This window comes from Microcebus murinus, chromosome 25, assembly GCF_040939455.1.
Source record: "Microcebus murinus isolate Inina chromosome 25, M.murinus_Inina_mat1.0, whole genome shotgun sequence".
Classification (NCBI taxonomy): Eukaryota; Metazoa; Chordata; class Mammalia; order Primates; family Cheirogaleidae; genus Microcebus; species Microcebus murinus.
The window spans coordinates 24316500-24458302 of NC_134128.1; the positions used below are offsets into that span (position 1 = coordinate 24316500).

General features: G+C 51.8%; 2 protein-coding genes across 5 annotated transcripts; one reads left to right on the top strand and one right to left on the bottom strand.

Moving 5' to 3' along the window:
- Nucleotides 1–19755: 19755 nt before the first annotated feature.
- Nucleotides 19756–43661, top strand: PITRM1 (pitrilysin metallopeptidase 1). 2 transcript variants are annotated; one of them, XM_012745152.2, is made up of 27 exons: nucleotides 19756–19840; nucleotides 22002–22104; nucleotides 23512–23618; nucleotides 23950–24101; nucleotides 24787–24901; nucleotides 24980–25076; nucleotides 26344–26504; nucleotides 27021–27147; nucleotides 27392–27480; nucleotides 28365–28493; nucleotides 29098–29211; nucleotides 29389–29485; nucleotides 30039–30173; nucleotides 31310–31448; nucleotides 32073–32189; nucleotides 33609–33741; nucleotides 35093–35213; nucleotides 35335–35411; nucleotides 35651–35816; nucleotides 36117–36217; nucleotides 38466–38580; nucleotides 39457–39528; nucleotides 40025–40137; nucleotides 41762–41887; nucleotides 42427–42572; nucleotides 43016–43118; nucleotides 43216–43661. In XM_012745152.2, exons 1-27 carry the CDS (start codon nucleotides 19785–19787, stop codon nucleotides 43307–43309), a joined length of 3105 nt encoding a protein of 1034 aa, XP_012600606.2. In that variant the 5' UTR covers nucleotides 19756–19784; the 3' UTR covers nucleotides 43310–43661. The 2 variants fall into 2 exon arrangements, with proteins under 2 accessions (XP_012600606.2, XP_075853707.1); XM_075997592.1 differs by lacking the exon at nucleotides 19756–19840 and adding an exon at nucleotides 19899–20089.
- Nucleotides 43662–44427: 766 nt separating this feature from the next.
- Nucleotides 44428–104344, bottom strand: PFKP (phosphofructokinase, platelet). 3 transcript variants are annotated; one of them, XM_075997595.1, is made up of 23 exons: nucleotides 104103–104344; nucleotides 94468–94541; nucleotides 80670–80747; nucleotides 76724–76913; nucleotides 74727–74892; nucleotides 72422–72466; nucleotides 72074–72182; nucleotides 69689–69784; nucleotides 68284–68376; nucleotides 67732–67857; nucleotides 67538–67602; nucleotides 66890–66959; nucleotides 66431–66577; nucleotides 66007–66077; nucleotides 64960–65047; nucleotides 62258–62410; nucleotides 55164–55316; nucleotides 51551–51715; nucleotides 50285–50346; nucleotides 49416–49527; nucleotides 48442–48535; nucleotides 45097–45199; nucleotides 44650–44800 (listed from the first exon to the last, which is right to left on the bottom strand). In XM_075997595.1, the coding sequence occupies exons 1-23, from the start codon at nucleotides 104215–104217 to the stop codon at nucleotides 44650–44652; spliced, it is 2526 nt and encodes an 841-aa protein (XP_075853710.1). In that variant the 5' UTR covers nucleotides 104218–104344. The 3 variants fall into 3 exon arrangements, with proteins under 3 accessions (XP_075853709.1, XP_075853708.1, XP_075853710.1); XM_075997594.1 differs by lacking the exon at nucleotides 62258–62410 and having other exon boundaries at nucleotides 44428–44800; XM_075997593.1 differs by lacking the exon at nucleotides 55164–55316 and having other exon boundaries at nucleotides 44428–44800; nucleotides 104103–104343.
- Between the last annotated feature and the right edge of the window lie 37459 nt (nucleotides 104345–141803).

The following is a 141803-nucleotide window of genomic DNA, read 5'->3' on the forward strand; positions in this document are numbered from 1 at the left end:
GGAATTCCTGTTGCAAACTCCTCCATGCAGCTTTTTTTTTTTTTTTTTTTTTTTTTTTGAGACAGAGTCTCACTCTGTTGCCCAGGCTAGAGTGAGTGCCGTGGCATCAGCCTAGCTCAGAGCAGCCTAAATCTCCTGGGCTCAAGTGATCCTCCTGCCTCAGCCTCCCGAAGAGCTGGGACTACAGGCATGTGCCACCATGCCTGGCTAATTTTTTATATATATTTTTAGTTGGCCAATTAATTTCTTTCTATTTATAGTGGATACTCGCTTTCGCTCTCGCTCAGGCTGGTCTCAAACTCCTGACCTTGAGCGATCCTCCCACCTTGGTCTCCCAGAGTGCTGGGATTACAGGTGTGAGCCACCACGCCTGGCCTCCACTCAGACTTAAAATCCAGCTCTAGCTTACCCGTCCAGCCCTCCTGCCCCACATCCGTCGTCCCAAGTATTCTGGGTGCAGCTGTAGAGATCTGCTGTCCCTGTGCCTGGGTCCCTCCTTCCTCTGAGTGCTGAGTGTCCTTGTCTGACGCTGTTTTCTGGTGCTGCGTGACAAACAGACCTTCATACCAGGGTCCCTAGCATCCCTGTGGTTTGCACTGAGACCGAGGGTCGACGTAGCCACCCCAATTCTCAACCCCTACCCGGGTCGGGGAAGCCCTCCTGAGCCTGGCAGGGCTGGGATGTTCTTCACACCCTCACACACCTGCTGTGGCCGGGTCTCCTATGACAAACCTCAGCCCTGTTCTCGGGTTCCCAGCGTGGGGCTGGCCCGAGAGCAGTCAGAGCCGGTTGGGGACCACTTGCCAATTTCCTGGTAAATAGATCAGGATACACAGGGGGGGTTCTGGTTTCAGACGGCCTCTCAGCTAACGTCTCATAGAAAATGGGGAAGGAAACGGCGTGAAAGAGAAGTCCAAAGAGGAGAAGACTCCTCCCCCAAGTGTTAGAGATGCCCTGCTCTTTCCAGAGTGCTGCCGTCGCTGAGAACATGGATAATTCAAATGTTTTATTTTAATCAACATTAATTGGCTATTTCTTCCAGACAGAGGAAGGTTTTAATGTTTTTATTTTGGCATAACTAGATCTTATACAGCTTCTGGCATTTAGTAGGTGCTCTGTAAGGATTTTTAAACAAGCTTTCTGGACTAAGTTAGTAGGAAAATCCGAGACATCGGTGCAATGATAATTAGGCACCTTAGTGAAAAAGTGGTGAAAATTCGAGTGTCCGATAAACAAAACCCTAAGGAGACTACACTGGCTACCCTCGGGAAGCACTATTTGGTGTGAGGACAAAGCACTCCGTGGACAACATGCCTGGGAATAAATGTGCTAAATGTTTTTAAATGAGCAAAAATTGCTTGCATGCGTGAAGCCATTAGAAATTCAAAATGAGTTGAGGAACAGGAAAATAGATTAGAGGGGGGAAATCCTGTTCCTGGATTCATGGACCATAGACGACTACTAAAATGACACCAAGTGTATCAGCCTGGAATTTTGCTTTACGATGGAAACGTCTCCTGAAGGAAATAGGAGCAGGTATGCTGGACACCTGGCCAGGCATTGTGGACTCCTGAACAGGTCTGGTGGATACCTGACCAGGTGTGCCGGATACCTGAGCAGGTGTGCTGGACACCTGACCAGGTGTGATGGACACCGGACTGGCTATGCTTTATCCTGACGGACAGGAGATCATTCTCTCGAGCCACTATTCCTGCTCAGGGCTGATTCCCTGGCAAAGCATTTAAATTCTATTTCCAAGTTGACAAGATATTTCTCATATAACTTCAGAGAAATCCAAAATGATGATAATGGCTATCACTTACTAAGTATTCACTATGTGCCTTGCTCTGAGCTAAATGTTTAACGTGCATTCTTTCCCTCGGTGCTCACAATCCTCGTGTGAGATAACTTCTCACAAATGAGGAAACAGACTGAATACGGTAAAACAACCGCTCGAAGTTCCATGACTAATGGTCAGTTGATCTGAGCCGGGGTCTGCCCCTAATCCGGCTCTCAGTAGTGTCACCTCCTGGCCCGGCAAAAGTCCTGCTGTGACTTTAAATCTGTGTAATGAGGCCACAAATAAGAATGTCATGAAACACACGACAGAAGCAATTCGGGGGCTGGTGGAAGCTCTTCTACAGAAACCTGGAACTAAGACACAATACTCACTGGTGGGATCATGGCACAAACATTTAAATGTTTATAAATTTGTCACTTGATTGAAATAGCCGTACTCCCAATTTTAATCTCACGTGCCACACTGACATCTCTCTAGACCCTTATACCCCATGTAATTGGCACATGTTTTCATAAAATCCAAACACCAAACTTATTTGCGGGGCTGGGGTTGTATATACCCCTCTTCGTGAGCAAAACTTAGTATATATTTTTTCTCTTTAGTGTTTAAGGCAAGCTTGAGATACAACTTAATGGGACCCAAAGCATCTCTATTTTATGTTATTAAAAGTAATCTTCTTTAATTAACATCATCAGAGGAAAATAATATACTTTGGAGGCCAAAAAAAAAAGTGGCATAATCTTAGATCCGAGATTTCTCCTGTTGATTGTGTTTGATTATCTTTTAAAAACATGCATCCTAAGAGTCTCTAGAAGGTAGTAATTTTATTTCTGACTTTATAGACTAGTAATTCTGGCTTTTAAATTATAAGACAATGTGTCTTTTTATAATGTTGATAATCTAGAAGGGGAAAATTGTATATTTTCTTAATTTTTTATGAGTAAAATTATTTCTAGAATGGTAATTACTATTTTTGAACAGCATTTTGAGAGCATAGCCTGCCACTCGTTAGCCCCCCAGTCTCTGGTGCCTTCCTAGCCCCACTGAGGGGGAATGAAAGGAAAGTCCCAGACCACCCCAAGCATGTGGTGCACATGTATGTATACTTCAAAGAGCAGAAGCCTGATTTAGTCCAGACTATGCATGTAGCATGGGGAAGACCTGTTGAACAGGCCTTTCTTTCTTTCTTCCTTTCTTTCCTTTCTTTCTTTCCCTCCCTCCCTCCCTCCCTCCCTCTTTCCCTCCCTCCCTCCCTCCCTCCCTCTTTCCCTCCCTCCCTCTCCCTCTCTCTCTCTCTCTCTCTCTCTCTCTCTCTCTCTCTTTCTCTTTCTTTCTTTCTTTCTTTTGACAGAGTCTCACTCTGTTGCCCAGGCTAGAGTGAGTGCCGTGGCGTCAGCCTAGCTCACAGCAACCTCAAACTCCTGGGCTCAAGCAATCCTCCTGCCTCAGCCTCCCGACTAGCAGGGACTACAGGCATGCACCACCGTGCCTGGCTAATTTTTTTCTATATACTTTTAGTTGGCCAATTAATTTGTTTCTCTTTTTAGTAGAGATGGGGGGGATCTTGCTCTTGCTCAGGCTGGTCTCGAACCCCTGACCTTGAGTGATCCACCCACCTCGGCCTCCCAGAGTCCCAGGATGACAGGTGTGAGCCACCGCGTCCTGACTTTCTAAAGGTGGCACAAAGAAACCCTTGAGAAAGTAAATGACACACACAGAGCACTGGGCACGGGAAAAGCACGGTTTGGGCAGAATCATGACGGAAGAGACCAAGAGGAGAGATGGACGTCCAGGGGACCAGCTGGGATTAGGATGCATAGGCCAGAAGACAGATGTGGGAGGCCCAGAAGGAGGACTCTGAGTAGATCAGACTGTGGATTTGATGAAGGAGGTTGAGGGAAGACCCTTCTGAGCCAAATAATACGAGCTAAAAATGCAAATGTTCTTAAAGTGCATTTGTGTTAAACAATGACCGATTCTCCATAACAGACTGTTATGAGGATGTTTAGGGTTTGGGAAAGGCAGGAGAAAAAAAAAATGTAATGAATACAGTCCCTCACTCACGGTGGTTCAACTCAGGATTACATCAATAAATGAAATGCGATATTCAACACTTCATTACACGATAGACTTTGCGTTAGCTGGCTGTGCCCGACTGTGGGGTAATCTAAGGGTTCTAAGCACCTAACACTTCAGGTAGGCTGCGCTAACGCAGAATCCTTAAGGTGTATTAAAGGCATTCTCAACTTAGCTGTATTTTCAATTTGCAATGGGATTATCGGGTCGTAACCTTACGGTAGGTTGAGGAACATCTGGGTCAGTCTACCCATTGGTCTGTCGCCAGGACACCCCTGGCCCCTTTGGGATCACAGCAGAAAACAAACCGGTTTAACGTGGATTTGCATTAATACACAGTAAGACGTGATCAGAGTGTCAGAACCAAAACACAGCGTGTAAATCGCATGAGTCCCACGTGCAGGACGGGACTTAAAGAACCACCTTCGAAATGATCCCCGATCCACATGGCGGTCACACAGATGTGGAGGAGTGATTGATTTGGGATTTACAAGATACTACTTCTTCCATGATCTTTTTTTCCTCCTTCAGCAAGCCTGGGACAATATCCTTTACTCATCTTTGGCTTGTCCATCCCTGTCGTCTCTCAAAGGAGTTCTGACCTTTCCTTTTTTCGTTTGCATAAGATTTTTAGTAGACTATGTCCCCAGGTTTGAAAGCAGCGAAAAGCCAATCAATGTCTGCCTTCCGGAGGAATTACTGGACGTCCCCGGGCTGGGACCAGGGCATGGGGGCCACTTGGCGAACACGCCCACCCTCTGCGTTCTGTGGAAGTGCCCTGTGTCCTTGCGTGGAATAGCTCTTCGCTGCCCTGTCCAATAAGGCGGGTAGGTTTCCAGCACCATGAAATCCTTCTAACAAAACCCCCCTGAGGCTCTCCTGGGACTTAAGACGCCTGCATCGCTTGCCTGCAATCTGCTTGGTTAAGTCCATTTTCCCCTCGTTCTCTGGAATTCCCACCAGAATCCCCCGGCTGCTGCTGGCTACACACCCTACTGAACCCTCCGAACACTGATTTTTGATGACAGAGAACGTGATTAATGTGATTTATTTGACCCTCTGCTCGGAAAAAAATGTGAATAGATACACCGTGCAAGAAAAATTTGCTGCTGGTGTTAGGGGGGTCCTAGCCCACGGCAGCTTGGGCTGTTCTGAAAACAGTTCTCCAGCCTAAGAAAGAGTGACCCCAGCCAGCATCCTGGTGCAGTTTTTGTGCCAGGATCCTGATGGAGATTAGGACCTCGTGTGTTTTTGAGGCTGTAGCTTCAGTTACGGATATATTTGTTTTTAATAAAACTCAATAAAAATATATCATCTCTCAGCATCTCCCTGGGATATTATTTTATAATTTGCTGCGCTTGGTTTAATTTTTTTTTTTTTTATGGGTTAGAAGAGTAAAGTCATCTATTGGCAGAAAGAAAACGAGACAGTTAACTGCCTTTCTGGAGGTTTTGCCGATCTGACCGCCTGTCTTCTGTGATTACTGCTGCGTTCATCGGGCCTGACTCCTTTTCTCTCTCCCTAAGTTGTATCTTCCCAGGGTTTTTACTGCGGTCAGAGGTTTCCAGATGTTCTATTGTTCTTATCCCGAAGAAACATTCTCGTTATCATACCCAACTTGGGACACAGAACAAAGCAAAAAAAAAAATTGTTTTAGAAAGGAAGAAATCTGAGAGACATTCAGTTCTTTCGTCTTTTTTTGCTCGGCAAACTTTTTAGTGGCCACTTGCAGGCGCGGAGTGGGAACTCGGGAAAAACAAGCAAGCTCCTGGGAGGCAGGTGGGGTTGGCTTCGGAGAAGCTTTGGGCCGTCCCTGGGGGGCGGGGGGGAGTGCCCCGCGTCCTCCCAGCTCCCTTCCGATGCCCTGTAATTACCTACCAGCCCAAGGTAGTCATCCGGGCTGCTTCCTGGGAACCCTTTGAAAAGCAAAGCGTGGTTGCAGTTCAGATTTCCTGGCGAGCGTCTTCAAAAATGACAGTGCAGGTTCACGGGGCAGGTGTTCCCTTCACACCTTGCTTGCGTGGAAAGCTTGCCGAGAGACGGCTCCTTGAGAATCGCAGGGGGGAATGTGTGTAGGTGCCCGCAAAGCGCGGCGGGTGTAGACATGGCTTCCCGTGAAATAGCCACCCACACGCCCCAGTTTATCAGCGGTTGTGTTTCCGTAGGGGTCTCAGCTTCAAGTTCTTTCTCTGCATTAACTGCGTCCGTCGCCTCTGGTCTCCCCCGAGCACTTCACACCCGTCTCCTGTAGCAGCAGCCACAGTGCCTTGGTCATTATTGTCGCAATTGCCTTTCACAAGGCACCTACCTCCTCCTGCAGACCCTAACAAGCTGCTCCTCCGGAGTGGGGACTACCTTATTTATTAATATGCATTTTCAGAGCCCAGCGCATGGCTTGGCCCCACTATGTCCTAAGTAGATGTTTATTGAGTAAACGAATGCATGAATGAAATGTAAATAGCTCACTGTGGTTCAAAAACACATCTGACGGCCGGGCGAGGTGGCTCATGCCTGTGATCCCAGCGCTCTGGGAGGCCGAGGTGGGCGGATTGCTTGAGGCCAGGAGTTCGAAACCAGCCTGAGCAAGAGTGAAGACCCCGTCTCTACTAGAAATAGAAAGAAATTAACCGGCCAACTGAAAATATATAGAAAAATTAGCCATGCATGGTGGTGCACGCCTGTAGTCCCAGCTACTGGGGAGGCTGAGGCAGGAGGATCGCTTGAGCCCAGGAGATTGAGGTTGCTGTGAGCTAGGCTGACGCCACGGCACTCACTCTAGCCTGGGCAACAGAGTGAGACTCTGCCTCAAAAATAAAACAAAACAAAACAAAAATACATCTGCCACGTGTACGCTACACGAGTTTTCAAGGTGGGGACTGCTCGTGAGACAGTTTTACTTTTCATGCCTTGGCTGATATGTGAAGATGGACCCACCTGCCCTTCAGGTACCTGATCCTCACCTAGAGCAGGTTTGAATTTCTTGCCTTTTTATGTGAATGCATTTACAACATGACCCCTGCCCTCTTCCCCTGACCCAGGCCTTTCTTCTCTCAGTCCTACAAGGACACCCGGCCCCAGCTTGAGGGTCTTGCTGGGAAAACCCCACAAATTAACTCTGTCTGAGCTGTTAACTGCAGACCTGAGTGATTCGGGTGTGCCCAGCCCGGCCCCAGGGGCCCCAGGTGTCTACCTGCCACACAAACCACCACCGAGGACACCTGCCTTCAGGTCCTGCCTCTGCAGTTAGTTGCAAATGCAGTGGCTCCCCTCCGGCCCCCCACAAAGAATGTCCCACGTGGTGACATGCGGGGACGGCAGGTGGTAGCAGAATCTGGTCCCTGATGAAGCTTCTCCACACAGACACCTTCTGCTTGGTGTGGTTGGGGCATCTGGACTTTCTACCGTGTTTCCCCGAAAATAAGCCCTACCCATAAAACAAGCCCCGGCAGGATCTCTAAGCATGTGCGCAATAGAAGCCCCACCCCGAAAATAAGCCCTAGTGACGGGCGTGGCTGCGCAGCGCGTCTGCACAACCCATGCATGTCGTTGTGGAGCGGGGAAGAACACGAGCAGCCCTTCTCACCTGCCCCGTGAGAGCTCTGTTGCTCAACATGAGAGATCGGGGCCGATGGTTCTAAAGGAAATAGAGTCACAAGAAACTCAGGATGGGATTCGGGGTTTGGAGAGTGATGATGATGTTCCAGAAGAAGACGACTTAACTGTATTTGAATAAATGTTGATGGTTGTACTGTACTTAAAAAAAATAACACATCCCCTGAAAATAAGCCCTGGGGTGTCTTCTTGAGGAAAAATAAATATAAGACCCTGTCTTATTTTCGGGGAAACACGACAGCACCCGCCTGCTTCCCTCTTGGGGCAGCTCCCTTTGCTCCTACCCTGCCCGGCAGTTCCCACTGTGCCCTCCCCAAGGTGCCACCAGAGTCCCTGCTGCCCCCGCCTGCTGCCTGCAGCACTGAGGTGTGAGGACACAGCGAGGACGTGCCATCAACCCTCCAGGAAGGGGCCATTCCCAGGAACAGAAGCCGCGGCTCCTCGATCTTGGACTCTCATCCTCGTGAACGGTGTGAGCAATAAATATCTGCCGTCTGTCTCCTCGGCTGGGGTATTTTGTTACGGTGGCCCCGAGCTGGCAGAGAAAAACCAACCCCGTCTAAGTAATGATCCTCACGGATAGAATGAGCGCCTCTCCCAGCCCAAGTTAACCCTAAACACGATTCTCCTGAAAAATCGGTGACTCCGCTCCCACATAGCAGAGAACCGACTGTACTTCAGAAAGTTTAAATTCCAAGCAACCAACAAGGCAATGCAATATTCAAAGAGAAGTTAACCCTTTGCACTCGCTTTTTTCTCAGTTCCTTTATTCTACTCGGGATTTAATTTTTTAAATACCCCAGAATAATAAATACTGGAGTTTCTTTTCATACAAACTTATTGATTTGGATTTTTTTTTTTTTTACATTTCAAATTATTGATACATTCAAAGAGTAACTTTAATCTCTATCATTTTTCATGGTGTGAGCTGCTACCGATGCTAACCGGGTCGAGTCACACTCGACACCCTAGTGCAAAGGGTTTAAAATGTGGATTCTTTCAGTAACCTGCATCTGTCCCATTGACCCGACTGTTGCAATTTCAAGTAAATATTTTACTGCGCAAACTCAGCAGTGGAAATCCACACTCCTGGGTGTGTTATCTGGGGAGGTGTATAACACAAGCAGCGACAATTTTACCAGGTCCCTGTAACCCTTCGTTATAGAGCCAGTGTCCCATAGTCAACCAGCCTCATTCCGCCGTGCCCCGCACAGTGTGACTTGCCCGGGCAGGAAGGCGTGAGGCCGAGCCCGCCCTGAAAGCTATTTCAAGCACAGACCTTGTCCCTGCTAAACCTCGTTGGCCGTAACAAGTCAGCTCGAAGGAACCCACAAACAGAATGCCTCTGAAATTAGTGCATTTTTTTTTTAGAAGATCCCACTGAAAATGCTGAGCCACCGTTGCTCAAAGACGAAATAGGGGGGGAGGGGGCTCCCTGGCTGCGTCACCAAGGAATGTCGCGGTCGGCAGATGCACCCCGTCCTCCACTCGTGGGCCTGTTACCAGGGGCCAGAACAACGGGGACCTGAGGAGTCCCCTGGACCTCTCCTTCCCCCAGGGCTCCTGAGCTGGAGGCCTGGAGATGCTATTGCATGGCATCCCCAGGATTCCTGGGCTTCTGCTAAAGGGATGCATGAGACGAAAGCAAACTGTGCCCCCCCTTTCTCCTCCTCAATCCTCCTGTCTCCCAACATGTTTGCTCTTTGGCAAAACCTAGAAGAAGTGAACCCCCAAAAAAGCAGCCTGCAGAGCGAGAGGCCCCGAAAAACAAGGCTTGGAAGAAAGTGTGGTGGTCGTACAGTTGTTGTCCACCAGGTGGCGCCTTTGCAGTAGTACATCCAAGGACGCTGTCCCTGGGGCATCCTTGCCTGCATGTTTGCAATGAGGATCCAGCTGCAATGCCCAGCTCCACCTGGGGCAAACACGGCACCCGGGGCCTGAGTGCACACGGGCGTTCCCTGGGGTGCACTGTCAGCATAACAGGACAAAAACGCCCTGGCGTTTCCTGGGACGGTTCTTTGAAGAGCACCAGAAGAGAGGTGAGGAGCATGGCAGAGACCACGCTGAGACTGGAAGTCCCTGCCCACGTTTCGCCGAACTGTGGACCATGTCATAGGAAGCCGGGACAGAAACAAGAGGCATAACCACAGCTCTTTGGCAAGGTCACAGACCGGCGCCGGTTCTCACTCTGCAGAAATGCAAGACCCCCCTCCTCCTCGGGCGGAACAGGCCAGCGGCAGGCAGGCCACAGCGGGCGGAGCTCTTGCCGGCCAGAAATGCCACCGAAGGCTGCTCTCGCAGGGTAGGTGGAGGGTGCGACTCGCTGTCCCCATCCCCGACCCTGCCTTGCTCTCTGAGGCTTCCTTGCAGAGGGGCTGAGTCTGCCCTCCCAGACCCCCAAGTGAAGAATGAAGATATCTGTCCTAAGAGTCCCCCAGAAAGTCCTAGAAATGAGTTTCTGCTGACTTGGCTCGAGCCATTTGTTTGTGCCTCAGCCATCGCCACAGCCGGAGGGACAAAGGGCTCTGGCCGGCCAGGTCCAGCCGCCTAAATCCCAGGAATGAGATTGCGTGTCTGGGGAGGGAACGGGAGTGGGGGTTCTCACCCAGCAGGCCACGAATGCCGAGAAAGCCCGGCCGGCGCCCGGCCACGGCAGACCCCAGCCCTACACTTCTCCACGGTGACATTGCGCTGGGCTCTGATTCGCATGCGGGCAGGTGGAGCCCCAGAGCGGCAGCCCCTCCTTGCTGTGAAACTCACCGCTGCTTTTCGTTTATTCGCAGTGACAGCTGCTTCCTTCCACTTACCCCGTTAGAAATGCCAACCCGGCAGCACGGAGTGGTTGTAAGTTTGCACAACTGTCACGGAAGCAATTTGAGTAAAGATAAATAAACCAAGTGAAGGACGTACTTAACTCAGATGCAGAATCTGTGCCAAAGAAACTGTAAAATTTGAAAGAAAAAGGCAGCCATCTAGTGGCTTTGTCCTGTTATACTGCTGCTAAAAAAAAGTCAAATGAAAGGATGTGGGAATACAACTCTATTTAAGGGAAAAATTATTTTATTGGTGAGAGGAGATGGAATGACTAAGGAATTGCATGTTTTGCTCCCTAAAATACAACAAAAACTGTATTACTAGGAAATAAAATAAAATGGATATAAAAGAGGAGCCTCACATTTTTAATCTTAAATTTAAAGAAATAACATTTTTGTTAAAGTGTAACGGAAGTTTGTAAGCTTTCTAAATTCAATCTCTATGCTTCATTTTTTTTTTTTTTTTTGAGACAGAATCTCGCTTTGTTGCCCAGGCTAGAGTGAGTGCCGTGGTGTCAGCCTAGCTCACAGCAACCTCAGACTCCTGGGCTCAAGCGATCCTCCTGCCTCAGCCTCCCCAGTAGCTGGGACTACAGGCATGCGCCACCATGCCCGGCTAATTTTTTCTATATATATTAGTTGGCCAATTAATTTTTCTATTTTTAGTAGAGACGGGGGGTCTCACTCTTGCTCAGGCTGGTTTCGAACTCCTGACCTCAAGCAATCCACCTGCCTCGGCCTCCCAGAGTGCAAAGATTACAGGTATGAGCCACCGTGCCTGGCCTGTTTCATTTTCTTGATTTCTCAATTTCTAAACTCGTGGTTTCAGAACTTTAACTTCTTCTCAACTGTCAGTTCTTGAACCCACCTCCTGTTAGACCGTCAAGAAGCTGTTCGTGGACCATGTTGATGAGCTCAGGTCTAGGGCAGCCCTTAGCCGTGACAAGAGCATGACCACACTGGTGGGAGCTTTATTCCTAGACTCTGGTGGGCTCACTTTCATGAATGTTACACATTTATACATTTGTGTTTTGTATGGAGACCAGGTCGAGGGAATGAAAATTAATCAAAACGTTGAAACCCAATTTCATTTCACAGAGTGATTACTCATGAACAAGCAATTGGATCCTAACCAGGTTTTTCAATTAAGTAAATTTATCTATAAATCCACTGCCTGTTGATTTGCAAGCTAGAACTTTCCAACGCAATGAATGAACTCTGTGGGAACTCATCGAGGAGATCACGGGGCAATTAGTCAGATTACCAATTAGTTGATCACCAAATCAATTATAGTGACAACCAAGACAGCCCGATGAACTAGGTTCATTGAGGACATATCTTATTTTTTTCTCTGAATGTTAGGTTCAATATTCCTATCGTTCACAAAACATCACCATAATTTGTTTCTTTGGGTTACTTGAAACTGTCTCTAACCATTAATTTCAAATTTAAGTATTTATTAAAGAAGAAACATTTTATTTTTTAATTAATACTGTGAAGAAACAACAGGTTATAAACTGTTGTGCACTGTTCTTATATATTGTGAAATAGCATTTTTCTTTACTAAGGAGTAAACCCTTTAAAAATGTGTTAGGAGTAAGTTAGAAGATTGTTAAAATGACTATTATTGTTAGAATGGTAAATGGTCATATCAGCTTTAAAGCCTTTAAACTACCATTTATTCAGTTCCTATTATTATACTGCACTAAATACTTTAAATATTCTATGAGTTGGGGCATATTATCCCTATTTTACAAAAAAAAAAAAACAAAACCCTAAAATGTAAAGAATTTAGGTATAGTCCCTAAGGTCAAATAGTTCCAACGTAGAGAAGCTGAGATCCAAACCCAAATTTTTCTGACTACAAAACTTTATTTAATACAACTACTTCCTCTCAATTTAAAGAATCATACTGGGCAATTTGGTAGGAATTATATTGTATGCATATTATAAAAAAAAAATAGTAGAGGAAGAAGTCTTATGGGAACCAAGGCCAAATGAATGATTTCAGGGGTGAAGACAGAGAGCATCTTGTACCTGCTTTTCTGTCCTGAAGCATGCAAGGGGGAGGGGGGGAAGAGGAGGGAGGAGCAGAGGGAAAAGAAGAAAAAGACAGACAGAGACAGAGATGGAGATTGAGAAGTGGAATGTTATTCTCTCTCCTGCAAAGCAAAGGGTATACAGTCGGGGAAATCGATCCACGCTCACATTTTCAGGGATTGGCAAGAACAGTCAGCAACAGCCAACTAGAACCGGTGCCAGGAATAATGGCACTGTTGGGGCTCGGAAAACGACACCCCAAGATATGGGGCTTTGACCTGATGAACTAAAGTAGCAGCCTCAAGGTACCTCTGACCTTTCCCATGCCCTGGCACCCCCAACCCTGCATCTCTCAGCGCCCCCCCCCCCCCCCCGTTTCTGCCAAAGCACAGGATGAGACCGATCGCTGGCCATTCCCTCATCTGCTTTCAGACTGGACCCAACAAGGAGAACCAAGCTGCCTTCCATCCCTTCCCTGAAATCTCATTATCCATGTAAGAAAAGAAGACAGAGAAATGCAACCACATCTGGATGGAGTTTTCCACAAGATAGCATCTGTCTCTCCGGCTCGGTGAATTTTCAAAGAGAATCATTCACGAGATAATCTCTGCCTACCGGGCCCACTCATCTCTCCAAAAATCATTGGCTCCCAAACCCCATCTCTCCTTGCCCTGTGAAGAAAGGTATTGACCATTGATAAGATTGGCCATCTGCTCATATCGGCACATGTAGTTTGCCCCATGGTCATGATAAGAGGTATTGAAGGAGTTTTCCTGTTTTCTTCTTTCCTTTCCTTTCCTTTCCTTTCCTTTCCTTTCCTTTCCTTTCCTTTCCTTTCCTTTCCTTTCCTTTCCTTTCCTTTCCTTTCCTTTCCTTTCCTTTCCTTTCCTTTCCTTTCCTTTCCTTTCCTTTCCTTTCCTTTCTTTTTTTTTGAGACAGAGTCTCACTCTGTTGCCCAGGCTGGAGTGCTGTGGCGTCAGCCTAGCTCACAGTAACCTCCAACTCCTGGGCTCAAGCGATCCTCCTGCCTCAGCCTCCCGAGTGGCTGGGACTACAGGCATGCTCCTCCACCATGCCCGGCTAATTTTTTCTATTTTTGTAGAGACACGGGGGTCTCACTCTTGCTCAGGCTGGTCTCAAACTCCTGAGCTCAAACAATCCACCTGCCTCGGCCTCCCGGAGTGCTAGGATGACAGGCGTGAGCCACCGTGCCCAGCCCTGTTTGTTTCTTAGAATCTGCTAAATCGAGGGGAGGGACAGGGTGAGAAGAGGTTGGTCACTGTACCAGAGTGCATGTCCCATGTCAGGGGGGCTGAGCAGGCCCTTGGAGGGGATTCTGAAGACCTCACAACTCTCCCTTCCACTTGGGGTATCAGCAGAGCCCCCCAGCACAGCCGGGGCCCTTCTCAGTCCCTGGGCTTGGCTGGAGCCCCAAGGCAGAGAGGGAAGGCTGAGAACTCAAACATAAAACCACTTCGTGATTGGACAGAGCTCAGGCCTTCCCCACTTGGTGTCTCTAAACTCAGCTATCCCTACGACCGTTACATTGCACACAGGACTCGGTTTCCTCTTCCCACTGTAGTCCACCTGCGGGGGCATAATAAGACCAAGTTCTTGCCCACTGGGACTCTTTCTTTGGCACCAATGTGTTTGGCTTCTAACCCAAAAGAGTCTCGGGGTTGCCCCAAGAAGGATGTTTCAACATTACTCATAGAGCTGTCATTGTAACGATTGGAATGTTGGGAGGTGTGTTAAAATGTATCTACTTTCATGATGTCCCTTGCCTGAACCAGAAAAGTATCAATTGAGAAGTCACAAAACCAGTCCCCCTGCCCCCCAGCCCCCATGAGCTTTCTACCTTATAAATATGCCATTGCCCCTGGCTGGCTTCCCCTGGAAAGGAATTTCACTAATGAATATTTATCTCCCTGCCATAAACAATAATGCATAAAAACAGTGCATAAATGCTATCCTGGGCATTCTTTTTCCCCCATTCTTTTCCTTCCCCCCTCATACACACCCATTTGTTCTTTCTGTAACCGACAGGTAGTTGTTTCAAAGCTCCAAAAAAGTGATGTCTGAAAATTAAATTATAATATTCATATCCTTCTTTCTATTTCTGGCATATCAAAATTCCTCCTGCACACAAATAAGCTAAAATATTGTAGAAGGTTTTGTTGAAAATACCAACCGTTTGCAATAAAACCTTCACATTTTAACCCATGCAGTAATGATTTTGACCACTAAATGAAACTGAAGAAAGAAATAGAGGGGGAAAAACCCTTAAAAAAAATTAATGAATTGATATCCATAGACTACCTCTTCTTAGGGATATAAATTGGACATTTTGATTCTAAAACCTCCATAAAACATTAGTAAGACATTGTGTTTTACACACAGCTAAATATTTTATACTTAAAGGTTCTTCTATTTCATAAAAAAAGATGTTTAACATTCTGGTAGGCAGAATAACGCCCCCAAACACATCTTTGTTCTAATCCTAGAAACTGTGACTGTGTTATGATGAGGGGCATGGTGGAATTAAGGTTGCTAATGAGATAGCCTTAAAATAAGATTATCCTGGGTCCTGGGTGGGGGCAATATAATTACAGTGGTCCTTCAATAGAGAAGAGGGAGGCAGAAGTATCAGGTCCAGAGAAATGGGGTCAGGATGCAGACTTGCCCAGCCACTGCCGGCTCTGAGGATGGAAGGTGGGGCATGGTCCAGAGACGGGGCAACCCCTAGAAGCTGGAAGAGGCAAGGGAATAGATTCTCCCCTGGAGATTCCAGTAGGAAATCAACACTGTGGACACCTTGATTTTAGCCCAGTGAAACCCAGGTGGGCTTCTGGCCTCCAGAACAATAAGATATTAATAACAAATCTGTGTTGTTTTAACCTACCGAATTTCTAGTAATTTGTTACCGTTGCAATCGGGACTCACACACACAGGTCATGCTGCCGGAAACTCACCGTTTTTCGAAAGGTTTCATCTGTCTCTTTCTCCTGAGCTAGGATTTTGTGATAGGATCTTCGCCCCTGCAGAGCGTGTTAGACTGTGAAATAATTTTCCATTTATTTTTCTATAATCTATGCTAGACCAAGGGTTCCATGCATGTAGGGACCATGTGTTTAATCTCTGCCTGAAGTACTAGTCCCCGAAACTTTCATCTGAAACTTAGCAGCAGCAAAATATGTAAACTACACGGGGAGCTTAATAAATATTTACGCAATCAAAGAGTGATTACCATGAATCTATCTGCACTCTTATTTTGGAACCAACGATCAAAGAAAGCATCCTAAAATGTTACAACTGTCACACAATGGCTTGCCACATAAAGAACCTAATAATCCCTGGCCGGAAGACAGAAATAGGGTCAAATAGGGAACCTAAAACTTAATAGCACTGTTTTGTAACCAACTGAGTCAACTTTGGCCACTTCTACAGGCTTTCAACTCAGTTCACAATGGAAACAGTAACATTCTGAGTCTCTAACAGTGAAAAAGTCTGTTACTTTTTAACAGTAAAAGTCTAAACATGTGAAACAAATTTTGTCTTTGTAAATTCCCAGCCTTTGCTTTTCTTTTCCACTTGACCGTTTGCATTTGGTGGTGGTACCCTTTTGCCACTTCCTCAGACACTTTGCCAGATCTTTTCCTTTTCCTCGGAGCATCCTTCACTCTTAATGTGAATTTAAGTAGATGGATATTTGCATTTTAAGCATTTTGCTCAATTTGGAACACATGATTATTTTCTCCAGTTAAAGTATTTCAGGCGTCAGCAGACGTGTAATAAGGAAGAAACACGTGCTAAGGCAGGCAGAGATCCCTTCCCTGTCTAAACTCCTACCCAAACATTTTGCTTTGAGTTGGGGGGTCCCATCTAATAATGATTTATTTTGAGGCCATTCTAATCTCGAGAACTTTTTTCTGTTACAGAAAGCAGAAACAAAGTTCGAACCATGAGTTTTAAAAGCATGAGTGAGAAAAGTAAACATGATTTCGAGAAGAAATAGAAGATGGTATCACCGTGGCCTTGGGGAGGTAGAGGGGGATTTGAAGCAGCAATTCGATTTTCTCCCATGGACATTACAACATGGCGTTTGTTCTCGGGTGACCTACATATATGTAGGGCGTCTACTTCTGTCTTCTCTCTTCTTCCTTTAGCCTCTTTTCTCCTCTGTGCCAATGTCATGCTGTCTTATTTATGATAGCTTTATAGGACTTAATATGCCTTTTAAAATGAGTCTATAATAAGAAGGCTTGCCTTAATAGCTGGTGGAATAAGTCTTCCACATTGACTTGCCTGTTCTAGAATCTTTCCTCCTCCTTATGTATTTTGGGATCACCTAATCTGTTGGGATTTTTACTGGAATTGTGTTGCATTTTTGGAGAGTACTGACGTCTTTATCACACTGAGTTTGCTATCTATGAACATAGAATGTTTTGCCATTTATTTAGGATTTTGTAAATGTCTTTCACTAAAGTGTTATGCTAAGATCACATTTGAAATCTCCTTTGGATTTTTCCCATTCAAAAGGGAGGATTTTTTTCCCCCACTCAAGTGAGAGTTCAGCTTGCATCTAGCATCTAGTTACTCCTGCAGCTGCTACCTAATTTATAGTCTATGTTTGTATATATGAAAAATGATATATATTAGTAGTAGTAGTATCTGCATAGCATTTAAGTATACGAATGTGTTACATTTAGTTTAAGAAAACTCCTCCTGATAGACTTTTATGTTGTTCTATATTTGTTGTAGTAAAAAAAAAAATGCTATAGGGAACATTTATTTATACATCCTTGTGGCCTTGTAAGAATGTAACTGTAGGATCAATTTCATGAACTGAGATTTCTAGTGAAAAAGTATATGTATTTAAAATCTGTATAAATAATGCTAAAGTGCTTTTAAAAAGGCAAACATAAAATATGTAGTGTTACACAGGACTCAGAGTATGAAAATACTTGATCACCACAACTTCACAAACCTCACTAGCCTTTGTTTTATGAAGCAGTTACATCTGATAGATAAAACAATAAAAATCCCATTGTTACTGTACCCTTTTTAAAAGTTATGAGTAATCGTGGCCTTTAAAAAGAAACATACGTGTATATATAATTTCTTAGAGTTTAAAAAAATTATTAAGAATATTAGCCAAGAGGAATCTTATCATCTTACATTTTCTAAAACAACTTAAAACACCCCAAATTAAACTAAACTTAGGGGAAGAGCTGATTTCCATCAAAAGCAGATATCACGGAACATAGCTATAGAAGCAGAAATGAAATCAAAATCAGCCAAACCAATTTGAGTTTCTTAATGGGTCACTTTAAACAGGTGGAAGATAAATTGAAGGCTAAGGTCAGTGCCGTGGTCAATGTCACAAGACCCAAGATAATAAAACTACGGAATTCTAGGGTCAAAAGTAAACTTGAAGAAACTCTGGTCTCCTCTCTTTTTGCAGGTGAGCCCAGTTTTTACAAATTAAACAGAAAGAATGTTTTATTCAAGTTTATCAGTAGCAACATTCAGTGGTTGGCAAATAGGTGACACAATAACTATTTGTGGAGTGAAGAAGGAAAGAAAGAAAGAAAGAAAGAAAGAAAGAAAGAAAGAAAGAAAGAAAGAAAGAAAGAAAGAAAACAAGTGAGTAGTGCTAGGATTGGAAGCTAGGTTTTCTGAGAACTATGAAAATGTTTTTTCTTATACTGCATTATCAGTACTGAGTTTGCCAACATTTTATACATTTCTATAATCCTAAATTTGGAGGCACTGAGCTAATACCTTATTTTTAGTTACCAACAATCACCACTTGGGGTTTATGATAGATTGAGAAATAAGGGATTTCCAAAAGTATGTATTATGTCAATGCAATGCAATCCTGGAAAACACCACGTTTGGTTTAATCACTTTCTTATTTTTCTTTCAGAGGCAGAAGGGCCTTGACTTCTCTGTATTTGTTTGCCAGGGCTGCGGTAACAGAAGTGCCCAAAACTGGGCGACTCAGAGCAACAGAGGTTATTGTCTCACAGCTCTGGAGGCTGAAAGCCCGAGACCCAGGTGTCTGCAGGATTGGTTCCTCCCGAGGCTCTGAGACAGAGTCTGCTCCACGCCCCTTCCCCAGCTTTTGGTAATTTGCTGGCAATCCTGGAGTTCCTTGGCTTGTAGAAGTACCACCAGGATCCTGGGATTTCTGCCTTAATCTTCACACTGTTTGTGTCTGTATATATGCTGTTGAGTCCACAGTTTCCCTTTCTATAAGGACGATAGTCATATTGGAGTAGCACCCACCCTCCTGACCTCATCTCCGCTTGACTATCTTTATGAAGACCCTGTCTCCAAGTAAGTCGCTTTCTGAGGGATCGGGGGTTAAGACTCCAACATGTCTTTTGGGGGGGACACAATTCAACCTCTGACACCCCAATACTCACTCGATTGCCCTTCTAAGTCTCAGTTACAATCTATTCTGATTTTTTTAAAAAAAAAACTCACTTGCTAATCCTACTAGAACAATGGGTTTCACTGTAGCACGGGACATGTTTTTGTAACATGGCAAAGTACACATAGACAGTTTCCGATTTTTCATTTCTACAATTATTTGTCTTAACATAAACTGAGACTACCATGTAAGTGTTAAAATTAGGTTGAATACTACTCAAAATAATTATTGATACTTGCTTGTTGTTTGTGTATATGTTTAAGTTTATCCATCCGTGAGATTGTATCCTATGAGAACACACTTGTAATTATTGGATTTATGTAGCATCTGTTCTTCAAAGCAACACAAATACTATAACCTACCAGTGCCTCAGTTTCCCCGCACACTCACAATTAGGTTAATAACACACAACTGTCTCCCCCAAGATCACAGAGATGTTGTGATGACTCATCCGCTAGGAGCAGGTCATTTGCCCACCAGAGAGCCCTGTTGGAGCCCTCACCTGCACAGCCCCGCCCACGACCACGCCCACACACCTGCACAGCCCCGCCCACCACTTGCATAGCCCCGTGACCACGCCCACATCACTCCCGAACAGCTCCGCCCTGACCACGCCCACATCGCACCTGCACAGCCTCGCCCTCATCTGCACAGCCCCGCCCCTCCATGCTGGGCCTCACCCCTCGCCTGAGCACGCCCCGCAACCCTGCGGCCCCGCCTGCCATCCGTCCACATCCCGCAGCAAGCCGGGCGCCCCCATTTCCGCACTACGCCCCGCCCCTCGCCTCGCCCCGCCCCTTTCGGCACGCCGGCCCCGCCCCTCCTGCCCTCCGCCCTCGAGGCCCGCCCCGACGCAGCGGGGCCCCGCCCATTTCCTCTCCAGCCTATCGGAGAGGTCGTCGCCATGGCGCTGACCAATGGGAGTCGCGGCCGACGCGCCCCGGCCGGCGCCGCGCGTGACGTTAAATGCTGCGCCAGCCCAGCCGCGCGCAGGTCACACGCCATGTGGCGCTGCGGTTCCCTGAGGGCGCTGGGCCCGCTGCGGAGGCTGAGAGGCGGGTGAGGAGGCGCGGAGGTGCGGCGGGCGGTCGGCGTCGGGGTCCCGCCTGTCCCCGCGCCCGGGCTCCTTCCCGGGTGCCCCCGAGTGCCGCCCCTGCCCGGGCGGGAGAAGCGGGGAGGTGCTCGACCCCGGTCTGCTCCCCTTTCCTTGTGCCCCGAGGCTGAGCCCTGCACGGACCCGAGGCCGCCGCGCTCGGTAGAACCGTAGGCGGCGGGAGTTGAGCTTTTTCTGATGCCTCAATTTATGGGGTAAAGATGGGGGGAAATGTCTGGTTGCCAGGCTGATCCCCCAAACCTTACCTGATGGGCGGTGCAGTTCAGGACTGTAATTGCAGGCGGGGGAACACGGGTGTCAGTCAGTGTTGGGGTGTCAGTCAGTGTTGGGGTGTCAGTCAGTGTTGGGGTGTCACTCAGTGTTGGGGCGCCTTATGGAGCGTTTCAATTTGGCAGCGGAAACGTCCATCACGTGTGTTGCAGGTTGCCAGAAAGTATCTTTGGTGGGCGGGGCTCCTATTTCCTCTCAGCGTGTTCATAACATTGTTTTCTTGATGATAAATGACTTCTTAAAAAGCCCTCTAGGCCGGGCGCTGTGGCTCACGCCTGTAATCCTAGCTCTTGGGAGGCCGAGGCGGGCGGATTGCTCGAGGTCAGGAGTTCAAAACCAGCCTGAGCAAGAGCGAGACCCCGTCTCTACTATAAATAGAAAGAAATTAATTGGCCAACTGATATATATATAAAAAAAATTAGCCGGGCATGGTGGCACATGCCTGTAGTCCCAGCTACTCGGGAGGCTGAGGCAGAAGGATCACTCAAGCCCAGGAGATTGAGGTTGCTGTGAGCTAGGCTGACGCCATGGCACTCACTCTAGCCTGGACAACAAAGTGAGACTCTGTCTCAAAAAAAAAAAAAAAGCCCTCTATCCCGCAATTCTAGGATTTGCTTAATCAGTAAGGAAGTATTGGTCCATTATAGGGAATCTCCATAATGTTGCCAATGCCCCGAGTCGGTGTGTTTTTGTTTTTTTCCTGTATTTGTCACCTTTGAAAGAAATAGGAAGGCTGTGTGAAAGTATCCAGCCATGGAATATGAAAAATAGAGACGTTTGTCACATTAACAGTAGCTGGATACTTTCTGGACAGCCCTGGTACTTCTGTGAGATACAGTGTCGATGTAGAAAACCCCATAAAACATATGATACAGTTTGAGGTAATAATTATTAAAAAAAAAAAGTAGTGTCACCATTACCAGGTTTAAGATTGCCCCTGATTGTAACTCTATCCGCCCCTCCCCTTTAATCACTTACCTGACTTAAGTTATCATTCACCTGACAGTAATTATTTCCTTGCTTTTTTTTTCCTTATATTTTTACCACCTGTATACACTCTTACCTGTTTAGAATAATAACGTATCTGTGCTTTGTATTGTTTTTGTTTGTTCAACTAGTTATGTGACCCACATCTTTGTTACATATGGTTGTAGTTCTTTCATTTTGTTGGTAATTTTATGCTATTGAGCGAATAGTCCATGTTTATCCGTTCTCTGTTGCTGGCCCTTTGGTTGAGTTTGGGACTGTTAGGATTAGTGCCGGCATTCTTTGTCCTCCTGTGCTGGTGCACAGGTGCAAGGCCCGTAGGATCTTGGCATAAAGGGGAATGAATCTCTAATCTTCAACTTTGCTTATTAATGATGAATGCTTTTCCAAAGTTTTTTGAGTTGCTCTTCCTGGTAGCAGTGTATAAAGAGTTCCTGGTCATATCAGGCTTTTATTTTTCACCAGTTTGGTAGGTATGTAATGGGATTTTGTAGTAGTTTGAGTTTCTTGGTAAACTGTGAAAATCTGTGAGGATTCTGTGGATGCAAAGGAGCCATGTTGACATGAGAGCTGTTTTTTATGCAAGGGAAATTTGTATCTTTTGTGAACATGTACAAATGAGAGCTTTTAAACATTTAACTATTGATATTATGAAGCTTTCTCTGAGTTGAGATAAAAGATTGTTAAAATGGGCAGAAGTTAATTTTCTGGACTGTGCGAGATTTTGGAAGATGCAAGATTCAGCGTGTGTTTAGTTATTTTATTATGTTTTCATTCCGTTGCTCAGTTATGTTATCCGAGCAGTTTTCCTGCGGATCATCTAACTTGGATGACTTTTCTTCAATACAGCAATACACGCCACAAAGTACGGAGGTGGAGCAGTAGCCGGGCTTGCGAGAGGGCTCTCCAGTACAAAGTGGGGGAGAAGATCCACGGGTTCACTGTAAACCAGGTACGGGTCCGTCTCGGCACGCTCTTTCCAAACCTGCGTGTGCGCAGGTGTGGCTTCTGCTGGCACGTGAGGTCCTTGGGAGCTGAGACTGGGGGTCTCAGCCTATGTCCCCAGGCCCTAGCACGGCTCCTGTTTCATGGTAGCTGCTCAGCTGAGCAGAGCTTGCAGATGAAGTGGTTCCCAGTCCCTTCTCTGAACCCCTTGAGGCCTGACAGCTTAGAAGGTAGCACTCCCAGCTGGGTCTGTGTAATCAAACACACTCTCGTGTTTCTGCAGCCAAATCTGATGGCTACTCTGCGTGTGGTCCGTAAAGACTCAGTGCTAGGGCACCTACGTCTGTTCAGTCAGGTTTTGCCATCAAATAGTTTGCTCTAACCCTATACAGAATCTTTGTTTTCTGAGCTTGTTTGGGTTTCAGAATTACAGAGAAGAGATCACGGACCTGTATTTACTTAGGTTTATGTTAAAATGGATTCATCTGTTTCTTGTTTTATTGCATAAACGTTTCATAATGCACTTTTATTTAATAAAATAACCAAAAACTATGTAGTTCGGGTATTTGGCTGGCCGGTGGCTTTGTGGCGGGTGCGAGGCTGTAGCACACAGCTTATGATCTGGAAGGACTCACACGCAGCTGCAGCTGCAGGCCCGGCGTGATGAGCGTCACAGAAGTGCCGAGGGGGTGGGGGAGGAGCTTGTGGAGGCCGTGGCATTGAGAAAGGGGGCAGGCTGTCCTTCGCCAGGCCAGGGCAGTGCCGGGGGGCTTTCAGGCAAGGTCCAGGCACGGTGAGTCACGAAGGCAGAGTGGGAGCATTTGTAAAGTCCCCCCGAAGGCCACTCGGATTAGTCTGGGTTCATGATGCAAGTTACTGTTAATAGGGCCTTTTCCAGAGTGGTGGGTTGTTTTCCATTATTTATAAAATTGCATGGAAACTTACTTTGTGATAAACCATGATTCTTGTTTGAGGAATAGTTACCGTGAAAGCTGTTTCTAGGCAGACATCTCTCTGTGTCTACTGATTTTAAATACCTTGATCATCTATTACAAAGCACAGTCAACTTGGAAACGTGAATAATTTAACAGCTGTAAATTATGCAGGCATTAGCAGACCGCTTTATGTATGTGATTTATGTGACAAGGCCACTAGATGTGTGACTTAGAAAATACCAGCAAACAGCAAGTGCTCGAAAGAATGTGTACATTCTCATCAGCCTTTCTTAGGTCATGACTTCTCGTTTGTGGGATGAGAGATTTGGATAAGATGGTTCTGTCCTTTTCAGCTCCAAACTGCTGGCTTCCTGGTGGCACTAATTTAAGGCAGAAAAGCCAATTCTCTCTCAGTGTATTTAGGATAATCGTTTTGAATGTTGTTCTAAGTTTAGCTGCTTACTCTGTTCTCAACTCAGGTGACGTCTGTTCCAGAACTGTTCCTTACCGCAGTGAAGCTGAGCCATGACAACACGGGAGCAAGGTACCTGCACCTGGCCAGAGAAGACACGAATAACCTGTTCAGGTATGGGCGCATTGCAGGGGCGTGGTCTAGAGTGTTTATGTTAGGACAGCTACCGTACGTGAAGCAGTTTAAAATCATACCTCTTGAATGTTATATTTTTATTGACAGAGCCATCCTGAAAACGTCAGGAAAAGACTACATGAGTTTATATCTTCATCTAAATATAGCACATCATCGTTTTACAGTCTGAATCAGTAATTTCATACATTTCAGTTAGAAGACGTTTTGTTTAGACATTGTGATAAAATGATTGTTTCTAATCGTCCCTCGAGGCACCATATCGGCCAGTACTAAGGTTAACCTTTCCCCCGTCCGTGTCTCTTTGCCGCAGTGTGCAGTTCCGCACGACGCCGATGGACAGCACGGGGGTCCCGCACATTCTGGAGCACACGGTCCTCTGTGGCTCTCAGAAGTACCCGTGTAGAGACCCTTTCTTCAAAATGCTGAACAGGTCATTGTCCACCTTCATGAACGCCTTCACAGGTGAGGCGTCCCGGGCCGGAATCACTGTTGGGTTTGCGAGGCACACCCGCTGGGGTTCAGTTGGTTTCTCAGAAAAAAAGAGGGTATTTGACAATTAATGCACTAGAGTAACTTTTACCAGTCTCTAGTCTAGTTGAAAGAGATCAGAAGTTTGATCCTTTAAGCAAATCACATCTTAGTTAGATTATAAAAAGTGAAGTTTTAGGAAAAAGGTATTTGAGGTTTTTTTCTAGCAAGGGTCAGAAGAGTTTTGGGAATACTGCAGTAGCATGGGGCCTCACGAGTGTGGGCCTCGTGCGTCTGGGGAGAATGCGCAGCCGGTGGTGTGAACGCAGCCTGCTGGGAAGGAGGGAACCCAAGGAGCAGCAGGTCAGACCGGTGCGCTCAGGGAATGAGCTGGTCTTTCCTGGCGTGTGGAAGCCTCCAGAGGCACTTGGGCCACACAGGTGTTCGCTGAAGAATTAGCTCAGGTGCCTCTTGGGTGCCAACCCTGAGTTGGGTCTGGGCAAGGTGGGACTCGGGGGACGGGCCGGGAGAGTGGCGAGGTAGGTCCCAGAGCGCGGATCGCTGCCGACTCTCTGTGGCCAGCTAGCACTCACTGTTGCAGGGAAATGAGGCTTGAAAGTAAGTTGATTTCAGTAGGAATCTGTTGTATTGTAAAATTTCTCTTTTCCTTCGTACCCAGCCAGTGACTACACTCTGTATCCGTTTTCCACACAAAATCCCAGGGATTTCCAGAACCTGCTGTCCGTGTACTTGGATGCGGTCTTTTTCCCACGCTTGCGGGAACTGGATTTCTGGTACGTAGTGGTTCAACTACCTGATTCAGGCTCAGTATTGGAATTGCTGTCATCTGATAATGGTTTGTCATCGTTTAGGCAGGAAGGATGGCGACTCGAACACGAGAATCCGAGTGACCCCCAGAGCCCCCTGATCTTCAAAGGAGTTGTCTTTAATGAGATGAAGGGAGTGTTTGTAAGTTTTCTTCCTCTTTCATATTGTGTTAAACTTACCTGTGTAAAATATTGAAATACAGTTGCACTGGAAAGATAGTTGGCATTCAGTTGTTCCATTAAATGTTCCCATCTGAGGTCACGACTCCTCAAGTTAGCGGGGCTCAGCATGTGAGTCGAAGCCACGGGGACAGCGAGGCCAGGCTGCTGTTGGTCCCTGAACCTCTGCCCAACAGCTCTCAGACGGTGCCTGGGGACAGCCGGGTGTGGGCGTTTGACCTGCAGCAGGTCTTCGAGATACAGAGTGCTTTCGTAGTACTAAGACATTGTTGTCGCCACTCACTGCTGCCCGGGGGTGTGGTGGGCTTTCCCAGAGGCCGCGGGGCGGGGCGAGCCATCCTCGGCACACTAGGCAGGGAAGCAGGCGGAGGGCGCCGCCTCTGCTACGGAGCTGGACGCTAAAGAGGGTTGCGGAAAATGCACAGCAGGACCACTCTTGTCAGTAATTGTGTTTTGTTACGAAAAGTATTTTTCAAAAAAATATTTATGGTGATGTGTAATGATGGGTCAAGTTAACAAATGAAAATTATCTTTAAAATGTCTCAGCATTACTTTAGAATATAGCAAAATTATATGAATATATGTACACACACACACATAAAAATACATACAGAATCAAAAAACCACACACAATCAGGTTTGAGGACCTCATCAATTTTTGGGAATCTAGAGGGGTCTTGAGAACGTTTTTCCTTTTTTGAGGACTGCTGTCCTGGGCCAGTGTGCTCAAGTCCCATCGTGACTTTGAAGACCTCCTGGTCTGTCCGGCGTGTCTACCGTGTGTGGGGCGAACCATACACACAGTGCTGCTCCCTGGTTCCTCCCTCCCGTTTCTAATCCTTACTTAATTTGGGTGTCATTTCTTCCAAGACACTCTCCTGATACTAAGTGAGGTGACAGCTTCTCCCTGCGTCTGGCGGACAGGAGGAGGCCCCTGCCCTGGCCTTACCTGTACAGCCGCTACTCACCCAGTGCACGTTGGAAAGCACATGTTTCTGCCCATCCGAGAGAGCCAGTCCTTGGGTCCCCTGCACAGGTTATGATTAAATTGAAGGCCACGTTTATAATGGTACCTGCACGGGTGGCCTTGTTTGCCATTAAACAGTTTAATTTGCAAGGTGTTAATAGGCATGTGCTCCAGAATGTGACTAATTTGATGTATTGTAACTGTGTATGTATGTTATTTTACACATACATATTTTATTTACTTGTTTTCTGTTCATTTCAAGACAGACAACGAGAGGATATTCTCACAGCACCTTCAGAACAGACTGCTTCCTGACCACACGTACTCGGTGGTCTCCGGCGGCGATCCCTTGTGCATCCCGGAGCTCACCTGGGCACAGCTGAAGCAGTTCCACGCCACTCACTATCACCCGAGTAATGCTAGGTAATGCTCATTTTAAAAGTTTAGTAGTGGAGTTTTAAGAGTTGATTTGTCTGCATTTTTAAACTAAATGACATGACTTTTTTCACATTTAGCAAAGAAATGTGGGGGGTGCATTCCAAGACTGCTAGTGCATGCCCGAGACCACAGATAGTACTGAATCCTACATACACTGTTTTCCGTATGTACATACCTCCGATAGTGTCATTTATACACTAGGCACACACAGTAAGAGATTAACAACAATAATAAAAAAGTATAACAGTTATATCAATGTAATGGAAGTTATGTAAATGTAGTCTCTCTCTCTCTCTCTCTCTCTCTCTCTCTCTCTCTCTCTCTCAAAACGTTAATATTTTCGGACCTTGGTAACCAGGGGGAGCTGAAACTTTGGAAAGTGAAACCTCAGATGAGGGGGATTACCATGTACTGCATTCCCTCCACTTCATGCAGAAATCCATCACTGTTGATTTCTGATCTTTTAAACTGAAATACACTAATACATTCCCTCAATTTTAGGTTCTTCACTTACGGCAATTTTCCGTTAGACCAGCATCTGGAACAAATTCATGAAGAAGCACTGAGCAAGTTTCAGAAAATTGAACCAAGTACCTCGGTGCCCGCTCAGAAGCCCTGGGATGAGCCCGTGAGTGCCCTGTCGTGTTTTTGTCATACCTGTTCATGTGCTCAGATGTGTGCTAGTAAGAGGGTTTTGAAGTGCTGTTGTGGGCTGTGCAAAATACCTAAGAGCTTTTCAGCCTAAAGAATGGTTATTTGTTTTAAAGGAAGTTAATGAAAAGCATGTCTCGGACCATTTTGTAAATGCAGGTAACCTAGTAGTTAAAACCACCCAGATTCTGTGCGTACTTAAGGCATCATGTCCTTTGCAGAAGGAATTCCAGATAACATGCGGCCCAGATTCCTTTGCTACAGATCCTGCTAAGCAGACGACGGTCAGCGTTAGCTTCCTCTTACCAGAGTAAGTGTATGTGGTTAAAGCTCATATGGGCCGGAAACCAGTGGGAAAATACCCAGATTAGAAGGTTAGGAGGAGAATTCTGCAGTCGAGTGTAAACTAACGTACAGTTAGGATTCAGGAGTCAAGCATGTTTTAAGACTAGAGAACAAAATGTCAGGGTTTTGATGACATCTGAAATGGCTTTGGGGGGAAATCATGTCCAGTAGCCATCTGGAACAAAATGTCAGGGTTTTGATGACATCTGAAATGGCTTTGGGGGGAAATCATGTCCAGTAGCCATCTGGAAAAGAAGTGATTTACTTCCTACTTGCATTTTAAGGCTTCTTTCCTACAGAGACGAGGATGACTGCTTTAGAACGGCAGTCGTTGACTGTTTTGAGGTCATGGGTCCCTTTTGAGTGTGAGAATAATACTATGTATGAACACTCGCCTTGGAAAAATGTACCACGTGCAAAGCTGTGTAGTTCTAGAGATTTCGAGAGTCCAGGTCAGAACGTGCCTGAAGGATGTTCAGGAAAGGAAGGTGCCACTCTGTGCCCTGCCAGCGTGGTCTGCGGCTTGGTGGCCTCACCCATCTCTCTTCCAATTTCTTGTCTCCTTTATGGGGTTGATGTTGTCGCCACGCCACCACTGAAGTAGTATCTGTGAAAGCACGTGACAAGCATTTGATATGCAGTTAAATTTGTTCTGGGACCCAAAAAACCCCCAGTATTTAAAAAAAATTTTGTTTTGCCCATATGATTATTAAAATGTTGAAATGCAGGACTTTTCAGCAAGAGCAAAAGTATTCATTGAATAGTGATTTTAAGTGACTTTGAAAACATATATAAGGGCCAACCATTTTCCCTTCTGTTCCCCTCCTCCCCCCTTCTGTCCTGACGAAGTATCACCGACACGTTTGAGGCCTTCACGTTGAGTCTCCTGTCCTCACTGCTGATTGCGGGGCCCAACTCCCCCTTCTACAAAGCCTTGATCGAATCTGGGCTCGGCACAGACTTTTCCCCTGATGTTGGGTGAGTTCTGTCACTAGGCGAGATCGGTGGCTCTCGGTTGGGAGTGGCTCTGCTGCCCGCATCCCGACACCTGGGGACGATGTCTGGGGCGTTTTGGGGTGTTGTCACTGCAGGGTGGAGGCCGAGGGTGCTGCTGAAGGTCTCACAGCACACAGGACGGCCAGGCCCCGGCAGGGAGCTCTGGACAGTGTCAGGATTCCAGCACCAGCTGTCCGTGGTCCCCGAAAGGACATTTGGCCAAAAAAAAACCAAATACCCAAAAAGAAAGCTCTTCCAAGTTCTTAGAATGTCATACTGTTGCTTGTTTTAACAGTTAGGTCATTAAGTGTTGTTAGAAATCTTCAGATTTTATAAAACTCAGCAGTTTTCTATGTTTAGATTTATTTTGCTACGATTCAAGCGTTTAAACTGTATTGATTTTTTAGAACTATTAAGGGGATGCAGTGCACTCGTGACCAGTTATGTCTGAGAACACTGCGTTACTGGGCTGTGAGTGGAGGGCCCGGAGTTGAAGGTTCTTCGTCCTGATCTTTAAACGCAGAGCGTTGCAAGGGGTGATGAACGAGCGCGGTTCTCGTGCATCATCTCCGTTTTCTCGTTCTAGGTACAACGGCTACACCAGAGAGGCCTACTTCAGTGTCGGCCTGCAGGGAATTGCGGAGCAAGACGTCGAGACTGTCAGGACCCTCATAGACAGAACGGTGGACGGAGTCGTTGAGTAAGCCCGGCCTGCTCTGTTCCTCAGGCGTGAGCCTGCAGCGCCGCTTGGCCCGCGCTCTGTGGGACAGGGTGCATGTATTAGTTCACATTTAGTTGTTCAATTACCTTCGCTACCTTCCTTTTTCTAAAACTTTTATTGCTTTTCAGTGTCTTAGTTCTTCATTGTGTTCTGCAGGAAAGGATTTGAAGATGACCGAATTGAAGCTTTGCTTCATAAACTGGAGATACAAATGAAGCATCAGTCCACCAGCTTTGGACTCACCCTCACGTCGGTATGTGATTCCTCAGCCACTTTGGTTCCTCTTCGGTTTTGGCTTTTTGACCTGTAATTAGTGGTTCTGGACAGCACTGAAAATATGGATTGGTATTGATGGTGCTTTTCATTTGAACCTTGAAAGTTACATTGTTTTGGATCACATATATATAAATTTACTTTTTGGTTAGTTTTTATAATATACTTTTTGGTTTTTTTACTTTCAATAGCTCAATTGGCTTTTTGATATTCTTTTATGGGAAACAGATTTACACAGGATACCTTAAATAAGTAGGAATTTGTGATAACTGGTAATTTGTTGGTAATAATATTTCTAAAAATAATTAAAACCTGTGCTTTTTATTTTGTTAAAACAAAATAGGGTTTTAATGAGTTTGGGGTTTTTTTTTTTTCTCCAACCAATGATTGACTTAATTTTTGTTATCAACGATCATCTGTGGTGTTTTTAAGCGTAGAAGCTAGGATCTTAATAAAATATGGGGCGCTTACTGGGGTGTAGATACACAGTGTGTGTGGTGCGGCCGTGTGAACGCAAAAACCTCTCGTCCCAGCACATAGCCTCCTGCTGGAATCACGACGGAGACCCCGTGGAGCTCCTGCAGTTGGGAGATCTCCTGGTGAAATTCAGGCAGTGCCTGAAGGACAATCCCAAATTTTTGCAAGAAAAAGTAAAACAGTATTTTAAGGTAAGGAAGTTGGGGAATTTCTATAATTTTGGAGTTGAGTTTTATAATGATGAAAAAAATGTTAGGAATGTAATCTATATATATATATATATAAGTTAGTTTCTGTTAATAGATGGGTGGCATAATTTCTTATTTTCTAATTAAAAATTTAAATGCTAACATTTACTTAAATTCTGTGTTTTATATTCTAATGCAAGTTGGTTTTTGTGTGGTTACATGTGTGCAGTTTTACATAGGAATGTATGAATGGAACATCTTCATACACTCTTCCATTAATATTTTGTTAATAGAAGAATAATGTAAACTGTGAGAATAGTCACCTATACGTAATGCATACTCTGGTTATTTTTACGATTGAATTCTTTCAGTGTCGTTCATCGGTTTTCCTAGATTTCTAGGCATCTGTGCTGGGTTGTATGTTCCTTCCTCGACACTCATTAATATGGTAGAACTTTTTAAAAGGCGTTACTGTGGTAGGTGAGATTGTTGTCTGCTTCGGACATATGACCTACATTCTCTCTAAGTTGTAAGTTGTCTTATGTAAAATTTCTGTTGCATTTCAGTTCTCCCACCTCTCTTTGTAGTATTACAAGTGACCATTGTGTGTGTGTGTGTTTTTGATCATTGAAATAAATAAGATAAGCACATTAAATCACCTGTCATTTTCAAAGTATTGAATAGAAAATTTAGTTCCAGCCATTCAGAAATCAATAGTATAATGAACACTAGATAAAAATTAACTTAGAAGTCTGTGTTATCTTCAATTTAGACTAAAATCAAAGATTCATAGTATTTAAAATTACAAACGTTCTTACACCCAAGGTGTAATGAAAATGTTGACTGTTGATACATTTTATGGTTAAGACATAGTGATCATAATAATAATTCTAATAGTAACAGCATATAAAATTCTATACTGACATAGCAGGTATGGTTGTGTAAGGATATTATGTGGCTTATATATTAATACTTTCATCGGCAAAACAATTGTTGAGGTGAGTTCTGTTCCCAACATTATTTTAAAAGTGGGTAAATGGAACAACAGGACCAAGACACACCAGCGGAGGCTGAGTCAGCACGTTCAGTTTTAAGAAAACCTGGTTTTAACTTGGTTTTTGTTGCCGTGTTTGTTGCAGAATAACCAGCATAAGCTGACTCTGTCGATGAGACCGGATGACAAGTACCATGAGAAACAGGCACAGATGGAAGCAGAAAAGCTAAAGCAAATGGTCGGTTCTCTCTCCCCGAAAGACAAGCAGCTGATCTACGAGAAAGGTCTGGTGTTTAATTTTGTGCCTACTAACTTCCTAACCGTCACCCAGACCTAGTGAACTTTCTAGTGGGTTTATAGTTGGGGGAGACGTGCACTGTTCAGATCTGTCCTTAAATTCCTGCCCGGCCGGGTGGGTTCTCTCTCTGCAGACTGGGGTCTGTGCCTGACCCTCCTGCAAGGGGCTGCTGCCCTGTCATTGGTTGAACAGAAATGGGGCTTTAAGCATTGCTGTAATTGTGAGATTTACGTGACTACATAAGCCTGCAGCTAAAATACCTGCAGATGCAAAATAAGTGTCAAAGTCATTACATTTCAGCCCAGCAAGAAGTGGTTTGAAAACTCTTAAAAACAAGTTCCATCGGTCTGGTATAAAATTCCCAGGGGCGGAGGGGAAACTGCGTGAGAAGCTGCGGCTCCCCAGCGAAACCGCTTTGTTAAAGCGATTGAAGAACGAGCGTTAGAAAAGGGCCGCCCGTGTGCGTCCTGCGGGCACACGGAAACCGCGGTGCCGAGGTGCTGCGCTTGGCAGGGGCTGGCCAGCCAGCTGTGAACGTAGGTGACAGCACACAGGTGCGTGAAACCCTTCAGTTGTGGCACTGAATGCTCGTGGCCTTGGCTCCTTTTAGGTCTGGAGTTACGGACCGAGCAGAGCAAGCCTCAGGACGCCTCCTGCCTGCCGGCGCTGAAAGTGTCGGACATCGAGCCCACCATGCCCATCACGGAGCTGCGCATGGTCATGGCAGGTCACTGTCCTCTTCCCCTGTGCTTGGTTCCTCAGTGGCATTAAATGCCAGGCCCCACGGGAAAAGCGGGGTCACGTTTTAGATATTTCGTGTAGAACGCCTGAGTGTCCCCATTCATTTACAGTCCGGTTTCCGTGGGGCCTTGAACAAACGTTCAGTGACAGTGGCCCTCTGTACTCGGAGCCCGAGTCTGTGTCCTTGTCTCACGTGGATCAGATAGGTCGTTGTCAGTTGCAGCGGTAGGGTCAGACGAGGGTTTGGGCTGTGTGTGGTTGCGGAAAGTGCAGCCTTTGACAACACGGGCATCCTCGGAGCCCTGAGTCCACTCTCTTCCGCCCCAGGCAGCGTAGCGGACAGGAGCTGTGGGTGGGGTGTGGGTGGCGGCGGTTATGGAGGATGGGAAGGGAGCTGAGGCCGCTTTTATGCCCCGACTGTCCCTGGTGTCTCGTCCTGCCGCCCCAACTGTCCTACTCTGCCCGCTGGGTGGTGGCGTGAGAGGCAGTTTCCCTGGAGGGGCTGAGCCTGGGCTCCGCAGGGGCCTGGCCAGGTTTATTGAGGCGACGACAGCTGGTGCTTCAACTCGGCCACCGAAGGCAGGAGTTTAGACTGTGCCAGGACGTCCCTGTTTCCTGGGCAACATCTCTACCTGCCTGTAGTGTTTTAGCAGTGCTTGTGTTTACCATGTCTGATTTAGTTGTGTGCATGCATGTGTTTCTGTGTGCGCGCGTGTGTGTGTGTATGCAAGTGAAATGTCTTCTGGAAATTAAGGTTAATATCCCACCGGTCTTTTAATGCCCCATAGTTTCTATTTGTCAGTGACTTTCCGTAAGTGTTCATTAGGAGGGTGAGTGAAGGTGAATCCACCATCAGGATGTGCTCGGGGCTTCTCCTGGTTCAGGGCCCCGTGCCCGGCAGGGCTGTGCAGATGGAACACCCCACGCCCGGCCTAGGCCTGGAGGGGACCCGCAGCCACCCAGGGCCACCTGGGCTGCAGCAGGGGCCAAGAGAGGCAGGACCTGTGGGGGAGGGGACCGGTTTGGGTGGGTGAGACGGTGGGGCCCGATGTCTCCGGAGTGGCACTGGGTGAAGGTGGGTGGGGTGGAAAGAGCCGGGTGCCCCCTGCCCTGTTAGGAAGCTGGAAAAACAGGCTTCCATTCTTCCTCTCTCATTCTTCAAAAAGCAAGCGTTACTTTAGTAATAACTACTGTTTCAGTTTTCTATCATAATGAGGGTATAATTTATATACCTTCCTTCAAAAAGGAAATTTATGTAATTTGTAGCAAGTGAATAGTATTTTCTTGCTAATACAAGTTTTAAACCTCCATCCTCGAAAAGCAGTAGCGTTATTTCTTAAATATTAACGTGGTTAACATTGTACTAGTAATGACAAGAGCCATCAAATCACTCTTGCCTTTCCAGCCGGAGACACCCCTGTCCAGTACTGTGCGCAGCCCACCAACGGCGTGGTCTACTTCCGGGCCTTCTCCAGCCTGAACACGCTTCCCGAGGAGCTGAGGCCCTACGTGCCTCTCTTCTGCAGCGTCCTCACCAAGTACGATGAAGACACACACGGGCTCGTATAGTTCACACGTCTTCGTGTGTTTTACTAATACATACTTTCTACATGTCTGTATTGTTTCAGTGCACTAATAGTAATACCTTACCATATATTGGTTTAGAATTTTTTTTAATGAGGATTATGTTTTCCTTCTATGTCACATTAAAATACTTATGGAGCGGCCGGACGTGGTGGCTCACGCCTATAATCCTAGCACTCTGGGAGGGAGGCAGGCAGATTGCTCGAGGTCAGGAGTTCGAAACCAGCCTGAGCAAGATCGAGACCCCATCTCTACTGAAAATATAAAGAAATTAATTGGTCAACTAATATATAGAAAAAATTAGCCGGGCATGGTGGCACATGCCTATAGTCCTAGCTACTCGGGAGGCTGAGGCAGAAGGATTGCTTGAGCCCAGGAGTCTGAGGTTGCTGTGAGCTAGGCTGACGCCACGGAACTCACTCTAGCCTGGGCAACAAAGCGAGACTCTTGTCTCAAAAAAAAAAAAAAAATACTTATGGACCTAGAATATAGGTAATACAGCAATAGTAACCTGATAATATCTTGGAGAATAATGGCTGTTAATCAGAAAGGTAGTTACCTGGCACGGTAGGTCAGGCTGTCCTGAACACCCGCCCCCCTGCGCCCTTCCCGTGGGCAGGTGTCCGTGGTGGGTAGATGTGGGGATACGCACGCTGCACACGCAGCCATGTGTCCCTTCCCCTCTGCCCTGTGTCTGTGCTGAGGGTGACAGGACAGGCTGTGGGCAGGGCTGTGGCTTCCCTTCCCGTTCCAGGAGCACTGTAGGTGAGAGACCAGGCAGGAGCTGGGGGTCTCTGGCCACCTCCCGAACTTGCCGGCCTCCCTTCCTGCAGAAAGCCTCGCCGGTGCCGAGCGGACTGGTGCTCCTCTTAGGAACGAGAAAGGCTCAGTCCTCAGATTTTCCCCCAGACCACCAGATGTCTGAGCAGATGAAGCACGTGTCGGAGGGCTGTGTGAGAGGAGGGCGAGGGGCACTCAGAGGACACCTAAAGCTCGGGATTAGACACATGCGTGCTAGAATTTTATTTTTGTGCAGACCCTGGCCGCCCAGGTGCAGGTGGCCCGGACGCTGTCAGTGGGTCCCCGAGCGAGAGGTCCTGGTTCCACCTGGGGGAGAATGCACGTGAACACTCTGGAGGGCTGATGCCAGTGTCATCGTGTTTTATAACCTGCATGGTGTGAAAAGAGAGATTTTAAAGCTGTGTGTATTTAGTTTAAACAACTTGTAATTCAAGATGCATGATCTTTAAAATGACCTGGCAAAGGCTACCTTGGTAATCGAGGGAAACCTCTCTGCCGTGTCAGGATGGGCTGTGGCAGCCTGGACTACAGACAACAGGCTCAGCAGATGGAGCTGAAGACGGGGGGCATGACCGTGTCCCCCCACGTGCTCCCCGACGACTCCCACCTGGACACCTACGAGCAGGTAGCCTTTATTTCTAGGATGCACCTGTGCTGAAAAGTTTGCTTCTCCAGTGAATTTTTTTTTAAATTATGCTGCAATTAATTTCTTCTTTTGTATTTTTTTTTTCCCTTCCATGATTTAGGGTGTGCTGTTTTCATCTCTCTGCCTGGATCGGAACCTACCAGACATGATGCATCTGTGGACTGAAATATTTAACAGGTAACTTCATTTGCAGATGACGCTATTAATTCCTGGGGTGCGGTGGAGATTTTAGTCTGAAGTGTGTCGTAAAGCAGACTGTGCTTGTGTTGTTGATTCCCCAAGCCTGATCTCTCTCGTGTAATTTCTGAGGTGGTTGAAACGGCCGGAAAACTTACACTCAGTACGTTCTCCGTGGTGTGTTAATAGAAGGGGGCGAGGCTGGGTGTGCAGGAGCCCGTTCTGTTCGCTGCCCACAGCCCGCGCTTGGAGGAAGAGGACCGCTTCAGGGTGCTGGTCAGGATGACCGCTCAGGAGCTCTCCAACGGGGTGCCGGACTCCGGGCACCTCTATGCGGCCATCAGAGCGGGCAGCAGCCTCACGCCTGCGGGGGGCCTGCAGGAGACCTTTGGCGGCATGGATCAGGTGGGACGCGGTGAGGACAACAAGCGTGCTGTTCCGGCTTGGCCAGGTCCTGCAGGGCCGCTTGTGTTCTCTGGGAATAAGTTATTTATATCTCAGAAAAGCTTATCAACCACATTGCATAGGGAAATACTGTTCTTTTTTTAGCTCACTTTCCTCCTTGTACCACCCAGCCCCACCCCCAACCCCGTCCCCCATGCCGGGCACTGAGCCCCTGGCCTAGCAGGGCTCTGAGGTTGAGGGTGTCTGGTCTCCAGCCGGGAGGTCCATCGTGGTCTCTGTCCCTGGGTTCCTCTGGTCCAGGTGAGGCTGATGAAGAGTGTCTCGGAAATGGCGGACATCACACCGGTCCTGAGAAAGCTCCCGCTCATCCAGAAGCATCTGCTGAACTGCAATAACATGAGGTGGGTTCCCGGCTCCTGTCTAGACAGAGACCTCACGGCTCCTTCCATTTCACTGAGTGTGGTGTTAGATGTTTTCTGCTTGAAGTTGCAGTTACATACACTGACCTTCAAGACAGAAGGAGTGCTTGGTAAAGTGTAGGTCATGGAACTGATTCTAGACTTCAAATGTTCTTTTTTCTTGAGATAGAGTCTTGCTCTGCATCCCGGGCTAGAGTGCCGTGGCGTCAGCCTAGCTCACAGCAACCTCAAACTCCTGGGCTCAAGCGATCCTCCTGCCTCAGCCTCCCGAGTAGCTGGGACTACAGGCATGCACCACCATGCCCGGCTAATTGTTTCTATATATTCTTTTTCAGTTGGCCAATTAATTTCTTTACATTTTTTTGGTAGAGACAGGGTCTCGCTCTTGCTCAGGCTGGTTTGAACTCCTGACCTTGAGCGATCCTCCCGCCTCGGCCTCTCAGAATACTGGGATTACAGGTGTGGGACACCGCGCCCGGCCACTTCATATGTTCTTATTAGCTAAGAAATCATTTTCTATGGGAAAAAAAAAAAAGAATAGTATTTTAAGTTCCATAAAAGTAGTGCGAGGTGGGGAAGAGAGCAAGCGAATTTTATCCTAGAAGTGCAAATAGATACACTCAGGGCAAATATTTGAAGTTATTTTGCTCCCGAAACCAAGTGATCCATAGGGGAGGCATGAGTGGGGGCCGCAGAGCAATAGGCCGGTGTGGAAGTCTGTGTCTGTGGGAGTGAAGTCACGCGGTGGCTTGAGGATGTCTGCCAGCTCAGGCGCCTCCTGCCCTCAGCAAACGGGAATGAAATTTAAAAATATATATATAAATTCTTTTTAAGCATAAATCTGTTGTTCTGTTACATACTCATTATTGGTGGGTATACAGATTGCAGGTATTATAACCTTTATAAAAAATTTTTTTATATTCTCACCTGTGAGTTTTTTTTTTTTCTTAGCATATTATGGGCGTACAAATGTTAAGGTTATGTATATTGCCCATGCCCCCCCCCCCACCCGACACCCGATAGATGTTATTCCTATATGTCCGCTTAAGTGCTGATCCGTTAATACCAATTTGCTGGTGAGCGCATGTGGTGCTGGGTTTTCCATTCTTGGGATACTTCACTTAGTAGAATGGGTTCCAGCTCTATCCAGGAATATACAAGAGGTGCTCTATCACCGTTGTTTCTGAAAGCTGAATAGTACTCCATGGTATACGCATACATTTCCTTAATCCACTCATGTATTGATGGGCAACTGGGAAATTTAAAAATCTTAAGTTTGTCACCAGCACCTTCCTGTCAGATTCACTGATTAGTATTCAATGATGATCAATAAGAAAACGTTTGTCTAAGCCACTTGTTCTTCATGGAGTCCTGGCACCTCTCCCGGTCAGTTATGAGGCTCTCTGGCAAGTTCTACAGGACGGTCTGTGTGTGGCAGGAAGCGGCCTGGTGGTCGGTTCCCTGGAGGCGCTCCGGTCAGGCCTCGGGAGCTAGGCTGTCCTTTGAGCTTACACCCAGGCCCCGGGCGGCTTCACCCCTGGATCTTCTCCCAGGAGCTCAGCTTTGCGGGTTTATCGAAAGAGATGAGAGAATTCATTGCGCAGGGCTGCTGGCCTGAGCTGTAGCATTAATGGTACCTGCTGCTAATTCAGCTGAAATAAATTTAAGGTTTAGGGCCATGGAGAGAATTATACATACTCTGTCAATATGTTATAGAGTCCAAGTAAATTTTATAGGACAGTATTTGTGATTCTGTAGAATTTGGGAGTTCTATTTTTATATGATCTTGAGAGCATGACAACTTTGGGGCACTTTATAATTTTCTGTTTTAGCAACCAGTTCACATTTTCAAAGTGTTGACTTCTTTTCTGAACAGTAATTCTGAAATTTCTGGTCTCTGACACGTAAGTGTGAAGGCCTTGTCGGCAGGCCGTAGTGTTCTCTGCCTTCGGAACCCCTCTGAGGAACGAGGTCCCGGCAGCGGCGCCATCTTGCGTCTCAGCTGCTGTGAGCCGGGCGCACTGACGCTGTGGTGACTCGAGCTTGTAGGGAAGGAAGACGGCTGAGTCAGCTCAACATTTGGCTCCTGTTGTTTCTTTTTAACGTTCTTGCGTATTATTTCATACAAAAACCACGTAGTAATTTTTTGTGTTATTTATACAAATGTGACGGATTAGTAGAACAGGTCTTTCAACACTAATAATTTCACGTGTGCGCAATTTTTAAACAGATGCTCCGTGAACGCCACCCCACAGCAGATGGCGCCGGCAGAGCAGGCGGTGGGGAGCTTCCTCAGGAGCCTCAGGCGCAGCCAGCGGGAGCCCGCACACCCCCACGTGGTCGAGGTAATGCCCATGCGAGGCTGGGCACCCAGCGGTAACGGCCTGTCCTCATCTTGCACACATATGACCCATCCCAGGTCTCGGGGCACCCAGTGCGCAGGCGTTAATGCCCCGCCGTGCACCGAGAGGCTGAGGTTCGGGAGGGCTGAGTAGCTGGCCCTGCACCGGCCCCGTGGGGACGGGGACTCGAACCCCGAGGTGTGGCCTTGACACCGAGTCCGCTTGCTCTCTTGCTCATGCCTAGTGGCGCGCAGTCTCCCTGCGGGACACGGTGCCCTGAGCAGGTCTGACTCTGCCGTCTGTGCGGCTTTGGGGGACACGGGTCGTCACGGCTGTTTCGCTGTGACTCGTTGGCTCATGGATTGTTCTCTGATCACTAAGCTGGTGAACTCCATTAATTAACAGAGTGGGTTTTAATCCAATACACAGTGTCACCTCTCAGGGGAGAGGGTGGCAGTCTGTGGGTTCTGCAGAGAGTGGTTTCTGACGTGTGCACGTTCCTTGTCCCCTCGAGGCCCGGTCTCCCTGCCAGCCTGGGAGCGGCGCCCACGTGCGGGGCACCACGGCCCGGGTGCTTCACGCGGCCTCTCATCCGGGAGCAGTTTTATCACTAGACATTGCAGGAGGAGGAACAAGGCTTAAAATACAATTTTCTTAGTTCTGGAAAAGAAGTCTTTGTACATCACAATCTGAAAATCTATTAAAATTTCTTTTTTAAAGCATTAACAAATTAAAACACTTGTTATTAAAACATAAAAAGCATCGTTAGAGCGGATTTGTTTATATCAGTTTTGTGGACCTTATGAAAATGTGTATCTTCTTACCTATCTTGCGCGAGCTGTGAATTTTTCTCATTTCTCTCGGAAACGTTGTTTTCAGAAACCTGCGCACGGCGGCTCTGACGGAAACCGACACGCCTGTGGCTCCCAGATGGTCAGAAAGCTGATCACGGTGAGTCGCGTGACCGATGCGAGCCTCTCGCAGCTGTCTGACTGTGCGTGTCCCGTGAGCCCTTCCGGGGGCTGGCGTGGGCCTGGAGCCGTGAGCAAGTTGCGTCTTTGTCTCTGCCTCCCCGAGCCTCGCTGAGACAGCGCTGAGCGAGTGCCCTGCTCGTGGGTGGGTGTAGCTCGTGCTCAGGAGAACATTGCTGCTCCAGGTGGTCCCGCTGCCTTGCGGCTCACCTTCACGTGGACGCAGCTTGTGAGCATCTCTCGGCTCACTGGGCTCTGTGATGGTGCCGTTTGCTTTGGCTCATCGTAGCCCGTGGCAGTTTACCATGCTTCGGAGGATCAGCCACGATGTAATGACGCAGAATGAAATGTCCTTAACGGAATAGTAAATTTCAAAGGCGCCGTGTCCAGTTTGGAATATTTCACGTGGATTTTAAAGCGGGCAGAGCGCCTGCAGGCCGTGCGGCCCCCCTGACGCTCCTGCCTCTGTCTCGCAGGACCCCGCCTTCAAGCCCTGCCCGACGAAGACCCACTTCCTGCTGCCCTTCGCCGTGAACTACGTGGGCGAGTGCGTCCGGACGGTCCCCTACTCGAATCCGGACCATGCCAGGTGGGCGGCGGTGGCAGGCATCTCTCCCGGGGCTGCGCCTCAGTGGGGAAGTTTGTCGGCGTGTTAGACGGTGACGAGGCATGTCCGTCGCAGGAGGCCGTTGCGCTGACACGAGGGCTGGGCTCCACGTCCTGTGCTGCTGCCCTGCCACTGCAGGGTCCGCCCTCCCCGCACCTGGCCAGCAAGGGCCCACGGCAGAGCAGAGACCCCGAGTGGTCTCATCACAGCCAGGTCCTTGCAAAGCAAATGCCCGGCTTTCTAGCCACTCAGTTCTGTAGGTGACAGGGATCCCTCAAGTCCTGTAACAAAACAGAAAGGCGGACATGGCCCTCAACACAGACTCCCGTCAAATGCCCAGTTCACTCGCCTCATCTGCAGGTGCAGATGGTGTACATTAGCGCCGAGACTTTCTGACAAATGGGCAAACTGTCCCGTGTGCTTGCGTTTGGACTCCCCGGCTGCCCCGCAGAGCCACCATGGCCGGGGCACAGAAGCCACGGGACGGAGTGGCTGGACTTGGGGAGCCTGACCCGAGCGGGGCCTGCAGGGGAGGCCCAGGGAGAAGGCCGGGCTGTGGCAGGGTCCAGTGGGGGGCAGGATGGAGACAGGTGTGGCCCTCAGAGCAGGCTGGGATCCGGAGCCTGTCCCAGAGTCCCTCTGAGAGCTCAGCTCCCGTCTCCATGCTCATGTCGGGGGCGGGGAGGGGAGGCCCTGGTTTGAGTGGCGGCAGCCATGGCGGAGGGTGGGTCAGGACACTCCCAGAACAGCTGGGAAGGCAGCAGTTTGCAGTGGGCAGTCGGCGCCACCTGACCTGTGGCTGCCACACACCCGTGCCAGGTCCTGGGGAAACTGGCCGGGCCAGGAGAAAAGCCCCCAGACATGCACCCTTGGGAGTCCACCACTTGGGGTGTGGTGTTTCCCACAAATTCCCCTCCTGTGCCCACTGTCTCGGGCAGCTACGCCCGTGAGGGACTGAAGGGAGAGCTGAGGACCCCGCCCAGCAGAGCGGCCAGCCCCAGGAGAGGAGGACCTGGCCCCCGTGAGGACGCCTGTCCTGGCGTGGCCGGGTGGAGCCGGGGGCGGGCTAAGCTTTCTAGAACCATCCTTTCCCCAGAGGCTGGGCCGTCACCGTTCCCAGTGGGCGTCAGCAGAACGGGCTGTGTTGGAGCTGTGTTTTCCTAAGGGCACCTGTGAAAACCCACCCAAGAGGTGGACTGGAGTTTTTTTGCCCAGATTCTGATGTGAGTCATTTACACATAAATGACCGTGTGCGCATTTGCCCTCGCAGCAAAAATTAACAACTCCTTACTTTATCAGGCATAAAACGTGCCCCACATGTCTAACAAGCTGGGCGTGCAGAGCGCTGCATCTGCAGGCAGCGTCTGCGCTCTCCAGCCCGGACTGCCCGAGACTGGAAACTCTTCTCACGTGTTGGTTTTGTTCATTAAAGACAAAACGCCTTGGTGGGACCGTGATGCACATCATGTCACTTCACAACTGGATCCTCGTGTTTGCTTCGTCAGTTACGCCCTGGACGTCTCTTCCGATCACTTCGTGTTGTATGTGATGCTCTCCTGTCATCATGCTTCCATGTTGTTAACCTGCGTTGTTTAATCAATTTCAGTCTCAAGATACTCGCACGTTTGATGACGGCTAAGTTCCTGCACACGGAAATTCGGGAGAAAGGCGGCGCCTACGGCGGGGGCGCCAAGCTCAGCCACAGCGGGGTGTTCACGCTTTACTCCTACAGGTGAGCCGCCCTCCTCTTTACCTTAGGTATGCCGTGTAGGAGAGACCGTGTAGGTGGTGTTCGGTACCATCTGAGGTTTCAGGCTTCTCCTGGGGGTCTTTCCCTGATCAGGGGGCTGGCTGTACAACCCGAGAGCTTTCTGAGCCCATTTCAGTTGCAGAGGCCTAAGGAGATCTGTTTTCATAGACATAAGACTATTGCCCTTTTACGTAGAGCAATTCCAATTTTCTGTGGCCTTGCTGCCTAAGATGACAGGTGTTCTGGTACCTCAGGACAAGGTGGGCGGTTTGCCTGGCGGGTGCGGCCTCCTGGCTCCTATGGCTTCAGCCCTGCAGCCTCACGGGGCATGTCCTCGTGGAGCTGCTTCTGCATGACAGGTTTCTACAGAGCGGTTGGCTTTCCCAGTGGCCACTGGACTGTCAAGTGTCAGAACGGAGCCGTTAACAAACAAAACGTTGGAGAACCATTAAGTCAACACACGGTTGCCGTTCCTTTATCCGTCCATAAAATGCTTGAATGTGTAACTCTGGGTTTTCCAGGGATCCGAATTCCGTGGAAACACTCCAGGCCTTCAGGAAGGCCGTGGACTGGGCCAAATCCGGGAAGTTCACGCAGCAGGACATCGACGAAGCCAAGCTGTCCGTCTTTGCGAGCGTGGACGCTCCCGTCGCACCCTCAGACAAAGGTACTGAGTACGTGACAGAACCGCAACGGGGCTCTCACCAGGCAGCGGCTCACACGCGTGCTGGGTCACTCGTGCCTGTGGGCCACAGGGGTGGTGGCCCCGTTGTTCCTGCTTCTTCCACCTCCCTGTCCTCTGTCCTACGATTTTACACACCCTAAACATCCACCTTGAAAACTCGCTTCTCCTCCAGGCAAGAGCATCTTAGAGGATGCCATTTCAGAGCTTGCGTGACCCAACGCCTGGCCACAGCGGCGAGACTCGCTCTTTGGGTCGCGGCGCCACATCTGGACATGCACGAGAGCGGCCTCGTGGCTCTGCCCTCGGTGTCCCCGGCCTCGCCAGTGCCTGCCGACTCTGATCCGGACTCCGGGCAGGAGCTGCGGCACTGGAGTCCCCCCTGGCGGGGGCAGCCATGCCACCCGTGCGTGCGCTCTGTCTTCCAGGCATGGACCACTTCCTGTACGGGCTCTCGAACGAGGCGAAGCAGGTGCACAGGGAGCGGCTCTTCGCGGTCACCCGAGACAGCTTGGTCGCTGTGAGCCACGCGTGAGTGTGGGGCCCATGTGCATGTGCAGGGAGGGAGGGGGGACTCCGCCTGGTCCCAGTGGAAGGGGTCCCGACCTCCCCCGCCTCTCCCACGCAGGTACCTGGGCACCGCGAGCAGCACGCGCAGCTGGGCCATCCTGGGACCGGAGAACGCGGAGATCGCCAAGGACCCGTCGTGGGTCACGCGGTAGCTCCCCCCAGCACTCCTGCCTGCGCTCGGGAGCCAGGCCGAACCCACGCTGGTTCTCAGACCTTAGGTCTCGGCCACATTTAATTCGAAAGGTCAGAGATGCTACTGCTTTTCCCCACAATCTTAACGGCATCCTTAAGATTTTGCCAAAGGTTTTATTAACTGGCAAGTCAGAAAAAAACCTGTCTTAAAGGAGGAGATGCAGTGACCGTGGAGAAATTGAAGTAATCATGTGTCGAATGTGCATAGATGCACAAATTAGAATTTTAAAGCTTTCTAGTGATATAAATGCTTATTTTATCCTTATCACGAAATATTTATTTTAAGAACTTAAAAATAAAGGGCAGCTGTGACCTGTGCTGCAGTCATTGTGCTGGGGTGCGGTGTGGGACTGGGCCGAGCAGGGACGACCAGCTCCAGCGTCTGCCTGCGCCCGCCCGGCGCAAGAGCCTCCCTGACGGGTGTGGGCGGAGCAGGGTGGCCCGGTGGGTTGTGATCAGTCAGCCCTTCCCTCGTCGTGCTGTCCTCAGGTTTCCCAAGCAGAACTTACCTTTACCCTGCGGCTTTTCCCCCCTTTCTGAGGTGCGCACCTGGACGTCACGCCTGCGTGTGTGTGTTGGGGGGTGCTCCAGGAGCCCCAGCCCTGTCCGAGGTGCCAGCCCAGGTCCCACCCCGGACAGCGAGTGGCTGGAGGAGAACTCTCAGGTATCGGAGTCTTTTAAAGTCCCCCTACCTTGGTGACTTGAATACGCAGCAGCTGGGATTGAACTCAGGCGTGTGTGGAGGGGGCTCCCGTATTAAGGTACGCATTCTTCTCTTTCACCTCTGACCTCTATGCCTCACCTCACTTAGAACAGGAGCCGGGCATAGGGTGACCCACCTGCCTGCGTAGTCACCCTCCATAGCTGAGCCTGGGGCCCAGGCGTCCTGGCCCCGCAGCAGTTCGGCTCGGTGAGGGGAAATATTTGTCAGAATCCTGTCTTTATTCTCCTTTCATGACTTTGTCCTTGCATACTTTAGTTAACCCTCTAGAAAGGTCTTGCTAATCTTTCTCTCAAGACTTCTGAGAAACCTTCAAAACCTTTGGCTACTGAACTACTTAAAACAACTGCGCACTGGTGGGGTTTTAGCAAATGTTTAATCTACTAGATACACACATTCTGAAGCACGAGTACAGTGGAGGGAGTGTGGGGTTTGGGAGAAGACAGACGGTGATGGGTGCTCTCGGGTTGGGGACTGATGCATAAAGTGCTGATAAATAACTTAATGTTACAAAAAAAAGGACGGTCCCGGGGAGTTCCGGGGCTCACAAGACACGTGGTCCAGGGTGGCAGGTCGGGGTCAGATGGCCGCGGGCTCCCCATGCATGCCGCGGGAGTGCACCTGCTCCATCTCGCCCGCGTCTGACACATCGTAGCTCGTCTTGTACTTGGCCAGGATCTTCATGAGCGGCCTCAGCTTCAGCCACCACTGCTCCTTGGGGATCCTGTGCCTGAGGTTTGGGGGGGAGGGGGAAGCAGCTGTGAGCACCCCGTCTGCCACCAGGGGGCAGCCCCGCCACAACTGTGGCCGTTGTGGGGTTGGCTAAGTACACTGGCAGAGAAAGCAATTGTCATAGGGAAAATGAAACAGTTACTTTCTTCCTTCTAAAAATGCTGCCCCGTTTCTCAAAGTCTAGTGTTTTGTCGCTCAACTTCGGGAAGCCAGCGGTTCCTCAGCACACCCGAGTGAGCTGCAGCCAGGGACCCACCCGCCCCTGGACCCCGCCTTCCTGTCCCGTTGGCTTACTCAAAGTCCGTTTCCTTCTTCAGCTCTGCCACGGGTTGAAAGAGGACGTTTCTCTTGCTTATTCCCAGCACACAAATGGAATCGTCAGTAACAAATCTTTTTCCTGTAAAAATTAAAAAAGAGGTCTGAGAACTAATGACATCCCAGCTGTCAGGCAGAGGACAGCAGGTGACGGAAGGAAAGTTCGCTAATCAGGGAGCAAAGTCACGTGGCGAGAAGAAACCAGACTCCTCAGCCACACCCTGACCTGGCCGGGAGGAGCCAGGGCACGACCCCGTGCTCAGTATGACCCGAGGCCTTCCCAGGGAGGAGGGATCCCGGACCGGAGCTGTCGTGTCTTCACAGAGGAGGTGAATACATACTTCACTAAATGCTGAAAGTTTAATACTAATAAATCTATGCTCCTGAGTGCACACGCTGAGAGGCTGAAGGTTAAGGAGAAGCATCTGTAGCTAAATTGGCAAAAGAAAATAAACCCCCCCTAAAAAAGCAGAAAGCAATGTAGAAAAACTATTAGAATCAAAGTTTTTGAAAAAAAATTAGGCCAAACTATTTACATTACCATTTTTTTTACAGATTGTGTCATTTTTATGAAGGTCAAATTTTGATCACAGAAATGGAGGGAGATACAAATATAGGCAGAAATAGCCACTCTCAGGAGCAAGTGGGGGCTAGAAATGTTTCGGGGATTAGAAGGAGAACATTATGAAAAATTTTATGCTAACACCTTTGAAAATTTAGATGAATTTTTCATGGAAAATGTAACTTATAGGCCAGGCATGGTGGCTCATGCCTGTAATCTTAGCTCTCTGGGAGGCCGAGGTGGCGGATTGCTCAAGGTCGGTTCGAAACCAGCCTGAGCAAAACCCCGTCTCTTCTATAAATGGGAAGAAATTAATTGGCCAGCTAATATATAGAGAAAAAATTAGCCGGGCATGGTAGCACATCCCTGTAGTCCCAGCTACTCGGGAGGCTGAGGCAGGAGGATCGCTTGAGCCCAGGAGTTTGAGGCTGCTGTGAGCTAGGCTGACGCCACGGCACTCACTCTAGCCTGGGCAACAAAGTGAGACTCTGTCTCAAAAAAAAAAGTAACATAAAATTCATTAAAAAAAAAAAAAGGAATAGTTCTCTAAACCTGAATGAGAGAAATTCATGTAGCAGTCCAGTTTTCCTTGAGGTGGTGGTGGGTGGTTTCACAGGAAGGCCCTTCCAAACATCCACAAGGCAAAGCAGAACTTCCCCAGCACCGGGCAGGGACAGGGCCAGCAGGGATGCTGCTGGCAAAAGCTCCTGGGGGCTGATGCAGGAGGCCTGCACAGGAAGAGCCGCAGGTGAATTAGCAGCGACACCTCGTGAGTAAGTTGACCTATCCCAGGAATGAGAGGCTGCTCTTAACCTTAGAAAGTCAGCCAAACAATTGCCTCGTTTGATGCAAAACGTCTATAAAATGCAGTATCCTTTCATGATGGAAAAATACTTAATGAGCATCTATCAAAGACCAGCATAAATGGCAGAAAGACGCACGCCAGTTCAATATTAGTAAGAATTCTTGGCCACTAAGCACTGGCAGAGCGCGAGATGGCGTCCTGCCGTCCGTCCCCGCGTCTCCTCGGGCTCGCTGGGGAGAGGCACAGCCGGCGAGTACAGGGAGAAGACGGAAGGCACCCCGTGACACAGATGTGAACGTGCGCATGAAGAACAAAATGAATCCGCAGATAAGTGCCAGAATTCAGTGTAAAGACATTGCTGGTTGAAAAACAACTGTCGTGTTGTTTTTCTATATATGAGCAAGAAAAGAGTTAAATACCACTTAGTGTATTTTTTAAAAAATCAAGAACCTAGACGTAAACCTACTAAAAGGTATACAAGATCTTTATGGGGGAAAAAAGATAACAAAAGGTCTAATATATGGAGAGGGATGTAGTGTTCCTGAATTAGAAAGTTCAATATTATAAAAATGTCAATTCTTCCAAATGGTTTAAATGCAGCCCGCGCCCAAAAAAAAAAAAAAACAAAACATTATTTTGGTGGCCCTTGACAGTCTGCACAAAGGGCTAAGGACAACCCCCACACAAGAAGGCAGCCCAGCTGGGGGCTGCCCTAACTACTCTTAACCAGAACTGGAACCTTGGCAGGACAGGTAGTTGACTGCAGTTAAACAAATAACCTGGAAGTAGTTCCTTTATTCACAGATAACCTCATCTGTGATGGAAATTATACTGCAGAGTGAATTATTTTAACTAAATGGCACCCAAGTCATCGATTATCCACGTAGGGGAAGATGAAATTAGACCTTAAACTTCATATCCAGTGCATTAAAGAACTAAACAAAAATGGAGAATAAACTCAACCCACAAAGGAAAAGGTTGGTAAATGCACTAACGTTAGGAAGACTTTCCTGAAAGACAACTTAGAAAAACAGCAGGCACGCCAACAAGACGGGAGAGAGGTGTTTGCACCGTGTGACTGACAAGGTACAAACATAAATAACGACAAACATAACCAACCAGTAGAAAAATAGGCAAGATACTGGGGCAGTTCACAGTAAAACAAGAACGTCACGCAAACACGCGAGCGAGATGCTGCCATCTCCCCCATCACGGTGAGACCAGCTCACGCCAGCCCGCCCGGCACCCGTGAAGGTCTGAGGGCGTCCCGGCGAGAGCTGGGGAACCACTAAGGGTCTGTGCAACGCGTCCCATGGGAGCCTTCCCGCCACAGGCGCCGGGCGGCAGACACGTGGGCAGAGGGGTCACGCGGCCCCCGGGCAACTAAGTGTCAGGGGGTGGACGCGCATCAGCAACGCACACTCTCAGAGCCTCCGGAGAGCGGCATCTCGGGGGAGCAAGGCCAGATGGAAGCCAGGGCGTGGGCGCCATGGCACTCTGAGTTGAGCAAAACAGCCCCAGACAGACATGCTCAGGCTTTGCAGGGGAGGGAGGGAGTCTGGAGACCTCCCGATCTGCCGCTTTCCCTAAGAAGAGACCCTTGGCCTAGTGAGTAAAGCCTCAAGTATCTCGAGTGAGAGAGCATCAAACACCAAAGTGTTCCACGTGGCCAAAGAAGTAAAGGTCACATCTACTGTCCCGTGATTGCAGCCCAGTGTGTGCACCACGACTTCCTGGCCAGGGAAGGGCAAGGAAGCTGCGAAGTTGACTGTCTCCATCCCTGGCGAGCAGGAGTGAAGCATTTCACCTTGTTAATCATGTGTCACTACAAGCTTCACAGTCACAGACTCGGAGACTCTGGACTCGGAGTCCAGCAAGAGAAAGACGCCGCTGCCTACAGAGCTCAGTGTGGGCTGTAAGGACAGGGCCGGGCCAGTCCCAGCCCAGGACCGCGTACCTTTGAACTCCTTCAGCTTCTCGGTGATCCACTCCATGGCTCTGGCGGAGATCTTGGTTCCAAAGTTTCTGTCAAACGGAGAGGGTGCCCCGCCCTGGTGGTGGTGACAGTTACAGGAGATATAATAGTTGTCACACAACAACGCTTCATTCTTAAAAATTAAATCAGAGTCACAACTTATTATTTGACAAAATTCACATCTGTAAAAGACGCAGATGTGTAAATATGGTTTTGTTTTGTCTTCTTTTTTGCATATTTCTTTCTCTTGTGTATAGGCAAGATAGAAAACAAAACAAAACTCCGTGGTCCCGGTAGTCTGAACTCAGCCTGGTGGTACGCAGGTATCACAATTTCCCTGGTGAGACGCGGGTTTTGATCAACTGCACACGCCTCAGTCTTGGTTATTTCAGACTTTCTCATGAGGATCTCTGTGCTCGCTGTGGGTGTGGACAGGTGGCAGTTCCCTTAAGACTCTGATAGCCTGTGGACTCACTTCACAGAAGCACACTCACCTACCTCCGTCGTGTGATCTCCGGATCCACGAGCCCTTTGGGATAAGTCAGTGGGCCCTGGTTTAAAAGTTCCCTGCACAATGAGGACCAGGAGGGCACGAGGGAAAGGCACGCATATGCGGATTAGGAGGCCGGAACCCCGCTACATCATGGGGCAACACCCCAAATCCTAAAGCCAGAGCGTGCCCCGTTTTCTGTAAACGTCAAGTATTTGTTGTCTCATACTCCCATTTTAAATCTTACAAAGCCCCGATACTGAATTGGAATACAAGTTCGAATAAGTACTTCCAACTCAACTGATAGTTTTCCTTAAAATCCCCTAACATCACAGAGGAGAAAGCATCCTAAAGCTGGTGACACGTGGCCCAAGCCTTAAAAAAGCTCGGATGTTCTTATTCATCTTGGAATTTGCGGATACGTTTCTACCCCAGTGGGCCACCACGGCTGCCCCTCCCGCCCCACCTGCTGCATGTGGCCCAGCACGTTCTTCCTGCAGTCGAACACGCCTTTGCCCTCCTCCGAGTACAGCTGGCAGATGAAGTCGGTGGTGTAGTTCTCGCTGCAGCTCTCGTTCCTGAAACGGAAGGAAAGCAGCCGCGTGCGTTTCCAGAGCGGCGGGCGGGGCTCTCCGGCACAGGCTCCCTGGCTCTGGGTGACACGAGGTTTAGACGGCCACCTCGGTTCCTCCGGCCCTCCCGGGACTCTACACCCAGCGGTTCCCCCCCACCCCAGGCCGGGGTGGTGCTTTCTATGGTTTCGGTTACCCAGGTCAGCCGGGGTCCGAAAATATTAAATATCATCTATTTCTGGAATTGTCCAAGTGTCACTCTGTGCGCCATTCTGAGTAGCATGGTGACTCCGGCGCGCTGGCCTGCCCTGCCCCGTCCCGCACCGCCCCTTCGTCCAGCGTCTCCGTGCCGTCTACACCTCCTGCCCGACAGTCCCTCAGTAGCCATCTCATTCATCAGATCAAGAAAAGAGTCTACACGGGGGTCGGTCAGTACTGTCCCCCGTGTCTCAGGCATCCACTGGGGGTGCTTGGACCGTGTCCCCCACAGATAAGGGGAGGGGCACCTTATTCTCTTCCTCCTTCATACAGGTCAGGGGCTTAATTAAGGAAATGACTGGGAGACACCCTTTAAAAAACAACAGACTCCAAAGCAAAAGTAAATTTTAACAATCCCCTTCTGATTATTTAAAGGCAGGCAAGGTTTAGACACAAGGCACCGTGACTCTACTTCCTTATTTCTTCAGTAACCCCAACGAGAACGATGAGACCGACTCAGAGCTCGGCGTAAAGAGGTGGTCAGGGGGGAAGGGGGTCCTGTTACCTGAGCACGAGCCCCCTCTGGATCGTGGTCTTCATCTTCTCCGTCAGGTGCTCCACGTTCGCCTGCAAGAGAACGTCTCGTTACTCGGTGAACTCGGACCGGGCGGCCGTGGAGAAGTAGGCGCCGCGTCAGAGGCCTGGAGATTCAGAAGCAGCCATGGCAGAGGGAAAGAGCAACCCCTGGGAAACCACGACTGCTGGGGACCACCTATTGGTGGCGGCTCAGCCACAGGGACGGAGGATCGGCCTGTGGACACTGGGGACGGGTGATTAGTTGTGCTATGAACCTAAAACTGCTCTGAAAGATAAAGTCAGCTATTTAAGAAAAACAGATACAGGCCGGGCGAGGTGGCTCACGCCTGTCACCCTAGCACTCTGGGAGGCCGAGAGAGACGGGCGGATTGCCCGAGCAAGAGCGAGACCCCCGTCTCTACTAAAAATAGAAATAAATTACTTGGCCAACTAAAACTGTACAGAGAAAAAAAATCAGCCGGGCATGGTGGCGCATGCCTGTAGTCCCAGCTACTCGGGAGGCTGAGGCAGGAGGATTGCTTGAGCCCAGGAGTCTGAGGTTGCTGTGAGCAAGGCTGACGCCACGGCACTCTAGCCCGGGCAACAGAGTGAGACTCTGTCAATCAATCAATCAATCAATCAATCAAAATAAATAAAATCAATTAACAAACACATATTCTAAAAGCAGCCCGCAGCGGGGAGAAGCGGTGAGCTCGCTTCCCATTTGTTCCTCAGTCTACACTGGCGCCATCATCCTCGCACAAGGACAGGCACCACCGTGCCCAACGCTCTGGCCGCCTGCGGGGCACCGAGCCATCCCCGACAAAACTCGGCCTCTCTCGGCGGACAAGGGCTGGTTCTCTGGGGCGCTCTGAGATAGGAAGTTCCCGCGGGCTGCTGCAAAGCCCCCCGGCCCCAGAGGAGGACGCAGGGCCCGGGCCGGGCGCCTGCAGTCCACGGCTTGCAGCGTCAGATCCCACAGAACGAGCCAGTGTCGCCTTCCAGCGGTTCACGGCACACGCGGGGAACACGACGATGTGAGGGACTCACTCACAGGCAGAACGGCCAAGCCTGTGTGGGCAGGCCCTACGCTTGGGGGAACGCCCCGGGGCATGGCAGGCGCAGGGGCCGGCCACGTCCACACTGTCCCCATCTCCAGCCCCTCAGGGAGCCGGGCAGACGCCCGCCGGTGCCACTGCGTGTGGGCTCTGCCGTGAGCAGCACCCACGGAGGCCCAGCCCTCCCCGCAACATACCTGCAGGTCGCGGATGTCAAAGGGCTCCTCGAAGATGTAGGCGGCGTCGGCGCCGGCCGCGAGCGCGCCCATGTTGGCCAGGTAGCCGCAGTAGCCGCCCATGGTCTCGATGATGAACACGCGCCGCTTGGTCCCGCTGGCCGACTGCTTGATGCGGTCGCACGTCTGTGCACGGGTGAGACACCGGTCACTCCGCGCCAGCGCCAGCCCCGAGCCCCTCCCCCCAGCCAGAGAACACGGCTGTCAGCGCCGGACACAGGCGAGGGGGTCGTGCAGCCGCCCGCGGGCGTCTGGGGTGACCCCGGGCGGGGCCTGGCCACCCTGCACCCGTCCTGGGCAGCACAGAGAGGGGACGCGGGAGCTGACCCTACTCCGGCCCCCGGACCTGTCCCCGCTAACCATTAGCACCTGCGCATTCAGGTTTTAGGGACGCGTCAACGCTCCGGCTCAGCGGGTGGCATTCACCGGGCCATTTCTCTTTCTCCAACAAGCTCCCCGGGGCGTTGGGGTTTGGTCACCTTCAGCCCCTCCACGAGTGTCACACCACGTTAATGTCACCTCCACCCCACGGCAGACGGTGGCTCCCGAGGACAGAGGCGTCCGCCAGGGACGTCTTCCGGACACGCAGGCGTCCGGCCTCCAAATGAGACGTCCGCCACCCTCCCGCCGACCCCTGTCCAGGCCACCCGGCCCTCAGCCCCCGCGCCGGACACCTCCAGCCCGTCACGCCACACTGAGAGCCACCGGTGACAGACGCCAGGCTCCTGTCCCAGCGTCTCTAACTACGTCTCCCTCGAGAACACGCCGAGGCCTCGTGCGGGACCTGTCCCCGCCTGCCACGCTCTGTCCTCCTCGGGCAGGTCCCCGCCCAGATGTCCGCTATGCCCCGTGGGGGCCAGAAGGCGGCCCCAGCTGTCCCGGTCCTCATCGGGGCCCTGACACGGTGATTGAGGTCTCTCGAGGGGAGATCACCGGGATCCTCCAAAGGGGGCCCTGAGGACCGTCACCCCTGTCCTCATGACCTGGGGCGAGCGGCCACCTGCGGCTGGGGACGCTGGGCGAGGCGCGAAGGCCCCCCTGGTCCCCCTCAGCACCGTGGGGCTGAGTGTTGTCCCCAAGACCCTGAGTTCGTGGTCACTGGTTACGGCAGCCACAGGACGCTGCCCGGCCCCGACTCCAGAAATCGGCACCTGGTCTCTAGGACCGACTGTTCCCCGTGAGGGAGGCGTCACATCCCGGGCGTCTCTGCCGTCACTGTGCACACACGTGTCCTGGCTTGGGCGTCTCCTCCTCGCCAGAGTCCCAGGAGGCCGGGAGCCACCAGCACCCAGCCCCGCCCCGGCACAGCCACTGAGTGATGCGGCCGTCACCAGCGGGTCCAGGGCCGTCAGGGCTCCCTGAACTAGTCCCCGAGGAGACACAGCCGGTGGGGGACGGGGGCTCAGGGTTGTGGGGAGAGAGGGCAGAGGTCACAGGTCTGTGCACCAAAGCACACCACCAGCTCGGAGATTTTCACTGAAGGACTCCGGGTTAAATTCAAAAGAGCGCTTTGATCAACAAACAGGCTGGAATAAAATGATCCCAATCTGTGCTTCTAATTTCTCTGACGGGTTCGCATCCTCCCCAGACAATTAGCCGGCTGACTGGCACTTTGGCGGGCAGCGTGGCGTCCTCCCCAGTGGGGCTGGGAGACGCGACGGGCCCAGGGCTCACCTGTGTGCAGACGGGGACAGGGCGGAGGCCGTCCAAGCACCTGCAGGGCTGAGCACCGCCCGCCCGGGGGCCGGGGTGCAGGACTCCGGGGCTCCCCGTTTAATTGGTGTGGGGTCTCCCAAGGTGGCCCCGAGTATATCACTGCTCTACCTAAGGCCCCACTGCTTGGCCTCCGCCCCGGAGACTGTGGGGTGGGAGGGCCCCCCCCAGGGTGCAAACCTCGGGGGTTGCTTTCCTGCCTGCACCTCCGGACCTGCCACCTGCGGTGGGGAGTGACTGCCGGCGACGCAGAGAACAGCACATCGCTCGGTGGTGGGTACTGCCGTCGGGAGGCCGGCGTGTGCACGTGTGTCTTAGTCCCCTCCAGCCAGGCCACCGTGGGGCAGAGGATGAGGGAAGACCTGAGTGGGCCTGGGCACCGAGCCCAGGGCCGGCTCTGCCCTGAGTCACAAATATCATGTTTCCCCAAAAATAAGACCGGGTCTTATATTCATTTTTCCTCAAGAAGACACCCTAGGGCTTATTTTCATGGGATGTGTTATTTTTTTTTAAGTATGGTACAACCATCTACATTGATTCAAATAGAGTTGAGTCATCTTCTGGATCATCATCCTAAATCTCCAAACCCCGAAATTCCATCCTGAATTTCTTGTGACTCTGTTTCCTTTGCAAGCACTGGCCCCAATCTCTCACGTCGAGCAACAGAGCTCTCACGGGGCAGATGGGAAGGGCTGCTCGTCTTCTTTTCCGCTCCGCAACAGAATGCACGGGTTGTGCAGATGCGCTGCGCAGCCACGCCCGTCACTAGGTCTTATTTTCGGGGTGGGGCTTCTATCGCGCACATGCTTAGAAATCCTGCTGGGGCTTATTTCCTGGGTAGGTCTTATTTTCGGGGAAACGTGGTAGTGACAGCTAGGCTAGGACGGTCTGCCTCTGCTCGGAGCTTAAACACACCGTTTCTAAACACTCTGCCATTACCCGATGGCAGCGAAAGGCTGGAGCGGTTTCCTCTAAGCAGAGCGAGCTGTCCCCGCCCCTGGTGCTCAATTACCAGACGCAGTGCTGGCCGGGCACGGGCCACGGGGCAGCTGCCGCCTGCCACACGGGCACACAGGTAGGAGGAAGGCGGGCACAGAGGGTCCTGCCCCCTCGCCCAGCTCGGGGACAGCAGGCTGGGGTGGGATTGACCTCCAGGACTGTCCCTTGGAGGAAGAGCTCCAAGCTGCAGTTCCAACATCACTAACACTTTGCTAACGTGATTTTTTTTTAAGAACCATGAACCCCAAAACGTGCAAAGACGAGGTGGAGTTTGGGGGCAGGAAGAAGCCCTGACTCTGTCGCTCCAAGCTGGGAGGCCGGGTGCCCCGGGGCTGGGTGTCCCTGAGAAGCTGAGCCGTCTGCAGACATGGGGCTACCAGACGGGGCAGGGACCAGCAGCAAAGCACAACTGCCCAGCGGGAGCAAAGCGGGGCTCAGGCCCCAGCCGTGAAGCGCGTGCGGGGGCGCGAGGGTTAAAGCGTGTGCACGTCAGCAAGGCACGGGAGGGGAGGAAACCCTGGGACCGGCCTGGGCCCCATGCAAGGGACTCGGTGCAAGGGCAGGGGGTGCAGTGGGACGAAGGAGCCCCCGACTCCCCCACACGGGGCCGTGGCCAGCTCCACGACCCAGCTGCCTCGCAAGCGTCACCCAAAGGGCCCCGTGTCACGTCCCACTTGTAGGGCGATGCAGACAGGGTCTCGCTGAGACAGAGGACCTGCAAATGCCCGTCCTGCTCTGCCCCGTGCGGACGTGCAGCCACGCGCCCAGGGGGACAAACACTGCAAAGGCGCTCGGCTCCTTTTTGGGGGGGGGGGCGAGAAACCGCCCAGCCGGCGACGCCAGGAGCGGAAGCAGCTCTTACCTCCATCACCGTGTTCAGGCTAGTGTCACTCCCGAGACTCACTTCCGTGCCCGGGACGTTGTTGCTGATGGTGGCAGGCACGACACAAATGGGCACGCAAAACTCCTCGTGCTGGGCTCGCGCGTCAGCGATGCTGACCACGCCTTCGTAAGCCTGGAGCAGCAGGGCCAAGCGGTTAGCGGGCAGCGTGGGCGTCCCGGCCGGTCCCCCCGCGCGGAGGGTGTCCGGGAGGTGGCGGGAAGGGCCTCGGTCAGCCAGGGGAAGCGTGTTTTCCATGCGGGCCAAGCGGGCCAAAGGGCGCGGGGTGAGCCACACGTGTGGTCGGAGTGGGCACAGCGCGCAGCAAAGCAGGCGGCAGGCAGCGGGCCGGGCGGCCGGCGTGTTAGTCACTGGGCGGAAGGAACGGCTCATCCTGGGCGTCCCGGGTTGGGGGTGAGGCGAGGACGGCCGGGTAGGTCGGAAAGTTTAAGTGCAATGCCGTTCCTGGGAGCTTCTGCAGGTAAGCGGGGGACAGGAAACACGGCTGTGACAACATCAAGTGACTGACGTCACCATGCATGCAGAGGCCACCTGCAGGCAGGCAGGCAGGCGGGCACGGGGGACGGGCATGCTGTTGGATTCTCCCAGAAAGCGGGACAGAACAGCAAGACCCAAAGAGAAACTGTTGGGCCCTGGCGCCACAAAGGCGAGCCGTTCCTGGGTGGGGACAGAGGCCTTTCGCCGCCTGTCCTGGGTGTTAAGCCGAGTTAGTAGAAAAAGACGCGGGTCCTGGCCCCACTGCCTCTAAAACCCAAGCAGCTCCACACACCGCTGTGTCCGTAATCCGCTTGGTGGTGAAGCCCACCCACCACTCACGGTCTTGCCTCTCTTTCCCCGAGGCCCTGCACGCCTCGCTGCAGAAATGCTAGCATGGGCGCAGGGCATCCCCCTGCCTCCCGGGCCGAGACCCTGCAAGGTGGCTCCCGAGCTGGAGCCCCGTGTGGCCGGGCACCGGGCAGTGGGGCGTGGACCCGCGCGCACCTGTTAGTTCTCAGGCGGTCGGCAGAGGGAGGACACAGATAACACTCAAGCGGGTCCCCCGGCCTCCACGTCCACCTGAGACTGGCGTGTGACCCTCCCCAGCTCTCCCTGCCTCTCGGACTTTGGCAGTTATGGCAGGACTACGTCCAAAATGACAGAGTCCTGCAGGACGGGGGACACTCACTGGCTGGGGCCGGGATCCTGACCCATGCAATCTGCTACGGGGTGGCTCCTGAGTGCTCTTTGGGGCCGGCGCTGTCACTGGCTTTGCCGTGGGTTGGGGTGGGGACCCTGCCCAGGACAGCGTGAGACTCCAAAGATGAGGACGAGCCCCCGGCCCCGCAGGCAGCAGCAGTGGCTCTACCTGCTTCCGGCTCCAGGGACGAGGATTTTGACATCCACTGAGCCACCTCGGGCACTCGCTGGCCACGCTGACGGCGGCCTTCCTCCCTGTGGGATCCCACTCAAGGCCACGGGCAGGGCCACCAGCGGGAGCACTCGGCCTGCTGTGGTGCGTTTGGGGCCAGAACAGAGTGACCTGAGGCTGGGAAAGTTAGTTCCAGTTGGAGGCCCCGCGGCCACGTCCTGAGAACTTTCCGGCACCTGCTCTGAGGCGTTGGTCAATTCCGTTCTGCCCAGAAGCCCCCAGTAGCCACGATGCTGCACACACCGAGATTTCAAGGGACCCATCTGTGAGCTGAGCTCAGTGCCGGCAGGAGGGAGGTAACCATGAGGAGGAGGATGAAGTACGCCAATGGAGGGATGGCTCACAGCTCCAGACCACCGGGACACAGCTCGAGACCACCAGGGCACAGCTTGAGACCACCAGGGCACAACTCGACACCACCAGGGCACAGCTCGAGACCACCAGGACACAGCTTGAGACCACCAGGGCACAGCTCGAGACCACCAGGGCACAGCTCGAGACCACCAGGACACAGCTCGAGACCACCAGGACACAGCTCGAGACCACCAGGACACAGCTTGAGACCACCAGGGCACAGCTCGAGACCACCAGGGCACAGCTCGAGACCACCAGGACACAGCTCGAGACCACCAGGACACAGCTCGAGACCACCAGGACACAGCTTGAGACCACCAGGGCACAGCTCGAGACCACAGGGGACAGCTCGAGACCACTGGGGACAGCTCGAGACCACCAGGACACAGCTCGAGACCACCAGGACACAGCTCGAGACCACCAGGGCACAGCTCGAGACCACCAGGGCACAGCTCGAGACCACCAGGGCACAGCTCGAGACCACCAGGGACAGCTCGAGACCACCAGGGCACAGCTCGAGAACACCAGGGCACAACTCGACACCACCAGGGCACAGCTCGAGACCACCGGGGACAGCTCGAGACCACCAGGACACAGCTCGAGACCACCGGGGACAGCTCGAGACCACCAGGGCACAGCTCGAGACCACCGGGGACAGCTCGAGACCACCAGGACACAGCTCGAGACCACCAGGACACAGCTTGAGACCACCGGGGGACAACTGGAGACCACCAGGGCACAGCTCGAGACCACCAGGCACAGCTCGAGACCACCGGGGACAGCTCGAGACCACCAGGAAACAGCTCGAGACCACCAGGCACAGCTCGAGACCACCAGGGCACAGCTCGAGACCACCAGGGCACAACTCGAGACCACGGGGAAACAGCTCGAGACCACCAGGGACAACTCGAGACCACCGGGGACAGCTCGAGACCACCGGGGACAGCTCGAGACCACCAGGAAACAGCTCGAGACCACCAGGGCACAGCTCGAGACCACCAGGGCACAGCTCGAGACCACCAGGGCACAACTCGAGACCACGGGGAAACAGCTCGAGACCACCAGGGACAACTCGAGACCACGGGGAAACAGCTCGAGACCACCAGGGACAACTCGAGACCACCAGGAAACAGCTCGAGACCACCAGGGCACAGCTCGAGACCACCAGGGCACAGCTCGAGACCACAGGGAAACAGCTCGAGACCACAGGGAAACAGCTCGAGACCACCAGGGCACAGCTCGAGACCACCAGGGCACAGCTCGAGACCACAGGGAAACAGCTCGAGACCACCAGGCACAGCTCGAGACCACCGGGGGACAACTGGAGACCACCAGGAAACAGCTCGAGACCACCAGGCACAGCTCGAGACCACCAGGGACAACTCGAGACCACCAGGCACAGCTCGAGACCACCAGGCACAGCTCGAGACCACCAGGGCACAGCTCGAGACCACCAGGGCACAGCTCGAGACCACCGGGGACGGCTCGAGACCACCAGGGCACGGCTCGAGACCACCAGGGCACAGCTCGAGACCACCAGGGCACAGCTCGAGACCACCAGGCACAGCTCGAGACCACCGGGGGACAACTCGAGACCACCAGGAAACAGCTCGAGACCACCAGGGCACAGCTCGAGACCACCGGGGACAACTCGAGACCACCGGGGACAGCTCGAGACCACCGGGGACAGCTCGAGACCACCGGGGACAGCTCGAGACCACCGGGGACAGCTCGAGACCACCGGGCACAGCTCGAGACCACCAGGCACAGCTCGAGACCACCGGGGACAGCTCGAGACCACCAGGCACAGCTCGAGACCACCGGGGACAGCTCGAGACCACCAGGAAACAGCTCGAGACCACCAGGGACAACTCGAGACCACCAGGCACAACTCGAGACCACCAGGCACAGCTCGAGACCACCAGGGACAACTCGAGACCACCAGGCACAACTCGAGACCACCAGGCACAGCTCGAGACCACCAGGGCACAGCTCGAGACCACCAGGGCACAGCTCGAGACCACCGGGGACGGCTCGAGACCACCAGGGCACAGCTCGAGACCACCAGGGCACAGCTCGAGACCACCGGGGACGGCTCGAGACCACCAGGGCACCGCTCGAGACCACCGGGGACAACTCGAGACCACCGGGGACGGCTCGAGACCACCAGGGCACGGCTCGAGACCACCAGGGCACAGCTCGAGACCACCAGGGCACAGCTCGAGACCACCAGGGACAGCTCGAGACCCCCTGGGTTTCCCAAGCTCAACAGGCTGACATCTAAGCAGGGGACTCGCCGCTGCAGAGACCGTCCATGGAGCGCACAGTGGGACACTCAGTGGCTGTTCTCCCCGCCCCGCCAGACAGCCCCTCTCCTAGTTCTGACAACCCCTGGACTTTGCAGACAGCCCCAGGGTGGTGATCACCCCCCGCTGAGAACCACTGAACTTTCTGAACAGAAGACCCAGCCGGCCCAGACCTGAATGCCCTCCGGGGCCATGTTAGGAGCCACGATAAACAGAGCGCCTGGACCCGAGCGCACAGGGGCCCTCTGGCCGTGGCCTGCAGGGGCTCGTCTGGGACACCCACTTGGAGCTCCTGGGATGGCGGGTGACCCCTGCCGACCACCGTAGGTCCTCACAGAGGGCTTCCTTACCAACCAGACCCAAATCCAAGCCCGCTCGGCAGGACCTGACAGCGCTCTGGCTTCTCTGAACAGAACTCCGGGAGGAGCCGGCGCTGTGCCCGTGCGTAGCGCAGTCTGTCCACGTCCAGGGCGCACATGGGACTGCTGGCCCTTTCTCACCCCCGCCCGGGTCCTGAGCGGTCAAGGCGGCATTCGCCGAGGTTGTCCCGCCCGCCCGGCGTCCCTCACCAATCACAAAACCAGAACCACTGCCGCAGCAGCCGACGGGTGACCCCGCTCCTCGGAGCCCCAGAAACAGCGCTGGAAGCCAGGGACACAATCGTCCGTTTACCGGGGACGGCCGTGCCCCAGGCCAGCAGCGAGGACAGACCTACCCCTGCCTTTTCCTCCTCGGACGTTATAATCGGTTAGCCTGGCGCTGAGAAACTCGAATGAAAACCTGAATTTTAAAATAATCACAAATCACAACATCCCTCTAAGGGATGTAAAAGAGAAGGGGGATCGATATTGAATTTCTTCTTCCCTGTAGATTTTGGTTTTTAAATTTTCTACACTGTACGTTTATTATATATCTATAATTTGAAAAAAGGAGTTCTTTATAGCAGAGGACCCTGGAATTATAAAATGGGAGAATCTTTTCTTCGTGCCTGAAACTGCAGGGCCAACGCCCCCAGGAGGAAAGCACCTGCCAGCATCTTAACTGTGAACAAGGAACAAGGTCCAAACTCCCCACCCGGCCCCTGGGGCGGGCTCTACTCAGGCAACAATTAGGATAAAAGAAGCTCCAATTCCTCCTACCACAAGCTCAAGGTACCACGTTTCCCAAAAAACAAGACCTACCCATAAAATAAGCCCTAGCGGGATTTCTAAGCATGTGCGCAATAGAAGCCCCACCCCGAAAATAAGCCCTAGTGACGGGCGTGGCCACGCAGCGCATCTGCACAACCCGTGCGTGTCGTTGTGGAGCAGGAAAGAAGACGAGCAGCCCTTCTCATCTGCCCCGTGAGAGCTCTAGTGCTCGACAGGAGAGACTGGGGCCAGTGGTTCTGAAGGAAATACAGTCGCAAGAAATTCAGGATGGGATTCGGGGTTTGGAGAGTGAGGATGATGTTCCAGAAGAAGACGACTCAACTCTATTTGAATCAATGTAGATGGTTGTACCGTACTTAAAAAAACCAAAAACAAAAACAACACATCCCCTGAAAATAAGCCCTAGGGCGTCTCCTTGAGGAAAAATAAATATAAGACCCTGTCTTGTTTTCGGGGAAACACAGTAGGTAGATTCAAAATCTACCGAAGGCAGGAAAAAGCAGTAACGACACAGGTGAGATCCGGCGTGTGGAAGACTCTGATCTTTGCGCTCACGACGCTAAGAACCACCCGGAGCCCCACCAGCCCACGGCAGTGACGCAGCCGCGACCGTCCCCAGGTGGGGCAGTGACATCTGCTTAAGAGGTTAGTGACCACAAGTAAGTAAAGTTAAACCCAGTGAATGGATATAAAACGCTGGGCAGGATTATTTAGTAAAAAATAAATAAGTAAATAAACAAAATTTAAGTTCAGAAAAGCAAGATACAAGGGCTAAGCATTACTTACCCCTTTCAGTTGTATTTTGTTTTAAAGTATTTTGCTTTTTATTTACCAGTACTAGAAATATGTGTGAAGTCAGGAGCTTAAGAAAAAAAAAAAAATCTTAGAAAAACATTCACAAAAGCTAGATCTCACGAGGAAAAATGGAACTTGACAATTATAAAAAAAAAAATTGTGTACTTAAAAATTTTAGAAAAAGCATTCTGTGTTAGCGACTGATCTCTAAATTTCTGTGTGAATTACTGAGTGTGATTTACGAATATAAGAATATGTTTCTGTATTTTGTTGTCGCCTCTTGGAAAAATACTAAAATAGTATCAATATCATCCTAGATATAATTTAACATCCCCAATTTGATAACAAAGTGGGGAAAATGACGTTTACAGCCAAGACCAAACATATAATAAATGCAAACAGTGGATTCAGGTCAATGAATAAAATGGTAAAATATCTAGTTTAAGTTTTACTTTCAAACATCGAGGCAGAGGCCCTTGGACTCAGGATTTACAATAGATGTTATAGGCCCATAGGTAAGTCTGGAGCATTGAAAAGTTAAAAAAATAAATAAATAAAAATTTCTAATGATCATCCACATCAGAAAATACTCCTAGAGCAATAATGAGTCTTGGCCAGGCCTCATCATCCCTGCAGCCACACAGAAAAAGAGGCGGTAAAAGTTTTGTGAGCTAGATCAAGGATTTTCAGAGCCTAAAACAACTTTTAATATTTTTCTGGAACAAAAAAGAAAGGCATGGTGGTGCATGCCTATAGTCCCAGCTACTGGGGAGGCTGAGGCAGGAGGATCGCTTGAGCCCCGGAGTTTGAGGTTGCTGTGAGCGAGGCTGATGCCACGGCACTCACTCTAGCCTGGGCAACAAAGCGAGACTCTCTCAAAAAACAAAACAAAACAAAACAAAAGAATAGAAAGGCTGGCTCATCATTGGGGTGTCCGAGAGAGGGACGGGCACGCGGCCGTTTCTAGTCACTGGTAGATAAAAAGGGCCTGGCCGGGGGTTAGTGTCGCCGGCGCCTGCTCTGCTGGGCGCGCGCACTTACGTCCGTGATCGTGTTCAGCGCCGTGTCCGCCCCGATGCTGAAATCGGAGCCGGGCACGTTGTTGGAGACCGTGGCGGGGACCATGACCATGGGGACACAGAACTCCTCGTGCTTCTCCCGGGCCGCCGACAGCTCTAGGAGCCCCAGGTAGGCCTGTCAGACAAGGGCCAGAGGTCGTGGGGCAGCAGAGGGGGAGGGGGAGGAAGAGGAGGAGGAAGAAGAGGGGGAGGAAGAAGAGGGGGAGGAAGAAGAGGGGGAGGAAGAGGAAGAGGGGGAGGAAGAGGAGGAGGGGGAGGAAGAGGAGGAGGGGGAGGAAGAGGAGGAGGGGGGGGAGGAAGAGGAGGAGGGGGAGGAGGAGGAGGAGGGGGAGGAGGAGGAATAGGGGAAGGAGGAGGAAGAGGGGGAGAAGGAGGAGGGAGGAGGAGAGGAGGAAGAGGGAGAGGAGGAAGAGGAAGAGGGGGAGGACGGGAGAAGAAGAGGGGGAGGAGGGGAGAAGAAGAGGGGGAGGAGGGGAGAAGAAGAGGGGGAGGAGGGGAGGGGGAGGAGGAGGGGAGAGGGAGGAGGGGGAGGAGAGGAGAGGAGAGGAGAGGAGAGGAGAGGAGAGGGGAGAGGGGAGGGGAGGAGAGGGAGGGGAGGAGAGGGAGGGGAGGAGAGGGGAGGGGAGGAGAGGGGAGGGGAGGAGAGGGGAGGGGAAGGGAGGAGGGGAGAGGGAGGGGAGGAGAGGAGAGGGAGGGGAGGAGAGGAGAGGGGGAGGGGAGGGGAGGAGAGGGGAGGGGAGGAGAGGGGAAGGGAGGAGGGGAGAGGGAGGGGAGGAGGGGAGAGGGAGGGGAGGAGAGGAGAGGGGGAGGGGAGAGAAGGGGAGGGGGAAAGAGGGGAGGGGGAAAGAGGGGGAGGGGGAGAAAGAGGGGGAGGGGAGAAAGAGGGGGATGGGGAGAAAGAGGGGGAGGGAGAGGGGGAGGAGGGAGAGGAGGGGGAGGGGAGGAGGGGGGAGGGGAGGAGAGGGGAGGGGAGGAGAAGAGAGGGGAGGGGAGAGGGAGGGGAGGAGAGGGGAGGGGAGAAGAAGGGAGGGGAGAAGAGGGAAGGGGAGAAGAGGGGAGGGGAGGAGAGGGGAGGGGAGGGGAGGGGAGGGGAGGGGAGGGGAGGAGAGGGGAGGGGAGGGGAGGGGGAGGAGGGGAGAGGGAGGGGAGAGAGGGGGAGGGGGAGAAAGAGGGGGAGGGGGAGAAAGAGGGGGAGGGGGAGAAGGAGGGGAGGAGGGGGAGGGGGAGAAGGAGGGGAGGAGGGGGAGGGGGAGAAGGAGGAGAGGAGGGAGAGGGGGAGAAGGAGGGGAGGAGGGAGAGGGGGAGGAAGGGGATGGGGAGGAGGGGGATGGGGAGGAGGGGGATGGGGAGGAGGGGGATGGGGAGGAGGGAGGGCGTCATGGGAGGCGCCCCTCCTGCCACAGCTCATGGAGCACACTGGGGACCTGGACACTAGGAAACCAACAGAGCTGCGTTAGGACCACAGACCAGGTGAGCACAGGAGGAGACAGGACATCCTCACTTAGAAGCGATGGGACATCTCTTATCAGTAACAGTCTATCTGAGGTTCTTACGTTTTCTTGAAAGGAAACCAAAAGCTTGTCATAGAATTGATCTTCATTCAATACAAAAAGAAAAGAGGACTATAGTCCAATATGTGATTTGTTTTTTTAATCTTTAATTTTTTTTTTTTTTTTTTTTTTTTTGAGACAGAGTCTCACTTTTGTTGCCCTGGGTAGAGTGAGTGCCGTGGCGTCAGCCTAGCTCACAGCAACCTCAAACTCCTCCTGGGCTCGAGCGATCCTCCTGCCTCAGCCTCCCAAGTAGCTGGGACTACAGGCATGCACCACCATGCCCGGCTAATTTTTTGTGTATATATTTTTAGTTGGTCAATTAATTTCTTTCTATTTTTTTTAGTAGAGACGGGGTCTCGCTCAGGCTGGTTTCGAACTCCCGACCTCGAGCAATCCGCCCGCCTTGGCCTCCCAGAGTGCTAGGATTACAGGCGTGAGCCACCGCGCCCGGCCTAATCTTTAATTTTTTTGAGACAGAGTCTCACTCTGTTGCCCTGGCCAGAGTGCCGTAGCATCAGCCTAGCTCACAGCAACCTCAGACTCCTGGGCTCCAGCGATCCTCCTGCCTCAGCCTCCCGAGTAGCTGGGACTACAGGCATGCGCCACCACGCCCGGCTAAATTTTTCTATATATATATTAGTTGGCCAATTAATTTCTTTCTATTTTTAGTAGAGACGGGGTCTCGCTCTTGCTCAGGCTGGTTTAGAGCTCCTGACCTTGAGCGATCCTCCCACCTCGGCCTCCCAGAGTGCTAGGACGACAGGCGTGAGCCACCGCGCCCGGCCTCAAAATGCGATTTAAACGGTCTAGCCATCGGACCACCTTGCTCTCTGGGCAGCCGACAGACTGCACATCCAAGTGTTAGCATCATTTTTCTACAGACTCGAAACCCAGCAGCTCCTGGGGACAGAGGAACCAAGGTGAGAGGACACAGCTCTGGCTTCCTGACAGGGCTGGGGCACCGTCGCTGCCTGTCACACTCTGCCGTGGCAACGGGGCGGCAAACCTGGAATCGGGTCTCGGGAGCGGCCAGCTCGGGCTGAGCTCCTGGGAGCCCACCCGGCCCGTGCCCGCACCCGGCGGGCAGCTCAGCAGGGCGGCAGGAACCCACCTCGAATCCGCCGATCATCAGCAGGGCGTGGATGTTATGGTTGTGCATCTGCTCAGCGATCGCTCCCAGGTTCTTCCCCGGCAGAACCCTGGGAACGGTTAAGTCAGGTCAGAGGTCAGACGCCACATGCATCACGCTGGAAACCCTGCGGAAGCCACGCTGCCCGCCCATGGCGCCCAGGAGCAGAGAGCAGACCAGTCCCCTCCCGCCATCCTGGGGCCGACAACAGCAGGGCAGGGCTAGGCAGGAGCGGTCGGCCGGGAATCTCATCCCAAAAAGGGAGTCCTTGTGCATTTAATCTGCATTGAAACATCCTGCCACCTGCAGCTATGTGGGACACCAAAGCTCACTGAGATTCAGAAAAATACTTTTTTTTTTTGAGACAGAGTCTCGCTCTGTCCCCCGGGCTAGAGTGAGTGCCGTGGCGTCAGCCTAGCTCACAGCAACCTCAGACTCCTGGGGGCTCAAGCAATCCTCCTGCCTCAGCCTCCCAAGTAGCTGGGACTACAGGCATGTGCCACCACGCCCGGATAATTTTTTCTATATATATTAGTTGGCCAATTAATTTCTTTCTATTTATAGTAGAGACGGGGTCTCGCTCTTAGCTCAGGCTGGTTTCGAACTCCTGACCTTGAGCGATCCTCCCACCTCGGCCTCCCAGAGTGCTAGGATGACAGGCGTGAGCCACCTTGCCTGGGGCCTAGAAAAGGACGTTTTTATACCAGAATTCCCGGGTGGCAGAGCTGTGGTCCCCACCAGCACCGACATGCTGCGGACGGTGCTCTGGGCTCACTCCGGCGCAGTGACCAAGCCTTGGTGGCCCTCCCGTCCCCTCTGCCACCCCAGGGGGACTCCCTGGGCCACAACCTCTCATTTCCTGGGCTGAATGAGGACAGGTAAACCTCCCCGAGCTGCACTCTCGAGGAACATCCCCCGTGGGGAAACAGCAGTCCCCAGATGACGCCCGCCAGTCCCTTCTGGGACGGGCCCCCCGTTCCCCTTCCCACAGGGCAGGTGGGGGTAAGGGAGTCCAGGTTTGGAAATCACCGTTTTGTCCCGAGGATGGACCCGCCCTGGCCCGTCCAGCCGCCGACGTCTGTCCAGCCGATTTCTTTGATCTGACGGGAAACACAGAGTGAGACGGCTATGGCTGAGGAAGAGAAGGGAGTCGGCGCTTTGCAGAGAGAGAGCTCCGACTGCCGTAGCCACCGAGATCTGCAAAGACGCTCTCGCCACGATGCCCGGCACGCCAGGACGTGATGGGTCCCCTGCCCCCCAACCCCAGGGGCAACAACCAGCCGAGGATCCCAGGGCACTGCTGTTAGCAGGAGGCCCTTGTGTTTGCTGCGTGCACAGGGTGGGGAGGGGAGGGGGCGGCAGGCCGAGACCCCGGAGGGTGGGGAGGGAGGAAGGGGGCGGCCTTCTTGCTCAAGGTGAGGCTCAGGCCCCAGCAGGCACCTGCACCGCCCACCTGGCCTTTGGCGAAGCCGTCGAAGCCGTCATAGATGGCGAGCATCCTGTGTCCGTTGGCGATGCCCACGCGCACGGCCGACCGCACAGCCGCGTTCATCCCCGCCGCGGGCGCGCCCACGTTGATGACCGCCACATTGCAGTTGCTCTGCGGACCGGAGGCCACAGCGGCGCAGCCGGGTCACCGGCGTGCATGAGTCCCACACCGCGCTGCCCCCTGGCAGCGGCCCCCGCGCCTAGCCGGGACCGCGGCCCCACTGGGGAGGTCGGCCCGAGGCCGGGGAGGTCGGTCCCAGGTTGGGGAGGTCGGCCCGAGGCCGGCCCCAGGTCGGGGAGGTTGGACTGAGGTCAGGGAGGTCGGCTCAAGGCCAGGATGCCTCTCAGGGCGCTGACCTTTGGGCTGGGCCTGACATGTTGGCCGGGCGGAAGAGGGCGGAGGCCGCCTGCCCTGCCTGCCTACCTTTGGGATCTGATCGTCTGGCAGCTTGATGGCCAGACTCTTGTAGGTCTTCAGGTTGCCCTCGAAGCTCCTGAAAGAAAAGGACGCAGGTGGCCGGGAGTTGGGAATCACGGACGGAGAAGGAGGGAGAAGGGGCCACTCGGAACAGTGGCCTCACTCGAGGCAGGGCTGTGACGTGTCACCCCGGCCCTGCACCTCATCAGCTCCAGAACAGCTCCCGATCATGCCAGGAAAAAAACCAACCAACCAACCAACAAAAAATTCCCTCTATCACCTAGGCCAGGGGTCCCCAAACTTTTTAAACAAGGGGCCCAGTTCACTGTCCCTCAGACCGTGGGAGGGCTGGACTATAGTTTTTTAAAAAAAACTATGAACAAATTCCTATGCACACTGCACGCATCTTATTTTGAAGTAAAAAAAAAAAACAACAATGGGCAAAAACACCCGCACGTGGCCCTCGGGCCGTAGTTTGAGGACGCCTGCTCTAGGCCTTCAATCTGCAAAAACAGCTGCCTGCGTGGATCGCCCGACTTGGAGAGAGGAAAAAGCACAGCGTTTGGGCAGGTTCTCAGCAGCCCGACCTGGGGGGGGTGGTGACACAGTGACACGGTGACGCAGTGACACGGAGCTCTCTCCAAGGCCCCTCACCTCCCTCGGAGCCGTACGGCGTCTTGAAACCTCCCCTCATCCATTGCCTTCTGAACGTCCTGCGTCTGCGGACAAAAAAAAAAAAAAAAAAAAAAATATATATATATATATATGGAAAACAAAGAGTCAAGAGTCGGCCTTTCCCCGCCTGACCCACCTCCTGCGCGGCCCGGGCCGGGCGCGCCCCAGCTCACCATCTGCACGCACTCCATCAGTGGCAGGAGCACGGGGTGGTTCCCGCTCAGCGACACGACGCAAGGCGGCGTCTCGGGCGTGGCCTCCAGCAGGGCGATGACCGCCGCCACCCCCATGCGGCTGGCCTGGAAGACGGCGTCCATGCCGGTCACGGGCAGCCCCACCGCGGCAGGAGGCAGCTCCTGCTCTCTCCCAGGGTCTCGCCTGGTCCCCCGGTGGCTGCCCCTAGCCGTCCCCGCCCCGGCCACTCTCCCTAGCAAAGCGACTCCAAATGCCGGGAGGACCCTCAGTGGGGCGGGAGCAGAGGGAAGGTCGGGGCCACGTGGACAGAGAAAGGTCAGGGGCAGAGACGCGGCCTCAGGGCACCATCAGCCCGTCTGGCCGCCCACAGGCCGAGGGACCCCGCCACGCCGGCCGGTCCCAAAGGACCTTTTAGAGAAGGGCACGGGGCGCCGGGACCTCCGGGGGGTGAGCGCCCAGCAAGCCTTCCCGCCGTGGACCGCCGGGGACTCCCGGGAAAACGCCCGGCCCCGCCCTCCCTCCCCTCTCACCAGGATCCTGTCGAACGCGGAGGGTGTCCCTCCTCTCTGCACGTGTCCCAGGATGGTCACACGCGTGTCGTAGCCCAGCTGCTTCACGACGAGCTGCGAGGAAACACCCATTAGGAAACACAGAGCCTCGACGCGGGCGCGGCGGCCCGGGCCGGGGAAAGACTCCTCTGTTCTTTCCTCTGATCCAAGCGGGAAAAATATTTGGTCGTATCTACATTTTGCTTCCTCGTTTCCTTTGCTATTCACACAGCTATATATCTTTTAAGATAATGCTTCGACATCACCACAAAACAAAACCTTGATCTCCCATCCTTGCAAATGAATGTGAGTGACTTGATTTTTTTTTTTTTTAAAATCACCGTTTCTGTAGCTTCTATTCAAAGTGTTACTTTACATTTTATAAAGTGTTCTATAAAGTGTTACTTATATTTTGTGATGTAGCATTTCCCTTCGTCCGCCTCCCATTTGCACAGCTCTGACTTGCAAAGCACGGCCCAGCAACATCCAGGCCCTCCCCCTCAGCCCGGGCCACACGCAGCCAGCGGGCGACACAGCCCGGCCGCCTTGCCCCCTGTGGAACAGCGGGGCTGGGCGCGTCAAACCCGAGGTCCCTCCTCGGCCCCCCGTTCCGTGGTTTCGTGCCAATGCAGCGGGAACGAAAACCTCTGCCCGGACTTTACTAGCCACTTCTCACAGGCGCCGGCACACGTCTCCCGCAGGGTCTGCCCGCGTTCCGACACCCGTGTGCAGAGCCGCGTTGGCCAACGCAGCGCTGAGAGGCACGTGTCGTGGTTAGCTGACCGAGACTGAGCATCACAAGGACGCTGACTTGCAAAGCCGGGCTGGGGCCGTCTCCCGCCCTGGCTCGAGGCGTGAACCGCAGCCGTCCGCGGCCCGGCCTGCCGCAGTTCCCGCCAGACGGGGGGTGGGGCGGCGGGCACCGGTCCCGAGCGAGCCCCGCGGCACCGAGCCCGCCGGCGTCTGCCCCTGCCGGAGCCACAAGGCCACGCTGAGCCCCACACGGCACCTTCTCTGTGCGGCGAGAACGTGCCCAGCAAGATGCTCGGGGCTGGGAGGGGGACGGGTCACGGGGAGACACCACCGTTTCCGCAGTCCTACGTTGGCTGCCAAGAGCTCCATTCTCATTCTCGGAGCCGTTGACGTTTAAGAGCCGCAACTTTCTAACGCAGAGACCACGACGCGTGGCCACGTGACCAGAACTCCCCTGTGTGTTTCCCATGCCGTCCACGTCACGAGTCACCATGAAAACGTTTTTAAACATCGGGAAGAAAAAAAACGCCCGACGATGATGACGCAGGGGTCTAAGCCAGAGCACAGCCGCCGGGGGCCACCTCCAACCCCGGGGAGAAAGCGGGGTGCTCGAGGCGAAAGCGGGGGGCCTCACCTGTTTGACCTCCTCCGAGGTGATGGGCTTGTTCTTCCTGTCAATGGCTCCTTCAGCCACAATGATGATATTGAGCCTTTTTTTCCGGGCACGGTTCTAAGGAGACAGAAAAGTAAAGCCCTCGAATCCCTGGGTCCGTTGGCAGCAGCGACGACAGCAGAGAAGACAGGAGTCTGTCCGCAACGCAAGCGGCCTGTTCGCAGGCAGAAGTCTTTGCCCACCTGCACCAGATGAAGCGCGAGGAGGAAAATGGAAGAGGTGCTCTGGGCTCGGGCAGGGGCGAGGGGGGAGAGGTCTATGGTGTCAGCGGCTCAGGTGACACCACCACACAGACGGGACCCCCAGGGCGGGGGGCCAAGTGCTGGCTGGCAGGTCCTCCCGTGGAGGAACGGAGGTGGGCCCCCCGCAGGTGCCTGCCGCAGGGTGTGCCGTCTGCTTCCCTCCACGCCCAAAGCTTCCTGCACTGCTCTGCCAACCCCCGACACACTCGGGCCAGAGCCCAAGACGTCCCCACCCGTGACGATTAGGCAAAACCACCCGCAGGCGGCAGGGGGTGGGTAGCTGGGACCCAGGAAAGACAGTGCCATCTGGGGACCAAGCCCAGATGGCAGATCCCTGGGGGCCCCAATACCCAGCAACACGCCACGCTCGTGGTTGCTGCCCCTACACTGTCATACACGGGCTCACGGGAGCCTGGAACGATCTGCACGGTCAATGCTGCATGCACGCCACAGTGCAGATGAGCCGCCTCCTCTCAAGTGGACGTGCTTTCTGTAAAGCCCCACACGACAGACCGCCTGGCAGAAAGTGTCCCCAGGTTCTCTGTGGAGCCCAGAGCAAGCAGTACCTGAAGCCGCCCCTGCCGGAGTCAGGCGTGCTCTTAAGGAGGCTCGCCCGGTCTCAGCACCAGGTGTGAGACGCACACCTGTGTGTTGGCTTTGACGGATACTAAACGCGCCGTGCGTTAAAGGACTTGCTGATCAGATGTCTTCTCGAAGGTATAGAGATATTAGCACACAGCGATTACTGAGAGAGCAACAATGGAAGTAGTGACAACCTCCCATAGATGTGAGTTTGGCCAAACCACCAGGCTTCGTCCACAAAAGGTAATATTCCCAAGTGGTTGAGTAACAGACGGTCCGTACATGGGCAGGGAAGACGGCCGCCTGGGCTACAGTAATGTATCGATCGCCTCCTTTACCTAGATGGTTAATTCATTCATGGAAGGACCATAAAAATCACTAGGGAGGAGTTTGTGGAAGAAGAACGAGGTCGTAAGTTTAAAATAAAATTTAAAGTAGAATGATTGAAAATAAAATCCATTATAGTGAAATATGTGGGGTTATTTTTTTTACTGTAGTTTAATAAATTTAACATGTACTGTACTGAAATACATACGTTTTGGGGAGGTGTTTTGGGGGCTTGTTTCTAGGCTAACTTACCCAGCAAGATACTTTGAAAAAATTCTTGCAGGGCTACCTTAACGACCAATGAAAACGCACGACAGATGCAATGTTATCAAGTGCCCCCACACACGGGTTAGATTAAACCGTCCGTCCTAGCCCTGCCCACGCTTGGGGGGCGGCCACAGCAGGCTCTGATTCTTGTCACACCCGAGAGCCCAGTTTCTAAATCGTACGGGGATGTGCAGATAAGACCACATGGCCCAAGAAGGAACCTACAAATCTGAAGGCAGTTCCTAAAATCCGAATGGCTGCCCCAAACCCACAGCCTCGCTGTGGACTTTCTTTTGCACGGCCCTTGCGGCTGACGCTGCTTATGCGCTTGCTGAATACAGCTAACGTTAGCCCAGGCCACGGTGCTTGGCGCACTTTACCTGAAGATCGTTGCTAGGACGATTCCAAGCACAAGGGAGGGGCAAGTAGCCACACAATGTGGTTTCTATTCGAAAGCTAAGCATGGTCCTAAACGAGACGTGTTCTGCCTCAAGCACCAGCCTCTTTCTTTTCTTTTTGAGACAGAGTCTCTCTCTGCTGCCTGGGCTAGAGTGCCGTGCGTGGCGTCAGCCTAGCTCACAGCAACCTCAAACTCCTGGGCTCAAGTGATCCTCCTGCCTCAGCCTCCCTAGTAGCTGGGACTACGGGCACGCGCCACCACGCCCAGCTAATTTTTTTTCTGTGTATTTTAGTCGACCAATTAATTGTGTCTCTGTTGTTAGTGGAGACGGGAGTCTCACTCTTGCTCCGGCTGGTCTCGAACTCCTGACCTCCAGCGACCCCTCCCCACCTCGGCCTCCTCAAAGTTCTCACTTGCTCCAAGTGCCTTCCAAACTGAAAGTTTTTCTAAAGGCCATTAGGGAATCCTGATGGAAGCCATGCAACCGAAACCACCGGTAACCGATGGCGACGGGACGGCGTGAGTTACCTCCGAGAGTTTGGTGCACAGATGGTCCTCCCAGTTCTCCTCCGGGGGGGATTCGGGGAGGAACACCCAGTCGGCGCCGCAGGCCAGGGCGCTCACCAGGGCCAGGTACCTGCCAGGACAAAGCGAATCGCGTCTTCGACGGGACGCTCCCGCCCAGCAGGAAGCATCCTACGGGGGGCGGGGGGCGGCCGAGCTCAGCGACAAGTTTGGGCAGATACGACCCTGGAACATGAGCCAGAGGTGCCAGCTCCTCTCTCCGGGGTGCATTCCCGATGTGGGGTGCAGGGCGCGGGAGGGGACACCACCAGGGTCCTCCCCCTCCCCCCAGATGGCGCCACGGATACGCACCCGCAGTGTCTCCCCATGACCTCGAGAACGAAGGTCCTCTGGTGGCTGGAAAAGAAAGAGAGAGAGAGAGAGAGAGAATGCCACTTGTCATTTACCACGGCTGGGCACCTGTTGGGAACAGAAAAGTGCTTGCCCTGCTCCCTGGTCACCACGGGTCCCTGGGCTTCCAGAGAGAGAGAGAGAGACCCGTCATCCACAAGAGCAAATGCCACCGACAGGGCGAGTCCCACTCCAGCCAGGGAAGGGCTCTGGCAGCAGCTGGGCGTCTGGTTGCGGTTTCCATCTACCTACTTGTGCCCTGAAGACACGCTCACACGCTAGGATGCTCTCCCGTCCCCTTCCCAAGGCAACCACTGGACAGGGCAAAGGCAGTGACGTCTGTCAAGAACCAGGGGGCGGCCGGGCGCGGTGGCTCACGCCTCTAATCCTAGCACTCTGGGAGGCCGAGGCGGGAAGATCGCTCAAGGTCAGGAGTTCAAAACCATCCTGAGCAAGAGCGAGACCCCGTCTCTACTATAAAAAAAAAAAAAAAAAATTAGAAAGAAATTAATTGGCCAACTAATATATATAGAAAAAATTAGCCGGGCATGGTGGCGCATGCCTGTAGTCCCAGCTACTCGGGAGGCTGAGGCAGGAGGATCACTTGAGCCCAGGAGTTGGAGGTTGCTGTGAGCTAGGCTGACGCCACGGCACTCACTCTAGCCTGGGCAACAAAACAAGACTCTGTCTCAAAAAAAAAAAAAAAAAAAAAAAAGAACCAGGGGGCGAGGTGCGTCCCACGTAAACAGGGAATGCAAATGCGGCGGAGCCAGCTTGCTTGACCCCAGCGACTGCCGTCTTTCCGGGGGACGGGAAAACCCACCCACCCCACCCACCCCGAGCATCCTTCCAACTCTGGAGAGAGGATGAGGTTTCCAACGGCCACGGGGTTCTCCCGTGGGCTGGCTGTCCTACAAACAGGACACACACACGCACACACACCACGGGGCTCGGGAGGCCCCACTCTCGGTCGGGGGTCTGGGTTTCCACCTTCCAAGTTCAAGCTCCCACCCGCAGAACGGGAGACGCCTCTTTCTATCTGCTGTTTCCCACCATCTCGAGGAAGCTGCTTCAGAGACTCCAGGCGTCCTGAAGAGAGTCACTGGTGATGACCCGTCATGACCTCGGACGAAACGTGCTCCACCCAGGCTGTGTGAGTCCACGGTTAGACACGTGGCAGCAAGGCCACGCCGGCCCACGTACCTAACGCTTGCTGGGGCATACTACACTGTTGTCCACTACACTACACTGTGGTCCACACTACACTGTTGTATGCGTTGCCATTCCTTCAGGACCCCTCAGGGCAGGACATTAGATAATAACCATTTTGTTTCCTTCTGTTTTCTAAGTTCTCTCGAATGAACACACTTTTCTTGTTAGGTTAAAAAAAAAAAAAAGACATGACCAATGTTTTTTGTTGTTTTTTCTTTTTTGAGACAGAGTCTTGCTTTGTTGTCCAGGTTAGAGTGAGAGCCGTGGCGTCAGCCTAGCTCACAGCAACCTCAGACTCCTGGGCTCAAGCGATCCTCCTGCCTCAGCCTCCCGAGTAGCTGGGACTACAGGCATGCTCCACCATGCCTGCTAATTTTTCTATATATATTATTTGGCCAATTAGTTTCTTTCTATTTATTGTAGGGACGGGGTCTCACTCCTGCTCAGGCTGGTTTCGAACTCCTGACCTCGAGTGATCCTCCCGCCTCGGCCTCCCAGAGTGCTAGGATTACAGGCGTGAGCCACTGTTCCTGGCCAAAGGGCAATTTTTTTTTTTTTTTTTTTTGAGACAGAGTCTCACTCTGTTGCCCAGGCTAGAGTGAGTGCCGTGGCGTCAGCCTAGCTCACAGCAACCTCAAACTCCTGGGCTCAAGCGATCCTCCTTCCTCAGCCTCCCGAGTAGCTGGGACTACAGGCATGTGCCACCATGCCCGGCTAATTTTTTCCATATATATATTAGTTGGCCAATTAATTTCTTTCTATTTATAGCAGAGACTGGGGGTATCTCGCTCTTGCTCGGGCTGGTTTCGAACTCCTGACCTGGAGCTCTCCCCTCCCGCCTCGGCCTCCCAGAGAGCTAGCTAGCATGACAGCCGTGAGCCTCCGCGCCCGGCCAGAGGGCAACGCTTTAAAATTAAAAAAACAAAGAGCAGATCCGCGATCGGGTTCCCTGGCGCCAGCTTCCGACTGGCCCGGGTTACAAGCCCCGCACGGGGACGCCCCTCTGTGGGAGATTCCAGGGACGGCGGGAAAACGCCCAGGAGGCCCCCCCTACCTCTGGGCGGTCGTCATGATGGCGTCCACGACCTCGATGATGCGGTGCAGGGCCGAGTCCGTGCCGATGGTCATGTCCGTGCCGCAGAAGTCGTTGTCGATGGAGCCCACCATGCCCACCACGTTGAGGTGGTCGCACTTGTGCACCTCCTCTGCCTCGATCTGGCCTGCAGCGGGGGGCGGGCGGGCGGCAAGTCTCAGAGCCCGGCGCCAGACACGCCCCGCCCGCCCCCGACTCTCCCCCTCGCTGTCCTCTTAACTCCCTCAGGACCCCGCGCGACCTCCTTCTGTGCTAGGAAGGAAAGCAGAGCCAAAGGCGGGGGCCGTCAATGCGAGCCATGAGCCGGCGTCCCGCAAACAGGCGAGAGCAGCGGGTGACACGGATCGTTAAAAACAAAAGGGAGGGTCCGCGGGTTGCAGTCGCTGCATAAAAATCTCGGTGTTGCCGTGTTTCCCCGAAGATAAGACGGGGTCTTATATTTATTTTTCCTCAAGAAGACGCCCTAGGGCTTGTTTTCAGGGGATGCGTTACTTTTTTTTTTTTAAGTGCGGTACAACCGTCTGCATTTATTCAAATAGAGTTGAGTCGTCTTCTTCTGGAACATCATCATCACTCTCCAAACCCCGAATTCCATCCTGAATGTCTTGCGACTCTATTTTCCTTTAGAACCGTTGGCCCCGATCTCTCATGTCGAGCAACAGAGCTCTCACGGGGCAGATGAGAAGGGCTGCTCGTCTTCTTTCCCGCTCCGCGACGACACCCATGGGTTGTGCAGATGCGCTGAGCAGCCACACCCGGTCACTAGGGCTTATTTTCGGGGTGGGGCTTCTATGGCGCACATGCTTAGAAATCCTGCTAGGGCTTATTTCATGGGTAGGTCTTGTTTTCGGGGAGACACGGTACCCTGGCAACGGCCGCAGAGAATGACGGGGCTCTGGAAAGGACTGGTGACAATCACAGAATTAAGGACCCTAAGAGCCTGCATCACCTCCTTGTTGGATTTCTCGTGGATCTGCGGGGAGCTGGTCTGTGGTCGGATTCTACCTGCCTCGCTCAGGACAGGGCTGGGCGTGGCAGTTCTACATAAAGGAAGTCAGCGAGGCCACGGGGCGAACGTGACCCTGGGCTGTGGCCCCCGCCCTGTCGTGTGCTGCACGTGGGCTGGTGTTCGGCCAGAACAAGGTAGACCAGGGGAGACCAGAAGGCCCCCCCGACTGCTGCTGACCTGGTGGCTGTTCTCTGCACCTTAAGGAGATTTTTACGAAACATGGGGACAGCTGCTTTGTCCCAAGTTTATGCCTTTCATAGAGGTGCCATGAATGCCAACAATATGCTTTTTTTTTTTTTTTTTTTGAGACAGAGTCTCGCTTTGTTGCCCAGGCTAGAGTGAGTGCCGTGGTGTCAGCCTAGCTCACAGCGACCTCAGACTCCTGGGCTCAAGCGATCCTCCTGCCTCAGCCTCCCCAGTAGCTGGGACTACAGGCATGCACCATCGTGCCCGGCTAATTTTTTCTATATATTTTTAGTTGGCCAATTAATTTATTTCTATTTATAGTAGAGACGGGGGTCTCGCTCTTGCTCAGGCTGGTTTCGAACTCCTGAGCTTGAGCAATCCGCCCTCCTCGGCCTCCCAGAGTGCTGGGATGACAGGCGTGAGCCACCGCGCCCGGCCTGAAGCCCGTCTTTCTTTGAGTGCTGTTTCGAGAATGCCACAAAACTGCCCCTGGGGAAAGGTCCAGCGGTGCCCGGCGGGTACTCAGGTTAAAAATGAGCATCATTTTTATCGCCGTTTGTGTCATTTGAGGAGCAAAACGTCCCGAGATGGGGAACCGAATGATGTGCAGCCACAGCTGCTCTTGCCACGGCCAAAAGGAGAAGGCACCTGCTCCCAAGCTCTCTGAGGACAGCGGGAGACAGACAAACCCGGGGTGGCGTGGGGGGGGATGGGAGGGCAGAGAAAACCCGGAGAGACCCCCGGGCGCGGACGCGGGACCCACCGTTCTTGGCCAGTTCCTGCAGCAGGCCTCTCCACTCCTTCCGGAAGATGTTGGCGCCGGTGAGGCTGCCGTCGCCGCCGATCACACACAGGTTGGTGATGCCCAGCCGGACCAGGTTGCCGGCGGCCTTCAGCCGGCCCTCGCGGCTAAGGAAGTCTTTGCAGCGCGCGCTGCCGATGATCGTGCCGCCCTGGGAGAGAGCAGCCAAGGAGGGTCACTGGTCTCCTTTTCACCCAGACAGAAAAGCCAGACGGGCCAGCACCGCACAGACGGACGCACAGACGTGGGACTTTGGAACTTGGGTTTTCCTCGTGTTCCTCTTTGGAGCCAGTCAACCGTGAAAGTCTGTGATTTTTTCCCCCCCATTTTCAGTCCCTAACTGGAACTATTATTATTATTAATTTTTTTTTTGGTAAGAGGGTGGGGTCTTGCTATGTTGCCCAGGTTGGTCTCAAACTCCTGGCCTCAAGCGATCCTCCCACCCCAGCCTGCCAAAGTGCTGGGATGACAGGTGTGAGCCGCCACCATGCCTGGACGATTTTTTTTTTAAACTAGAATTCTATGGTCCAAGACACACTCATCACGCCCAGGAAGGCCATCCAGGGCGTGGAACCAGTCCCGTGGCAGCCAGCAAGTACCCGCAGTGCCAACCCATTTGCCAGGCCGCAGCGGCAGCCCCTCAGGGCCCTGGGGACACCCTCCTGACACCGGCCAGGTGAGCTCAACAGGTGCTCAGGGCAGAGCCAGAGAGGAGACACCCCGGCAGCCCATGCGGAGCCTGGAGCCCCCGTTAGTCCATTCACCGCTGGGCAAGTGAAAGGAGCTGGAACCTGGGCCCCAAGGGGTTTGTTTTGTCCTTGTTCCCTGTCCCCTTTTTAAAGGTGAAATCCTGGCCGGGCGCGGTGGCTCACGCCTGGCTCCTAGCACTCTGGGAGGCCGAGGCGGGAGGATCGCTGGAGGTCAGGAGCTCGAAGCCAGCCTGAGCAAGAGCAAGACCCCGTCTCTACTATAAAAAGAAAGAAATTAATTGGCCAACTAATATATATATAAAAACTTAGCCGGGCATGGTGGCGCATGCCTGTAGTCCCAGCTACTCGGGAGGCTGAGGCAGGAGGATTGCTTGAGCCCAGGAGTCTGAGGTTGCTGTGAGCTAGGCTGACGCCACGGCACTCGCTCTAGCCTGGGCAACAAAGCGAGACTAAAATAAACTATAAATAAAAATAAAAAATAAAAAAATAAAATAAAATAAAAAATAAATAAATTAAATTAAATAGTGAAAACCTAAGAAAATTAAATTTGATCATCCAAACCTCCAGAAGAGACAAATGACGGTCTGTCACACTTGGTTTTGCAAAATCTAAGAACTGTCCGTGGTGCCTAGAAAAATGCAGGATTCGTATAAACCAATCCCGGGCACTCCTGCGAAAGTCCAGCTTGCACTTGAGCCCTGCGGGACACGCCTGCGCGTGGAGACGGACCCCGCGGGCAGACGGCTCCCCGACAGCCGCCAGTCTGCGAGTCGCGCTTGCTCTGACACACACGGGGGCCGTGCCTGGCTCCCCGGGGCGCGAGAAGACTGATCCAAACCCGAAAAATTCACCCGTTTTCACGGCCACCATTTAACGGGTCGGAATGTCATAGGAAGGTTCCCGATAGCAGTGACGTTCTTGCAGCACCGCCCAGCCCGCACAGCCCAGCGGGGACGCGGGGTCCGCCCTCACAAGTACTAGCGCGGCTGGGACAGCGCTCGGACCTGCAGTGGGGGCGGCACCCGGAGGGCCACCGAGGGCGGACACCGGGCTCAGGAAGGACACGGGCGAGATGAGCTGCCCAGGGGAGGGCGCCCTGCACGTGGCCTCACGCTGACGGCACAGAGACGCGGCACGGGGACACACACGTGCACACTCCCACACACAGCACGGACATACACGCACCCTCCCCCGCACACAGCACATACATGCACGCATGTATGTACATGCACACATATGTGCTCGCACATACGTACATGCACACTCCTTTACACAAAGCAGATACACACAGCACAGACATGTGTGCATGTATGTACATAAATATGCACACTCCTTTACACAAAGCAGACACACATACATACAGCATAGACATGCACACACATATGTACACACATGTGCACACTCCTTTACACAAAGCAGACACACATACAGCACAGACATGCACACACATATGTACATGCACACATATGCACACTCCTTTACACAAAGCAGACACACATATCCACACAGCAGAGACATGCACACACATATGTACATGCACACATATACAGTCCTTTACACAAAGCAGACATGCACACAGCAGAGACATGCACACATGTATGTACATGCACACATATGCACACTCCTTTACACAAAGCAGACACACATATACACAGCAGAGACATGCACACATGTATGTACATGCACACACATGCACACTCCTTTACACAAAGTAGACACACACACAGCATAGACATACACACACATGTACATGCACACATATGCACACTCTTTTACACAAAGCAGACACACATACACACAGCAGACATGCACACACATATGTATACATGTGCACACTGCTTTACACAGACACACATACACATAGCACAGACATGCACACACGTATGTACATACATATGCACACTCCTTTACACAAAGATGACACACATATACACACAGCACAGACAGCCCAGAGGTATCCTTCACACGCACCCTACAGAGACACCCTACACATACACACACACCTCACACGCACTCGTGAGACATACATGTAAGGCACACACCACAAATACAGCCCTACACATATACCACATGCCCAGAAACACCACATACACGTACATGCCCAGTTCTCACACACACACACACACACACACCGCACATGCAACGCACACACACCAACACATGTAAAATACTCACTGCATCCGCACAGACTCGCACCCGCCACACTCACATCCGATCACACGACGCCCACGCTCCTCACCGCACGCCTCCCTCCCGTCTTCCGGTCTCGCTCACAGCCGCAGAACGGGTGCGACTGCCCTCCTGCCTGGGATCCCGCCAACGGGCCCCCAGTTCTGCAAACGCCGTCCCCTATGGCGGCCGCCGCACCCCCGCCACCGCCCTCCAGGCGCCCCCCGAGTCTGAGACACCAGCGCCGTTCCCAGGGAAGGCGCCGGCTCCGTTTCTTCCCGTCAACCGGTGCTCGTGACGAGGCACACGTTAACACACACGCTTCGGAAGGTCCAACCACAGGAGCTTTCCGCGATGTCCATGCTCTCCAGGCCGCCTGCGTCTCAAGCCGTCTGGAGCCCTCGCCACGGGAGTTCACGGGATATAAACTCTGTGCGCTCAGAGACCGCCGCCTTATGGACTGTAAAAGCTGCCCGCTTCACCTGCAGTGGCAAATACCTCATTCTCTGCACACGACAAGGAAATCAGCCCCGATTCAGACCAGGACGGGGACGCTGTGTCCCCAGTTAAATTCCCAGCCCTCGGAGGCTGCCAGGTGGAACCTTTCCCAGGCCCTGTTGTGTTAGCATCAACGCTTTATGCCAGGGGACGTGCAGAGACCCAGGGGACGCAGACATCCGCGGCGGCACACACGGCACCTGCAAACCGGCGTGGCCTCGGAGTCTGGGCTAAGATGCAAAAAAAACCCCTCCTGGGAGTTCCAAAACGGACCGCAGCCGTTGCTGCTAACTTCTTATTGCAAGGACCGTTTTAGAGTTGGCAGCTTGTAAAGCTTTTCATTAAGAACAAAAACAGAACAAAGCCTGAATTAAATGAGAAATTAAAAGTGTTCTCTTTCCACGCAAATAGGTAAGAATAATGACAGCCCATCATCAGTCTGCTGTTAAGTGGCGCTAAAGCACAAATGTAAAAGGTTCCCAGCAGCAGAGCCAGTAATTTAGAGAAACAAACAGCAACACGGTACCCACCACTTGCAGAATGCTGGAAACGCTCTCCCAGTCGGCTTCTGCAATGTTAGTGCCTCCGTCCACCATGCCCTGGTAACCCTAGATGAGACAGCGAAAACACGAGTTAGGCTGTATTATCACGCTGATGGAGCCTTAGAGGTCACAGACAATGGAAATTACAAATGACCACGAACATTAAGTCCCTGAGCATCCAGGAGTTAGAAGTCACAGCACCATGCAAGTGCTGGGTAGAAATATTAAATCATGAGAAAGGCTCTTAAATTTAATCCCTAATGATGGGAATTTCCACCCAGACTCACCCAGGGAGTACAGTAAGGAATACAGGGCCGGGCGTGGTGGCTCACGCCTGTGGATCCTAGCACTCAGGGAGGCGGAGGAGGGGGGAATCGCTCAAGGTCAGGAGTTGGAGACCTGCCTGAGCAAGAGTGAGACCCTGTCTCTACTAAAAATAGAAAGAAATCAGCTGGACAACTAAAAATATATACAGAAAATATTAGCCGGGCATTGTGGCGCATGCCTGTAGTCCCAGCTACTCGGGAGGCTGAGGCAGGAGGATCGCTTGAGGCCAGGAGTCTGAGGTTGCTGTGAGCTAGGCTGACGCTACAGCACTCTAGCTCCAGACAACAGAGTAAGACTCTGTCTCAAAAAAAAAAAAAAAAGAAAAAAAAAAAGAAAAAAGGACACAGGGGTTTGCCTATAGCCCAGGGGTCCCTGAGAGACTGAAAAGGAACACGTTTGCCCTGCATGTTCACAACTAAACACCAACTCACATATGCTGTGTGTTGTCAACCACATCACAAGCACGGGAGCATTTTTGTCGGGGGCTCCATCCGCCAAGGCGATCCAGGATACTTTAGATCCATGTTAAATATTTTTAAGCAGCGCAACTTGATAACTGAGTCAAGCCTTCCCTTCCAGTTCATGACATTTTGCCGCATTGGTGACGCAGGTATAAGCGCACCTTTGGCCGGAAGCCCAGGGACGGTGACCTTTCAACTCTGATTATACTGCACCCCCCTCCCTGAAAACATACACGAGATCAAGAAACGCAGAAATGTATATTTGTGTCTTCATCTATGTAACTTGCTTCCCACAACATTTAACCTTAAAAAGGAATAGCGATTAAGCATTTATAAAAGCTGATCATAGCAGATTATCTCGGTGGATTCATAACCCCACCTAGTGAAGGTCTACAGGAAAGGAAAAAGGGAAAACGGTTTCTAAAAATGAAATGGCTCATTGATTATGGAAGCTTTGTGGATAAACCAATCAACAGCAGGTATCTTTATGGTCGATCAATTTGTGTACTTACGTTTATAAATGCAAAGTGTCATGAAAAAAATGTTATACATACACGAGTGTGTTTGTGTGTGTGTGTGTATTCCAGTGTCATATATGCGATAAATAGGAAAGGGAAAAGCAGGGTGGGATGGAACAGAGACAGGAACAGTCAAAGCAGGTTCACTTTCACGCTGGTCAGCGGGACCGGTATGGTCCCGGGGTCCCCGGCCGCCCCCCAGGCTGCTCACTGGCCACCGTCCTCCTGGCCCCTTGGCTGCTACAGGGACCACCAGAGTGGCCCACGCCACACCAAAGCCACAGAGCACCTTCCAAACACACACCGGTCTGACTCTAGGGATCACTTACCGTGTTTCCCCGAAAATAAGACCTACCCATAAAATAAGCCCTAGCAGGATGTCTAAGCATGTGCACAATAGAAGCCCCACCCTGAAAATAAGCCCTAGTGACGGGCGTGGCTGCGCAGCACGTCTGCACAGCCCATGCGCGTCATCGCGGAGCGGGAAAGACGACGAGCAGCCCTTCTCATCTGCCCCATGGTGACAGCTGCTGTCCCAGAGGTGACCGGAAAGGTGCGGGCAGCCCCACCCACAAGGTCGGCTCCCCCTAGAGCCAATGGTTCTAAGGGAAACAGAGTCGCAAGACATTCAGGATGGGATTTGGGGTTTGGAGAGTGACGATGATGTTCCAGAAGAAGACGACTTAACTCTATTTGAATAAATGTAGATGGTTGTACCGTACTTAAAAAAAAACCAAAAACAACACATGCCCTGAAAATAAGCCCTAGGGTGTCTTCTTGAGGAAAAATAAATAGAAGATCCTGTCTTATTTTCGGGGAAACACAGTATCTCTTTATTAATGTCTCCCCTCTTTCTGAGAACCTTAAACAGAGAACAGACTCTCAGCAGATGCCCCCGGGCGGGGGGTGTCAGGCGGGAATGAGGTTGATCCAGGCTCCTCTGGTCAGAGCCACCGTCTGCATCCTGTCCTGGTGTGCACAGTCTGCCCACACGGGGGACGCACCAGGCACAAGTCACCACCCACACAGCCATGCCCTCCTCACCCTAAGGGGCTCTCCCCCGGGGGTCTTAATCCTGCAGAATATTAAAGTGGGTGGATGGATGGATGGATGGATGGATAACAACCAAGCCCGAGGGCTGCACCTCTAATTACCTCCACCGCCCCAGATCCCAGGCTTCTGCTAAGAATCACGCATCGTTCTGCGTGCGCCGCCACGACACGCCATGCTCGAGACACGGAACCACCTGCCGCAGGTGGCAGTCCTGACTCCGCATGCTGTTCATCTCCAGCAGGCTCGCCGGGAGGAGGCAGGGGCGTGGGACCGAGAGCCAGACGCCGCACCTGTGCTGAGAGGGTCCCCCCCAGCTGGAGGGAGGCGTCTCCTCCCAGAAAACCCGTCTGAGAAAGAGGCGGGGGCGGCAGCCACCAACCAGCACCGGCCGGCACAGGCGGGACGAGGACCGACTGAGCTCCCTCCACGCCAGGGTAGCTCCTGTGCGTTTACTCCGTTTTCAGGTAAACAGAGATGCTGTGGGCCGAGGGGACTGCCGCGGCCACTGCTCTGCCCAAGAGGAGCCCGGGCTTGCCGAAGAAGCCTCTCACAGCCCGGGGAACCGCGCCAGCCGCCGTGCACCCAAGAGCAGCAGCAGCTTCCAGAACATTCCGGGGGCGTGTGCCGTCACGCCACTTGCCGTGTTAGCAGGGAACAGGAGAATCTCCCTCCTCCCTCTCCTTTGCAGGATTTTAATTACTGCTCTGACAAAAACGCCGGCTTTCTTTTCTGCCATCCTCCCCGCTTCTGGGGGGAAATAGCATGGAACCGTTCGCAAAGAGCAAAACGTCTCCTAGAAATGATTCGGTCATTTTGTGGCTCGCGGATACACACGGCAAGGGAAGAAGCAGTGGGAACCCTGACAGGGAGGACTTGATTCGTGCTGGGCTCAAAGCTCTCCTTATGATACACATGCGCCGAGCTGCTAGGAAGTGACTCATTTCTTTAATCTGCAGAGTCATTATAGCTATCTCACACTCCAACAGCAACTACCAACGGCAGTTTTAGAAGCTGTCTTTTACTAACAAGGAAGAGGGTGCATAAATGAGGACGACTAATTTTACCCAAATGTACTATAATGTTTAAGCTCAGAGGAGCATTGTTTTTTTTTTTCTTTTTTTTCCCCTATTGACTTTCTCCTTGGAAGGCTGAACACTTATTATAATACAGCCAAAGCCCAGACACTCTCTAAGATTCCCTTCTGGAATCTGCCTTCTTCTAAACCAGCGTTATGACTCACACAAGAAAACAAACCATAAAGCCTATAAATCTACGCTCCTCCGGCTTTAGACAAAGATAACACAGTCCGTCTCGTTGATCCCAATTCCCGACGCGAACCCAAGGGCTCCTCGTCGTCCGGCTGGGTCAAACCCGTCGTCCGGCAGAAGTGTTTACATCGAGTCATTTGACCTCATCTGAGGACACGCTGCAGGCTGTGAAAGTCATTTTAGCCTCTTGTTTGAAATCGCCTTGAACAATGTCAAAGAAGCAGAACAGCCTCCTAAACTGATTACGTAGGAGACAGCTCTAGATTTACGCATGGTTCTGCCCAGATTTCTGGGCATTCGTTGAATCGGCTCTAAATGGAGTTAAGAGCCGGTGCACCTGTCAGTAGCTCTTTCTCCTGTGAGATCCTGCATGTATTTTTTTTTTTTCAAATTAAAGACCCAAAGGGAAATTATAGTCTCATGTTACAGCAAAGTAACATTTTAGAATGCTTCTTCAAGGGGTCCATATGTCTTCTCAAAGGGGTGATGCTTTGTTTCTAATCTGATTTCCTGAATTCTTTTTTCCCTCCCACATTTCTTCAGTGGCTTTTATTAATAGCTCAGAAGATCTCTACTGCACAGGATAATCATTGCTCTTGATAAAAAAATGACACTTAAGTTTGCAACTCTGCAAATTTCCTGAATTCTTCAGCCAACAACTAACCGTGAAAATGGCAAATGTTCCAACTACCAGAAGAAAACAAGCTACCAAAAGTAATACGCTTCAGAAGTATTTTCTTTTCTTTTTTTTAAGACAGAGTCTCACTCTGTTGCCTGGGCTAGAGAGCTGTGGCATCAGCCTAGCTCACAGCAACCTCAAACTCCCGGGCTCAACCGATCCTCCTGCCTCAGCCTCCCGAGTACCTGGGACTACAGGCATGCGCCACCGTGCCCAGTTAATTTTTTCTATGTATTTTTAGTTGTCCAGCTAATTTCTTTCTTTTAGTAGAGACAGGGTCTCGCTCTTGGTGGTTTTGAACTCCTGTCCTTGAACAATCCACCCGCCTCGGCCTCCCAGAGTGCTAGGATTACAGGCCCAGAAGTATTTTCTAGATCTTGTTATCGTCTGCCTCCTAGGGATATAGTTGCGGGCGTTCAGGGGTTTATCTAAGGGTTTTGCTGCTTCTGGGTAAATAAACTTTTTTTTTTGGTTTTCCCTAGGATCAAGGTTTCCCTAGTTTATTCTGTAATAATGTGAAGTGCTCAGAGCAAGGAGTCAGCTCTGAACAGCTGTCTAATCTTAGATTTAGTAAACACCATCGTTCAAAACTAGGTATTCTTTTCTTTTCAATAAAGAAAATTTGAACATATACATCATATCTAATAATAAAGGGAATTCAAGTGTAAAAAAGAAAAATAGGTGTTCGTGAAGAATGGGCAGGAGAAACGTTCTGCCAATGGCTCTCAAAGGTCAGGATTGGTGACTTTATTTTGCATAGGACATTCCCACGGGGAACCTGAGGGTATACTGTTCCTCCCAGAGCCAGAGCCCTGCCCCCTCCCCGGCAGGGCCCTGAAGGAACGCTCTCACCCAGGGAACCGACCGGTCACCCGCACAAGCGTGCCCACTGGTTCAGTTATTCACGGAAAATTCCCACGGAGCAGCCTGAGGATTTGTCCCTGGTGAGGTTTGGTCACCTCTAAAATTCTAAGCTGTTGTGCAGCCCTGCACTGGGTCCTCTGGAAAACCAACTAAAACAGCAACGCGAGTTATTTCGCTCTCGGGCATTCTTAAGGTTTCTTTGGGCCAAAGCCAAGGAGCACGTAATTCCAGGTAACAGGTGTGACCGACAGTCACAGTGGGGACAGGGAACGTCACCCTTTCCGGGACGGTGAGAGGGAGGCCCCCGAGCTCTCCTGCAGACCCCCCCGGGGGGGGGGGCTCACCTCGCCTTCACCTAGCGGGGAGGGGGCTCGTGGGCTTGGCAGCCTGAAACGTGACCGCCACCGGATTTGCAGAGTGCCACACTCATGATGTGCACGGTCGTGCGGGTCAAGCCAGAGTCTCGGGTGGAGAACTTCGCGTGGGATCTGACACAGAGCGGGTGACATGACGGCCTGCAATGGCCGTCACATCCCAGATGTGCATTGGCCAGCGTGCTGGGAGGGAGAAGGCAGGAATGCCGGGGAGATCCCCCCCGGCCCCCGCATCGCCCTTTTGTGACCCGACCCGAGTACCCCAGCCAACTGGGGGTTGGCCAACCGCACACTCCGGCATCCTTGCTCTCAGACGGCCACACGGGGGTCGAGTAGGTTTCGACTTCAAGAAGTTAAAACGCAGGTCAGGAGGCTCGCTCAAGGTCAGGAGTTCAAAACCAGCCTGAGCAAGAGCGAGACCCTGTCTCTACTATAAATAGAAAGAAATTAGCCGGACAACTAAAAAATATATATATAGAAAAAAAATCAGCCGGGCGTGGTGGCGCATACCTGTAGTCCCAGCTACCCGGGAGGCTGAGACAGGAGGATCGCTTGAGCCCAGGAGTCTGAGGTTACTGTGAGCGAGGCTGACGCCACGGCACTCACTCTAGCCCGGGCAACAAAGTGAGACTCTGCCTCAAAAAAAAAGAAGTTAAAACGCAGACGTAGTCACGTCTAAGACCTCAGAGAGATGGGACTGCATGAGGTTCGGAGAACCTCCAACGTCCTTTACGGAAATGCAGGGGGAAGGCCGGGGCCGGAGTCGGCAGGGTGGGGGTGAGAAAGGGCAAAGTCAGACTGTCCCCAAAACGTCACCACCGGTGCTGTGACCCGTTCTCTCCTCGTCCAGCAGTTTCACCTGCCACCGTTGTACACGAGTTCCAAGAACACAGGCGCCATCCGGGATCGGGAAACACCCACAGAGAAGTCACCAAGTCCCCCGTCCCCAGCCGCAAAGCAGCTGCACGGAGTCCGGGCTGCGGAGGGGGCGCAGGCACTCCTGCTTAGGAGGGTTGGGTTTTGTTTTGTCAAAAAGCGTGACATTTTTCGCTATAAACATTGTGAGAGCCGGGTGCGGTGGCTCACCCCTGTAATCCTAGCACTCTGGGAGGCCGGGGGGGGGGTGTGGGGGAGTAGGGAGGGGAGGATCGCTCCAGGTCAGGAGTTCCAAACCAGCCTGAGCAAGATCGAGACCCTGTCTCTACTATAAATAGAAAGAAATTAGCCAACCAACTAAAAATAGGAAAAAAAAAAAAAATTAGCCAGGCATGGTGGCGAATGCCTGTAGTCCCAGCTACTCGGGAGGCTGAGGCAGGAGGATCGCTTGAGCCCAGGAGTTTGAGGTTGCTGTGAGCTAGGCTGACGCCAGGGCACTCACTCTAGCCCCGGGCGACAGAGCGAGACTCTGTCTCAAAATAAAACAAGCAAACATTGTGATAGCAGGGGAGTTTCACCCTATAAAAGAGGGGAAATGACCTTTCTTAAGGCACACACAGAGTCTCCCTTTCCATCATGGCAGGGAAAATGGCACCCATCTGTTAATCAAGCTTGTTTTCCGGTATCCGAAGTCAAACCACCAGGCTCAGGGGCCGAGATGAGGGAGGCTAAGGTCGCAGGCCGACAGCCCAGCTCGGAAACGCGGCTGGCCCGGGGGCACCCGGGGGGGAGGACTGCAGCGCAGCAGCTGCTGTTCCGACGTCCCACATCCTAACGCACTTGGGATTTGTCCTTTAACGACCAGAACCATCCCCAGCCTTTCTTCTCCGGGAAATGGAGACAACAGAGACAGGCTCTGATAACATTTACGCAAGGCCGCCCGGGGCAGGGCCAACCTGCTAAAAAAAAAAAACAAAAACAAAAACAAAAAACAGTTTTTTTAAAAGATGACTCTTAAGTGAGTTCTATTTAAAGAGCTATAAGAAGGAGGATTTCTTTAAGCTTAAGAATGACCTGCAACAACAAAATATCCAACCCACCCATCAAACTACTCACGACACCTGTGTCTCCTGCAGCCATGTGCACTGGCCGCCCCTCCCCACCCAGGGTCTGACCTGCAGGAGCCCAGGGCCGTCTACGCCGGGCGAGGCCCGTTGTGTCAACTCAGAGCTTGATACATTTGCAGTCACCATTTCCAAGATGCTAAAAGCCATTTGCAGGTTTCTAAGGGAAATAAAAACCCTACCTAAATAAAGAACCCACAGTTGGCTCAGCGAGTGGAAAGCAATGGGTTAACAGGCAACCCCCCCCCACACACACACACCCGAAAGGAGCCCAAAGGCCTGGCGGCTACTTGGCAGGCCTGGCCCAGAGTCACCAGCGTCTCGGCAGTGGCCAGATGGACAGTCGGTCAGACCAAGCACCAGGCTGTGAGCAGAAAGACCAGTGTCTTCACATGCACCCTGCTACGGGAGGAAAACCCTAAGGGAGACTGACCTGGTTAGCTGTTTCGGTCTGTGGGTAACCTGGAAAGCTCTCTAGGTAAACCCAGCAACTAGACTATGCAGGAACAAGCATGCTGGCTAAATTACCAGATGCTTTTTAAAAAAAATAACGAAACCAAATGTCTTTCTAAAATTCGAGCCCAAGTAGGTCAGGAACGGTGGCCCTGCAGAGAGTGACTCTGCCCCCGAGAAGACATATGCTGACGTCCGGAGACATCACGGACTGTGGGGTGCAGGGTGCTCCTGGCCCCGAGATAGGGGAGGCAGGGGTGCTGCCCAACATCCGACAGAGCGCAGGAGCCCCCCAAAGCCACAGCACCGAGGTTAGGGGAGAAGCCCCGGTCTGTGGGCATTGCCTGGGGCCGGCCGTCCATCCAGACGTCTGCAATTCCGACAGGTCCACACACGGATGGAGTCAGGTGAGGACCCTGCTCCACGCTTGGCCACGAGCCAGCAGGGTCAAAGGCTGCAGGTCTTGCCCTCCCCCAGACCCCATCAGACATCCCGTGCCCTGCCGGTGCCCGGAATCTTCCTAGCACTTCCCACCGGCGAGGCAGGAGGGCTAACTTGTCATTTTCATCGGTCAGACGGGGACCCAGGGGTGAAAGGCTCATTTATTTACCCACGGGCCCTCGGGTTTGCTCACCCAAGCCCCAGGAGTGAGAGGCACACAGAACTCAGAAGGTCTGGGGTTTGGAAAAGCAGTCTGCATTAAGGGTGAAGAACGTTCCCACCATGGTCAGGGCATGGGGTAGACCTGCGTGTCCGTCAATGGATGGATGGATGGATGGATGGATGGATGGATGGATGGATGGATGGCTAAAGTGGAGTACTACTCAGCCATGAAAAGGAGGGATCCTGTCATCTGCAGCAACCTGGACGGGACTGGAGGACCTTACATGTTAAGTGAGATGAGCCATGCACAGAAGATACTAATGTACGTAGGAGCTTAAAAAAGAAAAATTGAGCTCCTAGAGACAGAACAGAATGAAGGTTGCAGAGGGTGGGAAGGGGAGTGAGGAGGGTTGGGGGGAGAAAGTGCATCTGGTTACGGGTGAAAATACAGTGACACGGAAGGAAGAATAGCCAGTGACAGGTATGCACAATGGAATGACCACAATTAGCAACAATTTATTTTATATTTCAAAATAAGAGTGGAAACGGCACGCCCCCGGCAACAAAGGAATGACAAATGCTCTGCTTGAGGTAGTGGGAACCCCAGTCACCCTGCTTTGGCCATTGCACACCGAAAGCTCGTATCTAAACACCCCGCATTCCCCCTACGTGTCTATTGTCACGAGCCTGCGACGATTAAAAATTAAAGAGCAGCCTGGACGTGACCACACCCAGAACCCAGGGCTCTCGGGAGCGAGCTCGGCGCCAAACCTCTCCGCAGAGCCAGGCCGGGGCCGTCACGCCAGGTGGGGTACGTGGGTCACACGGCCCAGCCTGGCTCCCGGCCAGCCGGGGCTGGGTTGCCAAGTGAGCGGAGGGAAAAAAAAAATGCATATTTTAGGGTGTTCGGGATTTCAAAATTACGGATATGGGATTTTGACATCAGTAATGGCGAGGCGGTGATACTCCAGGCTCATCCGAAGCAAGTAGGTAACACTTATCGCTACCGCTGAGCTAAGCACCTGCTACCCGTGTGGGGTCCCGGTCCCCCTGGCCCCGAGGGGGACCGGAGGAGTTTATGTCCCCAAGTGAGCCCCGAGCGAGGCACGGCCAACGCCAAGGACCTTCTGCTAGAAGGGGACACAGAACATCAGTTGGCATTTTTTCAGGAAAAAAGAAAAGTAATATCTTATTAATAAAAAAATAAAAAGAAAAAAGTAAAAAAAAAAAAAATTAAAAAACAAAGGGGGGGGGCACAGAACAGGACCCGCTCACCGGATTGTCCCGATTTTGCGGGAGGAGGTGAGGAAGGGGTGTCCCGAGAAGCGTCCTGTCCTCACCAGACAGGCGACTTCAGTTCCAGTGAGTCGACCCCCCGTCAGGCTGCTCCCGTTTCCCTCCCATAAGAAAATTCCAGATGCCCGATGATTCCCGGTGCCCAAAGCCATAAATGAATGCTGCATTCGGTGAAGCTTCCAGACACCCTCGACCCAAGGCGCCACTTCCTACCAAAGCAGTGGTCATGAGAGCTACGATAGCCCTAAACCCCCCATATGTGCATGCAAGGATTTGCTTTTGGCGACACCCCCACGGAGGAGCTGCAGACATTTGCAATCCCCTCCAGGAAATGAGGCCTGATCCCTCGGGAATCCTCCGCCCCCCCGCCCAGGGCGGGCAGAGCGGGGCTCATGCTGCAGCTGCCCAGAGGATGCACCTGCTACCCCGGGTCGGCGTGGATCTCAGGGCTCCCCACTCCGTTCCCTGGTTGCTGACGAGGAGAATGACTCTGGCTGGCCTCAAAGAAGAGCCCAGCGTCTTAGGTGTGGGGCTCCGGGGGTGTGCCGCACGTCGGTCCCTTAATTCTGAAACATGCCACGTCCCAGAGGGCTGGCTCTGCAGACAGCTAGGCAGCCCCCAGAGCACAGATGGACACAGGGATGCAGGAACCACCAAAGTCACACAACCACCACAGACACGAAACCCTCAGGTCTGAGAAGCTGGACCTGTTCCCACATCAATGATCCAGCTCATGCACCCCCCGCCACACCCCACCCCGCCCGTCCACGGGGAGCAGCATCAAAGGAGACACAGACTCGGCTCTTGTCCTAACGCAGGCTCCTCCCCACCTCGGCACTGTGGGCATTTGGGGCCAGGTAGCTCTTTGGGGCAGGGCCACGCTGTGTGCTGCAGGGGAGGGGCCACGTTGTGCCCTGCAGGCTGCTAGGCAGCACCTCTAGCCTCCACCCCCCCCTCGGTTGGCCAGAAGCAGTTCTTCCCTCCAATAATGGGCAATCAAAAAACATCTCCCAACATCGGCCAACGTCCAGGGTTGGTGAGTCACTGCTCCCATCCTGGGCTGGCAGTCGGAGGGGTCCACTCTCTTTCCCAGCCCTGCGTGACCAGTCGGTTTCTCTAACTATGAAATAACAGAAACAACTTCCTCCCTTTCTTCCAGCACCCACAGAGCCCCCGTGAGGACTGGGGCCGGCCGTGGCCGTCCCGAAGGGACTTCGACTCGGAGCACAACCCAGAGAACTGCGGCAGGGCAGGCGGTCAGAGTCACAGCTTTCCTGGGGTTTTCTGTGAGCTACACGTCTCCGGTGACTTCAAAAAACAACTCTGCTATTAAGAATTATAATGGCATAAACCTCATCTGAGGATGCTCCAGCCCCAAAGAGCTTTTTCATAGCCACTTTCACTGGGAGGAACTGCCCCCAGGCTAGGGTGCAGCGGTCTCTGCAAGCACAAAGCAGACCGCTCAACCCTCCACGCCCAAGAAAGAGAAAGAAAGGAAGAGAGAAGGGAGAGGAAACTGACTCAGCATGCACACGCATGCTCTGTGCCAGGGGCAGAAACAACCGGTCACCGCCAGGTGCTGGTGAGAGACCCTCTCGGATGTCAGTGCAAATTCAAGAGCAGGGAGGAGGTGAGGGGTTTGGGACGTGCAGAGTCTGACATGAGCTCATTCCAAGTCAGCAAGCCAGGAATGGAAATTCCCAAGGGCGATCTGACCTTACCAAGAAAGATGCACACGTGAAATGCGAAAACAACAACCTGGAAATGCTACGGTTAGACCCCTTCCTTTTAAAAACTGCCCCCAACCCAGACCGATGCAAACAAAAACCCACAAAACCACAGCTTAAACAAAGCAAACCAAAACACAAGGAGATAAAAAAAAACAAACAACCACCACCTCTTTCTGGCAAATAATGAAAGTCATAAATACTGCATTCCAGCAAATAATAAACGCATGGGTTATGCAGACAAACGAGCAAAGAACTCGAGCGGACATTCCACCAAAGGGCCAGATGACTTGGGAGGTGGACAGAGGAGCCCGTGCCAGGCCCCCTAGAGTCGGCCGCACACAGAGAGCCCACAGGGGCGAGAGGGACACTCTGGGACTTGGCCGGGCACAGGGCCCGGAGTGGGCTGCAGAAATCACCTAAGCAGGAATGATCCCAACCTGCTATGACGACAGTCTGTGCCATGTCTTGGGATAAACGGAATGATACAGACACTGACTAGCTTTGAGCATTAATTAACACGGATCTTGCAGTGTTGTGACAGCTCAAAAATGGGCGCAAACTCAGCAGCCCACGGACCCGGGACGGGCGGAACATACAAAGGGCGGAGAGACGGAGACATCAGTGTGATGGGACAGTGTGTGTGGACGTGCAAAGCAACACCATGGAAACGGTGTAGCAAGCAGAAAACAGTCATAATGGTGCTCGAAAACACACAGTACGCAAAATACATTTGCTTGGAGATACCTCAAAGCGATACAAGTGGATCTACCGTTTGATCCGGCAATCCCATTACCGGGCATCTACCCAAAAGAACAAAAGTCACGCTACGAAAAAGACACCCGCACTCGAATGTTTACAGCAGCACAATTCACAATCGCAAGGATGTGGAAACAACCGAAGTGCCCATCGATGCATGAGTGGATTAATAAAATATGGTCTATGTAGACCATGGAGTACTACTCAGCTGTAAGAAACAGTGGTGACAGAGCACCTCTTGCATTTTCCTGGCTAGAGCTGGAACCCATTCTACTAAATGAAGTATCTCAAGAATGGAAAAATAAGCACCACATGCGCTCACCAGCAAATTGGTATTAACGGATCAGCATCTAAGTGGACATATAGGAGTAACATCTATCGGGTGTCGGGCAGGTGTGGGGGGAGGGGATGGGCATATACATACATAATGTGATGTGCACCAACTGGGGGATGGACACGCTTGAAGCTCTGACTCGAGGGGGGAGAGGGCTAAGGGCAATATACGTAACCTTAACATTTGTACCCCCATAATATCCTGAAAAAATTAAAAAATAATACATTTGCTATCATTTTAATAATGCACCTATTTCCTTCTGGCTACATATATATATGTGTGTGTGTGTGTGTGTAAATAAAATACTGGGAGGAATCGGACTAAAATGCTAACAGTGATTTTTGCAGGAATTAAGTGACTTTTAAAAATATATTCCCTTCTTCCCATTTTTTCAAAGCTATATTGCACATTTTTATAAATTTAAATACTATTTTTTCCCCAGTAGTTTTTGAAATAAATAGCGTAGTCCACGCTCTCCTGGTACCGTCCCTTCCGACGCCCCTCAGCCCTCAATCGACGGGGCCGGGCGGTGGGAGGTGAGAGCCTTCGCTTCAAAACCAACACAGGAACAGATGCCAGGGAGGTGGACTGGGTTTTTTTTACATTAGAGACGAGAAGCTCAGAGTGGCTGTTTCTTCCCCTTTCTCTCAGTGTTTCTCCAAATGCGGCCTGCACTGGAAACAAACACGCCGCTCCCGTAGGAACGAGAGCTGCTGCGTGCAAACAGGGCGGTCTGGGCTCCCCGAGCCCAGCGGTCCAGGCCAGGAAGCTGACGTCGAAGTGGCCTTTTGGGTTCTGTCTCGTCCCTTCTCCCTGCACTTCCTAACCCCAACTCGCCCACGCCGGGTGCTGACGAGCCCAGGGGCACGGCCTGCCATGTAAGTGCCCCTGGCCGCGGCTGCCACACGCTGCGGGGGGGGGGGGGGTGGCACACAGCCCCGCAGAACCCGGGTGTCCACCCGCCCGGGCCGTGCCTGGCAGGAGGCAGGTGGGCAGCGGCCTGGGGCTGCAGGGACCTGGGGCCGGCGGGGGTCCGAGTCGCAGGGTCAAGGAAGGGGAGCAGCACTGACCTCGTATATAAAGTACACCTTGGCTCCCACGTATATGCCCATGCGCACCACTGCACGGACAGCCGCGTTCATGCCTGCAAAGGGAAACAGGGACAACAGTTAACCGGGGAGCCTCGGGTCACCCTGGCTCTGCTACCCACTCCCCGTGACTGCGGGGGAACCGAGTAACCTCCCAGCCTCAGTTTACCAATGCAAGAAACGGGTGCCACCTGCACCTCCAGGATTGGGGTGGAGGAGGAGGAGGAGAAACAGCCGGGGCAGAGCGAGGTGCCCTGCAGGGCAAGGGGCCAGCATTGGAGAGTCGGGCTTTCGGTTCAGAACAGCACCGCCTGGACTTGGCATAGACACATAGGCAACGCCATCTGATCACAGGGGACGGGCATTTTTAAATAGTGGGCCAAGTTCCGTGTCTGTGATGTGAAGAGGAGATACGAAATGGACTGCCGTGTTTCCCTGAAAATAAGACCTCCCCATAAAATAAGCCCCAGCAGGATGTCTAAGCACGTGCGCAATAGAAGCCCCACCCCGAAAATAAGCCCTAGTGACGGGCGTGGCTGCGCAGCGCATCTGCACAACCCATGCGTGTCGTCGAGGAGTGGGAAAGAAGACGAGCAGCCCTTCTCATCCACCCCGTGAGAGCTCTATGGCTCGACAGGAGAGATTGGGGCCAATGGTTCTAAAGGAATTGAGTTACAAGAAATTCAGGATGGGATTCCGGATTTGGAGAGTGATGATGATGTTCCAGAAGACGACGACTTAACTGTATTTGAATCAATGTAGACGGTTGTACTGTACATAAAATAAAAATAAAATAACAGATCCCCTGAAAACAAGCCCTAGGGTGTCTTCTTGAGGAAAAATAAATATAAGACCCTGTCTTATTTTTGGGGAGACACGGTATTTCATCACCAGCTATAGGGGCGGGTGCGGGGGACCCTAGGCAATGGGCTCAAATACAAGACAGATCATGTGCTTTTACCAGAAGAAAAGTTGCACTAAAGTGGCGTCCTATAAACAATCATACCTAATCCGGGTAAAACAGGGACATTTCCCCCGCTTTGTTTAAAAGAAATTAAGATCGGCGTCATGCCAAGCATCATCATGGTTGTCTGAGAGACTCGATTTTGCCGTCCGCTGAAGTCCGCCTTGGGCGGCTGAACACTCACCTGAGTGGCCGTAGCCGCCCAGAGCCACCGCGTGGACCTGAAGGTGGTCCCTGTCACCATCGTGGCTCACGGGCTGAGGGGGCCCCGTCCCAGCCACCCGGAAGGAAGGGCAGTGTCAGGATCTTGCACTCAACCTTTTCTGCTACCATTCTCAGTCATGTTTCAGGCGTCCTGGGGTTACCTCGTTTTGTTTCGCTAGCCTGGCCTGGGACGGGACACTCAAACAACTTTCCTAAACGTCCCCGTGGGAAATCTCGATCCTCCTACCATGCAGAAATCTCGATATTTGGAAAAGAACCTCTTGGCAATCTGCACAGACCTAAAAACCCCAGTCCTCCGGAAAGGTATAACCTTGCCGTGAGAACCAGAAACGAACTTTCAGACGGTCGGGGCGGGGGGAGCAGTCCAGTAGGGAATATGTGATGATTACTCCAAGTGCGACAGAAAAGGGCAGGTTATTAAACCATTTTCTTGATAGTACACGTTCTGCAACAGCTTCTTACTAAACTACGGGGCAGGGAAGAAAGACAAGTCCCAGGACAACTTGCTCCTTGAGCCCAGAGCGTGTTCCATGTGCACAGCAGCTGCTAGAGAGAAAGTTCCGGGCGAATCCTCACTGGCCGGCCACTCTGGGGTGGGGTTCTCCTTTGCAGCAAAAGCTCCCCGAGATTCCGTTCTGATAACATGTAAATCGTGAGCAATATTTTTTTTTCAAAAAAAACAAAGAATATACTGATGCTAATGCAATCATCTGGGTCTACGATTTTATCTCCTATGTTGTCTGGAGAGCGTCAAAAACCTCCCCACTTACCTGCTTTTGACAGCTCTGAACCCCCTTTTCCTGCATTTTCTCAGTACTGGTAACCACAGGAGCACTGATTTCAATATTTAAATTCCTTTCTGATAAATAAAGTCAGGCCGCTCGCCGCTCGTGCTGGCTCGTCAGAAAGCGAACGTCAAACCCGCCCTCCAGTACTCTTGCTACGGGGGTCCTTCCTACGGCTTTCTCTCTCCAGTGACTCGGGCAGGGACAGGGAGGTGCAGATAGATGCAAAGGGGGTTCTGTTGGGGGGTGGGGGGCGCCTGGCACCCCGGGTCCAAGTCCTCGTGGGCTGGCCAGGCCAGGGTGTCTCGGGGTTGAGGTCAGGTGGAACTTGAAATGAATTTGCGAGAGGGGGGGGGTCTCCCCTCAATCGCTCACCCAGCACCCCACACCTGAGGACTGAAGTGTCCCCTCTGGGCCAGGCACTGAGGCGACAGGCAAATCGATCGCACCCAAGGGCAGAAGGGCATCGGTGAGGAGGAGAAAGTAACGGGCGGGGCACAGCAAGCTATACTTCAGCGGCGGCTGCAGGGGCCTGGACAGTGTCAGCAGCCCCCAAACATCACTCAGAGCCTTCACTCGCGCACACACACACACACACACACACACACACACACACGGGGAACTTCTAAATATAGGCTGCGACACGCCAGCCGTCACCCTGTGACCACACCTTCCCCCTTGGCGTAGCCGCCGGCCTCACGTGTCTCCTCCAAGCAGAGATGTGCTATGTCCGTGTGCACAGGATTCCAAAGACTTAGTCGGGGGGAAAAAAGGAATGTAAAATATCATATCTGGCCGGGTGCGGTGGCTCACACCTGTAATATCCCAGCACTCTGGGAGGCCGAAGCGGGAGGATCGCTCAAGGTGAGGAGTTCGAAACCAGCCTGAGCAAGAGCGAGACCCTGTCTCTACCAAAAATAGAAAGAAATTAATTGACCAACTAAAAATATATAGAAAAAATTAGCCGGGCATGGTGGCGCATGCCTGTAGTCCCAGCTACTTGGGAGGCTGAGGCAGGAGGATCGCTTGAGCCCAGGAGTCTGAGGTTGCTGTGAGCTAGGCTGACGCCACGGCACTCTAGTCCCAGCAACAGTGAGACCCTGTCTCAAAAAAAAAATTTATATATATATATATATATATATATATATATATCTTATTACTAATCAATACAATTGATTATACATTAAAATTGTGAGCTAAATAAATTTTATGTTAATTTCACCTGCTGCTTTCAGTTTTTTTTTAAAAAAATGTGGTCACCAGATCATTGGAAACTTTATGCAGAACGCAGGGCACCAAGGCAGCACTCCCACTGGGCAGAGGTGCCTTTGAATCTACTCTTTAAAACCGTCCTTGATGCATGGAGTTACATCTCGTCCCAGCGACCAACACAAACCTCCTCATTAAAACACGGATAAAAAATCCACTCCAGGTGCCACGATGGAATTAATTTCCTGTCGATGGTTTGTTTTTTTTTTTTTGCAGGTTTTTCCACTTTTTGCTATCACAAGCACTGCTATAAAGAATACCCTTCGACCCACCTACCTGCGTCTAGCTCTGCACACGTGTGTGCTCTGTCTTTGTCCCGCTGCACGGGGTGAGCTCCCACCCACCGTACACCCCAATCCACTCGGGGACCCCCGTCCACCCGCGGGGGTGCCTGTGGGCGCCCCGCATCCTGCAGCCCCCCTGGACCCTGCATCTGTGGCCCGATCCTGCTCCTCGAGAGACCCCTTCCCTCTCCTCCCTGCTCTCGTCCCTTATCAGAGGTAGCCGGTAACCTCCACATGGCCTCCCAGTTCACAGGTAAATCCAAAGTCCTCCCCTGCCTCCAGCTGCTCCCCGAGCAGGTTCAAAGTCCCTGAACCAAGGTCTCCTCGGGGCCCCGCCATGCGACAGCAATCCTCCTTCCCAGACCTGCTCCTTCTCAGCTCTCTGCAGCCCAGCTGCAAAGCGCAGCCTCCCGGCCCGAGAGCTTCCGGAAGGAAGAGGCTCCACGCTGCGCCCAGAGCCTGCCTTGGCACGTTCAGAGCAGTTGAATGCGTGGAAGGGTCACAGACACGAAATCTCACCACTGTCAAACCAGGGCTGACGAAGGAAGGATGACTGCCCACCCGAGGGTACTATATTCCACCCTGCTAATCACGTCTCATCAGATCGATTACATTTTTAGATGGGGGGGGGTCCAAATTAATGAGTCTTCGCAGTTGAAATCCTGGTCAAAGTCAGAAAATAATCACGCAGGATGACGGGACGGTCCTATGTTGGAGAAGCCTCCAAGGAGCTCCTCTGCCTGGGTCTGCAAACCGCCCCATGGACCCCAGCTCGGTGTGGCACACAGCGCCCCCAAAGGGGACGGGTCCCCAGGTGGCTCCAGGCACATCAAGGACAGGGATGGGCTGGCAGGGGCCCAGGGCAGTCCTGCCTTTTCTCTTTTGCCTGGAGACTTTCACTGAGGCTAAGTGCCTGGGAGGGAGGAGGGGAGGGAAGGGAGGAGATGAAGACTGAATGTCGCCTTCTATCTGCAAAGGAAAACCACCAGGACCCCATCAGGCCACTAGAGATAGCAGAGCCAGGAAGCAGGACCTATAAATAAGCCTCCCAGTCTCAGTGCTCTGCTCTGCCATGCGTCCTGACAAGCACAATGACTGTAATCCGGAGCAAACGGCTGGGTGGTGAGGGCGCAGAGAACAGAGGAGCGTGGCACACGCTTTGGAAAAAAATAAAGACACCACAATGCAAGACAGAGCTTGCTGAGAAGCCTAACTCACAAAGGGATGCGACTCTTTCCCGGCACAGAGCCGTGCGCCCCTTAGCCAAATGCACGTTCCTACCACCACTGTGAGTGCAGCGGGCTTCCAACTGGGCACCCGATGGTCACCGTGACCCTGTTGCTACCTTAGCTTCATCTTCCCCATGTTAATTGCCCCCAACGGCCCATTCAGATTGGTAGAGCTCATTCGAACGGCCCCGATTCTCCCAGATAAAAGGTTGAAGCCCTCCATCAAAAGCCTTAGTTTTCTGTAACCAAGGGGGGGGACATGTTTTTTCTGGAAAGATGACAAAACATCTAGCTGCGAGGGGTCATCTGAATGTGTCACACAAAGCTATTCGCGTTCATATAAAATGATGCAGTTCCACCAATCTACCCTCCTACGATGGGGCTGCACCACAAACCTAACACACTGCCAACTAGACGCAATGATGTTTGTTAAATGAGTTATGTTTCACACTGAAAAGATCCCATTAAAGGACATAGATGCAGAGCTCCAGGCCCTGAAGGAGCCCACGCAAGACTAACGTCTTGGTGTTTGATAAATATTGTGAAATAGAAGCATCGACTTAGAGCCTTGGGGTCAGGGCTTCTGGAACCTCATGCTGCAGACTATAAAGTTCTAACGTCGTATTAACAGTTCACTCTCAGCTGGGTGCGGTGGCTCACGCCTGCAATCCTAGCACTCTGGGGGGCCGAGGCGGGTGGATTGCTCGAGGTCAAGAGTTCGAAACCAGCCTGAGCAAGAGCGAGACCCCGTCTCTACTATAAATAGGAAGAAATGAATTGGCCAACTAATATATATAGAAAAAAAAAAAAAAACTTAGCCGGGCGTGGTGGCGCATGCCTGTAGTCCCAGCTACTGGGGAGGCTGAGGCAAGAGGATCGCTGGAGCCCAGGAGTTTGAGGTTGCTGTGAGCCAGGCTGATGCCACAGCACTCACTCACTCTAGCCTGAGCAACAAAGTGAGACTCTGTCTCAAAAAAACAAACAGTTCATTCATACTGCTGTGAGGATAAGACTACTTTTTGATTAGGACGACAGCCAGAACTCCTAGTCACCTGCCACTTCACCTGCGGAGATTCCAAGTGGGGAACAGTCCACAGCCATTTGAGTCCCTGCTAAGTGTCCCACATGGCGCTGGGCGCCGGGAACACGCTGGTGAACTCGCACAGGTGCCCACGGCCCCGGGGCCCGGCCCCACCACTGCGCGCTGTGGACTCAGGGAAGACAGCGCCTCTCAGCTTCACCTGCTCACGCGTCGAGCGGGAATAAATGATTCATAGCACCCGGGAGCACTCAGTGCCTGCCCGGTAACCAGGGTTCCATAAACACTAGCTATTCCCACCATGACTGGAATGACTTCCACGCACTCAGTGCATGTGGACTTTCTGCAAACGTGTGTCGCCGGCCACGGCACCATGCGAAGAAAGGACTCAGCTTCCAAATTCCGCCCACCCTGTACCCTCAGCGCCGCCAGGCACCAGGCCCTGCAGAGGCCACAGCCTGTGACTAAGACAATGATTCATTTTTGGGGTGGGCGTGGGCACTTAGTCACGGCAAGTCTGTCCCTGCGGCCCAGCGGCCCAGCGGTGTGGAATCCCTTCAGGTCAAAGCGAAAATCAATTTCAACGTGCAGACACCAGAGGATACCCAAAGAACGAGGGGAAAACAAATAGCCTCGGATGATACTCTTCCTTAATTTGGGGGCTGGAGAGAGAGTCAGGAATACAGATGGGAGATTTTCAGTTTTATTTTATAATTAAATACTATCAATTCCTTTTGGGGTTAAAAAAAAAAAGCACTCAGTCCCACTGGACCGAGTGTTTGCACCATTTGGGCTGCCTTGTTTTGCTATCGCTTACATAAAAGGCATTTTCTGTTCCACTGGCAAAGCCACTGTGTAATTAATTATCTGCACAGTTCTGAGCAAGTCGGGCTTAGCTCACGTTTGAGCACTGACTAGATGATACAGCCCGTCCAGTGTGGTCTGGTGGATGGTGAAGGGTTTGGGATTAACAGCTGGCAGAGCTTGGCTTAAAATCCCACCACAACCGTGCTTGAGCCTGGTGGCTTTACCTAAGCAACACCTTCTTGGGGGGGGGGGTCTTCCTCCCTCCTCTAAAATGAAGCAACGTGTATCTTGCAGCCGTGTGTCATTAGGCCCAGAGGTGGGAACTGAAAAGCTCCTAGTGCATAAAAGTGTTGTCAATAAGGAGTAGCTGTAGCTCTCTGAACAGAGAACGTTACCACAATTTCCCGTATGATTAGAAAACAACCCTAAAAATTGAAGTCTTGAATTCACTCTCCTTGATCTCCAGCTAACAAGCAAAAAATTCTTCTATCTCCCCGGGGGGACAGAGGGGGATATCAGGGACTGAAGTCATGTAGGATCATGGTAAAATGGTGAAAGAGTGGGGGGGGGTCTGACAGACAACAGCTGGAGCCAATAACCTGCTCTAAGGCTCCGCACGGCTGCTGCCCAGACCGGGCCCTCTGCCCACACCTGGGCGCGAATGTCCTCAGGAAAGAGACGCATCCAAACGCTCGCACAGGCTCAGGACAGCACCTCAGCGGGGTGGGGCTGCTCACAGGGAGTCAGTGGCTTCAGCTCTGCCCAAGGGACACCCCCGACAGACAGCCGGCCAAGGCAGGACAGCCCGGATGTGGCCCTTGAGATCCTCACTGAATGGCACCTGCACAGCTGAGAGCAGCCACCTCTGATGGACTAGCAGGGGTCCTCAAACTTTTTAAACAGGGGGCCAGGTCACTGTCCCTCAGACCGTTGGAGAGTGGGGCGCACATTCCACACAGGAGCACTGTGGGCCCGGGGCGAGTCGGCTGCTAAGCAGGACAGGCAGCGGTGGCAAAAACACCCGTTGGGCCGGATAAATGTCCTCAGCGGTCCGCATGTGGCCCTCCGGCTTAGTTTGAGGACCCCTGGTAGAGTCTACGCCATCCAGGCAGTGCTCTCCCAGTAACCCTGGTTTCCAAAGTACCCTCCTCCACGGAAGAGGGGGCATGGACTTCCCAGCCTTAGACATGCATCATAACGCCTCAGGAGTGGCAGCTCCAGGATAAGGAACAGAGAAACGTTCGTTCTGCCAAATATTCTAGCAAACCCTTCCTTGCACAGGGAGCTCAAAGAATGACCCGTAAACCTGTTTCCAACAGATGCGGCCCCTTAATCCTAAAGTAACCTTGACGGTCTGACCCTGCAGCCCTGCTGGCTGACAGAGGTCAGTTCCCCTTCCTGTGCCAACCAACGGCTCCTTCCCCTTCCGGGCGCAGGGCGGGTCACCAAAGGCGCTTCTCCAGCTCCTGAAGCCCTTTGGGAAGTCGCACCGGATCGCACCCCGACCCCATGACACTCTCTTCGTCCTCACTCATCTTCCCGCAAGTTTCAGTAAGGCAGACGGACCACGTTGTTTCCATTTCGCTTTCCTGCTGGTCCTATCCCAGCCTTTGCTACTTCACATACTCTGAGAAACCAGCACCCCACGGGGCACGTTTGTACCCGGACCCTTTTACGAGAATGCCAACACTAGAGTAACCCTGCTTCCCTGCAGTGAGGACCGCGGGCCTGCGGCGTGGGGCGGCGCCCAGCGACGAGACCAGGGTCTCCCCAGGACCAACAGGGCGACTTCCCAGGGCCAGTGGCCCGCGCTGCGCATGGGGGACTCCGCGTCTTCGCACACCGTGAGCGACGGGCTGGGCATCACGTAGGCAGGCGCCCGTGGCAGGCGGGGCGGCGCCCAAAGCGCCCCAACCTGCCGCCCCCGCACCGCCCCGCCTGCTCAAGGGCGAGGGGAAGGTCACCGGCGCAGTGGGCAGAACTCGAGGGCGTCGGGCTCATCCCCTGACGGTGTGCTGTCCCGAAACGTCAGGAAAGGAGGCGCGGGGCCTGCCCACCCATCTGGGGCGGGTGGAAGGGGGGGGGGGGAATCCAAATCAAACCCAGCTCAGCTGGGGAACGTGGCTCCAGCCCGCGCGCTGCGTAAGGCTCCAAGGCCGAGAGTGGTTGGCTCTGCCCCAGCCGGGATTCACACCGACCGGGAACCCCCACCGTCTGCCAACCCCGGCGCCCCCACGTGCACCCAGGGCTGCAGCGCAGGCACCCCCCTCTCTTCTAAATTTTCAATATTCTCCCAGCGCATCCGCGGGCCCCGGCTTGGGCCCCCTCCTCCTGGAAAGCAGCCCCGCGTTGCAGGGGAAGGGGGAGCCCGGAGTCCGCGCGCTGGCGGGCGCCGCCGGTGACGTCCGGGAGGCTGGCGGGGAGGGCCTGCTGACCCATTTTAGTTTTCAGTTTTGTCACGAGCCGGAAGGCGACCGGAGGTAAGCGCGGAGGAAAAGCCTCTCTCAAACCTCCCGGCGGAAACGCGAGGCGCTGCCGGAACGCCGGGGCAGCCCCGGGCGGGGACCCCGCGCACCCGGTCCCGCGCCCCGCGGTGCAGCAGCGGGGACGTGCCCGCGCCGCGCGGGGGACGCCAGTAGGCGGGAGGCGCCGCGGGGACACAGCCGTTTTTCCTACGACATTTCAGGGGCGGGGCGGGAAGACCGGGCTGGAGCTGCGGCCTCAGAGGCGGCCGCGGGGTACCTAAGCCTGGAGCCGCCCCTCCGGGGGTTCAGGTACCAGACGAGCTCCGGGCGGCCCCGCCGTGGGTCCCGATTTACAAAATAAACGAGGAGGTAGAAAACTCGTTGGTCTTCCCAATGCGGAATCCTAACGCCTATCCTTCCTCCCCAACCCCCCGCCACGACCCCTGCGCCTCCCGCTCCTCCCCAGTCCCTGCCCGCAGCCTGGCCCGGTTCCCCCGGCCACGACTCCCTCCACGCCCTGCGCCCCGGCCCGGCGGCAGGCGGCGCGCACCTTGGGCATCCCCGCCGCTGGTCAGCACGCCGATGGCCTTGCCGGCGCCGGAGAGGTGCTCCAGGAACTTCCGCAGGGAGCCCGTGGTGGGGGCGTCAGCGGCGGCGGCGTCCATGGCGAGCAGGCCGAGGATGCCGGCTCCCCGGGGCGCGCAGCTGGCAGTGAGGACCCGGCCCGCGCGCCCGGCTCGGAACCGCCGCCCGGCTGCGCCCGCGCCCGGCCCCAGCGCCAATGGGCGACGGCGGCGGGCGGGGCTCGTGCGCGCGGGCGGGGCGGGCTGCGGGGACGCGGGCGGAGGCGCGGGCGGGGGGAGTTAGCCGCGCAGGAGGGCGGGGCGCCGAGTTTGGGGGGCGCTGGAGGTGGGGTTAGCGCCTCAAGCGGGGGCTGCGGGGAGCGTGGCTGGGGGAGGCGCAAACAGGCGGGATCTCGTGTGCTGGGGCGCCAGGGAGGGATGACAGGGGGAGGGCTGCAGGTGGGGGCTGGAGAGGGAGGCTGAGAGCTGCAGGTGGAGGGATCGAGAGGGAGGGGCGTGCTGCAGGTGGGGGGAGACAGTGAGAGGCTTAGAGCCACAGGTGTGTGTGTTGGGGTACAGGGAGCATCTCTTAGGGACGCAGGAGGGCGGGATTTCATCGGTTGGGGTGGACTGGGGTGCTTGCAGGTGGGGCGCGAGCCCGCGGAGACACCCCGTCTCCCGCGCGGCCACTCTGGCGGTTGGGGACCCAGGAGGCAGAGCCGCGCCGGGCACAGGGTTCCCCCTGGGGGCAGCTCTCTTGGAGCAGCTTGGGGGGGGATGGATGGGGAGTCTGGGGACGGCTTCTTGCTACCTAATCACCCCCCAGGTTTCCCCGGGAGGAAGGGCGGAGAGCGGGTGCTCCGGCTCCAGGGCGCGCCGGCTGGGCGGTAACGGAGCTCTTGTTGGCCCAGCCTCGCGCTGCGGGACGAGGAGGCGTTGCGGGTAGGAGGGTGTCGCTCGACCCTCGCAGCCACCCTCGCGCCAGGCCTGGGAGCTGGAGCAGCCGGGCGGGGCGCGGGGACAGCCTTCTTTTGAGGGAGGACGCCCGCAGCCGGACCTCCGGCGGCCCTGCGGGGAAGCTCCAAGTCCAATATGCGGGGGGGACTGATTGTCGCCGTGGATGCGCCAGAGGCCCGTGTCCCCCACCAGGAGCACGGGCCTCACAGCCGCCCAGTCCCTGCAGAGGTCATCCGAGAAACGGGGGAGGGCGCAGGCCAGAACCCACCTCCTGCATGCGCAACCAGTAGCTCCTAGGACAGACAAAAGGCGGGAGGGAAAGGAGGTTAAGCAAAGGCTTGCTCTGTTAGCCAGAGAAGTCTACCTCAGCTACTTCCCTTAGGGCAACCCCGGGCAAGAGACGGACGAGTGGTACACGAAGCCGTGTTGGACGCCTGACGCCTCCTCCGGCCGGCCCAGCGCTCTGATCACCAAAACTTTATTGCAAAAGAGAACGAGTATCAGCTGTGGACAAGACCAGGTGGTCTGATCTCCACCCTGGCCAGAATTGAGGGAGCAATTCCTAGCTTGCAACGGTGCTCAGAATCACCTGCCCCCCTCCCGCCCCCAGCCACTCAAGTCCGGGGTCCGGGAGCGGAGCCAGGCGAGCTGTGTTTTTAACAAGCCCCCTGGGTGATTCTGATGAGTCAGAGGCAGCGGTCTAATGGAAGGAGCCTGAGCACCGTTGTTCTAACAAGACAGGAGAGGGCTGGTGCACTGGCTGTAGTGCTTGGGGCCTTCACCTTCCCTGGCAGGGACAGGCTCAAAGAACCGCTCCCCACCCCCACCCCAGGTGGCCCCACAGCCAGGATTTGCGCTGGACAACAGGAGGGCTGCCCTACCCCGTCCTGCCTTTCTGGGCCAAATGACACTTTAATTTGGTGCACACAATCTTATTTTAGCCAAATCCCTGTATCTTCATATAAAATTAGTATTTTTATCATTTAAAGTCAGGGAATTGGTCATCTGTCATCAAATTGTAATATAGAACAGGATGGATACAAACTAATAGTTCAAACATGACATAGGTGAAATAAATTATGAGTAAAAAGATACACTGGAACGGTATCCGGTTGCTGTTACAATTAGGAAAATAAGTATCTACGGATGTGGAAATATGTCCGGGACATTTAAGTAAAAAGGCAGCTTGGGAACAGGGTGGATCTGGGTGTGTGTGTGTGTGAGTGTGCGTATTAGATGTAAACGCATCTGAGTATTTTATTTCCTTCCTTTTAGCTTATTATGGGTAATGCATTTTTATTCTCGCTTGAACAAGTATTGTTTGAGAAATCATACGAACATCAACTGAACATTTCTGTAATTACTAGTGTCACATCAGAGCATGGGGGGCAAGGAGAGAGATTGTCCTCTAGTGGAAAATAATTGGTGCACACCTGTAGTCCCCGCTACCGGGGAGGCTGAGGCAGGAGGATCGCTTGGGCCCAGGAGGCTGGAGGCTGCTGTGAGCTGCGATGATGCCACGGCACTCTACTCGGGGTGACAGAACGAGGCCGTGTCTCAAAAACAAGCAAACAAAAAGGGGTTATACATTAATTTCCCGGTTAGAAAAAAGAAAGCGCAGTTAAGTTAGTTATAAAATGCCACCTCTGAATATTGATTCGCAGGTGTCTTCCATAGGCCTGGGACCTGTGCCGGCACGCACAGGCTTGAGTTAATGCTGACTCGTTCTTGAAAGTCCTTTGCTGCCCGCTGGGAACTGAAGAGGCTCCTTGCAGAGGCATCTGTCCGTCCGTCCGTCCTTCCGTCCGAGGGCAAACTCGCTGAAACGCTTGAACCCTGGGGAGCCGTGAACAGAGACACTCGTCTGATTCTGTGACAGGCACATCCCGGCTGCATTCCCCGTGGCCTGCCGTGTCCAGCAGGAGGCTTTGCCTTTTTTGGGTATAAACTTCGAGATTCAGATATAAGCTGCAGGGCCTCTTCCTCTGCCTAAAAAAAAAAAAAATCACACACGACCACGTGCCCCATGGTTTAGAGGACTCGTGGGGCTGGCTGAGTCCCCCTGCCGGAGGAGGAGGAGGAGGAGGAGGGTGAGCCTGGTCCTCCAGGGGGCACGGTGCAGGGCTGGGGGCACAGCCGTGGTCCCACGCTGAGGGCCAACAACTCTGCAGTCTCGGCGGGGCCCACAGGATGCTCTCGTCTTAAAAGTCCAAGCCCAGAGCCGTGGTCTGTGAGCCCCAGGCCAGACGGACTCACCAGGGGCGGGTGTTGGACGTCCTGGTTCTGAGTGCATGGTGGGGCAGACCTCGCCGCCTGCCCTGATTGGTGGCCCCGAGTTGCAGCGCCCCATTCGAGGTGTCCTCACTCCAAAGCTTCGGGGGTTTAGACAGCTGAGCCCTGCACGGCGCTGGCCTGAGCCCCCAGTGCGTCTGTCTTCACACGGGTGTTCTCCCGGCTCTGTGCGCTGAGACAGCAAGCCCGCCCTCCTCTGCCTCCTCCTGGACCTGCTGTAAGCTGCAAATAAAACCCTAAGTCCCCAGTCCCCACCCCCCACCCACTGAGTGCACCCCTCTTGGCAAAGGCAACCCCAGAGCAACCTTGAAGACTGGGTTTCCGGCCATGGCAGGCGGGCGGGCGGGGTGGTGGGACACAGTGCCTCATACCCGCTCCCGTCCGGAGTTCAGACACCACAAGGGACCCGCGTTCGTGCTGAAATAGAGAGCGTGAGACTGACAGGGCAGGCTCCTCGTGGCGGTGAGATACCCAAGAATGGAAAAACCAGCACCACATGCACTCACCAGCAAATTGGTGTTAACGAATCAGCACCTAAGTGGACACATACAGGAGTAACATCTATCGGGTGTCCGGCGGGTGGGAGGGGGAGGAGGGGAGGGGTAGATACAACCACAACGAGTAAGATGTGCAACGTTTGGGGGATGGACACGCTTGAAGCTCTTACTCGAGGGGGGAGGGGGCATGGGCAATACATGTAACCTTAACACTTGTACCCCCATAATATGCTAAAATAAAAAAAAATGAAATAAAAAGGTACCAAGATACAAACAAGACCTGAGGCTGTGCCATGCATGGGTTAAGCTGCACCTGCAGGCCACAGATCTGGCTGACCGGGTCCCTTTGACAGACTGTGACCAGCATTGTCCTTGTCTTAACTTAAACATTCCTTTCTGCTGACTCCAAGTCCCAGACAAAGCTTGCTTCCTTTAACAAAGTGCAAATTAAGCATCCTCTGAACCCACCTGTGGGTGGCCGTAGACAGGCACTGGAAGTACGGCAGCTTTTGGACGCCATAACACGCACGGGGGGCAGTTAAAGGCCGTGGGATATTTTTTTTTTGCCTCAATTCCTCCCCGTGTCGGGTTGCGGGCACACCGCGCAGGTGAGGCTACCTGCCTGCGGACTCCCGCCCGGAGAAAGGGTGGACCTGTCCACCTGGGAGCCACCGCTGGCTGCGTCTTCCGTCTGTGCGGCACAGCCCACGCGTGCCGGGCACGTACCTCCTGCTTCTATGTCATGACACTTTCTCTGATCGCTCAGCTCTCTGTGCCCTCCTGAAACCCAGAGGCAGCTGGAAGGGGCTTCCAGGATCACGGAATCCACCCTCCTCATTTGGCAGAAAGAACAAAGGCCCGAGGAGGGCGTGCGGGCCGAGGCCAGACCACAGTTGGGTCTTGATCTCTTTGCACGGGGCAGGGGGCTTCCCACTCGCTCACGCGAGAAAATTAAACGTGGCGCTGGGGCACTGACTTCCAAGCTCACGCTGGAAGACCTCCGGGGCATGATTCAAATCGAAAGGTACCAGGTGGGCGCCAGCTTCGCCTCCACCCCATTCGAACACAAATCCCTCTGAGCCCACGCTACGGCTCTGTGGGGAAAGCTTGTCACCAATCCCCAAGGCCACCAAGCCTCAGGGTCCGTGTAATGCCTTCCCTCCTGTTTCCATTTGCAGAGTGGCTTCAACTCTTAAATGCTGAGATCTCGGGCCGTGACCTCATTTTTATGGGGGGGGGGCTTAGGTTTTGTTTCTTGTGCCCACGCTCCCAGCAGCTGTCCAAACAGACAAAACTTTCTGGGTAAGAACGGGCTCCGGTTCCTGCCAGTCCTTTTTTTTTATTGACTTCTGTTAATTCCATCCTGGAATGCCAGCTCAGTCATGCATTTAAAAAGATTTATTTTTGTAGGTTTCGGCCAGCATTTTGGCTGGTCGTGTTGGGAAAGGTATTTGGCGTATCTCACGTGCAAAGATGGACGCTCCAGGCACTTTGGGTACCTCTGCGCCCCCTGTCCTCCCCATCTCCCCCCCGCCCCCCGTCTTAGTGTCTCGGTCCATGCTTGCTTCGCCGTGGGCTCAGGGCACCCGCTAAGTCTGCCCGTGGTGTCTCTTCCCACACCCTTCTTTCCCCCATAATACAGGGAGGAAACAGTATTGCTGTTAACAAGAAAGACTCATTCTGGGGGCAATGTAATTAGTTACATGGAAATGTTAAAGTGCTTTGACAAGTTATTGGAATGAATGAAATTCAGTTCAATGCTGCTATTCAAAATGAGCACCAGCTTTTGCACGCCAGCAATGACCAGACTGAGTGCAGAGCGAGAGCGAGAGCGAGAGAGAATGAGAGCGAGAGAGAATGAGAGAGAGAGAGAGAGAGAGAGGCCACTCACAGCGGCCCCGGCCCTGCCGAGCGGGGACGGGGTCCCTGGCCGGTCAGAATCTCCCACCCACCACGGCCCCCAGCGCAGTCCCGGGGCCTGGACTAGGGACAAGCCCCATTTAGGTCAGCGCCTCACCTGACCTGTCTCTTGGCGGGAACGCTGGATCTGCAGTGTCCCGCCCCAGGGCCGCACACAGAAGCCCTTGTTCCCTCCGCTCTCGGCCTGGCTCCGGGCTCGGCGACCTGGCAACCCGGGGCTTCCTGGCCCCTGCGACTTCTGCTTTGGCGCTGAGATTTTGACCTCAGTTGGGGATTCAGGAGCTTTCTTTGTAAACTTTATTCCTAAAGTCAGGCACAAAAAAAAAGAAAAAAAAAAGAAAAGACACATATACAGTAGGTGACTCACCGGCAGGTGGGAGGTCCGGAGGGTGTGATGGAACATACACACGGCTCGTCCCGGGCAAGCGGCACCTGCACTCCGGGCCATGCTCCTGCCGGAGCTGCCTGGGACCCAGAACTGAAGGAGGAGGATAGAAAAGGAGACATCTTTTTATTTATTTATTTTTTATCGAGACACCCTGTAATGTCCCATTTTGGGGGTTCATGAGTTTTGCAGATTTTTTTTTCTTAATTTCTAGGGATTTGGAGTCATAGAAAGAATATAACAGCATCGTTTCCCAGCCGGGGGTGGGGGGGGCGGGAATTTCCAGGTGGACGAAATAACCAGGTGACAGACCGGAGGCAGGTGGGCACGTGCGGGCTGAGTGCAGGGTGCTGGGTGGGCGGAAGGGGAGTTTCCACCAAGGTGTGGCGGGGTGGGGAAGGAGAGGAAGAGACAGGGAGGAAAGAGAGAGAGAGAGAGAGACAGAGAGACAGAGAGACAGACAGACAGAGAGACAGACAGACAGAGAGCAGCAGTTCATCACTTCTGCCCAGGGAAGCAGCGCTGGCTGACCGTGCACAGTCTGCACCTTCCTTACCTGAACAGGTGTGGAGGGGCGCCCTGGGCCCGGCAACTCTGATCCTGGGACGCACCCGCGCTCCGACTGTTCTGTTCTTTATTGTCCATTTTTTAAAAAAAATTCAGCTCTGTGATCAGAGCTTGTCTTCCTGGCTCGTTAGCTGCAGCCCCTGACACTCCGGCAACGGCTACAATGTCATGGCAATGGTCCTCCCATTTCCCTCTGTCACCGTGTGAGCCTCTCCGTTTCTGGAACTCTTCCCTGGAGATGGCTATTTCCAGATAATGTTTATGAATTCCTGAGATTCTCATTCCAAGTTAACCGTTTCCCCCAGACTTTTACTCATCTCCTCATGGACGTTCGTCTCAGTTCTCTGCAGGTCTGGGAGCCGCCTTCTGCCGGAGCCCACAGCCGGTTCACCTGCTTGCCTGCAGGTGGCTGGGCCGTGTGCGTGTGCGTGCGTGTGTGCGCACATGCGTGTGTGTATGCACAGACACGCACATGCACACTATTAGACCATTAAGCTCACTTCAAACCGCATTGGGGTTCCTTATTTTCTGAGCTGAACATGCTACCAGGACGTTGAGGCCCCCGGGGTGTCCCTGCCCCCTGTAGGTGACCCGGCTCGGGCTGGGGACCGGCCCCTGTTCCAGGGTCTGGGGCTCGGCTGGGCGGGTTCCAGAGCCAGCGGGGAGGGACACAGAGGAGCAGCTGCGGTGGCCTCGGGCTACCCTCGCCCTGCAAGTCTGGGTCCTGTGTCCGCATGGGGGTCGGGGAACGAGGTAGCCCGTCGTGAGTGGCCCAGCCTTAGTCACTAGGCGGGAAAACCCTGCTGGTAGGGGGTGACCCCCACTCTTTGTTTAATGCCACGAGGTAGGACAGAGGGTGCCCCAGTGCTCCACATTTTGGAAGAGTAACTACTGCTTTCCAAAGCTTATGTTAGCTGCGTGTGGGTCAAATAAGAACCACGTCTGTGTGTGATTCATGGCTTTTCAAAAACGATTTGGGTGAATTATATATATATATTTTAAATAAAGGTGTTAAAAATATTTTGAAAGAGCTTTCCTGGTTTAGGAAATGACACATCTGCTCCCTTTCTCTCTCCCCACTCCCTCTCTCCCTACCTCCCTCTTCCCTCTCCTGCTGGGGAGCCGGGATGCTTCTGCAAGATTGGGACCAAAGGGCCCCTCTGTAGGGCACACACGGTGGGGACCGGGCACTGTGTTCACACGGGAAGTCGCACAGGGACTTTGCCCCACGAAGACAGGACAGCCTTTCTGAGTTCCTGTTTGTTTGCACAAAATTCAGCAGGGACCCCACCCCCGACCTCCCTGTCCTGCTTCACACATGCAAACCCTCCACCAGCCTTAACTGCACTCTGGGTGTGTTTCCATTTTTATCGTGCGGGAGCCGGCAGGACTCCAGACACTTGCCTTTGCAGTATTCCCCAGCCAGGTAGGTACCTTTGGAACTTAGAAAATATATCACCTATATAAAAAGCAATTTTAAATAAATAAATTTTACATACACATTACCATGGGAACTTAGAAAATATATCGCATATATAAAAAGCAATTTTAAATAAATAAGTTTTATATACACATTACCATGGGAATGTAGAAAATATATCACATATACAAAAAGCAATTTTAAATAAATAAGTTTTACATACACATTACCATGGGAACGTAGAAAATATATCACATATACAAAAAGCAATTTTAAATAAATAAATTTTACATACACATTACCATGGGAACGTAGAAAATATATCACATATACAAAAAGCAATTTTATTTTGTGTTTTTTTTAAATATATCCGTGTCATTTAAAAAAAGCAATTTTAAATAAATAAGTTTTGCATACACATTACAATGGGAACGTAGAAAATATATCACATATACAAAAAGCAATTTTAAATAAATAAGTTTTACATACACGTTAGTTGCCATGGCTGGAATATCGAGGAAACAAAATCCTGGCCAAGCTGACTTGGGATTTCCTCAGTGTCTGGACAGTCTGGTGAGCTCAGGGCCACGGGAACCAGCGAGATCCCGCGAGTTCCAGCAGGAGACACCCCGAGTGGCCGCCTACCCCAGGATGCCTCCACCCTGCTCACTCGTGGCAGCCGGAGTGATTCCTGCAATCAAGACACGATGCACGCACCTTCGTGATATAATATCTCATAGTTCTTTAGATTTAACTCAAGATATTAAAACCGACCCTTAGGCACTTGTTTCTGCCTCTTTCCCACCTTCTAAGCCTGCATTGCTCAGAGCGTGGCTCCTGGTCTGTTTCACACAGGGGCGTGAGAGGTGAGGAAGCTAGGCCCTTCCTACCTGCTGGATCACAAACTTCATTTAAACAGGACTTTCTGGGAGATTCCTGTGCACAGAATATGAGAAGCACTTTATTCACTTAAGTATTAGTGATTCCGAAGTGACCAAAGCTCTCCAAGAAGACCCTAATCCTTAGAGAACTGCGCTCACCAATACCTGTGCACACCTGCCTCTTGCCCTTTCTCTGGGCGGTGCATTCTCCTCCCTCACCACACGAGGGCGCCAGAACCCCGCCGATCAGTAGCAGACACAGGTGTCCTGAGTAGCTCCTTTGATGGGCGTGATGAAAAGATGAGAAGAGAATGAAGAATCCCCCCCAAAGAATAGATTTGTGTGTTCTCCCAGTAATTTTCCTTTCCACACCTGTAGGTGTTCACAGGATCGAAAACTTCATTTAAACAGGACTTTATGGGTGATTCCTGTGCACAGTAGAATTTGAGAAGCATTTTAATCACTTCTGTATTAATAATTACAAATTGACCAAAGCTTTCTAAGAAGACCCTAAACCGTAGAGTGCTATGCTCACCAACACCTGTGCACACCTTCCTCCTGCCCTTTCTCTGACAGGTGCCTGCAAGCTCCTGACAGCTGCATTCTCCTCCCTCACCACACGATGGCGCCAGAACCCTGCTGACCGGTAGCAGGCACAGGTGTCCTGCATAGCTCCCTCCATGGGCGAGATGAAAAGATGAGAGGAGAATGAATAATTCCCCCAAAGAACAGATTTGCATATTTTTCCCAGGGATTTTCCTTTTCACATCCCTAGGTGCTCACAGGATTAAAAACTTCATTTAAACAGGACTTTCTGGGTGGTTCCTGTGGGCACAGTAGAATTTAAGAAGCATTTTAATCACTTAGGTATTAGTGATTATGCATTGATCAAAACTTTCTAAGAAAACCCTAATCGTTAGAGAACTGCGGTCACCGACACCTGTGCACACCTGCCTCTTGTCCTTTCTCTGAGAGGTGCATTCTCCTCCATCACCACACGAGGGCGCCAGAACCCCGCTGATCCGTAGCAGGCACAGGTATCCTGAGTAGCTCCCTCAATGGGCGTGATGCAAAGATGAGAATGAAGAATCCCCTCCCCCAAAGAATAGATTTGCATTTTCTCCCAGGAATTTTCCTTTCCACACCTGTAGGTGTTCACAGGATGGAAAACTTCATTTAAACAGGGCTCTCTGGGTGATTCCTGTGCACAGTAGAATTTGAGAAGCATTTTAATCACTTTTGTATTAGTGATTATAAATTGACCAAAGCTTTCTAAGACCCTAATCCTTAGAGCACTGTGCTCACCAACACCTGTGCACACCTTCCTCCTGTCTTTTCTCTGGCAGGTGCATTCTCCTCCATCACCACACGAGGGCGCAATAACTCCGCCGACCGGTAGCAGGCACAGGTGTCCTGAGTAGCTCCCTCAATGGGCGTGATGAAAAGATGAGAAGAGGCTGAATAATCCCCCCCCCCCGGCCAAAGAATAGATTTGCATATTCTCCCAGGGATTTTCCTTTCCACACCTGTAGGTGTTCACAGGAAAGCGTAATTTGAACAGGAGTGTCTGGGTGATTCCTGTACACAGTAGAATTTGAGATGCACTTTAATCACTTCTGTATTAGTGATTACGAAGTGACCAAAACTTTCTAAGAAGACCCTAATCCTTAGAGAACTGCGGTCAAAACCACCTGTGCTACCTTAGTCTGGCCCTTTCCCTGACAGGTGCGTGCAGGCACCTGACAGCTGCATTCTCACCTTTCTCCACACGAGGGCGCCATAACCCCGCTGACCGGTAGCAGGCACAGGTGTCCTGAGTAGCTCCCTCAATGGGTGTGACGAAAAGATGAGAGAAGAATGAATAATTCCCCCAAAGAACAGATTTGCGTGTTCTCCCAGGAATTTTCCTTTCCACACCTGTAGGTGTTCACAGGATCAAAAACTTCATTTAAACAGGACTTTATGGGCGATTCCTGTGCACAGTAGGATTTGAGAAGCACTTTAATCACTTCTGTGTTTGTGATTACCAAATGACCAAAGCTTTCTAAGAAGACCCTAATCCTTAGAGAACTGTGCTCACCAACACCTGTGCACACCTTCCTCCTGCCCTTCCTTTCTCTTGACAGGTGCCCGCAAGCCCCTGACAGCTGCATTCTCCTCCCTCACCACACGAGGGCGCCAGAACCCCGCTGATCAGCAGCAGGCACAGGTGTCCTGAGTAGCTCCCTCCATGGGCGTAATGAAAAGATGAGAGGAGAATGAATAATTCCCCCAAAGAACAGATTTGCATATTTTCCCAGGGATTTTCCTTTCCACACCTGTAGGTGTTTACAGGTCTCCGTTAATTATTAAGAACCTGGCTTTTTACCCTTTCAATACAATAGTACTTTCTCATATGGGGCACAGATTTAAAATTTGTTGTAATCAACTTATTATGAGACTTTATTCTCCTTCGGGCTACCAAGATTTACGGGACTGCCCCTGAGCTCCGTATTTTAGAGTGAACCTGTCTGCCTTCAAATCCAGAAAGCCTTGGCATATATTTTTGAGACTCCGACAATGACAAAGTTTGTTCTTTCCTGCTATTTCGTTAGCATTATTCTTTATTTTCGCCCCCACACCCCCCTGCTTACAGCTTTATGAAGACACAGCTGACGAGCAGCCAACTGCACACGTTTAAGACTTACAAATGGGCGAGCTCTGACGTCCGTCCACGCCCACGAAACCCAGACCACAATCTGGGAAAACGGACTTACCCGCTGCCCTTTCTCCTTCACCCCTCAACAGAAGAAAGATCCCCTTCCTGTCATGATAGATTCGTTTGCATTTCCTAGATTTTTACAGAGTGGAATAATATTGCGTGTTCTTTTGTCGTCAGCTTTTCTCACTCAGCCTCGTGACCTGCAGACTTGGCCGTGCGGCCTGTGCCAGGTGATCCTCCTTGAGCTGGTGCGCGGCCTTCCACGCAGGGCTGCATCCTCATTCGTGCGTCCGCTCACTTGCTGAGGGACAGTTGGGTTGTTTCCAGGTCTTTGCTGTTACAGATCAAGCAGCACTCAGTGCACAAGTCGATCGTTTCTTCTGCAGAAATAGCAAGGACTATGATGACAGTGTCATGTGGAAGGCAAATGTTTACATTTTAAAGAAATGGCCAAATCGTCTTCCACGATGGTTGTAGCATTATACATTTCCAACAGCAGTATGTGAAAGTCCCAGCTCCAAATCCTAACCGACACTCGGTAGGGTCAGTTTTTGAGGTTTTTCTTTTGTGTGTGTGTCTAGTGGTTTCTCATACAGGTTTTAAGTTGCGTCTCCTTAATGATTGTGACACTCCGCATCTGTTCATGTTTGTTCCCATCTCTACATCATCTTCGGCGACAAGTCTGTTCGAATCTTTTACTCCCCCCTCTCCCTTTTCTTTAGAGACAGGGTCACTCTGTCGCCCAGGCTGGAGTGCAGTGACATCATCACAGATCACTGCAGCCTCAAACTCCTGGTCTCAAGTGATCCTTCTGCCTCGGCCTCCCAAATAGCTGTCCCTAAAGGCACAAAACACAGAAATTAGCTTGGCTAAATTTTTCTATTTTTTATAGAAACAGGGGTCTTGTTCTTGCACAGGCTGGTCTTGAACTCCTGGTCTCAAGTGATCCCCCTGCCTTGGCCTCCCAGAATGCTAGGATTACAGGCATGAACCATCATGCCTGGCCTACCCATTTTTAACTGGGTTGTCTGTTTCTTAATTATCAAGTTGTAAGGATAATTCAAAATTGTAGGTGCCAGTCCTTTGTCAGATGAGTGTTTTGCAAATAATTTCTCCCAGTCTTTATTTTTTTATATTTATTTATTTATTTATTTATTTATTTATTTATTTATTTATTTATTTTTCTGGACTGATCAGAAGTTTGACTACTGGATCTCCCAGTCTTCAAATTGAAGATTAAATAAGTTTGAATTTTCATGAAATCCAACTTATCACTTTAAAAAAAATCTTATGATTGTGATTTGGGTGTTATATCTAAAAAAATTTGCCTAAATGAATCCCACAGTTAATGTTTGGATACGGTGTGAGGTAGGGATTATGTTTCATCTTTTTTTTTCTTTTCTGTATACAATACACATGCTGCCTTGTCCCAGAAGCATCTGGTGGAAAGACTGTCCCTTTCCCAGGAATGCCCTTTGCCCCTACGTTGGAGATCAGTTGACCTGTGAGATCATTTCTGTACCTTCCGCCGTCCACCCATGTGTCTGTCCTTTGCCCAGTACCACGTTCCCCAGTTAATTTAGCATTTGCAGTGATTCTTGGAATGAGGTAGTGAGAGTCCTCCTGCTTGGTTCCTCTTTTTAACAGGATCATACCCCATTTTGAACCCAGCACGATAATGGCTTTCCGAGGAAATGTGCCTGCAGTTTCGGGATGCGTCACACGTTCCTTTCGATTGGCTTTGTCCCTTTGTGGGTTATGCCAGCAAAACTGCTGTTCACTGAATCTTAAATTCTATCTACTTTGCCACACTGCCATGTTTCCCCTAAAATAAGACAGGGTCTTATATTTATTTTTCCTCAAGAAGACACCCTAGGGCTTATTTTCAGGGGATGTGTTATCTTTTTTTTTTTTTTTTTTTTTTTTTAAGTACAGTACAACAATCTACATTTATTCAAATAAAGTTAAGTCGTCTTCTTCTGGAACAACATCATCACTCTCCAAACCCCGAATCCCATCCTGAATGTCTTGCGACTCTATTTCCTTTAGAACCGTCGGCCCCAATCTCTCCTGTCGAGCACTAGAGCTCTCACGGGGCAGATGAGAAGGGCTGCTCGTCTTCTTTCCCGCTCCGCGACGACACGCATGGGTTGTGCAGATGTGCTGCGCAGCCACGCCCGTCACTAGGGCTTATTTTCGGGGTGGGGCTTCTATTGCGCACATGCTTAGACATCCTGCTGGGGCTTATTTTATGGGTAGGTCTTGTTTTCGGGGAAACACGGTACTATCTTATGTGCCAATCAGAAAGGAAGAAAACTCTGATTGTAAGACGTGTCCTGAGTTGGAGATGCCAAAATGTTAAAAAATTGTATTTTATATTAACGAAAACTGTAATTGTTAGAAAATTATAATGACAAGGGAAAACTCATCGTGGTTGCACAGTCCTCGGAGAAGCGGGCAATCTCCCTGACTTCACAAGGGGGCAGAGCTTCTTTCAGCTACAACCAGACCATTTCTGCCTCTCTCTGAAAACTAGCAGATGCATCTCTGCGTTTAGGCAGCCGGATGCACCGTGATTCCTGACGCCATCTCCCGCCACTTTGTTTCGTTGTTTTGGTCCTTGGAGGAACCCAGATGTCCTTCAACAGCAAACGACAGGCTGACATCACCGCCTGTGTGCACAGTGCCCGGCGCGCAGGCTCGCAGACTGTAATCCGTCTTTGGGGTTCACATCTGTGGCACCACTGGCTTTGACTTTGGGCTGCTCCTTTCACCTTTACCACGGCCCCTTCTTCGTTAGGTTAATCTGCTTATCATGAGAGACTTAGCAACCGTACAGTTAGCAGGACCCGGGTGATTGTGTGGGGCATTTAGGGTTACGTTATTGCCGTATAAACAGAGCCGAAGCTCACTGAGCACGTCACTCCTCGTGCAGGGCATTGGTCTGCACGACTTACGCATGGGATCTTGTTTGACCTTCTTGATGGTCTTCCGAGGCGGGACTTCCAGACCCACCTGCTACTACTGGGGCTCGGAGAGGGGAGGGGGGTCTTCCAGGTGGTCACACAGCTGTGCCGGGGGGTAGCCAGCACGGCTGGCTACTGCACATTGGGACCTGCACACTGGGCTGCGGAGCCAGGTCCTCTCCCGCCCGGAACCCGGGCCCTCCCGCCCTCTCCCATCCCCCTGGCAGCGCCTCTCGGATGCTGGACACGAGGCCGCGTGAATCTAAGCTGGCGACGTCACACAAGTCACTCCCTACCCCATTGAAATTCCGATAAATGAGGCTTTAAAAGTAAGCTTCGATTTCAGACTTGCCTATATATTTTGGACGGAAAGTATTTGGTTGCCAATCTGACCTACTTTTACTTCTTGTATTCTTATGGAAGAGTTATGGGAAACATAATTTTTTTACCCCTTAATATTTGATACTATTTATTTATTTATTTATGAGACAAGAGTCTCATTCTGTTGCCCGGGCTACAGTGAGTGCCGTGGCGTCAGCCTAGCTCGCAGCAACTTCCAACTCCTGGGCTCAAGCGATCCTCCTGCCTCAGCCTCCCTGTCTTATTTTCAGGGAAACACGGTAGCACCAGGGTGTGAGTGTTTGTGTGTGTGTGTGAGAGAGAGAGAGAGGTTATCACGTAGGGTGTGTCCTGGTGCTACTCAAACAAAAGATTCATTTTCAGTTTTCAGTTCCTCTTGTAGGTGGCAGCGATTTCCTGGGAAAAAGTGAGCCTGAGACCGCACCCTTATTGCCATGGTAGAAATGGAAACAGACGCCCTAAGTGGAAGGCAGAGGAGGCGTGCCCAGGTTAGAGTAACTTGTGTAAGCCGCGTCCGGAATCACCCGGGACATACGGGGAGCCGCAGGGCTCAGCAGGGGTCCCTGAATACACAGGAGACACCCCGAGCAAGTCTGCAAGCAAAGACTAAACTGTGCAATAAAAACCTTGAAAGGAGACGCCGACGCCTCAGTGTGGATGAGGTCTGAGAATTAAGTGGGACCCAGAAAAAAACGTGGCCTGCACCCACGAACAGGGCCCTTGAAATAACGCCGGCTAATGGTCCTCCCCCGTCCTTTATTGGCAAGCACTGAGTGAATAGATCCAGAATCTATTTAACAGCTTTATAGCTCAGACTCTATGGAGTATGATAAAAAACTTGAGTTTTTTTTTTTTTTTTTTTTTTTTTTTTTTTTTAATGAAGCTCCACTTAATGAATTGCCGCATAGGTACTGGGTTGGCATTACCCGGCAGTGAAGACTCTGGCCTCAAAGAATCCAAAACCTCAGGTGGAAAGGCCCCCTAAGCACCTGGTCTTGAGGGAGGAGATTTCTGGTTGAGGGTGTGGTGGCCTCGTACCACTGCGCTATTTTTCAGACTCATCATTCCGCAGTGCTGGGTGTTTCTCGTGGCCTATAAGGACAGCGTGGGCTTTGGAGAGATATGAATTGATTATTGCTGAGCCCCGCCAATAAGCTCTTTAAGACAATGCTGAGCCGTGGTGAGTACTTTTAGTCCCGAGTTCCCCCTGGACACGGAGTCCCTACGTTCATACACAAATCTGGCTTGTTAATTACTAAAATGTGGGGAGGGGTGGGGAAGGAGAGAGGTGCCTAAAGATTCATAAAAGAGGGACTCGACTCAACTTTGCAAAACTAGTCGGAAATCTTAGAAACAGTACAGCTGCTAAAGGAGCGATCAGGCATCGCTGTTACCATCGAGAGCCCCGGGAATTTTGCTACTTATTGATACCAGGGTGCTTCACTCTGGGAAGGGGAAACCCTCAATCTCTGAAACCCATGGTGTCGGCTTCTGCTATTCTAACCGCAGGGAGCAGACGGGATGCAGTGTTGAACCGAAGCGATTAGGAAGTCATCACTATCACTCTTTTTCCTGAAACATGGGTTTCCTAATCCTCAGTGTAAGAGGGTCATTTTGACTCATTTGACGCCTTCTGCTTCCTCCACTTTTCTTATTAGAACAAAGCTACTGTAAGATCGCGTCGTAATAAAGAGGAACTTCCAACTGCAGCCCTGGACCGCGTCTCAGCCTCCACGCTGTTGAGCAAGGGTTCTGTGAAGGCTTCAACTTCACATAACTGAGACTCTTCTCTAAAAACCTGTCATGCTCGCTTGGTCCAGAGCAGGATTTATAGCCCTAGGTTCTCTTTTTGCAAGAGGTCCCGGGGTGCACTGAGCCACCCGGGGCTTTGTCCATCACAGGAGGGAAGAATAAGTCCATTAGCAAACTTTCCTTCTCCCACGTCGGCTGTGCTTACAAATTACACCCCGCAGACGGGATGCAGACCCCACTGTGACGTTATTAGAGTGGCGGCTGTTCCGTTCTGGAAGCTCCATACTAGCAAGTGCTGGGCTCGGCAACCTGATGGCAGATTGAGTGTGGTCTTCCAGGCTGAGGTTTCCGCGTTCCGGAAAAGCTTTCCCGTGAAGTGTGGTGCTCGGCGCCAGGCGCAGTGCTAAGCCCCGCAAGCATTTCTGGTTCCCACAGTCGCTCTAACGACCTCGGCGGGAACGTGCTATTAGTGCCCACTTACTGCACAAGGACAGGCCATCCGCTGATGGGCCCACGGCCACATGACCAGGGAGCGGCAGAGACGGGCGTCTGGGCCTCGGCTCGGTGCCGGGACACGCTGCGCTGCTGTTCCCCAGAACCCTCCAATGTGCTAATCCATCTTGCAATTTTTTTTTTTTTTGAGACAGTCTCACCTGTTGCTCAGGCTAGAGTGCCGTGGCGTCAGCCTAGCTCACTGCAACCTCAGACTTCTGGGCTCAACCTCAAACTCCTGCCTCAGCCTCCCCAGTAGCTGGGACTACAGGCATGTGCCACCATGCCCTGCTAATTTTTTTTTTCTGTATGTTTTTAGTTGGCCAATTAATTTCTTTCTATTTTTAGTAGAGACAGGGTCTTGCTCTTGCTCAGGCTGGTCTCGAACTCCTGAGCTCAAAAGATCCTCCCGCCTCGGCTTCCCAGAGTGCTAGGATGACAGGCGTGAGTGCCCGGCCCACCTTGCATTTTTAAATGCACTAGAATGTGATTTCTAGGTAAAGAGCTTGGGCTTTGGAGCCAGCCTTTGGCCGGAATGTAGCTCAGCTGCTTGCCAGCCGGGTGAGCTTCAGACACATGCTCCTTTTCCTTTGTCTCTTTGTCTTCTCATCTAGAACACAAAAGTCAGTCAACCTGTAAGGACACTGAGATGATCAGAAAAACACGCTAAACAGCAACCACAGCACCTGATCCATAGTGGCACTGTGGTAGGAGCTATAATTAATATTGATTAAATATTAATAACAGGGCAAAAAGGGGGCAGAAAAACAAAGGATTTGGGAACCACCTACCCATCCCCAAATAATTAAGTGCTGTTTTGTTTTCTAATCCTACCAGTCTCAGGAAAGCATAGACTTTACTGTCTATGCAATATTTATGCGATTTCTCTTTGTATCAGATATCTCCATAGTACAATTAGAGGAAGACACGTGGGTATCTCGGGTGGGGGACTCTTACTGTATGTTTACTTTTTCTTCCCAAATAGATTACATTGTTTCCTAGCATCGATCAGGCTCAAAATGCCTTGCAAGGTATTTGTGGATTAACAACCTATCTACTGATGGCAGAAGTATTATATTTTTACCCTTCAGTAAGCTCAAAAGAAGGAACACTGACCTCGGGTTCCCGTGAGTTCAGCCTTGTCTCACTGTCCTCTTTCTGAACTCTGCTAACATCTGTGCTTTTCTGATGTTGTGTGTGTGTGTGCGTGTGTATATATATATATATATATATATATATATATATATATATATATATTTGGGTTTTTTTTTGAGACAGGGTCTTGCTCTGTGGCCCAGGCTACAGTGCAGTGGTGCGATCACAACTCACTCCGCCTTGAACTCCTGGGCTCAAGCGATCCTTCTGCCTCAGCCTCCTAAGTAGCTGGGACTACAGGTGTGCACCACCACACTCGGATAATTTTTTTTCCATTTTTTAAGAGACGGTGTCTCACTACATTGCCCAGGCTGGTCTCAACCTCCTGGCCTCTAGAGATCTTCCCTCCTTGGCCCCCCAAAGTGCTGGGATTACAGGTGTGAGCCACTGTGCCCAGGCCTGTGTTCTATATTTTATTATCTGACATGCGAATATCATGTCCCATACTGGTTTGCAGGTTTCTTTCTAAGGTTGAGGCTGTCTTTAATCTGCTGTGGTGTATGAGTAAGGCATTGATTACTTGCTTTACAATCAAAAGCAAAGTAGCTGGGACCACAGGTGTGCACCACCACACTCGGATAATTTTTTTTTTCTTCCATTTTTTAAGAGATGGTGTCTCACTATGTTGCCCAGGCTTGTCTCAACCTCCTGGCCTCTAGAGATCTTCCCTCCTTGGCCCCCCAAAGTGCTGGGATTACAGGTGTGAGCCACTGTGCCCAGGCCTGTGTTCTATATTTTGTTATCTGACATGCGAATATCATGTCCCATACTGGTTTGCAGGTTTCTCTCCAAGGTTGAGGCTGTCTTTAATCTGCTGCGGTGCATGAGTAATGCATTGATTACTTGCTTTCCAATCAAAAGCAAATGTTTTCTTCTAGCAGAAGGAGAATGTACCCATGTGATTGCATATGTCAAATCTAAGAATGAAAACTGCTTAAAGTTTTTAAGAACAGCAGTCAACAATTTGTGGCATTCTGTTAACATTTTTTTTTTAATTAAATTTAAAGCTTTTGATGCTGAGGGCTGCTGGATGCAGTCTATAAAAATAATCCTCAGTGCACGTAGCCTATTGGATGTTGTTCTCCTAACAGGCACTGATTGATATCTTTGCATGGATGCATTCTATAGGTCTATAAATCTTTAGTGTAATCCAATCACTGCCAATTTGTTTGATTTTAAGCCTTCTGTAATCATTATTTATTTATACTAAAGACAATATTGGCCTTGGGAGACAATATTTTATCAGGAAATAGATTGATAAATGGACTATGAGCTAGTACTTAGTTGACTATGATCAAGCTAACGTCTCAAAGCATTTACCTTCAAATTCCAGCAATTCCAATGGGTTTACTGATTAAATTAATAGATTGTACCCAAGATAGGATTAAAGGTCTACGGCAATGCAGGCATGCCCAGGAATATAAGAAGATGGTACCTATCGATAGTTCTGTTTGTTCCCAAAATATACTCCAGCGGTGAGCTCTGACCAGCTGCTGATAAGGAACACGATGACAAAATGAGTTATTTGTTGTTAATTTGAATTTATTTGCATAGTCCACCCTACACGAACCAAAACTGACCATGTTTCATTTTACTTTGGGCTGTACTGGCCCTTGCTTTAACTGGACTTTCAGTGTTAACCCGGGGGCCCCTGCCCAGCCTGCAGGTTCGAGCACAGCTGTGGGACGGGCTTGGTGTGTGTGGTGACTTCCACGAGCAGCTCTCTGCACGGCATCCCGCCAGCAGGTTCTCTGGGTCCTTCTATACAACACCCCGCCCGTTCTCCCTGCCCCTCTGTGCGCCCGGCCCCATCACTGTTTGATATTCTACGTGTTTGTTTATTTTCTGAACATGCCACCCCCTCACTGACCATAGGGCTGGGATATGTGTTTTATTTTGCTTTCACTGATTTTTAATAAGCACCTTGAATGGTGCCTGACACACGGCACCAATTGAATACGTATTTTTGGAATGAGGTTCCTGAATAACTCAGGGTGAGAAGCAGGAGTGCGGACATTTGTGAGCACTACAGAACTGTGGGGTATTGGGTATTTCTGGATTTCACAGGCCAGTGAAATCTTCCAAATTTAGGGGAATGAAAGAAGTTGATACATTCAATTTGGCTAATAAGGATTTTAAAGCAAACAAAGCAGAACTATCTTCTGATATTACCATGACTTCATAAAAGGGTTTGAAAATTGGTGCCAAGAAATTGTTAATACCATAGTCCCAGAATCTCATAGGATGCAGTGTGTCTGTGCCTGCAGGTGTGTGCACAGGTGTACATGCAGGTGTGCATGCAGGTGTGCGAGCAGGTGTGTGTGCAGGTGTGTGTGCAGGTGTGCATGCAGGTGTGTGTGCAGGTGTGTGCGTGCAGGTGTGTGAGCAGGTGTGCATGCAGGTGTGCATGCAGGTGTGTGCAGGTGTGTGAGCAGGTGTGCATGCAGGTGTGTGAGCAGGTGTGCATGCAGGTGTGCATGCGGGTGTGTGCATACACAGCTTATGTGCTTAAGCAGAGGTAATGTCTTATACTTTTGAATACTCCTATTCCATTTCTAGATGTTTCCATAAGGGTGATTGTGGTGAGATTGACACTTAAATTAGTGGATTTGAGTAAAGCACATTGTCCTCCCTAGTGTGGGTGGACCTCAGCTGATCAGTTTAAGACCTGAATAGAACAAAAATGGACTCCCCCTGAGAAAGAAGTAATTCTGTAGAGGTGGTCTTTAGATTTGAACCACGACTCTTCCCTGGGTCTCCAGCTTGCCACCCACCCTGGAGATTTTTGACGTGCTCAACCTCCACAATCTCTTGAGCCAATTCCTTAAACTATTCCCTCCCTCTCTTGAACTAAAATAAAATCTCAAGCTCCCCTCCAGCCACTGAATGGACCCCTCTTGGCCAACGGGTCTTAAAAGAAACCCCTTAAAATCTGAGTCTACTTCATTTGAACTTGCCTGAAGTTACATAATTATCAGTGTATAAAGGTAAGTTTTCATAATTCATACTCATTGCTAAGATTTTTTGAGAGATTTTTTTAAAAAAAATAAACATCTTTTGAGTCCTTAGAATGTTATAATAGATTCTTGATGTATGTTGAGAGATTAACGGCATTAACTCAACAACAAAAAAGCAAATAACTCGATTGAAAGACGAGCAAAGGACCCGAGTGGACACTTCTGCAAATGGCCAGGGAGCCCGTGAGGAGACACCTGCCACCTAATCCTCAGGGGAGTCAAATCTCAAAGCCACGGTGAGATGCCGTCACACACACACACACACACATGGGGTGCAGGGGTTACTGCTACAACAAACAGACAGACGGAAACCTGGAAAACAGCAAGTGCCGGGACCCAGCGTTTGGGTTGTGGGAGTGTAAATGGTGCTGCCACTATGGGAAACTGCACTGCAGCTCCTTGGAAACAATTAGAAACAGAATGATCACGTGATGCAGCAATTCCACTTCTGCATATGTGGGGGCTGCCTGGAGAGTATCCACCCGTGCGGTATGAAACATTGCGTGGACAGTGGCTGGGTACTTTCCGGACAGCCCTCGTACACCCAGAGGAATCGAGAGCAGAGACCGGAACAGACATCTGTGTGTGCATGCCCATAGCGGCCGCATCACAGCGGCCAAGAGGTGGAACCCAGCCCACCACCCACTACGCACGGATGAATGAACACAACGTGGTCTACACACACCATGGAGTATTATTCAGTCTTAAAAATGAAGGAAGTCGACTTGGAGTCAAACTGGCTTGGGGTCCAAGTGCCTTGTAATGCCATTGTCGCGGCACGGAACCAAGGGTCACACGGCTTCAGAAAATCCTTGCAAGAGTGAATATGACGTGTCTTCGAGACTAATCCACCTGCGAGTGACTTCCAAAGGACATTCAATCGTTTATTCAACCAAATATCGATGTTACGCACGACCAAGGGCCATTGCTAGCCACATAAATGTGTATAAGAGGTTCATCGGCAGGGATGCACCTTGGGGACATTGTTTCTTTCATTAGTGTGAAATACAACAGAGGAAAAAGGACAGACGTTGTGTGATTCCACTTAGACGAGGTGCCTAGAGTAGTTAAACATCACGGAAGACAGAGCAGAGTGGTGATTATGAAAGCTGGGGGGTGAGAAATGGGGAGTTGGTGGTTCATGGGGACAGAGTTTCAGTTTTGCAAGATGAGAAATCTCTGGAGACGGGTGGTGGCCATGGTTGCTCAGCAGTGTGACTATTCTTAATGCCACAGAAAGATACACTTAAAATGGTTATGATGGTGAATTTTATGTCATATATATTTTACCACCGTAAAAAGGAGATTAGACATTATTTCTTTCAATCTTAGCTTTCTTGTCCTGGTTTGGCAAATATATATATATATTTTAAGATGTCAACTTCACACTTTCAGTTCCCGAAAGCAAGTAGCATGCTTACATAAATCGACTTGCGCAAGACAACTTCCTAATTTAGCAGATAATCATCTCTGCTAATATTATACATATGTATCTTGAACACTTTCCAGGAAATTTCAACATCATAGATCAAACTTGGGTTAGTAGTCACTGAAAAATAATTGCCTTGTTTAGTGAAAGTTTGAGGAAGGAGAAGTTTAGCATGTTAGCACTGTACAGTCTTAGGGGTCTAAACAGCGAATTTTAGACTCTATGAGACTCCAAATTGTTCCCAGATGACAAGGTGCACATAGGCTCTCTTATAAACTTTTCTTTTCTTTTTTTTTTTTATTTTAAGAACATGTTCTGTAATATCTTATAAACTTTTATATGTCCAGCATGCCCCTTGGTGGTGCAAAAAATTGAACTAATAAGACTTTAGCATTGACTTAAAATAATTAATGATAATTTGGCTTAACCATTTGGACATTTCTAGAAAACAAACAACCCTCTTCTTTTCACCTAACTGACCATGAATAAAGGTTTTAACCAAATTCATAAGCTTTGTTTATATTCTATTATCAATTGCCAGTTAATTCAATTGAAAAAAAAATGTTATTGATTAGTGGGATTTCACACCTTCTGAGCGGGATCTTTCTGTCACATTGGAGAGAGCTGCACGTTCATTTTTCATTTAAAAAGCATTTGAGACCCTGGGCACTCCCACTAACTGGCTGCCTCTCTCCTCACGCCTCGTTTTCCTCCCTGTAAAGTGAGGATAATAATCCCTTCCGCGACGCTGGCAGGTTGGTACGTGTGAGCCGGTTCTTCACCCTAACGCAGGTGGAGAATGTGTCCTGGCGGTGGCCCTGGGGGAAGTGGAAAGGGGGGGTCACAGGGGTTAGAGCGGAGGTTAGGGGTGGAGAGAAGAGAGGGCAGAGCAGCGAGGGGTGGGTCTGATGGGACAGGGCTGTCAGCCGGGTGCAGGCAGAACCGTGGAGCGTGGAGCGGAAGGGGCCGCATGGAACCAGCTTGGCCTCTGACCCGGGGTTTTCTCAGCCGCTTTGTGAGTTAACCCTGCGGCCCCCTCCCCGCCCGTGTCCGGGCCTAGCACCCCACCCCATGGGCAACCACAGTCCCGAGCAATCTGTTTTTCAAACGCACCCTATAAAAACCCTCTTACCTTGAATTCTCCTGGGAAAAGACCCCGAGCAGAGGAATGGGTTCGTGTGGTTGGTTTTGGTGGCTGTGAGTCTTGGGAATGCGGGAAGGGGAGTGGGAAAGTGAGCACCCGGTCCTCATGTGAGCAGTCTTGGGGGGCAGGTCCCACAGGCGGGAAGCAGCGAACACATTTCAGGGACAGCAGAGTGGGGAGCAGGTGACACTCGCTCACCACCCCCCCCCACAACCCACAGGTGCTGGGTCCTTACTGGAAGGTGGGGCTGCCCGAGACCGGCAGAGGCTGCAGGTGTTCATAGTGGAGAGTTGAACCAGGCGGTGGTGGGAATGCCACCCTTACCTAATTTAAGTCCTTGGTGGGACTAATTTACTTGTCGGTCCTTGCAGGAATTCAATGTTGCTTTTGGTCTACTGTATTTCGTGTGAGTTGGAGAAAGTTCTAGTGGTTTCTGCTTGGTCCTTCCCATCATACTAGGATGAAGGTCTTTCCCATTCTTAGCCCCAAGGTCAGGACGCCCTTGGTGGGGACGCTGCCTATTGCAGTTACGCATCCTGGACCCAGGGACGTGACCCACCGGGGGCTCCCGGACACCCCCCAGGACCCCCTGGGAGACGGGCCTGAGCTAAACCCCACGGACCCCCACCAGCCCCTGCTCTCACCAGGGCACAAGGGTGGCGTTTTGTGTCTTCTGGAATTAGCGCCCGATCAGAGCCAGTGTCCGGTAATCTCTGAGATGCCTGATCATTTCCTTTTCCTCAATGCACGGCCACCTCTGGAAAAGTCTGGGAGAAAGAGTGACAACGTACACTTTTGGCAGCGTACTGGAGTTCTCTCCTCACCTGGCCCAGCCTCCTCCCGGTCACTGGAAGGGTCCGGGATTGTAAACGAGCTCGCGTCTGGGACTGACTGAGAGGCTGAGGCTCCGTTTGTGCCATCCCAGTGAGACTCCTGTTTGCTTGCCCCAGAGCACTCCCGCTGGAAAGGAGCAAGTTAAGACTTTGGTGCCTCTATTTCTCTCCCAGGAACCCCACAGTCAACCACAACGCCGTAGACCGGCCACACTCAGACTGCTCCGGTTATGGCAGTCACCACACCCCTGTAGCCGGGCAGTCGAGTGCCAGTCGCTGCCTCTGTCGCACTCGAGGGTCCCTGTCCGGCGGCAGCCATGCCCACCGTAATCTCCGACCTGCAGAGAATAGCAGCTGCACAGCTCCTCAGGGACTTGGGGGTCCCTGCGCAAGTTTATTTCCCAGGGACGTGATGGAAGGTGCCTCCTCTGGACCTTCCCCGGGGGTGAACGGACCTTCTGTGATGGGCCCACTGTAACGTTCCAATCTCCCTAATCCTAGAGAGACCACCCTCCACAGCACCCCAGGGCAATGCTGGCACCTCAGCTTCACCGGTCTGGACTTCCGCTCCACAGATCCACCAACTGCACGAGTCCTTGTAACTCCTCTCACTCTGTCGCCCGGAATAGAGTGAGTGCCGTGGCATCAGTTTAGCTCACAGCAACCTCCATCTCCTGGGCTCACTCGATCCTCCTGCCTCAGCCTCCCGAGTAGCTGGGACTACAGGCATGCACCACCATGCCCGGCTAAGTTTTGCTATTTGTTTTTAGTTGTCCAGCTAATTTCTTTCTATTTTTAGTGAAGACTGGGGTCTCGCTCTTGCTCAGGCTGGTCTCGAACTCCTGAACTCAAACGATCCTCCCGCCTTGGCCTCCCAGAGTGCTAGGATTACAGGCGTGAGCCACCGCGCCCGGCGCCCGGCCTGACCTTTGAGTCTCGAGTCACTGACTCAACGGTGGCTCCAGTCCCCAGACCCTCTCACGAATCAGATCCCCGGCCTGGTGTCCAGACAAGTCGGCTCCCGGGATAAGGGAGCCGGTCTCTTTGGAAACTTCCAGAATGCCTTCCTGCTTCCACGCTGCCCTGAGTTGGCCGCTGACTGGCCTGAGGGTGCCCTTTCCTCCCTTCAGTGCGAGGAGCTCCACGGTGGTCCTTGCCTGGGTCTGCCTGTCTGCCAAGCCCGGAGACGGCAGCTCACAAGCCGGCACATCCCGTCCCCCACCTGCCGAGTGTCCTCCTTGCTCACGGCAGGGAGGAGGGTCCACGGGTGGCCGGGCTGGAGGACCCCGGCTCTTGCCCCAGCCCCGATCTGCAGGAGCAGAGCCCTCCCCGTGGCTGCCAGGTGAGTGGACTCTCCTGGGAGTCCGGCCCTGGGGAGGGCCTGCTGCCTCGGCAGGTGCCAACAGTTCTTCGCTGGGTTTCTCCTCAAGGCTTTTAAGGTCAATCCACATCCCCGTCTCATCCTGAACGAGCACACATAGCATTTGTCCTTTTAGACTGCTCCGTAGTAGATTCTTATATGTCCATACCAGATTTTATTTTCCTTTGTTGTTTTCTTTTTTTCGATATTTAAGATGTTTCCACTCTTTACTCTTACAAACAATGCTTCCTTGAATAATTTTATACAATCTCCTCTTATAGCTATGTCAATTTTTTTTTTTTCCGGCATGCGTTTGGGGGCTGAATTGCTGGGCCAATGGATAGACAGACACACAATTTCCTTAAATAATGCCAGAGTAAATCTTATCGCTCTTGAATGGGACATAAACCCCCACGTCTCATTACTTCTATGCGGTCAGGTGCCTGTGTTTAAAGGTATGTATTTTGGCAGGTCGAATGGCCACCGAAGCAACCATCTACTCCCATTCTCTCCTTTAATCGATCCCCACTTGAGTCCATCTTCACGGCTGCGTTAGAGAAGCACCCCGGATCCGTACGTACAGAGACTGCTCACCCAGGCGTGGGCTCGCGCACGTGGGTAGGAAGAAAGTTCCGCCCAGAGGAAGAGGAAAATGAGGACTGAGAGACAAAACTGGGCTACGTTTGTGCAAGAAAGCGGCACACTGCCGTTAAGAAAATAAAACGTTATTTCTAAGGCAGGAGATTAGAATCAGGAAAAAAGAGACCATTCAGTCCTCAGAGAGCCAGGAGAGTTGGAAACGAACCCTGGGAAGCAAAGGAAGGAAAGAGCGATGGCAGGGAGCTCAGCGCCCCGCGGGGAGGGCGGTCATGGGGTGAAGCCGGGAGGCAGGCGAGCACAGCCTCGCTCTGTCGTAATGTGCTCTGCACCTACCACTGAAGGCTCCATTTGTAAGGCAAAGCCTCGCGTGACCCCTAGGAAGCCATCTCCGTGCCCCAATTTCTCCACTTGCCGCGTTCGGAAAATTGCCCTGGCTCCCGGCGACGTCCCTCCATTTTTCTCGACCTCGTTAGCAGGTGCCCCTGCGTCCCGGGCAGGCGGCCCCTGCTCTCCGCGCAGTAAACACAAGAGTCCTCGGCCGTGATCACCCTTGGCGATGAAGCTGGTCTGACGTCACCGCCACGCATAATCATTATTACCTGGCTCGACGGCCGCAGGCAGTTCACGGCGATGCCTTAACCCACGGCGCTCTCGCTGGCAAAGCTACAGGCCAGGGTGTCGCTTTTCAATTTTTCAGTTCTCCGCAAGCTTTCACTGATCATATGCGCCCTTGAACTGTCATCCAACGTGACTCGGGATAATTTGGCACCTTTTTATTTAAAAGACAAATGTCCCACGCCTGTCCGCTGCCAACTAGGAAAAGTGTCATTTCTTTAATCCTCACGCTGCTGTGATCTGGGGCCGGGCTGTGGGGCTGAGTTTGCAGGACCCTGAGGGGAAGGGTTGGGCTTGTATAAGGTGTCGGGGTGGGGGCTTTGGGGACATGGCGTCCATCAGGACGTCCAGCCAGGGGACAGGCGCAGGACCCCGTCAGAATATGCACCCTGGGGATTGGCACTGGGAGAGTCCGGGTACGAGGACAACCGGGCAGGGCTGAGGCTGGGGGCAGAGGAGCAGGCCAGCGCACGCAAACCGCGGCCACAAGGACCCAGGGACACTGAGAAACAAGTGTGTGCTCTCCACTGGCCCCAGGAAATAAACATCCCGTGGTTGTAGCCAGAGTTCACCTTTCCCTGGGAGAACCTGGAAGTGTCCAGGCAAAAGAGGGGGAAAAAAAAAACAAAAAACACCTGAAGTTCTGATTTTCACAACGCAACGGAAAACATTTTGTGCAAGACCCAGCGGTGCTGTGGTCCTGATTTCGGGAGAAAAAGGAGAGCCAATGCCCACCTGGGTGTGGGGCCGCCACCCAGGAGATGTTGTCAGGATGCAGGTGAGAAAAGAAAGGTCGGACAGGTGCTGCCCAGGTTCCGACAGGCTGCATGGCTTCAGGGGAAATGTACGGTGAGTCTGAGAAGTTTGCACAGGTCAGCAAGACCCCGCCCTTATTTTCTAAGAATCACTTTGCCGTAAAATAAAAGCACAGCAAAACACACGGATGGACATGTAGATTCATGAATGGCCCCCAGGGCAAGCTGCCTCGTGCCACGATGAGAACGTGGCCACTGTACCGGGGAAGCCTGTCGCCGGCCGTGTCCCTGATATCCCAGCACAGCTGCCTCCTTCCCCTGCACGTAGTCATGATCCTGATTTACGAAAGATCACTTTCCGTGGGCCTTTAAAAAAATTAATGTTATCGTCTGGACCGCAGCTTGAGACACGATTGTTCAGGCTTGCCTCCTCCACGCTGTTTTTTATTTGTTTGTTTGTTCCTTTTAAAGTTTTGGCGTATCTTTGAGTCTCCTGTAATCTGTAGTTCCCCTCCTTCCCTTTTGTAGCCTTAGAAATTATTTCTGACGGACTGAAAGCCAACCAGAGCCTTCCGCCGGCCGTGGTGGACACCTTTGTCCAACTGTGGGGCCACGTACCTGGGTGGTGAAGCAGAGCCCCTCGGACGGCAGTCTGGGCTTGAGTTCAGGCCCCGCTGCCCACGAGAGCAGCTCTCTGTCGGCTCACGTGAGCTCCCACCGAAGTCACTCACGGGAAAGCTCCGAAGAGCGCCTGGTCCCGGCAAACTCCAGCCCGGGGCCCGGTGAGCAGCACGCTGGTTCAACACGCGTGAAGCACAGGGTGTGCGGAATCCGAGCTTGAGTCCTGACGGACTCGGCCCACGTCGCTTGTGAAAAGCCTTGGAACCATGCAAACCATGACCCTCACTCTTCGTGGCAGACTCCTTTAGGAGGAAGATGGCGGCTCGCCAAATCATTTTACTTTACGTCATTTTAGAAGCAAAAGCCACAGAGCAGGCAGAACTATGTGATACACTGATTTCTTCTTGCGTTGAGTGTTGTTTCATAAATAATTCAACTTGAGTGGTTTTGCTTGCCGTCTCTGGCCCTTGAAGGTCTCCTCTTGCAAACGTGGGCCGGCACGCCGGGCCACCAGAGGGAGGCGGGAGCTCTGTGACCTTCCTGCCGCCCTCCTGGGACTGTCTGGGCCTTCCCAGGGGCTGCAGGGCCAGCCTCTGACTCCCTCCCACGCTGTGCTCAGCATGAAGGGCTAATAAAGAAAATGCAAATGAACGACAGAACAACAACAAAAAAAAGGGCAGGATTGTGAGGCTCACAGTGCCCAACACAAAACAGAAACACAAATATCTGGACGAGCTGCAGATTGTTTTGCCTTGTTAAGCGAGGCTTGAGAACACAACCTTTCATCTTCCCAGGGAGGCACATGCAACAAACACGGAGGAGCTATAATTTAGACACAAAGCCTTTCCGGCGAACGGCCACCGGTTTACTGCTTCGTGTGTGTGTGTGTTTTGCCAAGGCTCAGAGAGGGAACAGCACACACAGGTGCTTTCTGCCTGGCAACCACACTTCTCGTGGCATGAGAATTTAGCATGGGAACACAGAGTTCTCCTCCCTGCCTGGGAATTTGGAGACCCAAGACCTGTTTCTAACCTCCCGCCATGCAGGTCGAGCTACTCAGAGGCAGGTGGCGGCTCTGCTATAAATTGCACGGTTCACCCTCCCTCCCTGGCTCCCCCGCCTCACGCTGGCCCGTGTTCTCTGGACACGGTGAGCCGCTGCACAGCTCCGAGCTCTTCCCCTGGTGGACTTGGTGCAGTAGACACGGTGTGCGGTCCACACTGTGATCATGTGACGCCACGTATGATTCTCACACGTGTGCCGGGAAGTGTTCAGAGACTTTCCCCTGCAATGATTTGCTCAACCTCAGGGAAACCCACAGGAGGAAAGTACAAACAATGAATCTATTTTTGGAGATGGGGAAACTGAGGCATGGGGCGAGGTGAGACTGGTGTCTGGTGTCACACAGCACGTAGGTGACAGAACTTAGGTAAGAGATGACGTGGGTTTAAACCCTGGCTGTGCAACCTTTGCAAATTATGATGTATCCAGTCTGACGTTAGGTTTAATTATTCATTTTTTTTTTTTTTAAATCACCTTTCCGTATTGTTCGGGGACTCAAGGAGATGACTGGTGGACCAGGTGTGGGCAGATGTGCAATGAGCATCTGTGAAGGTCCCTCTCCTCACTTGCTCCCCAAAGCCACTGTTCCCAGAGCGCCTTCTGCCCTTCTTTGCAAGGTGACCCCCCATGGATGCTTTAACCACTTCGGTGCGGGGCTCACCGGCCACGAAGCCTCCCCCGCAGCCGGCACTCACAGTCCGCATGGCAGCTTGTGCCGTGCATGGACAACGGGTCCGTCTTGCTCTTGTGTGATGAGGCAAGCTTGAAAGCACTGAGAGCTTGTTTCACTTTACGGGCAGCTTTACTTGCAACGTAAATCAGAATAGGTGACATATATGTTTTCATGGCCTTATTTTTAAATGTCCACAGTTTTCTTTTGATACATGAAAAAAATCAGAAAAGTCAATTCAAAATTATAAAGTCTACACTCGGCCGTGCACCTTCACATCATGGCTGTCGGCTACCATCATCGCTGGGCTGTGCATGTTCACCTGTGGCTGTCGGCTACAGTCGACGCTCGTACCGAAGTGGTTAAGGACAGCTCCCGTCCGTCTGTTTGAGAATCGTGTCTCCGCTCAGCAAGTCCTGGAGCTGCGCAGCCCCTGGACACGCCGTCCTGCCCTTGGGTACCTGCCGCACCCGCTGGGCTCCGAGCTCCCGCTGATGACATCCGGATGTTGCTCTCCATGTCCCCAAGACTTGCAGAGCCCCTGGCACACCTGTGTGGACACACCCTGTGGCCGGAGCTGTCTGCCCGCGGCCACCTTCTGTCTCTCCGCTCTGCCTCCTGCCGCTGCGCTTCCCTGCCAGCCACGCGGGCTCCACTGATGCTCTTTCACAGGCCTCCTGCCCTCCCTCCCTCTCTCACCTGCACAGGTGCTCACCTGGACACGCAGGGAGCTGGCCTCTCAGGCCCGGACTTTTCCTCGAGGACCATTTCACAGCCCGTCTCTCCCCAGCCTCCTCTCCTGGGGGCTCGGACAGACCTGGGCCTCCTTCTGTGGGCTGGTTTGGGCACTTGGCATCTCCCAGCCAGTCCTCTCCTGGGTGTTGTGACTGTGAACATCCGCACACTCTGTTTTTAGGCAATTGTGCACGCTGGGCAGGCAGGGGCTCTCTTTCACTCATCTTTGCTGATAGTCAATAAACATTTTTTTTTTCTTTTGCTCAGGAAAAATTAAATACTTGTTTTTCTCTAGAAGGGGAAATGTGCTGGTGTTTTTTTGCATAAGACGGAGTTATGGTCATGTGGTGGGAGGGGCAGGGAGATGTTGCCGGACTCAACAGAGTTTCAAAACAGGTGACTCTAAGCTTTTTTTTTTTTGGGGGGGGGGGAAGAAGGAATCTGATAAAATATTTCAGCAGAATTGAAATAAACAACCAGTTAGACGTCGGGCCACCTCACATTTCTATTAAATGACAACGCTTCAGTGTAATCACTTTGGAATGAAACACTGGCCATTCAAGGAATGTCCAGAAAATAACCTTTTGTATTGGGAAGACTCTTTGGCTGAGAATGTTTTATTCTCAGCGACGGTGGTTTGAGACACTGTATGATCCAGCCTGTCACTCGTATGTATAAAGAAAGAAGTGACATGGCTGTGTGAGTGTAATGAAAGGCTGTCATTTTTGTTCAGGACTGTGGTCTTCTTTCCAGCACTTACTTTGTTCATCTTTCAAATTTTTTATAACACTTGTAATTTAGCCCGTTTAAATAATCATAATTTGCAGAATAAGTCATCAACCGATATTCTATGTACACAGTGTTAAATGCTCACAGATCTCCGAGGCAGATCGGAAAACAAGACCGCATTTCTCTTACAGGCATGTTGAAAACGCAAGCTCGCCCAAGAGTAACCCATACCACTATTTTTACTTCAAGGGGACGCAGAAGACAGGGTAAAACCACTCGAGAGATTTAAAAAAATAAAATTCACCACATAAAAGGGAGTGTATGTTTGGCAAATGATAAAATACAAAGTGCATCAGAATAGACTCTAAAGAGCTTCAGATGATTCACAGCGCACTCCAGGAACGGAAACCTTGTTTCAGTTCGGCAATAGATACGTTCCGTGCTGCGAGAATAATAACGATACGATGTATCTAACCACCCCGGGATCCGGAGGGGCCCCCAATGCAGATGGGAATTTATGAATGGCCCCTTCCATCCTCTGAAGCAGCCTGTTTGATGGGAAATAATCTGTTACGATGGACGCCAAGAGGCAGCTACTTTGAATCGGAGCCCTCATATATTTCTGCATGCACCAGCCACCGCGGTTCACACAGGGACGCCTCCTTCTGTCGGGCAGCAGGACTGGTGATCCAAAGTCAACCTTAGTATTTTCATAAATGCAGTATCTAGAATGAGATGGCGGTCCTTAGATCACTATTGATCGATTGCTTCTGGGAAATCGGCTAGCCCGTGGAAAGGGTTGCCTAGCACGTTCTCTCAGACCATAGGAAAGTAAAGGAGGGGAATTTTTTTCTGCACAAAGAGTTGTTTTGGCTCATGCGCACCTGAACATGCCAGTTAAGATAGTGAGAGTCCACTCAATTTTATGTTCACTACTGTCGCGCCATATCTCATGATTTCCTTGTGATGCATATGTTCCATATATTTTTGTTTTAATTAAAACAAAATGCATATCTTTTTCATAGAAATGCATTTCTCCATGATGTTTGTTCTCTGTATTTACAGTTAGCCAGTTTGGTAGCGGAATTTCGAAGAAATGACACCCCGCTAAACAACAACAACAACAACAACAAAACAGGTGCTAATTATATGTTTAGGCATTTCCTTAATGACTTGGAATTGCATAGTTTTTGAAATAAAGCACCACACATCATCTGTTCCTTAGGTTGTGCACTCACTCGGTTTTTAGAGCAAGCAATCAAATTATACATGCAAAGATATTTAAAATATTTTACATGGTTGTTCTATGTGTAACACATGTTGAAATCTTTATAAGTATTTCATTTTAAAGCATCATAAGAAGTTACATTATGTGTTAACTTACACATATGTGTAAGTGATTTATTGATCACGTAACACGCAGCACAGCTCGTCTCTATCAGACATGCACCAAGAAAGGAAATTCGGAAGGGTGAAAAGCACATTGCTGCGTATTATTAAGGGCTGCCCATGTTAAAAAAATTATAGAGACCCAGTGTAAATGGAATCAATGAGAGCTTGGTGGTGGCAGCTTGTCAGTTTTCTTGGCCCACGTAACTGGGCAGTCCAGGAGGTCCTGAGAGGAGCCCATCTGGATCTGGGTGTGGTTACAGCTCTGTCCTGTCCTCCAGGCTCCAGTCCCTGTCGTGTGCTGCCCCTTCACTCTTGCATAGAAAGACAGGGATGTCACACTAAGTACACATCATTGCAGGTTGCAAGCCAAAAGAGAGCCGTTCATTCTTGGCATTGTCACCTCAGATTCTGTGGCTGGTTTTCACTGGTCCTGCTTGAGTCGCTCGCCCCATCCTAAACCAGACAGACAACAGGGTCCAACCAGCAGCCCAAGGCAGGGCCACATCCACCTGTGTGTCCCAGTGTTTGGGTATGGGCCTTGGGAACAAGCCCACCCCACACTCCTGGGATGGGGGTGCCCATGAGAGAGAGGATCTCCTTACTGAGAGGTGGGGAGCCCAGCAGAAATGACTTCCCAGGAGTTGGCCCCAATCTAATACAGAGCATGAGACAAATGTTTGGCATCAGTCAGAATTTCACAGAAAAATGCATATCTTTGATACTAAGGATAATACCTGCCAGTGCTTGATATTTCAGAAGTCAGGTGGAGCAGTGCTTTTGTGCTGATTCTCGCCGAGAGGTATCTGGTCAATGTTCTGAGCCTCAGGTGTGGTCGGGAGAGATTTACGAGTGTGTCCATGGACCAGACCTAGAATCGATATTAAATTATTTGGGATCATTATTAACAGGAGGTGTTTTACATTTGTAAGGTTATATAGATGAAATGTTGGCACACAGTGTCCCACAGTGGTGGGGTTGGGGCTATTTCTCTGGTTCCTACTCTTTGTGGACATCCATCTCCCAACCTCTCACTTTTGAGCACGTTCGACCCTTTCCAGCACCCATCTCACACTGTCGCTTCTCTCATCCCATCCCCCTTTCCCAATAGGTTTGAAAAAGCATGATAAAGACCTAAGAGAGTAAACAGAACACCTCTGGGGTGGCTACCTGCATAGTCTTGCTTCATTTTAGAGAACTGGGAGCCCCGATGGCCAAGTTTATTTGGAACGCTGCCCCTGATGGTCAAAAATGGGGAAAGAACCAACTCATCTTTTGCTAACATTTGAAATTTGAAACATGGAACAACCCAGCTCTTACCTGAGGCAAGAGGGGTCCCCCTTCTGAACACTGAGTTTAAGAAAGCCCAAATATCACATGCGTGTACACACTCATGCGCACATGTGACATGCACATGTGAACTCACATACACGTGCACACACATGTGTGTAGCACACACATGCATTTGGTCCAGAACCTCTTTCGCTCAGCAACTGTTGCTCGGCTCTGGTGATAATCATTACAACCTGTAACCTTAAACATTTACTCTCTTGCTCGACACTGCTCAAGGAAATAGAGTCGATCTTCTTTATTTGTGGACTGTATATTTGCAGACGTGTGTGCTTGTTAAAATTAATTTGCAATCGTCAACTCCATGCTTGTAGGACTCTCGTATCGATAGTTGTTCTCAGACATGAACAGACCAGCCACATTTGCTTCACCTGACGTGCATTCCCCGCTCAGGTTGAACAAGGCGATGCCCTTTGCTTGTTCCCATTTCAGTTCTCATTCTGTGAACAAGCGTCCTGTACGTGGTCTATGTACTTATGTACTGCCACTTTTTTTTTTTTTTTTTTGCATTTTTGTGCTTTCCGCTGGTAATCTGGGTGTTTAAACTGGTCCCTGGACACAGTGCTGAGGTGCTGTCCATTGTTCCCAGGCAAAAGAGGGTGTTGTGTGCCTGACGCAGAAAACAATTGTGTTAGAAAAGCTTCATTCAGGAACGAGTCACTGTAATCGTGCTATTCACTGTGAGCGAATGCTGTGAGTCCGATGTGACTGTATTTTAAGTAAAGCCGTCTTTAAACAGAAGCACACACAAAGCAAGGTCAGGTATCGATTGCTGGATGAAGATGTGACCGGGGTCTCACACGGACCCGACTGCGTATTTCCCACAGGAGCAATGGCTCGGCGTTCACTACTTCTGTGTGTTTGCAATGACTTTATGAAGCACGATTGCCACAGACGAGAACGAAGCGTGTTTCACACCTCTGGTTATGCCCTGGAAACAAAAGGCAACGGTGACCAGATGCCAGGAAGGCTGGGGGGCTACGCTGCTGTCCAGACCGTCGAGGGGCAGTGTGGCAGAGTGCGGAGAGTCCTGAGCAGAGAGACGCTCACAGAAGGGGAAGCGTGAGTTAATTAACTCGCCAAGCCCTCCCTCCACAGAGTCTTGTGATGAAAAGTGTCAGTTCCCGGTGGTGCCAGGTGTCTATTTTCATGCTTCTCTTCCCATTCCCTTTGCACCTGGTGAGTATCTTCAGTTTGCAACTTCAGACAATGCATTTTACTGCTAAGTTTGTAGACATGGAGGCCTCCACACGAGATGTGTGAGATATGATAATTCTCTATGTTGGCAGCCGGATGGACCCAAATGCTAGAATTGAGAATAGTTTTTTTTTTTTGAGACAGAGTCTCACTCTGTTGCCCAGGCTAGAGTGAGTGCCGTGGCATCAGCCTAGCTCACACCAACCTCAAACTCCTGGGCTCAAGCGATCCTGCTGCCTCAGCCTCCCGAGTAGCTGGGACTACAGGCATGCGCCACCATGCCCAGCTAAGTTTTTCTATATATATTAGTTGTCCAATTGATTTCTTTCTATTTATAGTAGAGACGGGGTCTCACTCTTGCTCAGGCTGGTTTTGAACTCCTGACCTTGAGCCTACCTCGGCCTCCCAAAGTGCTAGGATTACAGGCGTGAGCCACTGCACCCGGCCTGAGAATAGTTTTACTTTCATAAAATTACTTACTAAGATTTTTTTTAAATGCAAAAAGAAAACAAAATCAGCATTGTTTAATTTTGCACCTTTCACCTCTCACAAAAATCAACTCACACTGGATAATACACCTAACCCTAAGGTGTGAAACTATAAGAATTCTAGAAGAAAATGCCGTAAAAACTCTTACAGACATCGGCCTAGGCAAAGAATTTATGAAGAAGACCCCAAAGGCAATCACAGCAGCAACAAAAATAAATAAATGGGACCTGATCAAATTAAAAAGCTTCTGCACAGCCAAGAAAACTATCATGAGAGCAAACAGGCAACCTACAGAATGGGAGAAAATATTCACATGCTAAATATCCAATAAAGGGCTGATAACTAGAATCTATATAGAACTCAGGAAAATCAGCAAGGAAAGAAATCAAATAACCCTATCAACAAGTGGGCAAAGGACATGAACAGAAACTTTTCAAAAGATAGACTAATGGCTTACAAGCATATGAAAAAATGCTCAACATCTCTAATCATCAGGGAAATGCAAATCAAGACCACAATGAGATATCATTTATCTCTAGTGAGAATGGCCTTTATCAAAAAATCCCAAAACAATAAATGCTGGCGTGGATGTGGAGAGATAGAAGCACTCCTACACTGCTGGTGGGACTGCAAACTAGTACAACCTCTGTGGAAAGCAATATGGAGATACCTCAAAGAGATACAAGTAGAAATACCCTTTGATCCAGCAATTCCACTACTGGGCATCTACCCCAAAGAACATAAGACACTCTATAAAAAAGACACCTGCACTCGAATGTTTATAGCAGCACAATTCAAAATTGCAAAGATGTGGAAACAACCCAGGTGCCCATCAATACATGAGTGAATTAATAAAATGTGGCGTATGTATACTATGGAGTTCTACTCAGCCACAAAAAACAATGGTGATCTAGCACCTCTTGTATTATCCTGGATAGAGCTGGAGCCCATTCTCCTAAGTGAAGTATCCCAAGAATGGAAAAACAAGCACCGCATGTACTCACCATCAAATTGGTATTAACTGATCAACACTTAAGTGCACATACAGTAATAACATTCATTGGATGTTGGGCAGATGGGATGGGGGAGGAGGGATGGCTATATTCACACATAATGGGTACGGTATGCACTGTCTGGGGACTCTCTTGAAGCTCTGACTTGGGTGGGGCAAAGGCAATATACATTACCTAAACATTTGTACCCTCATAATATGCTGAAATAAAAAAAGAAAAAAATAAATAAAATTCTATTTATGATTATGAGTGGATTTTCCTTTTAATTTGAATAGTTTTAATTGTTTTAAAAGAAAAGTAACTTTTTGGAAAGCAGATTTGAAAATAATTTCAAT

What these genes read in the sequence shown, in the direction of transcription:
- PITRM1 (XM_012745152.2), top strand. Translation starts at nt 19,785, where the DNA reads ATGTGGCGCTGCGGTTCCCTGAGGGCGCTGGGCCCGCTGCGGAGGCTG. An exon ending in CTGCGGAGGCTGAGAGGCGG is followed by an intron (nt 19,841 to 22,001) that starts GTGAGGAGGCGC and finishes TCTTCAATACAG; the next exon opens with CAATACACGCCACAAAGTAC. An exon ending in CTGAACTGCAATAACATGAG is followed by an intron (nt 36,218 to 38,465) that starts GTGGGTTCCCGG and finishes ATTTTTAAACAG; the next exon opens with ATGCTCCGTGAACGCCACCC.
- PFKP (XM_075997595.1), bottom strand. Translation starts at nt 104,217, where the DNA reads ATGGACGCCGCCGCCGCTGACGCCCCCACCACGGGCTCCCTGCGGAAG. An exon ending in CGCTGAACACGATCACGGAC is followed by an intron (nt 55,317 to 62,257) that starts GTAAGTGCGCGC and finishes CTGCTGCTCCAG; the next exon opens with GCTTACGAAGGCGTGGTCAG. An exon ending in TGCTGGGCCACATGCAGCAG is followed by an intron (nt 48,536 to 49,415) that starts GTGGGGCGGGAG and finishes CACCACCACCAG; the next exon opens with GGCGGGGCACCCTCTCCGTT.